The sequence below is a fragment of the Cyprinus carpio genome, unplaced genomic scaffold (genome assembly GCF_018340385.1).
Source record: "Cyprinus carpio isolate SPL01 unplaced genomic scaffold, ASM1834038v1 S000006477, whole genome shotgun sequence".
Lineage (NCBI taxonomy): Eukaryota > Metazoa > Chordata > Actinopteri > Cypriniformes > Cyprinidae > Cyprinus > Cyprinus carpio.
In genome coordinates, this window is record NW_024879152.1 from 25,545 (window position 1) to 169,723 (window position 144,179).

Consider the following 144,179-nt stretch of genomic DNA (forward strand, 5'->3'; position numbering starts at 1 on the left):
AACAGTTCGATTTGCCAGGGATGAAAGAGACATGTGAAGGCATGAAAATAAAGACTGACATTAGCTATAAGCTGCAGACATTTAAAAATAAATTTTGAATAAGCACATTGGATATGGCTTTTTGAAGTCAAGACTCGTGCATTATCTGCTAGCACTGAACTGAAAAGGAAGTGACAACGAAGGAGAATTTGCCCTTGTTGGTGTCAGCTCATTCAGCCTCCTTTGGAGGGCACTGTTTTGTGGCACAAACATATGCTTGCTATCTCAGCTGACCACATGTCCAGGCCTTAATAATATCTGACAGTAAATATATAACCTTGCCATCTGCTCGCATAACGGTGCTGTGCAAACCGAAAGCGCTTGTAACTTACAACATTGCAGGATGGCACCCTAAAGGAAAGAACAATAAATCGACAGGTCATGAGGGTCAGCACACGAGGTCTTCATTACTTCGATTAGTTCATAGAGCTAACAGATATGGATGGACATTAGGCACTTAGAGCATTCTTAAAGCAACATTTTTGAAACTTTTTTTAGCTTATGGCCTGTACAAAACAAACAGATGTTGAAAAAGAAGGAAAATTAAAGTTAGTGTACACACATCATGCACCCTTCTGTTCAAAAACAGCTAGACAGAGCACAATGGATTGGAACAGAATGTGGGGAGTACCTGTAGTACCTGTAGTTTTCACAAAAGCACTGGAGCTGTCCAGAGTTTTGCATCATTCTGCAGACTTTAGCTGATAAATAAACTGGGGGATCTGGCTGTGGGTGACATGGAAAAAGAGTACACAATGTTAATTTACATACTAACAACATTGTAACAATACAAAGCTGATTACAATTCTGCAAAGTTATCTTTCAAAGCTTTATCACAAGTCTTTTAGCATAGTTCAATAGTAGTTTTGACACATATCACCCTTATATCTAGCATATTGCTGCTCTGCATGTTTAGTGGACTAATGATGCCTGAGATTCTCTTCTGTCTCCTTAGGAGTCCAGAAACATCACAGTCTGTCTTTGATGGTCAGAAGTTGTTTATATACATAAATATACAGACTAAAATACATAGCAATCAATTATCACATGTGATATTGGTAATTAAAGTCATTTTAATTTCATTTGGACAGGTAAAATAAAGTGAACAGAGTAGCTGCAGCTACAAATAGGACGTCCATCAACTAAAAACACATCAGACAAATTAGTTTCCAGGCCGGATTAATGGATAATTTATGGCAGGCAGTTTGAGACCCCTACTTTACACTCTCAGAAAAAAAAGGTACAAAAGTTGTCACTGGGGTGGTACCTTTTCAAAAGGCACACCTTCCTGCCCCAGTGACAGCTTTTGTACCTTTATTTCTGATAGTGTAGGTGCTTGTCCCAGCTTTTGATTAATCTATTATCTTAAAATCGCAATGAAATGAAAGTAGCGACACATTGTGATATACTTCTGAGTGTAATGAATTGTCATACAAGAGAAACCAAAGGGAGGAGACTTGGTTCTATTCACCATTGTTGATTAGATTTGTGGGGACAGATGAACGTGAGCTTGTAGGGGCAGGTTTAAGCAGACTAAATGAAGTCTTGTATACATCACCACAAATCTCTGGTTATCACCAGAAGGTCCAGTTTTGACATTTTGATTAAACAAGGTCAAATTTTTTTTTTTTTCATGCAATTAGAAAATAGATAGGGTACATTTCCATTTGTTTAATGAATTGCAAATGGATGGATAATAATGCAAATAAATGAATTCTGGTAAAGAATGGTGAAATTCTTCAGCAATACCCAAAAAATGGCCAATTTACAAAACAGCTGCACCATTTTTGAGCGTAGTATTTCAGCACAAGCAAACTTTTAGCATTATAAAAAGCAAGTGGTGGAGTTTTCAACCCAGTAAAGCACACCAGATTAAGGTAGTATGCTGACCCACAAGACTGGGAATTGCACTGTGCAACACCGACTTTGTGTGATTTGCATAATGCCTTTAGTGAATTTCTACAACAACAAACAGCACATATAAATGCACACCACCATCAGCGGGTGCAATTCATTCTTAGTGAATTCCACCCTAAACGTCTTTCATGTGTAATTGAATATCATCTCCCTCTAGATTAACAATTTGCATATACTCAATCATCTACTTAATCATATCCAACAAGATCAAGTCTGTAATTTTGAAAACAAAGCCAACACAGTCAAATATTTAATTGCTGAGATAGAAGTAACTGCTTTTACTTAACATCCCTTGTTCAGACTTAAAGCAAAAAAGTTTTGAATGCTTATATCCTCCAAGATATCAAGTGATCCTTCTTTGCCTATAATTACACCTATTAAAATGCAGTTGCTGACATCATGAGAATAAGCAAGTTGTTGAAAGATAGCAGGTGCAGCAGAAGAACAGCCAAGTGATTTCCTGCCACCCTAAACACAGCAATCAACACATCTCACTGTGTACTATTTGCATTCAGACTCTATAATGATGCTCATGGTAACAAAGGGGATTTCAACAGGAGTCTGAGACATCATCACAGAGCTGAATCTGAAAACACTGAAACACAAGAAGCCTGAGGCTCACTGGGAATCAGCACATAATACAGTATCATTAGCCCCATAGCATGCCATGGACCAGATGCTCATTCATAAATGCTGAATATTAAGTGCTCACTGTTCTCTCTCCAATGCTTTGCTCTCTGCAGAACGTTTTACAGCCATCCAAAGCAAAACCAGCAGACACCTGCACAGCTTTTCCCAAATGCTTTATCCCTGCTCAACAAAGACCTCAGCCGTTAAAGAGGTTACGGCTCTACCTATGTGGGGTCAGGGTCCGGAAAGTAGTAACTAACAAACTTTCATTTGAAGCAAAAATGCATTTAAAAAATGTTCAAGATAAAAGACTTTGTCCCAAGATGCATACTTAGGAACTATTATTCATTGCAATGCTGCATCATAAATAGTGCAAACAAGTGCACTTCAAATACTTGGATGATGCACTTAATTTAACAGATAAGATAAGTGTGGAGCGTTGGATACTTTAAGCACTTAATAGTCAATGCTACATACTCTAGTGCACAGTGTAAATATATATATATATATATATATATATATATATATATATATATATATATATATATATATATATATATATATACTACGGGTCCGTTGAATGCTTGAATCTGATTGGCTGACGAACATTCTGAGGTGTGCAATTATTTTCTGGGAAACGCACAGCAAACGTAGTTCCAGGCAGCTCTCTTGACCTCATTACAGTTCCATATCACTTCGCATATAGTAACGCTATAATAACGGTCACGCAGTTTGCACAAAAAGGTGTTGTGACCATAGACAGTAAAAGTGTGACGATTTTATCAGTTAGCCTATAACGTTACAGTGTAGCACCTTAAAGGCTACACATGACATTTCTCACTAGCGATGTAATAACAGCGCTGTTTAGAGACGCTGCAGCAGAAGAGTGTTTAGAGACGCACAAAGGTACGTTAGCCTAATTCACACAATCTCTCTCTCTCTCTTTCTCTGTGTCTCTGTCGCTCTCGATCTCTTTCTAATAACTTCATTAATAACTGCATTTGAATGCTATCAACGTTACCAGTTTAAAACGATGTTTTTGGTACTAGCAAAAGAGGCATTGGATGAGACGCGGAAGAAATAGTCCTACTCACAATAGCGATTTAAGTACAAAACCGGGACGAATCCCTTTACATAAATCAGCGGATCGATGTCTTGAGGTGTGGTAACCGTAGTATAAGCGAAATAATTGACTCCGGGCCGTTGAATTATTAGAAAAATAATGCACACCCGAGGTGGCCGCATTACCACCTCGGGTGTGCATTATTTTTCTAACAATGTAACGCCCCATCGTCAGTTATTCCTTACATATACTGTATATAAGTGCCGTCATTTACTCACCCTTATGTTGCTCCAAACCTATGTTTTGTTTTCATCCATGAAACACAAAGATGAGTGATGATAGGATGGTGTCATTTCCATAAAAGTAGTAAATATGATTCACATGCGCTATTCCACATTTTGTAGATGTTTTTTTACAAGTTTTGCCATTCCCGTGTTCGAAATCTGACATTCACGATAGCTTAGGTTTGTTGAGAAGAGCGCACAAACCTGGCGTGTGTTTTGGTAATATGGTAATTTTGAGGACTAGCAAAATGATTGGTAGCTCTAAAGAGATTATGGGTAGTGTATTTCTTCACCTGTGCTTCTATTCTGCTATTAAAGAGTTTATTTATTTATTTAAAAAGTACTAGAGCTCTGCTCATGGTATATTTTGACGTTCTATTTGTGTTAAAATGTTTAGTGACTGGTAATATGACCATTTATTAAGATACACATGTGTATGGAAATCCTGAAAACCTCTTGTTCTGTATAGTTAAATGCATAGTTAAATTGCAACTGTTTACAAATGTCACTTTGCACTTGTGATATTTTTGGTGCAAATGCAAACATCATGTATTTATTTTTGCATACAATATTAATGTTTTACTGTTTTGTTTTCACATATGATTTAACACTCCTGAGTGCAAAGCCACATTTGTAGCAACATAAGGTAAGACCTCTTTTATGTGCCATATTCATATTATTGAATAAATTTTGAACTGTATTCACTGTTTTGAATTTATGATGTACAACTTCTCAAGTCATATTTTATTTTGCATAACTGGGCGATAACGTCACACAACAGTTGTGTATGATACAGCCTTCTGAGATGGACGCTGCTCAGTTTTAGGTTAAAAACACATAAATACTCAGTAGCCTACATATCAAATGATATGTAATAACAAACAAAGCAATAGTAATCGTGCAATGAAAACAGTTACTCACACTTGTGTGGTGCAACATGGGATATAATATAGCTGGCATAGCATCATCTTTTAGTTTTAATCTTTCTGAAAAATCCTTCCTCGAATTGTGCCTTGTTCGCAAACACAAAATCCACAGTAAAATAAAATAAAATCCAATTTCTTACTGACGCGGTCTGACACTTCAAAAATAAAGTTCATAGTTTGGTTACTACATACTGTAGTTTGGTTACTACATGCGTGAATCAGTGGGTGGGGCTAAACAGGCAGAGATGGGTGGTGGGGCTAAACAGGCAGAGATGCAGAAGCTGGCCACACTATTACATCATAAGTGGCAACATTCCACAAGCTGTCGTTTTTGGCAGATTGGCTTCGATATAAGCTGTTTTTAGACTAATGAGAAAGTTTTGAGTTCTGAAACTTGCAAAATGTTTTTTTATAGCACAATAACCTCTTATATAAAAAAAGATTTTGATTTCTTTGTTCATGACCCCTTTAAAAGGTCATGCAATTATTGTTTCCATCAGCGATCAATACCTGAGTTGTTGGACAATCATGTCCATCACTAATAGATTTTCAATGCAGTTACTTAAAATTAGGATCAGGGCCGTATTCACAAAATATTTTATCTTCCCACTAAGAGTTCTCCTGAATAGCTGTAAAAGTTTTTAGCTAGGTGTTTTCTCTTAAAACCTATTCACAAGTTTTAAGCTAAGAGTATGGTATTGTATAGTATTGTAAAAATATTGTATAGCACGATATTATGTTGCACTAAAATGCACTAATTAAACAAGTATGTTGAGCTAATTGTCAGCCTCTTACATGTATGCTGCACACATAAACAATTAGCGGATATGCATATAAACAGCCTTTTAATTAACAGAGAAGAAAAATCATGGCTGATATTAAGACATGCAAACGTAAAAGAAAACCAAACCCAACACAAAAACAGCTGTTATCTACTTCTTGGCCAACTGATTTATGAAAACAAGGATATAATCAAAGGAAAATCTGGAGTTGGGATAACTGCCAAAACCAAACTTCAGGCAACAGCCATTTTGGGTTAGTTTGTGGTTTGGTCCTAGTGACTTAGAAGTCCTTTTCACTACCCCTGAAGTTTCACAGATTTAGGAGCTAGTTTTAGCGCGCTAAAAATGCTTTGTAAAATACACTTAGAGCAAAAATTTAGGGGTCCTAAATTTGACACATCCATTATTTTTAAATAAATCAGTAAGTTATGAGCTACTTGTAGCCTTAAGATGTTTTGTGAATACAGGCCTCTAGATATTCAAGGAAAGCTTGAATCTCATGTCATGAAATGTGGTATTACTTGATATATGAGGCATATGCACAATGCGATTTAGACAAGTAGGCCATGTTCTTGGAATATTTTTTTATTTTTTTTTCTGGGACAAGATGTCAAAATCCTAACCCTATCCTAACTTTACCCTGGGAAATCAGAAAAATGACTGATAGAAACATTGTTCTAGCAAAAACAAAGCATGTTTGATCACATGCAGCATGCCCTACTTGTGTAAATCATGTTATGGATATAGAAACATACACAGTCGTGGCCTAATGGTTAGAGAGTCAGACTTGTAATCCAAAAGTGAGTTCAAGTCTCGATCCAGCAGGAATTGTAGGTGGGGGGGAGTGAATGTACAGCGATCTCTCCACCCTCAATACCACGACTGAGGTGCCCTTGAACAAGGCACTGAACCTATGGAGTCAAAATAATGCTGTATATATACGCAAAAAAATAAAGTTTTGCAAAAGAAAATAAAGTTTTGTAAACGAAAATTAAAGTATTGAGGAAAATAATTTTGCTTTTTGCAAACAAAAATAAAGAATTGCAAAACATAAATGAAACCACGCGAAAGCAATGATTTTGCAATACATATTTTCCATGGTCATATCTATTATTTTATTTGCAACACTGATTTTATTTTGCGTGTCAGTCTAGTTTGAGCTTGCGCTGCCGTTTTTCCTTTGCGTTTAATTTTTCTGCACGTCTCGCTTTGTGGCGCTGTTTTGACGTGGGGGTGGAGTCAAAGGGCAGGGGCGTGTACAACAGGCTCCCTGGAAGTGACGTCATCGGCCCGAGACGCAGCTCACTGATCCAGGTACTGTCATGATGAGCAGATGCATGCGAGTGGATCATTTCCTTTTATTCACTAGCATTAAAACATGCATGGTTTCGTTTTTTATTAACTTTATTAACAAATGTATGTGTATTAGCAGTGTTTGCTCAAGTTAAAGAAGTTGTTAACATGAACATCTGCTGTTTATTTCTCTCGATGTGCACACTTTTATAGCATTAAAAATATGTTTTGTTTCATTTGGTTAACTGCATGTGTATTCACAGTGTTTGTTTAAAATCTCTTGTGGGAGGACATTGCTTTCACGCGGGTTCATTTATGTTTTGCAATTCTTTATTTTTGTTTGCAAAAAGCTAAATAATTTTTGTTTACAAAACTTTATTTTCTTTTGCAAAACTTTATTTTTTTGCATATATATACGCCATTATTTTGACTCCTTACGAACCCCCAACTGCTCCCCGGGCGCCGTAGCATAAATGGCTGCCCACTGCTCTGGGTGTGTGTTCATGGTGTGTGTGTGTGTTCACTGCAGTGTGTGTGCACTTTGGATGGGTTAAATGCAGAGCATGAATTCCGAGTATGGGTAACCTGTATGTCGCACCACTTTCACTTTTTTCACTTTCATATAGGCATTATTAGTCATGATATCTTGCTATATTGTGGTCTCTCTGAATTAAATGAGCTTTTTGTGTCCAGTGGCCATTCTCATACATGCAGGCCTGAAAAGGAAGAACAAATCAGAAATAGATCAAAGCAGCCCTGGGCTTGGAAAGTCAGAACGTTTAAATTAAAGTCGCTCTCAGTAACTGGGCTTCTTTCTACAGGGAAAAGAAAAAAAATCAAGTGCAATTTTTGAGTGGGTGCAGTTGCTTGTTATCTGGCCCTTTTAACTCGGGCTCTTGAGGGAAGTGCAACCTTTATCAGACATCACTACAGACACTGATGTGTAGAGCCCAGATTTAGGAGAGACAGCATGTATGCTGTAGAATGTGTGGTCCGTACAATCGGTCGGCATTCACAATGCATGCTCTGAGCCTCTCTGATGAATCAATTTTTTCCGTGCATTAGCTTGATTAGAGTCATGCACCAGGGATTGCCATGCATCCATCTAATCACCTAGAAATGTGAAATCATGTGAATCCCTATAAGGGAAGATTCAACACCTTGGAAAATGTGAGTTGGGAATTGGTCTGTGTTTTGCCCCAGAGCATGAGCGGTGTGCAATGAACAGTAGCTTGGGTCTTTATGGTCATTGAATAGAGAGTGTTCCATCTTCAGGGCATGGCAGAGCCGGGCCCAAGCAGACTGGAGAAACATGCCGCTCTGAGCAGACATTTCCATAATGGAGGCTGTCTGTGTGATCTCGGCAAATAGATTGGGTGTTGTGAAGGGGGAGGGAAGCACCGCGAGGACTTGAGCGCCCAGCATTGCGGCAATTGTAATATTAAGATGCATTGAACAATACTCTCTAATTCTCTTCTCAGCTGATCTGTCTCAAGTGTTTTGTTTTCTCTTTCAGTGCCCGCAAGCAAACAATTACAGTACCTATTGAACTGCATTAACGTGGCGTAATGTGCTCGATGCAATTACCAATTCTAATAACCTTGCCCATTTAAATAGAGATGAGGAGGAGATTGCCACATGGAATGGGCAATAGTTTGAAGTTGATCTCTGATTTTTATTGCTTTAATGAAAATGTAGCGCGCTGATTTGCCATTATAGATCCATTGGTGTATGACATTCAGGGATAAGAGTGGTCATTTTTAATGACACAGATGGCGGGCCATTTTTCATTCTTCGGGCCATGCACTTTTGCCTCTGAGAGTTAATATGAGAGACTTCAGGCTGACCAGTATCAAGACATCTTATCTATAAATGGAGAAATATTTCATCCAAAATATGACAACATAGTATGACTGTCAGCCATGATTCAATTAGATCATCTGCAAGCATAACACATCTAACCTCTCTTGAACAAAGCATGGAAGGAAGTCAATACAATTTGGATTTACTTATCTGCTGGTATACAACCTTGAACTACAATAGAGAAGCATCATCCTCTCCCAGCATTATACTGATTACATCATTAGACAATAACAATGGCTTCTTGAATCGTCTCTCTCTATCTCGCCTAATCTGATTGTTAGGCCATTTAGCTACCATATTGAGATGGCAGAGATTGTGTGAAATTGCTATTATGCTGTAGACTACCACTATTTGTAAAATACACAGACGTTAAGATGAAGAATAATAATCTCATAATATGGAGAGGGCTGGGGAACATATGCAGGCCTCATCTGGCTCTCGTCTCCAACTGACCATCAATACTGACCTTCAGTAATACATCAGGGAAAAGAAAAGAATAGAACACAAACTGAACACAAGGGCATGAATAGCTATTTTTTTTTATCATTTCTTCCAGCACTAGGACTTAAGCACTTAGATATTCTTGCTAAATCAATGTGTTAGAGCAAAAATATCTTGAAGAGATTCTAAAAAGGACTGTTCACACAATTAAAAATTTGTACTAACTTTCTGTCATGTCAACCTGCATGACTTTCTTTCTGTTTTCTGTCTTTTTGGAACACAAACGAAGATACTTTTAAGAATGTTGATTTATATATATATATACAGTGTGTGTGTGTGTGTATATATATATATATATTTATATGTATATATATAATGTGTGTGTGTATAATAGATAGTATTTAAACTTAAACTTATTTATTAATGAGCAATTATAAAATTATTACCAATGTTTCTATTTAATTTCAGCTAACAATAATTTTTTTTTTAAGTTATAGTTTTAGGTAATGATAACTCCCCATGAGTTATTAGTTATAAAGAAATGAGGGTTGAGTAAATGCTGTTTGAATATTCCTTTTTATTTTGAACCATCCTTTTAACACAGCTAGTGATGGTTGCCATTTATTTATTATAATAAATAAAAAAATCACTGTTGATTGAAAACGAGAAAGAGAGATTTGATATGCATCACAGTTTATGTGACAGTGCCATTCAGTCTGTGTCTGATTACAACTGAAATAAAAACCAGTTTGGAAAGTATATGAGAGTCACCGTCTCAGTTAGTGGTTTCCATAGCAATTAGGTCATACTGATATTGGCAAATCCTAAAAATATGGCCATGTCTGCAGTGTTTCTAAAAGCTAAGATTACTCTGTCACAGTGCACTGGGTCTAGGAGAAGCCCAGTCATAATGCTGGATTTGCACTGAGAACTCCCCACTGATTAGGGCTCAACACCTCAAGTGACATCCTTCAAGTGCAATTTGCTAAAGCCTTATCTTCTGCTACAGAGCAATCCGTGAGGGCATTACTGTTATCTGTGCAAATTCTACAATGTTCAAGCACGAAAATACAAAATGTTATCTATATACAATGATATTCACCAAGATCTAAGTGCATGGCCATGTACCAAATGGTACACTTAATATGCACTGCCACAAAGTCTACTGGACTGTAGATTATACATTACAATTAACATTTTATATTTTATAGGGGTTTTTCAAATACAGTGGCCAGTTGTCATTTTGTATCTTTATACACAATCCTCCAAGTCTTGGACAACAGATGGTCAGAAGAAATAAAGCTTGACTTGACTTGACATTAAATGACTTTAAATGAAATCTTGACTTGACTTTAAATGAAATCACTGATTCTTGAGAAGTCGGACAAAACAGGGTGCATATTGAAAAAAATAAAACCTTGTACTCAGACAAATGAAATTTATCTAACGTACTAAGCTACTGAGCTATGCTTTTACATCAACCTCCCATCTTTTCTTGTTTTTATGTGCTTTTTACCCTTGCCATCATTTAATTTTTAAATCCAGCAATCAAGATATTTTTTAAACATTTCAAAACACATTCTCATGTTAGCAGACAGATTACACATTTTCACGTGACCAACATTCCTCAACAAATACAAAATATCAATAAAATATTATCAAAATTTTCATCTGACAGAGGTGACATAGACCTGACAGAATTGATGCATCCAACGGTGATGAAAACCTGAATGTAGTCATTTTAACTATCAAATACATTAAATCAATCAATTACTGTGTTAAAACAAATACCAGTATGTTATTGCTTATGAGCTGTTATTCAAGATTCACATTTAAGTATTTTGATATTTCATTGGAATACAATTGATCTATTTTTTATCTCTTATCTCAGAACAGCATGTCTGCTGTGCATGTGCTATGGTAGCAAGGTTTTAAAAACAGTTATATATGAACAAAGAAATCAATTAGTTGTTACCTCAGTCCATTCACATTCACCAGGATCTTAATATTCACATTTAAATATCTTGACAAATGATCCAAAAAATGATCAGAACCCTCAACCCTAACTCTGCTAGAAGTGATACTTATCAGTCCACAAAGCTGTATATTTAGTATTTATACATTATTAGAAAAACTGAACTGAACATTTGATATAATTAAAAAAATGACTTGAAAACCACAAAAAATATGACTCCACGTTGAATGTCACGTCATTGGCCCGTCACCACAAAAAAAAAGAAAATCTTGTGATGGTAACATCTGACGGTGTTGACAAATTTGCCATTTCTTTCAGAAAACAAATGGAGTTCATGTAGCCATTTTGCTTTCTCTGTAGATGCTAGATGCTAACAGAACATGCTTCAGGATTAATAAAATGATCGAAACATTTCAAATAATTTCCTCTGAAACTGGAAGATGGTGAAATAAATGGAAACTGGTATCATGGTTGTGAAATATTAACATAAGGATTTAAAATATTAAAACTATAAAACTTACCAGAGCCTCTCTGACACTGAAGTATCTGCAGAGGTGCAATGTGGCAAGGGGTCCATCGGAGTGACAGCTGCCCCTGATATTCCCAGATTTTTTACATTTGAATGAATTTTGACAAAAAGCGGCGACACAACTTAGAAACCTTATGAAACATGCATATGTCACTCTTAATCGTATTACACAGTTTTGATCATCTATAGCCTTGTCCTTAGGCTAATTCACAGCCAAACCTATATTTTTCTGATAGAACTCAAAGCCATTGCTTTGTTTTGTTAGTGGAGGGAGTTCTCTGAATATTCATTACATGTTTGCCACAGTCAGACTAAAACATAAGTAGTCAGTGCTCAGGGCAGGCTTTACCTACTCAGCTTCCTTAAACACACTGTTGATTTTTCCATCATCGATTTCTGGATAATTCCACATAATTACTTTTATCTGAGTGGTCCTGATAGCAGGACACTTTCCGGCTGTGACTTTCCTCCCTGGGGCGATGGGGTCAAGGTTTCTGAGTGCTTGTTTTTTTTTTTTCTCTCATAGTTAATTAAATGCAATTAAATACTTGGAGAGCTTGTGGCACAAAAGTGTGTTATAGGAGCTCCCAACACACACACACTCAAAACTCACTCTCTTTCACACTCTCTCTCACACTTGGGTCACGCTCAATCATAGCGCATTTCCGCTTAATCTAGCCAACCACTTGCACTGTAGTCATTTATGCTAAGTTATTAGTCGACTGAATGGACAATGAGCAAGCAAGAATCACCGCTTAGCAATTATGATTGCTCTTTCAAATGAAGCATAATGATAGACACGTTTCAATGGATCTTCCTGATGTTGCCATGTCAGTGTTGATGGAGTTCATTTTTCATTTATGAATGCATGATTCGTTTCATTAATACGTGATATTAATGTTCAAACCACTCATTCATTGCCATTCTGAGAGTTGCCTGCTTTAAAAAATACCCCTTGAGCAAAAATCTATCATAAAGCTTTATGTTATAGAGTTGCAACAGCATTTTTATCTCTGCAGCTGTCAGGAGCAATTGGACCAAAATGAAGGCCATTAGCGGGACAAGCAGAGCGGGAAAGCCTGACTCATACTGTTGATTTTGTGATACTGCAAATCTGCACCTGTCACTTGTACCTGCTTCCATCACCACGCATTACCTCAAAACAATACACAGGCTTATCTGAGACTATTTAGATCAAAGTGCTTTTGTGAAACAGAGAGCTGAAATAGATCAGGAGTTTACTGAAAGGCACCCTTAAAGGATTTAGTTATAAATGGAAGAAATTATATTTTAAAGCACAACATCTTCACACTGTTTTTTTTGGATGGCCTCGGCATTTTGCTGTTTTTCAGCTATGTACTGGAAGGGATGAATGAGAAATACCTGATCATTAAAAGGATACTTCGTTCAAAACATGTTATTTCAAACCTGTATTTTATTGTTTGGACAAAATCAGTTGAAAAATCCTTCAAATACCTTCTTTCGTGTTCGGAAGAAGAAAAAGTCACAGGTTTGGAACGAAAAGAGGGCGAGTAAAGAATGGCAGAATTTTAATTTTTGGGTGAACTGTTCCTTTCAACGTGTGTTGTGTTTGTTCAGAATGCGACGGATGCTGCACGAGTCATTCATGTAGAACATCTGATGACAGCTGTTCTCTTGAGGGGAACGCCGAGACCTCCTCATGACCTGGAAATCAATATGTCCCCCACACTGTAAGGTAATATTACTCCACAGTAAGATTCCAGATATTTGCAGTCAGAAACATCATTTCTGTTTAAACTGAAGGGGCCCCATGTGACACAGATTTCATGCCAAGTGCATTGTGTATCTATTGTTGCATCTGCACAATAACCAAAAACTTCATCAGTAGACTATTAAATCTTAAGGTGTGATCACATTTATCTTAGTTTGGCAACTTTTTGTAGGTCAGTTCAATGGAAGCGTATTTCTGCCAGAGAATGAATACAGTATATAAACACAGTATACACATCTCACAATTTTGACTTTCTGAATTTATATATCACAATTCAGAGTTCTCACTATCATGAGATACAAACTCAGAATCAGATTTGCGAGATGCAAACTCTCAGTTCCGAGTTTATAATGTGCAGCTGCGAGATATAAACTTGCAATTCCAAGAAAAAAAGTCAGATTAGTGAGAAACTCTTGGAGACTCTATTTATAAAGTGCTGTAAATAAGATTTTATATTTCAGTAGGAATCTATGATCTGGAATTTCACCTGAGGTCAAATCATTTCCACATGCACATTTCCCTTCATGTTCAAGTTTGTTACAAGAGTTCCAACAGAAATCTGCTTCGTTTTTAAAGTGACTTATGTTCTTAATACATCACTATATCATTGACAATAGATAATGGACCTTTTTGCTGAATGTGATCTCACCTTTACTTTTATATTAAGAATATTGTATTCTGGTTATTTTTTTCTTGTCTAGACAGGTGAGGGAGGACAGTCACTGGTTCCCTGTCAAATAGGCAAATGCATGATGCCTTGTTTGCAGTCTATATGAATTTCACTTGATGTGGTGCTTGTGATTTTCATCATATTATAATACATGATTTACAGTCAGCGAGAGCCTATTTCCCATATAAGACAATAAAGGAAATGGCTGTCGATCCGTAGGAATGTCTCCATTATGTTGAATTGGCCCTATTAGAGGACATTAAGCATATTCAGTCCTCTCTGAGCCTCAGTTTATGACATACGCATTCACCCACTTCCATTCTCGCTGAGCCTGTTTTGCAGGGAAAGGAGATAACAGCCAATCCCCAGTTAATAGCTACCTCTTGCCCTTTCCCTCATCATACAATGGTGAACAACGCTTGATCTTGGTCCACTGAGTGAATACATTGGAGCCCGAGAATCAGTCATTTTTTATTTTTTTTATTTTGCATGGCAGTTTCAAGGGCAAAGGTTAATTGAATAATGCAATTTTTTTGTGAAGCAGTTGCATGCTGCTCTGGCATGGTTGGGACAATGATGGGAGGAATACTGGGGAGAAATTTTGCCTGTAGTGGTTTTCTAAAAGAGCACTGAATGTTATTCACAGTGGCTCATTTAACATGGCCGTTTGACTTGCACTTCACCAAGGCAACAATGGTTTTCAGTTCACTGGCGTGATGTTTTTCAATATAAAACAGCAGTGCATTCTGAAAGAATTATTTTAGGATATTGCAATATCAGAGTAACTGTCAGGTACCCACTGCATTTAATTACTCTTAATTATGAGAACTTCAAATGACAGGACATCATATTGGTATAATTGCAGGTTAAGTAATTATCCATACATACAGTTATTTTGGTAGTCTTGTCATAAAAATAGTCTTGAGTTACCATGTGCATATATAAGCACATATCTACAATTTGTGTTATTTTTCATTCTCATGGTACATAAATATACCAGCGGGGCTAACGTGACTATATTTTTAAACCAATTGTATTTTTGTTTTAGCCAGAGAAAGATGTAGTTTAACAGCCCTTGAACATTCACAAGAGTTACTGCCAAAGCCAGTCAATGGCACATTTGTAAATAAGGCATAGTTTTGCTTAAGGCAACACTATTTTAAGGATGCTCACATATTTTCCCTCACACAGTTGGGTATTATTTTGGCATTTAATTAAAGTTGGCCTTAAGTACTGTTAGGACCAACTGTCATACCACTGTGTCCTTAGCAAGTGATATCAGGTTATTAATGTGAAAAACTTAAATTATCTTAATTGTGCAAATTGTCTGTGATCTGAAAATGAATGGGCATGCATGTTCCTCACACATATGTGCAAGAGGAAGTACTTTTGGTCAAATTTACTAGAGAGTAAAGTTTTTTACTATGGAAATAACCCAAACAATGGATACAGCAGTGACAAAAAATGAAAAAAAAAAAAAAGCAAATAGAACTTAATTTTAAAATGAATAGTACTGTGAAAATTAATGGAAACATTTTCAACACAAAACAAAGCCCTCCACAGAGGTTTTGTGTTCAGAAAGGTAAAAAGAAGGAGAATATATAGGCCAGTATTTGGAACAATGTTGACTTGCTTGGCTTGATTGTTTAATCAGCTTTATAAAAAAAGTCTGATTCGAACCATATCTCTCTGTGGCTTTCTGATAATCATGGTCAATCTAAAGGGTTTGGTAAAGATTTTAGCACTCGAAAGACATTAAAGTGATGTTATTAAAATCCAACTAATGCAATATAGATAACTTTCATCAAATTCAAAAAAAAAAAAATCTTTTTAGTAGAAACCTTTGATTATTAAACTGCCTTACTTGTCAATGACAAGATATTGTGCGTCTTTGATACTGAAATTTTCAAAAGATTACAGCCATTAACATTTGACAGTATTAATAACTAATAAACTAGACTAATATTAAATAACAATCCATCCAATCTAACTAGTTAAATTATTAATATAAAAAAGACTGTGATTCTACAGTTCAAAGGGTTAAAGTCAGTATGATTTTTTTTTAAAGAAATTAATACTTTGATGCATCAACTATACATTAAATTGATCAAAAGTGAGTAAAAGCTTTGACTTTGTTATAAAAGATTTGTTCTTTCGAACGTTCTATAAATGAGAGACAACTGAAAAAAGTACCAAGGTTTCCTGAAAAATATTATGCAGCACAGCTGTTTTCAATATTGATAATAATAAATGTTTCCTGAGGAGCAAATCAGCATATTTATTATTCTGTATATTATTAAAATTTTTAATATCTCACAATATTACTGGTTTTACTGCAGTTTTGATCAAATAATAAATGTAAATTTAAAAAAAATTCACTGACCCTAAACTTTTGAATGGTTGTATATGCTATATAATATTGTCATATTACGGTGAGACATCTCTATTGAAAAGCTTAGTGAAATTACTAGCCCCTGACCCCTATTTTGACAGAAATCATCTCAGTAGCAGTGCAGTGCATTAAGATCAGTGACAGCAGGATCAATAAAGTGATCTAAGGGGACAGTCATTGGGGCCAGTATGAAGATAGGCTGTGTCATGAGAGCAACAAGGCAATTCATAGCCATCACAAAGCATTCAGAGTGTTAAGACTCTGTGACCTTCTTTCCCCTCACAGGGGAGATGTCCACAGCTTGCTCATGTGACTGAAACAGCATAATACTTTGCCTGCTATGCAGTATGCACAGAAAGCATACTCAGTATTCATGATGCAGTATGCAGATGATACCTGGCTGATAACACCTCATTTGAGTTATTTCATCAGCACTACAAGGGCGATGGAGGTGTTTCATGTGCCATTGGGCCTAAGAACACACAACTTAAAAGACAATGCCAGCATGACAGGTGTAGAATATACACCACACACCTGTATAACTACAGAATGTTTCTTTCTAACAAATCATAAAAAGCTGCAAAGATTCACTTCAGGCTCCTGCTGATCTGATCACATATCTGATCATTATAAACCAACCATATTTAACTTGCAAATGCATTTACAGTCATAGTCTATGCACATTTTTATGAGACTTACTAGCAATGTAACACATCATTTTTTTTTTTTTTTTTTTTTTTGTGCGATTTATTTTTTCTACCTGGAATTATAAAACTGCAGAATTATAAAACTGATGATTCAGATACTACTGTAAATTCTGATTGAGTAAACATTTTTACAAACCTTATATCCTACTATACATTTAATCTGCAATTCCTTCCCGCATGTAGTGCTGTTTATTACTGCTTTAAATTGCTGGGCAATTGGAAACCACCTACTGTTACTATAATCAACTACATGGTGGAAAAAACTGTTTTATTCCCAGTAATTACTAATCATAAATTTAACTCTTGTCACTTGAGTCAGTGCATTACAGTGATTTAACATGGGTAAAAGACTTTTATGCACTCTAGTTTGTGTGCTGTCAAAGAACACGTCTTCTGTAGTTAAAACGAATGGCCTATCATGGCTTATTGCTTTCATATTCATTAGCCATGCAACACTGATTCTTGAACGTGTTTAGATGTTTATAGTATTTGATATTTCTTTATATGCTATTAATATTTCATTCAGAGGCTTCAGGCAATGAAATGTGTAAGCTTGCTACTGTCAGATCCGCTCTTATTGAGGTTAGCAATAACTTTCTTGACAATTTCTTTGACTTACTGTGGGATTCTTTGTAACGGGAACCCTTTAAAAGCACGAAGTAGTGCTTATGAAGAAAAGGTTCAAAGTTGAGGTCAGATTTAAATGCACACCACAGACGGTACATAATAAAAACCGAAGCTGATTTAATCATTTACAGTCCCTAATTCAGATGCTTCTCTCGCCATTTGAAGCCACACAGACTTTCCTTTCATTCTGTAATAATGAGGGTGAAATTATCCAAGAGCTCATCTTCGTTTAGTAATAAAAATTTTAAAAAATGCTCTAAGAGAATGGAAGCGTTAATTAAACTTTATTTAACAGCTTGACAGTCCTGCGCGTGTCTGTGTGTTTTGCAGTTTCCTGCATCACTCTCTTGTGTAATTCCCTGACCTTGTGAGGAAAATAAAAAGAAAGGCAAAAACAAAAAGGATAATGAGACGGCACAAATGAGATGGCTGGATTGTTAAATTGCATCCCCAATATAGAATCCATCCTCGGAACGTGAGACTGTGATCAACAAACAAACAAGATGACTAAGATAATGCTCCGATTCTGATGAATACAAAAACCCTGATTAGGCTGGTACAATGCTCAGATTGCAGAGAATGCTTTTGTCTTAGGGTAGCCAGGCATTTGTTTATCCCTGCATTATTCTGGCTGTGCGAGGCAGTGCTGTACGTGGGTGTTTGTAAAGAGATGGTCCATAAGTCTGCAGGCAAGGATATGCTCAGAGGAAACGCGACATTCTAACTCGCAAAATGTTGCAATTTGGCACTTTTATATAACAAAGGCTTTATGCAAATGCTGCATGTCAATGTATGTACAAGGAAATAAGTATGGACCTTAGTTGTTTGGCTCATTTCTCACAAGGACATGAGCCCGGTAGTCATCATCCGGGTTGTCCAGGTTCAGGGAGAGGTGATTAAACACGGAGCCCAACAGTAGTGCGGACAGCAGGAAGACCATGTTTTAGCTCTGTGGGAAAGAGGTAGCGGGTGCAGAAATCATACGCATCCGTTCCAGGGAAACAAAATGGCACAAGGGAGTGCTGTGACTGGGCCTATGAGTCATAAAGTATGAGGAAATCTACAGAGTGCCGTTGTGTATAAAAAAGGTCGGCGCACAAAACGACTCTGAGAGCCTGCAATTGTAGTGGAGCAGAAAGAAGGAAATGCTGTCTAACAACAGAGGAGCCTCGGAGAGATGTGACTCAAGGACTGGAGGGGAAATAACAGCAGAACATCTGAACTAATCAGTCTCATACAGGATGGCAGAATAATTCTGCATAATGATGTCACTCTCACAGAGAGGTGAGGGCATTAGCACTGTTGCAGGAAGCTGCCGAATTTTAAGCCCACGCGTAGTAGAAGCTCAAGCTTCCGATGGTCTGGCGAGCACTGCCTCAATGTTGCTAGAAAATGACCACAGCTGTCTCGCTCAATAACCTCTGCATTGCTTGTGCGAGACCTTAAACATGAAATATTCAACAGTTCTTTCCTAGCTGTGACAAAAACCCTGGATTTTGCCAGGCTTCAAAAAGCATTCATTTCTAGCGTGTTTGTAGCCATATACTGTGGACTTTTTCACCTGAGAGTGTGGTGAACCCAAAAGCTGTCTAAAACACACATGAAAGCACACACTCATTTCTTTGTTTTATTACATAGTACTTCAGCATCATTCAGTTGGCAAAGTGGCGTAAAAAACATAGTTGTTTTATCTTATCTAAATAATTCATACATACAGAGTACCTGGCACAATAAAAACATAAAACATATGTACATGTACATTACATATTACATGTTTTATAAATAGTACTGATTTACAGCATATACATTTTTTTTTGACTGAAGGGTGGGGCAGTAACATTGTGCATTTACACAATTTTCTGTGTTTAAGAATTGACATGACTAAGAAGGGGCAATCTGGTGGTATTCAGGGCAGATTTTACAAAAACACCAGTCTCTCTTTCTCTAAACCACTTCTGAATGTCTCTGCATCACTTTTTGTCTTTTATTTTCATTTAACACCTCATTTAGATGCATATGCATTGATAATGAAATTACATGCTTTTGGGATATTCAGAAAAAAAAAAAGAAGACTGCACTTGAATGTAGTTCTGCTGAAATTCTTCAGCTGGGACATTTGTAAATGAATCTATCTACTTCACATTAATAGATTCTTTATTTTTTTAAATGTCTTTCAGACTGGACCTGATACTCTTTAAGCACTGAATACAGCCATTATCTGTTCACATTTATTATAGATATTGTTTTATTTGAAACCTTGATTTCTAATTCTTATTCACTAGAAGTGGTGCATAATTGTGGAGCTGTACAGCTTTGCATTTAACAATTTTTCTGTTTTAAATAAAAAGATACTAAAACAAAACATATGGTAGCATAATTATCAAGAATTAAGTACAATCTACCTTCCATATGGCTATTTGTAAAATCAGTAAAGCTAAGTCATTAATTCAAATTCAACACATATCCTTTGAAAATGAAAGGATTGTGAAAATTCAAAAGACACAGAATTACTTATGTTCTTCTCTAACTAGCTAGACTTGCTTTTAGATTCAAGTATCTTAGTAGTTAGTTTTTTAAATAAGTAAATGAATCCTTCTCTTGAGTTTAGCCTCTTTCATCTGATGCAAGCTGAAGAAATTGAATCCTTTGCTAACAAAACTTAACTTCTGTTTTAGAGCTTCCCCAAAGCAGGATCTCTATAAATTTCAGTTAATATTTGTTAGAATTAATTGTATTGCCAGCATTTCATTAACAAGGCTTGTCATGTTTTTTTATTTTTTATTATTAGTATTATTTTTATGATTTATAATATGTAAATCAAACCAATAATAGTTTAATATTATGTAAATTAAACCAATAATAGTTTATAAGGAAAATTGCCTTGGTTGTAAGTGCTTACTTTGAAACACTGTTACTGTTAAATTTACTCCACATGACAGGCCATTTGGTCATTCTAGAATATGTAAACCATTCAGATTTACAAAAAAGGATAAAAAACAATTCTTAGGAAAAGTAAAATTCCCCAAATAACTGCTACAGGGCAGGGTACTCCATGTCCTACAGATGTTTTCAGATAGATCTAGCCTACTGTATGTTCTTCTAAATTCAAGCAGGTTAAAATATGAGGGATACAGGAAACATCCACGCATGGATTTGCACTTGGTAATTTTTGTGCTTCTTTTCAAACACTGTAGGCAACAGCATGTAAGATCTACAATTTGAAGTATTAAACCACACATGACACATTCTGTAGTCTGAACTTAACTGTCATTCTGTTCGTTTATTCGCTGTACTGAGGTTGACACTGCCCATAATTAGCAAAATAAGAAATATAATTTCCCATATCAGTTTAGCTTTCACGGTCACATTTAGTTTCCCCATTACATGCTATGGGCTTTTTGATTTGCATAAAAACTACTCATATAAATGAGCACTATGGATGTGTTCAACACTGTGCTGTCATAGCACATGGTGCATAGCACTATTTTGCTGCATTCCGCTAGCCTTCAACAGGCACTGCAACATTACATTAAAGTAATTACTATCATACAGTAGTGCCAGTGTGATTCATTTTAAATACTGTCACATGTGATGAATGCCTGTGTAACATAAATTCTCTGCAGGTTTATTTGGACCCTTTAGGACTTCCTATCACTCAAGATTGCAAATAGCAACCATCACATTTTCTATTGTTATTCTCTCTCTCTCTTTGTGTGTGCGTGTGTATATACTGTATATATATATATATATATATATATATATATATATATATATATATATATATAAATATATATATATATGTGTGTGTGTGTGTGTGTGTGTGTGTGTGTGTGTGTGTGTGTATATATATATATATACAGTGTATATATATATATATATATATATATATATATATATATATATATATATATATATATATATATAAATTCTTTCTTTCTTGATAATGTACACACTGCCCTTGATTGGATAAAACTATTGTCTTTGAGGTGATTAAAATTTTTTAAAATCTTCCAAACAACAGATCCTAAAAAACATCTAAGAATTAATCAGGTAGGTGAGTTATATTTTTCCTAATAAAAAGTGTTGTGCAGTTCTTTTATGCAAGAATCTCTACTGACACCATGGCACAGAAAAACAGCATCCTTTTCAAGCCGCAAAACAACTCTTTTGTATGTTACCCAAGGACTACTCAAAATTCTAACTAAGGGAGCAGGTGCTGCAGATGTTTCTCTCGCTACTGCAGTATAAAATACATTGTGTCACATACAGAAATACCTGTAGTGCTAGAAGAGAGGCTGCAGGGAATGACAGCAGAATGAGGGGGGCAACATGGGCGGAAACACACTGCAGGGCGAGGCAGGGTATGAAAACGTCACAGTCATTGGGTGAATACTAGGGGGCGCCACCACCTGTACCTGCGGAGGGGTCACAAATGGAGGTCCCGCGGATGGACACATCTCCGGCCCCAGGGGTAGTCGAGAAACAGGCACTACCTGGGGTAGATAGGGGGTTGTGGGGGCAGGAAAGCGGCGTGGTGCTGTAGTATGGTGTGACGTATTGTGATGGAGCCAGAAGGCACTGAGGACGACAGGTGAACTGGATGGAGGACAGCAGATGACATGGGCAGATGTGGCCTAGGCAGGACAGATTTGAGCTTGGCGGGGAACACCTGCTGGTGAAGCACCTGTCCGTGGCTCTGGATCTGCAAGAGGCAGCGTCTCTCCATGCTGTCTGAGGGGGCCTGGAAAGATGGAGAGGGTTGGAACAGGCTGGTGGTGGTGTGGAAGCACTCTCTGCTTAACTTCTCCTCAGCCTGAATGCCTAGGTGAAATCTCTGTGGTGGGGTCTGAAGGCTGTGCTGACATGATTTGTCATGAGTGGCTTTTTCAGTCCTCTGCAGAGCTAAATCTCTTACATCGAGCAGGCAGGCCTGAGCAGCCACTGAGTACTTGTTACAGTTCTTTAAGGGGGCTTGTGCTGCTTTAGACTCACTACTGTGGATGTTCCTATTCTCCTTTGTTGGCTCCTTCGAGAGCATTGAATCTGTCTCTAGTAGAGTTAGACTGCCCTTGGTGCATGAAGCATTGATCTGAGAGGAGGAGCTCTGCTGCCAGTCACTGCTCTCCTCCACAGTATGACCCAGGGCACTGCTAATGGAAGTGAATGTCTGAGAATCAACCGCACCGCTCTCTCCATCATCAATACTGCATGAGATTTGGTCTGACATGTTTGAGCTGTCACACACGCCTTTTAAAACAAGGCATTTCATGCTCGACTCCTCTGCCACCTTGTCCTGTTCTTCCAGAACACTGTTCGTAACAATGGGGCATTCATTTGCAAGGCATGTGATTTGATCTTGGACATGTGAGCGCCTCTGTCTTTTCCTTCTTGTCCCATGCTCACAACAGGTAAGTTCTGTGCACCTATCAGGAATCTCTGCCGGTGATTGACAGGGGTTGTAAGACTCGTCTCCATCACTTAGAGAATCTGTATGCCTTCTTTTCGAAGTTTGTCCTTCACATGGTCCAGTCTCTGGTAATGGCGGTGTCTCTTCTCGGCACCCTTCGGCTGCACTGGATCTTTGAGAGTGAGATGCATCCTGGCTGTGGGTACACTGCCCTGTGGTTGTTAGCTCCCCTGCAGCTGGATTGTCAGGCTTTTCCCTGCTGTTCCTAAGCACCTTTCCACTATCGGCACAGAACTCATCAGAGAGAATGATGCAGCCTGCTGAGCCGTTTATGTCGGCTGCTGCCTCCTGCTTCCTGACTCCCACCCCTTCCTCAACTACGGGAGCTACGCTGCTGTCCTCAGCCTGATTTTGAGCTGATTGCTTTGACTTCTCTAATGGATGCACTTGCTGTGAAGTGGTGCCTCTAAATTGGCTATCAAGTCCTTCCACACACTCAGGTCGTCTGTGGAATTTCTTAGATTTCAACATATTGCTCTCTGTCTCCCCGGTGTCTGTCTCTCCTTCTCTTCCCGCCTCCTCCGCTTCCTTTTGCAGTGGCTCCTGTAATGACGTCTGTCCCTGGCCCGCAATTTCTCTTCTGCCCTCTTACTTGCATGGATCCAATCTTTGGAATGTCTACACCTGTCATGTGTTTTCAGCCTGACACAACTCTCGGTGTCACTTGAATACTGATAACACTTTCTGACCTTACCTTCAGGTCCTTGGCTGGGACTGTTTCTGGGGGTGGCTGTAGATTCCTCAATGCGTTTGTCAGAGTGGCAGGATTTGAAACCTGAGCAGACAGATAATTCCTCATCAGTTTTGGTCTCAGTCATCTCCTGAGTGTCAGCAGACTTTCTAATCCGTGACCTCTTGAAGTCAAAATGGGAGGGGGTTGCAAACTGAAAGACAGGGATGGCTCTGTCCTTGTGAAGGTCACCATCTCTGAGGGCCACTGGAAGATGGTGTTACCATCCCTGCTTAGGACAGAGAAAAAAAAGGCTGGCTGGGTTTTGTGAACGGGTAAGGTGTCTTTGCAGTTGCATCCTCCACTTGCTCTTGTTGTTGAGGGGAATCATTCTTAGGTGGCACATCTGAGAATTTCTTTTCTGGAGACTCACTGATGGTTGAGTGCCCCTCCTCTGTAATGCCGCTCTCCTCTACTTTCACATCCTCAGAGGTCTCAGGTTTACTTTCAGCAATGCTGCTTTTCAGACTCTCAACAGAGTCCTCAGAGTCAAGAACAATATCAGACCTGTTTAAATGAAAAGGGGAAGTGTTTAAGAGGGAGACAGCCGGACTGGGCACATCCTCTGAGTAAACGAGCAAAGCACACAAATCTGAGGCTGTTGATGAGGGGCTCTCCCTCGCCACAGGCGTATCTGATGACCCCTGACTTCCGGTGGTGCTGTCACCTTTTTTGAAAGTGCTTGCCCTGCTGTGTGCCAGTGCTGTAAATTGCCTCCTCACAATTTAGTACTTTTTCCTCTGTGGGGGAGCCGGGGAGGTCAAGCTCGACAGGGGGTACTCTGAGTCTTTGTCTGCGGCTTCGCTCCATCGATCCCTCTTCCATGCTTTCACAAAAAACCGCCGCTGATGACTCAAGCTTAACAGATGCTTTCTTTGGAAAGGAAAAAGAAAATGCAATTTTGCGTCTGAAAGTTTGCTTTTTGGCCCTCCCATTGTAAGGCCACTGTGACTGCTTACTAGCTAAGCCACAACTGCTGGAATGGATCTGACCCCCTAGATCTTGAGCTGCACAGCTTTGGTTCTCTTCTTGGGCATCATCACAGCAGGACTCTCTGAAAGAACCTTCCACTGCCACCGTGGTAGACTTGAACATAGGACCACTTCCTGGGGCACTGTACCAGAAAAGACAAGAACATACAGATTACACTTTATTTTAAGGTTTCCTTGTTACAGTGTAATTATACATTTAAGTACTGAGTAATATTAACTGCATGTACTTACTATATGGTTAGGATTAGGTTTGTAATTTTTTGTAATTATAATAGTAAGTACAAGTAACATGTGTAACAATGTGTTACCAAGATATAAGTTGTTTTAAATACTATTTACTTAATAGTAAAACAATGAATTGATAGGTACAGTGTATGTATTGTGTTCATGTTTAATTGTTAAACTCTTTTGCTGCTACTGAGCTGGGAAACGTGTAAGGTTACAGGCGGGTTTGGTGTTATGGCTATGTTCAAAGTGTAGAGGTAGGGCCTTGATTGTAATTATAGATGTAAATAAAGAAATTAATTACAGATGTAATTACAGGACAGTATTTTCAAATGTATGTACAATGTAAAAACATGTACGTACACAACAAGTGCATTATATCAAATGATTAATTTAAATGTAAGTACACAGTAGTTAAGGACACTTAATATAAAGTGGGTCTGGAAAATATATTTAAATGCATGTGCCAGGTTCATTTACACTTTTAACTAACCAAAAAAGGGGCTGATAACGAGGATCAGTTTCACAGGGGAAAACTGATGATTGCACCATGCATCCAAGAAGTTCTGAGAATAAACATGACATCTTGCATGCTGAGATGGAAGCAAGAACATCTGACGTATTGAAGATATGAGTGAACTTGATCAATGTGACAAAATTTGATGACTGAAAATACGTGCAAAAACAAATGATCAATATAGTGCAAAATATATATATATTATATATATATATATATACAAACAAAATTATATATATATATATATACATATTAATTATATATACAGTATATAGTATTCTATATTGTTCTTATTTCCTTGCTTCAAATACAATTTCAGATTTTCTGACTTTTAGACTCAATTCTATATATGTATACACTGGCACATTGTATATAAATAACATGAAATAACAATATATGGAAATAACAATTTAACAAAACATCCCCCACCATTGCACCTCTCTGCGTTGTTCAGCGAGCTCATGTAGGCGTCTGAGAGCTCTCTCCTGTTTCCTCTCGTCCTTCCTGGATATTGGAGGCCACGTTGCGGGCAAACTCTCTCTGCTTCAGTTCCTTCAGGCCTCTGAGGGGTGACAAAACATATCTCATTCATTCACCTATCTCAGCATGTCAACTACACCAAAGCAACAAAAGCTATTTGAATAAAATCCTCTTTGAGACCATGAATCTTTTGTTTATGCTTTTAACAAACCAGTTCATTATGAAGACTGGGTATCGCTGTGTATCACACGATGAGGGATACACAGCAAAAAAGATTAAAAATCTCTTCAAGAGCGAAGCAAGGTAATTAAGGTGTTTGCACACCAATGTTCTGTTTCATCAAATCCATTTTCTGTGCAAATGAAAAGAAGCTGAGGATGAGGTTGCTAAACTCCATGAAATTTTCCTATTTATTCTAGATAAAACTACCTGTGATGCTAATTTGCATTTGTTTCCTGGTCTGAAAGGCTCTGTGCTTTGAATGCAAGATTGATGGAAGCCACCATGACAGGGCCCATAAATGCATCTCAGGTAGTGAGATGTATCGATTAGGATTACATCTGATAGATAATCTAAATTACTTCCATTAATATTCACAAGGATATGATATTTATGGATGTTTAAAGACCACATCCTTTTGATAGCACTAGGACGTCTCCAAGCAACAACAGGCTCTAGAACAGTTATCACATCCAATTTACCAATCCTGAAAGCTTTCATTCAATTATCCATTAATACTTGATGCTTAGCTTTAAGACAGATGACTAGCTCTTCTGAAAAGCATCTTTATAGAACAATGAACTAGTCTTGTACTTTGGCCAAAGCAGATTTCGTGTTAGCGCACGTGAGAGTAAAAGCAGTGATGGCTTCTCCAAGCAGCCAAGAAGAGTCATCTGGCCCAACCTTACGCATTCACTCAGGTTGCACAGTTATACACAGTTCAGAGTGGCGCTGGTAACCTCTCCTATTTGAGAAGGCTTCAGTGATTGCATTTTACCGTGGCTGGGGCTCATAGTCAGGGGAACGCGAGGCGGTCACATCAGATATAATTTTGTCATGTAAAAGGGCCGCTCAGTGTGGAGTGGGCACATCAGGGTAACTAGTTTGATCCCATCAGGATAGGGTGGTTTGTGCACCTGCCCTCTATCCTTCAGCGTCTATCTTGTCGCTCTCTGCCGGCACAGTATGGGCAAATTCAGGCCTGATGCACTGCACTGGTTCGCTGTCAGCCAGCCTTGCAGAAAATAGCAAACAGGTTGGCGTGGGCTATATTTATTTGACTCTCAGGTGCATTTCGTGGAGCTGTTCTTCATTGATTGTTAATGTATTTGGCGAGAGAAAGCTCTAGAATGAGCCGTTAAGCATGTAGCCTCTATTTCACATGACTGGATGTGGTTACATCATTTATAGTAGGATGCAGCCCTGATGCGAGGAGAGCAAATGCCCAGTGAATACTTTCATGTACAGTGGGTGCAGACATGACTGACAGGCCACTTGAGAATGAATGAAAATTTTAACACAGTAATTTTTTGACCGGACATGTATTCTTAATTAAAAGCAACATTGAGACCCGTCAGAGGCAGACAGTGAAGTCTTGGCAGTGATGATTCACACACTGACAGGAACACCAGGCTTTTCTGTAGCTCTGGGCTTCCTGTGGGGCCGCGAGTCTCCCGTACTCCATTATATTTCTCAGCAGACATGCTCTGCCAGCTCCTGAGGGTTGCTGGGAAATTGTGCTATTCATCCATCAACCCTATTCGTGGAGAAGCTGAATGGTAGCATGCACCCATGCTGTAGAATAGTTTGAGCCGTGCAGATAGGAGGCCATGTGATAAACACATCTGAACGACAGACACAAACTAGCAAGTGTAGCACCCATATCAGAGAGCGAGCGGGGGGGAGTGGCTTTTTCCTTCATAATCGTTCATTTCACTCCTTTTGCTGTGTTCAATAGCAAGGTCATGGGTGGAGGGTTTGTAGATGGTGTTCAGTCAATAGTTCAGTGAGCCTGTGTTATTGACAGCAGCGCAGCAGGCCCCAGAGACTCTGTGCATTTAGTTTTGGAGTGAGTCAGAGCATAGGGGTCAGGGCCGATAATCAAACAGCAGGGACAAGTGGTGGAATTAAAAGCTTTACAGGCTATTAAAGGTTACACCTGCTATTTTTGGATGCTGGGGGGCTTTTAAATCAACATATACTGAGTGTGAAACTGCACTGTAGTTGTGATACATTTGTTTCCGCTGCAGAATATCTCGGAAACTGAAGAATTCAATTTTAATGAATTACAAATGAAATGTTTTTTTAACAATAGACAATGCATTCTGGGAAGTAGCTGTGTTCTTCCACCCTGCTCTATCAATCCATCCATTTCATCCCTCGAAAAAAAAAAAAACAAAAGGTTCCAAAAGAAGAGTTGTTGCAGCAATGCCACAGGAGAACCATTTTGGGTTCCCCAAAGTGAACAATTTAATTAAAGAAATTAAAGAACCTTTAATTTTTAGGAGTGTATCCTACATTTTTATTTTGACCTGGTTAACCTCCTCTAAATGATCTCTCGTCAATGATTTGTTGCATATCTATTACTTTGTTTGTGTACCCAACAATACTCAAACATATGTTATAATATTCAATATGCCTCAGTGGACCTGGTTACTGATGAGGACCAAATGCATTCCGAATGAGCTATCTTGGCAAAAAAAAGTGCATGGATGTGGCTTTGTGGGTGGCTTAATTTAATTTGCTGTGCTTAAGAACAGGTCAAACAAAAAACTAGCACTCTAACTTGTTTATGCAGCATGCTGCCTGTGGAAATAGATTTTAACGCTGTCCCTGAGAAAAAGGGGATAAACCCACAGGAACAAAACAATCAACAACAGCTCTAGGACTTCCAATTGGTGTCATGCTCTGCTTTTGATCTATGACTGGCCCTTCTAAATTAAAGCTCAGCCATGAACGACCACCACACTCCACTGACTCTGTGTCGACGGGGAAGCCATTTGTCTTGTGCTAACTGTACATGTGGCTAACAAATTTCATTTGTTTGTCATCTTCTAAAAACACTTATTCATATGCTAGTATGCATTGCATCAGTGGAAGTCTCAAGGGGCAGACAAGCAGGCCCCCTTTACCTGCTTGTGAGCGTGGTCAATACGAGTTTATGTGGTTGTCAAAAACTCTGATGCTTGTAATACTGTTTGTCACACAGCTGACGTGAGAAGTTGCCTTTTTGAGGTCCTCCAGGGCTTGGCCAAAGTTTTCTCCTTCTCAGCATAATCCTGGATCAAAAGGAAACCAGCAATAATCCATCAGGGCTAAATAGCTTCCAGCTTGTTGTTTTACGCAAATCACAGACAATAATTTAAGAGTTACACTCTGTCATGTAATGTCCAGATCATTAGGCTTCTGGACTTGAGAAATAGCAGATGTGTTAGAGTTATATTCAAACCCTTCTTTGACCCCACCCCAATATACCTGAGAAGAAATGAATGTGATGAGAAAAAAAAACATTATACAAGACCAAAACTTTAAATATTGTTCTTTTGTACACGTATAGCCATTAGTGAGAATAGACTATTTTTCCTATTAATACAGAATTCACGACTATCTGCCCGCCGGTGGCAAGAAAACTCCTCTATTTCGCGTAGACAGTATGGGAGTCAAATAAACTCACAAATTATACGTACATACAAATACTGGTGACTAGACCAAATTTTATTGTATCTATAGTACACATGAATGTGCTGTCATACATGATATATACTTCATATTTTGTGAGGGTAGACATATTTGTGGTGCTCTTCTTTGAAAATGATGCTCAATTTATATCCAAACTCAGTTTTCCATGCAGTGCCATCCTTCATTTTCTTCCTTTTCTTTTAATACTCTATTATTAACATATTGATTTACAACAAATCGTAGATGGGTAATACTTTTGCCGAGGGGCAGATTTGTATTTCAAATCTAATTTCTTTAAAGCTCTGGATATTATAGAAACGTGGCAGATTTAAAAACAAGATGCAAAAAAAGAAGAAAAAAAAAACTCTACTCCCAAAACAGGTCTCCAAGATCTAAAGAACCGCGGGAAAGAGTGGAAAAGGCACTTGCATTTTAATTGGAACTAATCAGTTTAACAAAAAACGCACCTCGGTTGGCGCAGAGTAAAACGGAGAAGCCTGACTCACTTCTGTTGAAGAACAGGCACATGGGAGGGAGGACTAGTAAGAATCAGGTGGGGGCCAAGGAATGTATTTAAGTCAACGATTCAAAAATGGTCGAACCAGGAAAATGAAGAAATGGCCGATAAATGATGATACGATGTGTCATCACTTCAATCGACAAACATATGCCTAGTGATTATTACTTACATGATCGTGAGCTTTTCTCACACAACTGCATCAAAGAACCCATTAGACAGAGCTGCAGGAAAGACCCGGCCCATTCAAATGATCTGGATGTCTTGTGGACAAAATAGATCATGTCTCGATCACTCATCTTTAGGTGAGGAATACGCTGCTGGCTTACAACACTCAACCGTTCTGTGGATATGCAAACAATAATAACATCACCTCTCATTCACGTACCCCACTGTGAAGCCAGCATAAAACAATCGGCGTGTAATTGTATTTAAATAAGTGGCTACTTAACAGGTAATGAAAACTGGAAATTCGATTGAGTTATGCTGGTTTGTGCTAGGAAAAAGTGACCCCTATATTTTCTCTTCTTGCTTAATAGCATTTGAAAAGTTTTAAGGACTAAAAATCCACTCACATCTATAGCAGGAAATGGTTTATGGCCTCTTTGCAGGGAAAATCCTTCTGGTGAGCATTCTTGTTGCTGGTGTGTAGAAGCAAGCTCTTGCTTCGCTTGTATAGACATTATTAGCAACCCGCGCTGCATCTCAAGGGGAAAACAGCCTTCAGTCAAGGCGAGTGGTTTGGGAGTTTTCACCAAAAAAAAATAAAAAAAGTTGCGCTTTAGCAGCACTTTGCTACTTGAAAGTGTGAGGGAGCAAATCTAAACAAACAGGAGCTAATATTCTTGTTGGAAACAACAAGAACAGAAAAAGCGAGAATGAAATGGATGTGGTTTGTGGAAGCTGTGAAACGGCATTTAAAACAGCAGATAGAGCTAAAACACTGCAGGGGGAAAAGCAGCCACTTAACAAAACTTTGTGTCAAGCTGAGAAATCCCCCATACCGCTCTGTCCTTTCAATATTTCACAATAGAAGGAGGTGTTCTCCAACCGGGCCACCTGTGGCCATATGTAACAATCTGAGGGGAATATAAAAAAAAGAAACAAATCATAATAGAAACAAATAAACTCCTTAGTGCTGATTTTTGTGGTACTTCCTAAGGCAATTCACTATACGTTTCACACTTAGAACAATTTTAGTATTAAAGTAACGACACTAATGCATCTCCCGCTTGTTTATACAAACGCAACAGATACCTGAAATCATGCAGAGAGTTGATAAGAGGTGTGCTATTACTTTTCTAAGTTATCTAACTTGCCATTTTGCCTGGCATACAAATAAAACAGGTGAAAAATCCATAAACTTGCATTGAAGGAAGGGTCAGGGCCATACTTAGTCACCAGGATATCATAGGAATTTGGGGGTGGGCTCAAAGCCCACCTACCAAGCCTAGTGACCACCCAGGTACATAAACTTAGCCTTCATCTTAAGACTTTCTGATTCAAAGTGGTCAATCTACCTTTTATGTAGTGACTTAAAAGTTATGATCAGTCTTAAAGGGTTACTCCACCATAAAAATGAAAATTTTGTCATTAATCACTTACTGCTATGTCGTTCCAAACCACTTAAAAGCTTTGTTTGTCTTGAATACAATTTAAGATATTTTGGATGAAAACCGGTAGGCTTGAGACTGTCCCATAGACCCTGGCAAATAAATAACAGTGTTCCAATCTCAAGGAAAGTATGAAAGCATCATAAGAATACTCCATCTGCCATCAGTGATTCAACCGCTAACGCATTATGAAGTCGTGACGAGAATACTTTTTGCTACATGAACAGAAAACTGCTAAAACAAATAACGACTTTATTCAAACAAATCCATATCTCTCTGTGTCTCTCAATCTTCCAGCTGCACCACAAGGATACCGTTTTTTACATGTATTTACGACTCCATGGGTTTGAAAGCAAAAAACAGCACCGCATCGGCGCAGCGGCGGCTGAATTACAGACGCGCGTACGCCACCTGCCTACAGCTCAGGAAGTGCCAAAATGGTGCTACGGCTGCATTGTGGACACGCATGGACTATTCTTTGGACGATGCCTCTATCATACTTTCCTGGCCTTTGACACGTTTTGTATTGGGCCTAATTCTTGCGGCCAGTCTCAAGAACGACATGGGGCTAAGTGACTAATGACAAAATTTTCATTTTTGAATGTCGAAGGTATCCCTTTTTTAAAAAAAGTATTAGGATAAATTAACTTGTAATGCCTATTTCAATGCATTTTAGCAGCCCCGGCCTCAGAAACACACTCAGAACCACACTAGAAACACTGCATAGCAACACTTGTGAGCTGAATATGATCTGACATGAAATGAATAAGTAAACTAACTAAATAAGATATTGAGGTATAACACTTTAAGTATAATAAGCGACCAATTGATCACTACTAACTAGTTGCTTATTAGCATGCCATATTATTAAACATATTGGCTGTTTATTATGTTACTTTATGTCCTGCATGGCATATTCTACATCTCTGATCCTACCCAATACCATAAACTTAAAAAACTACCCGATAAATAACTATTATAAATGCAGCCAGCAAATTAGGAGCTTTATTCGAGGCAAAAAGTCATAGATACATGGTTTGTTATTAGAAGTCTGAACCTTTAAAATAAAGTTGTGTGACCAATATATGTGGGTTTAGAATGAATTCAATTGTACGCTTTTTATTCTTTTTCGTGCCACTGAACTAATACCCACGACCGGACTATATTAAAACACTCAGTGCTTGAATTATAAGAATTTTGCACTGGCACTTCAGTCTCACAGCACCAGTCTATTGTTGTCTGTAGGCCATGCACAAAAACCAACAATGAACAATCAATCAAATCTTTCCAGCACATTAAACACTGTTGTGAGTCTGTGTAAGTGATTGCAGACTCTATGCATTATGAAATCATTGTAAACACACCTTTTTGTGGTACATTTGCCACCCCGATGCCTAAGCACAAAAACGAAACTCCAGTCTCAACTCATGATTCCTGCAGCAAAGGTGTTAAGGTGCAGTGGATGGGGAAATAAATATCATCCTCAATCTTTTAAACACAGTCTCAAGAATTAATCTAACACAGGAATAATTAATGCGGGCCACATTTAGAAACATTTTGCAAACTAAACATTTGCCTTTTGTTTAATATTTGTAGCAGCAGATTTCTTGAATCTGGCATTCCATTAAAACATCAAAAGACAAGGGTATTTACATACAGTGGATTACTGCCTGACTTAAAACAAATCCTGCAATGGGTTGACACACAGGGGGTGTTCATATAAATAGCACACTTCTGAAGCATCACAATGCATCTCCAACTATACTTAACAATACTTAACATTTCACCTAACATTAAAGAACAACAACAATAAGAACACAAAACCAAGAAGATCAATATCCATTTATGCAACTACCTAACAACCTAACAACAACAACCACAAGGGTGGGAACCACAAAGACACCTCACATCTGAAATTTATTGAAACATAAAAACAAAATATGATTGACATGAATGGTGATCAGAGAGACTGTGATTGCTCTTTTTATAGCACACCTGGGTTATGAGCGATTTCTTTTATGTGGCATAGAAAAGGGGCAATTTCTGAGCAGAGGGTTGAGGTAGCATATTATGGTGCAAATAGAGAAAATGAAGATGGTCCTTCACAAAATTACATCAAGTGATTCATGAATTAAACAGTAAATTGAACCCTGTCTCAAATAACATTAATTAAAAACAATGTGATGATTAATTAATGCACACTTCCAGAAGCCTTAGAACAATATCTAGTCAAGAAAATCAAAAATTCAATTTCATCAGGGATCGTTTCATTTTTACAGATTCTCGCATAATTTATGAGGAAATAGAAAATATTAATTTGCATATAGCTCACGGGCAAATCTGTTGTAAATCTAATGCATATTTTCAGCCTGTTCTATTGAAAACTCGACAGTCTTCTATAATAACCAGCAGTGATGGCAACACTTCACAAATCACACAGATGAGAGCTGCTTCAAACTAACAAATACACCGTCCTTTATTCAGTCTGACCTGGAGTGAAATTGTCACAATTATGTCATGAGCACAGCAACATGTGATTTATATACAGTACATATCAAACCTGCTCAGTGTTCAGCAACCCTGAAGAAGTATGAACTACAATGATACACAGATGGCAGATGGTTCTACCAGGAGTCATTTAAACACAACAACAATCATTTGACTGGGTGCAAGAAACCAATCCTACCAGATGTTATTTAATAATATAATAATAATAATAAAAATAATACAACCACATTTAATTTGATATTACTTATAATAATTACCCAAATATTTTATTTTTATATTATTATTATCATTATTATTATTATTAGAATGTAATATACAATAAATTTTAACAATTTTAACAGTCTTATCATTTTAAAACAAAGGTAGACTAGGGCAAGTAGCCAATCTTACCAGAAATATTTAATAATAATAATAAAAGATAAAAAGAAAATCTATTACATTTCATACATAATTATTTTTTTATAATTACAAATATTACAATATATTGAGATTATTATTATTATACTATTATTGAAATATAATATACAATAAATCTTAAAACTACTGAGAACAGAGTCAGTTTTACAATGTAACAGTCTTATAATTTTAAAACAAAATTATGACTGGATTCAAGAATGCCAATCTACAGATTTTAATAATAATAAAAAAAAAATAATAATCTAATACATTTTCATTCAATATTACTTTTTTATAATTACAATTACGACAATATTATTATTATTATTATTAAAATATAATATACAATAAACCTTAAAAGTACCGAAAGCAGTACCAAAATTATGACTGGGTGCAAGAAACCTTGACTAAAAATTATACGTGGGGAAAAATGCCATAGGATATGAAAATTATGGCATATGGCTACTTTAAATATGACATTACATTTCTTACTAGCTATAATTGCATTGTTCTGTGTGTTTAAACAGTGTCAATTATCAAAGAGCCCAGAATGATTCAGTTCTTGATTATCACATTTTCTCATTCGCAGCCTTTTTAAGTAAAACTCGAATTAAAATATACACTGCACACACACTGTGTTCCAATTCATGCTAGAGCAAACAGCAGAAAACCACAACACCTGACTCTACAGGCTGGCGGAACAATGTCGCGTAAATGTATTTTGACATGAATCCGCTTGTTTCCACCCTCAAACCCAGTTTTTGAAGAGTAATTTTACTCTTCGCTCGAGCAGATCAGTTGGCTAGATGGAACATTGACTGTACTGTTCTCAATACTGCTCTAATAGCACACAACCCACTACTGCATCTACAGTTCATAGATGAGAGACAATGCAAGGTTCAAGCCACACCTCACGGCTTATGCGAGGTGAGCGCATTTCACTAACTGCACACCTCTGACTTTGAAGCAGCGTAATAACCCAACAGGCTCCAGTCTTACTATAATGATGCAGTGGCATTTTACAACGCTGAAGACCTGGGTGGGAAGCGAGATCTCTCCGAGCAGAACGCTTACATCTCTCGCCTGTTGTGATTAATTGTATCCCTTCTGGTGGGGATTCCTGTTGGCTGTTGTTTCTAAATTGCTGACACACACAGAATCCATCTCCATTATTGACTGAAGAGTCTCCCCTCTAGAGGGCATGATGGGAGCTCCTGCATTTGTCTTATAAGGATTAAGAAAACTGTAATGTGCTCTTCCAACAACCACCTGAGTATGACACGTAATTGTATAAGGATTAAGAAAAAGTGTTGTGGGTGTCTAAGAACAAACACACATTTGATAAGATACAAAATAACACAAACTACAACAAAATACAACACAACATAACCACTGCACAACAACACTAGAAATCTGAGATAATATTCTTATGATCAGCATGCATTTATGATTTGTGGATTGGAATTTTAATCGGATTTAAATAGTGCAGTGTGTATACATATTGAGCTATTGAAATTGAATTGAATCTATATAAATTTTGGTTACTTTATGTAAGAAGCTAGGTCAGCTGAACCACTGTCTTGCATTTTAAAGTGATGGCTAAAAAGCAAGCGACTGTTTCCCCAGGCTTAGGTAAATCACAAGAGATACTTGTATATTGTAACTTGACTAACTTGGAATGCATTTATTCTATTAAGGGCAAAGAGGGTACATCAGCCTCATTTAGCACAGGGGTTTCAAAACAGCCTTCAGCTGTGTTTTTTTTGTCATGGGAAGCACTTCATATCAGAGCCAGGCATTACCGTTACTGCTGAATAAACATTGCTGAGGGATGTACAGTATCGCACACTGTATAGCAGTGCATATGGCACTGTATACTATTCATATTCATAAGCTGTAAGTTCAGGATGCTGTGAATGCCTAAACATGACAGGGTGCTATTTCACTTTTGTATCTGTGTCTTCCTGTTTGTATTATAGGAGATAAAGATGTAGGTTTAGAATTAGATTAACCATCAACAATAAATAAAACTGCCAAGAATTTCTTTAAAAAAAAAAAAAAAAGACAGAATAAAAACTTTTCAGTTGTTTGGTAGATAATGACAAAGACAGAAACTGAGCTCAAAAGATGGTTTTCATTTTAGCAATTTTTTGAATCATGTATCAGCAATGTAATCAGACTCCCTGTAAAATTGTTTTCTTAATCTGTATTTTTGCATTGTTTTCCAATAAAAAATATCTGAACATCATTTAAAAGGACAAATGTAAAAGCACAATTACCAGACAATTTTAGGATTGTATTTAATTTTTTTTTTCTTTCTCCCACTGGCAAGTAGTGTTCGTGTTGTACCCATTAATCTAGCAAGATTTATTGCAGGGTTTATGCAAAAGCTAGAAATGCTAATGAGGGTTAGAAAAAATAAAAAATAAATAAATATATGGCAGTTCTAAGTTTTTTTTTTTTTTTTTTTACTGGACCAACTGTCCAAAAAAGGAGTCAAGAAAAATGATCTGTTGCGAGGTGGCAAACATTATAGCCTCCTCCTGCTAAATTAAAACCTCTTCCATCACATTAATGCTTTTGTGTATTCACACAGTGCAATAGGCCCATAGTCTATCTACAAAACCCGTGTAAATGAGGTTTGTGGACAATTTTCATGCAACCGCTTTTAAAAACCATGTATTTGAGTGGTTGTGCACGAACGTTCCAAACACACATTTCAAGCAATTCACTATTTTTGCTTCAGTAGTTTACCCAGACGGAGGGGGCTGTAATTGGAGGCTGTGTAGACTGTAGACACAAAGCCTGGAGAGAGAAGAATCCCTGAAGACCCAAGTAAAGGATAAGTTGACTGGGAAAAGGCCGATTTAGGTGAAGATAACACGCAGCCCTTAACCCTCTTGGTTTATACATCAGGGAAACCCTCTCGTTTCTCATGCGAGGTTTTGTACTAAAGTGATCTGCATTACAATTTCCGCGCTCTATAAGCGCTAGCCCCCCCGGCCGTGGAGGGACTGGGATGAGGATTTGTAGTTGAATATAAGACAAGGAGGAGGAGGAGATCACATCACACACGCACACACACACTTACATGCAGGACTGAGTTAAAAGCTGGTTTCCATCTGCTTTGTGCCCGTGGATTTTGTGGCAGGGAGTATAAAAAGAAAGAATTCCTCTTGTAAAGACTTACGATCAAATGCCCTTGACTTGCAGCTGCAATTCCTACAGGAAAGCGTTTGCACAAATGACAAGGTAAAAAGTAAGAAAGAGACAAAAAAATTATAAAGGCATACGAAAGGCGTGTGGACTACACTGACAAGCAGTCAGAGTAGATGTGCTGGCCGTTTGACAGCTGCTAATTTTTCCTAAGGTTGCCCCTCCTATTGTGAGGGAGGGAGAGATGTTGATAATTATCATCTGCAATCAACTGAAGGTTATGAAATCGGAACAGCGTATGTTTTTCTTTGGCTTTTCAGAGACACGACATGGGAGCTTGGATAAATCACAGGGAGCATGCAGCAATTAGAGGGACGTTTTTCTGCTTGATGAAGCTGAGCTTGATAAAGCCTTTCCCAAATGTCTCAAAAAGAAAACGAAAAATATACGCTGTAGTCAGGTGCTGTAAGGAAAGGAAGACTGAGCGCTAGTGCAAAAAATAGGAAACATGCTCTCAAATTACATGATGTCAACTACACATGATATCCCTTAATCCCTAAAAGGTAATAGTCGGACTTGTATTGATCCTTTCCGCCGCGCTGAATATTGAAGCTGGCGGTGTGCCTGGGAAATCAAAGTCAGCTCATGCATACATATTCATTTCATGCATGCATATTCATCTTACCAGCATAGTTCATAATAAATTAAATGCAGGTATGGTCGTTATTATTGCTCCACACTCAGCTGAGATGCAATATGAACCGTAAAGGGATTTCCAAAGATCTGAAATTAAACCAACGTTTGGCGCCCTGCCACAAAACGGAATGGCATATGCAGAAACACATCTCAAAATCAACATGAGTAGTTCTTGCACAATCACAGAAAACATGCATAGTGGGGGGTTTTTAGCACATTTTCATTCAGTGCCACGCTTTGTATTAACTGCAATAGAATGTGAGCTGGAACAAACGCGATTAAAAGCAAACCCACAGATGACAGTGACGATGAAAGATGACTAATTTGCTAATTCCTCATTGGCATGATGGTGTGCTTGGGAGTGTGAAGTTGGGCAGGACCTTACAGGTCTGAGTGTTCTGCAGATTTCAAGCTGCAGCTTGTAAATTAAGGCCATTACTGGTGTTCTCATTTATTGAAAGTGGTTTTTTTTCTACTACATGTAGGTAAGAATTTTACACTTACACTGTCAAGATGTCACAATCAAACTCTGCCCATTTTCTTAATCACTATTGGTTAGCTTCAGTCAAGGAGGTTTATGGTATCTGGAGAAGAAGAAAACTCAGGTTAGCCTTCCTATTTATCTCAGTTGGTGATTGGCCGAGAGCTTTGCGGAGTTTCGCTTTGGGAAACTCCCTGTGCTCATTGAAATATCATTGGACCCAAGTATTGGTCAATATCATCATCATCGTTTTAAACATCAAAACATGAGGAGAGACTGATGTGGAAAGTGTAGAATTAGAGCTTATAATGACAAACCTCTCAGGTTCCTACAAGGGGAAAACCATAAAATCATGCATACAGAGAGAAATGCTCTGATTGGCTGTGGTTTGGATTGACTGTCTCACATACGCCTTTTTGTTTAAAAAGACGCAAATAGCTCTGTTATATTATAAATACAATGAAAATATATACAAATACATGCTGCTTTCAAAAATATAACAGCTCAACATGTTTGGGCATCTATAAAATGTTTTCAAGTGTTGAAGAATCTAACATGGCCATGCTAACCAGACAGACCTTGACCTCTTGTTTTCAGTCACACATAGGTGAAGTTTTCACTGCATGTGATTGCAGGTGTATTTGAACCCCATCTAAGAAATAATATGAATTTCTGTCAACTAACCCTCTACTTTCAATAAGCTTTTCAATCATTGAAGCCATGTGATGTCTTTCCCTGTGAGCTTTGAAACCACTGCGATTCCCACTCTGTGACGGTTTCGATGTGACGACTGAGCCAGATAAAAGCCAAGCACGCCCAGCTTTCATCCCTCAAATCACGCTATGTTTGTTTAGTGTAGCATATGTGCATGTGAGCCACACTAAAGCAAGACGTGAACGGGGTTTTAATCAAGCTTGGGCTCCGCGTCCACTCTGTAATGAATGGCAGCCTCAGTTTGATAGCTGCTAGCGCTGCTATGCATCAGCGTTCTGCTATCAAATGACAGCATCTTCGAAGTCTCAGTCTACCCACCTCAATCGATAATATAAGAAGAGACTGCCGGAAATGGACCGGCATGTATTATCCTTCCATCCGCCACCGGCCCCTCTGCCACCACTTTTCTGTCTTATAATGTCGAAAGGCCTCATACCCGCCACTGAAACAACCATTTAATTCCACAGCGTGACACAGAGAAACGTGCCCAGGAGACACATACGCCGCACATATTCACATATAGTTCCGGGGAAAACACACCAAGTCTGAAGGGTGTCTCAGAAAATGCTTTCAGATCTGTTAACATCTCCAAGCAAGACTGAGCTTTCAGGTCTGTTTATAACTAACAGAAAGTAAATCAAGCTGTTTCAGCATCAAACAAATGGTGAATCAACTTATATCAAACTGAACATTATCTGTTGGACTGTAGGAATGAGTGACATTTCCAAGGTTACAAAGTACTAATGTCTTACCGCAGAAAGCCTCTTTTTCTCTCTTGATGGCACTTTCAACGTATCCATGTTGTTCTTACACTTTTCGGTAGGCAAAATTTTAATAATATATATTAGTCTTTTAGTATACCAGATGTTCTACTATTTCCTTAGTTGCTTTATGAAGGGCTCTTACAATGGCGTGAAAGTTGATTTTGGAAATGGAAATGACTTTGAGAAATTACTATTTTGTTTCCTGTCCTATTAGCTTTTCATGACCAAATCTTAAGGATAGGGTTGGGAACTGTGGATATTCTTATGCTGCCAACTTGCCGAATCATCGTTCTGCAATCATGGCCTTTATGGAGGGTTTTTGACTGGATCAAAACAACCTAGCAACAAAACTGAGTGCTCATGATGGCAGATTTCAAAGGTTTGGGTTTTTTTTATTTTAATATTTACCCCTTTTAATTATTGTTAAATAGAGATTTATAATAAGGGTCCATTTCTTTTTTTTAAATAGAGATTTATACTTTTCTTTTTTTTTTTAAATTGAGATTCATACATGCATTTGAATAAATAAGCTTTCCATTTATGCATGGTTTTTAGGATAGGGCAATATTTAGCTGAGATCACAACTATTGAAAATGTGGAATCTGAGGGTCAAAAAAAAAACAAAATAAATAAATATTGAGAAAATCGCCTTTAAAGTTGTCCAAGTTCTTAGCAATGCATAATTATCTATAAAAACATTAAGTTTTGATATGTTACGGTATGAAATTGTACAAAATATCTTCATGGAACACTGATCTTTATTTAATACGTCTAATGAATTTTTGGCATAAAAGAAAAATTGATAATTTTGAACCCATACAGTGTATTTTTGACTATTGCTATCAATTATACCCGTGCTATTGTACTTATGACTGGTTTTTGTGGTCCCCGAGTCCCAGATATTACTTATATAATATTAAACAATTTTAACTGTTTTAACTGTTGTTTTTGCTAAAATAAAGATGCAAGCTTTGTTTGGGAGACTTCTTTTAAAACATAAAATAATGAATCTTAACAACACCAAGAAAGCCAAAATTTTAACGATAGTGTACTTCATGGGTGTCCTGTGCTGGCCAAGCAAGTGCCATTGAGATGAACTGGAATTGGTAATGGGACAGCTTCCCTCCCTATCTAATCTTCGCTGTAGCAGGCGGAACCCACATTTGATTGTTAAGTCAAGTGTTGGTCAAATTCGATGTACAGACAACACACCAACAGCAGGCACGAAAATACACGTCACAGCACAAAAAGAACGTCTTGGCTTTGATGACATGGATATCTGATTACCATTTGAATATCCTTGAGGCTCAAATTTGTTTCTGCCCCTCCCACCCCCCAAGAACTGGAGCAGAGACTGAGAAGAACAAAAATGAGGGGGGAAAGATGTAAAATAATTCTAATGACCTACTTCTACTCTCTTCCCCCAGAGCTCTCTTACAAGGAGCTGTATGCAGGATTATAATAACAGGGCTCTAGGTACAGAAGAAGCGCAGGACTGAGAAGGAATACGCAAAACAACTTGAAAGATCAGTGGGCTGAGATCAATGGGAGCTGATATTCTGTTGTCCATCACTTATATCTCGGCATCACATTTAATATCTGAAGAGGGTTTGCATATGCTAATTTGTAAATTATGAGCACCCGGTACAAGGGGACTGATGACGGATTGGATGGCTTTGTTTTGATAACGATCTTATCGTTGACCACTTGCTTGTATATAAAAGAGCAGTGTTGAGTTTCCCTGCAATAGGTAAAACACTGTAAATAACTACTGTAAGTCTACCTAAAAAAACCAGATTAACAAAAACCTGTTTTTGACAATCAATATTACCTTGTAAAAACCTGTAATTCTTACCCTAAAGAGCTATTTCTACCTGATTAACCCATGAAAAATTGAGTTTTCGTAGGTTAAATAAGTCTATAGGTGGGTTCAGTGATTTGAATAAAACCAGTTATTTAGATGGTTGTATTTGATAGGTTCATTTTTTTCAGTGTATGAAATAATGTGTGCAGATTGGTAATGGGTCATTGAAAAAATGGAGGATCAAATAATTATATTTCGTATCGATATCCGCGTGTTGTTCCGCCATAAATTTATCAATGACTTTGAGGGAATTCACTCTCATCATAAAATGATTTTGGAGACAAAATGATTCACAAACTGCATTTCCATAACCTAATGTTCATATATTCTAAACTCCACTCTGCAATATGCACAGGAAAATCAGTTTTGATTAATTCATAAATATTTCCAGTAAAAAGCAAACATCCAAAGTATTTTGTTTTGAGAATGGATATGGAATAGATTATGCCACTGCATTGCATTACAAGTTGTCACAACAAGCACATGGATTACCCATAAACAGTTTGATTCATTCAGTGATGAATGATCAAAGATTCAGTAATGAATGTGTCTCAGATATCCCCTACAAACAATTACTGTTGACACAGGCTTGACAGGTGTGATTTTAGCTGTTGATGGCATTATAATGGTAACTCATAACCTTTGAAGGTCCCATGAAGACTAATATTTCTGTCTCTCTGTAGCATACGGGAAGACCACAGAATAAGAATGCTAAAATGTTAAAGTTTTAATATATTCTACATTTGTTTTGTGAAACAAACAAGGAACACAAAAAAAATAAATAAATAAAAACATGGTAAAAAAACATAAATAAATAAAGTTTCACAAACATAACAAAAAAAAAGTGGTTCAAAAAAAAAAAAAAAAAAAAAAAAAAAATGACAAAAAAACTTTAAAAAAAAAAAAAAAAAAAAAAACCCAACAGCAAGATATAAACTAACTTTATATTTACGAACATATTATTGGTATTAAAATGAATAACATTTAATCATGGTCATAATTTCAATAAAATTATGATTTAAGAAATTAACTAAAAATGAGAAAAATAAGGAAAACATTTATTATATTTAATGTCAAAATATTATAATAAAAATTAAAAGATAACCCAAGAGTATCAACTGAATTAATCTAAATATTTTTTTTAATAACATAAAATGAAGTGTTTAATATCAGTATTTTTATTAGATAACATTAGAAAAAAAATAGTCTGAAGAATATTATTAATTTCTATAATAAATTATAAGAAATTATCATATGAGAATTTTCAATAGGAATCAGACTACTTTTTTTTATGATGCTTTTTTAAATATGGACAATAAATATTTTAAATATCTTGTTTAGTTTTTCTGGTTTTGCTGTACGTTCCATATTAATTCTGTCCCCCATCAGTAGCAAAGTGATCGTGCGCTGTAGAGAAATTATGGCTGGCTTCTCTTTCAGCTGCGAGGCAGGTGTCTCTCAAAGCCATCCCCACAAAGGGTTCTATAAAAAGTAAAATACTTCAGGAGTATCATTAGAGTGCAAAATTACTGAAACAATTATTTCAATGGCAACGAAAACTATTATCTTGCCCAAATAATGAGAATATGGCGTGTAGGCCATAGAAGCTAGGATAATGTGCAATGATAATTAATAAAGTGCATAAGCATAACATTTCACAACAAGCCAATTAATCCACGTTAGTAATCAGCATGTGCTCTCTCTGTTCCATTTCTTGTTGCCCATGTCACTGTGTAGAATAATCTACAATCAAATCTCAAACGACCGGGCCTCGCTAACCTTGAAAGAAATCACACCAGACGTGACTTATTCTGATTGCCAAATGAATCAATTAGCACGAGCTGGTAATCCTCATGTTCCTCTCTGCAAGTCTTCACGGGCAACTTGAGAATGAAACACTTGTGTCAACCGCTTTAAGGAGAAAACCCCTCCTTCAACCTGACAAAAGCCTGTGTATTCTCCCTTGGTTACCCATAACTGATTTGCAAGCTATCTGCCTTTGTTTGCAAGTGATAGGGCAATTTAAACAAGTGGGTGCCTTGTTTCTTTTTGCACAGTGGTGAAATGGAAATTGTACGAAGCTGGAAAATTCTCGGTAGTTAATAAACTATTGGGGGAAGACGCTTGAACAATGGTTACAGGCCCCACTGTCCATCCGCAGTTTTTGGGTGATATCAGAGAAAAATGTTGTGCTCTCTAGTCATTCCTTTTATCCTCGCTGGTCCTCCAGCTCTTGGGGAAGCGTTCTGTCTTTATCAACAACCAGGCTTAAGACAAAGCAAACATGGAAACAGTAAAAGAACCCCGTCTTTCCCCACAAGACCTGGCGGTTCACGTAAAGCGGCAAAGAGAGCGTTTGGAGTGGTGTATTTTTGAACTCTGTGTAGATGGTGATCAAGAATGTGATAATGTGGTCCTTGTGTGTCGTCTCTCATCTAAAGTCTGCCTGAGCTCCACGTCCCAACCCTCAGCTACGGCAACACTGATTTGCCACTGAGATTTGTCGTGCACTGGCAAACAGATGAAGCTTAGATATCTTGCTAGTGGAAAAGAGTTCCTCTTAAAATTAGTTTTGGAGATTTTGGAAAGAAATCATGCGTTAAAGTTTGTCCTAGCTGCCTTTGTAATCTGCAGAGATGCTGCTTGATCGTTTAACTGTAAACCCCCTCATAAAGAGTGATGTTGATGCTTAGATTTTGTGTTTTTGTGCTAGCATTAAGATATCAGAGATATTTTCAGTTGGAATATCCTCCTCTTAACCAGTCTTTAAAAAACCTCATTACATCTAAAAAGTTCACTAACCTCTCTCATCTGAACAGTTTTGTGTCGCAATGAAACTCCTACAAATCTGAAATCCGAAAACTCTGCATCAGTCAACTTCTGTATGTATGCAAACAATTAAAATAACACTATTGCAATCTAAAAAATAAAATACAGGTTGTCTTTTTTTCAGTAAAATTATCAATAACACTTTACTTAAAGCCTTTATGTATAATGCATTATAAAAGTAGTTTTAATGCATTAATCATGTCTTGTAATGCATTGTACAATCTCATGAATAACCATGTAACCACAGTTAATACATTATAAGACTTATCAATTTATTGTTACACTATGCATTTTAAATTCGGTTATAATTATTTACAACAAGATATAATGCATTACAACGCACATGAATAATTATAATGCATTATATCACTTCAATATCCCTTTATAATGTAAAGGCTTTAAGTAAACTGTTGCCAGATTATCTAATCATCATAAAAAGAAGAAATTTAACTGTGAAGTGAAACTGTATGATATTTGAGAATATATTCAGATAATGTGATATGTGTGTGTGTGTATAATTGTGTGTGTGTGTGTGTGTGTGTGTGTGTGTGTGTGTGTTTTCAGAGAATATATCGTGATTCTTTCTACACATCACCAAATGTTGTTAGATTGAAGCCTAAAACAAGGGGGTATAATTTACTGTATAATTAAAGTAATTTGGTGCTTCACTAAAATTAAATCTATAGTTGCTTTAAAAGATTATTTTACGTGAAAACAGAAAATTGAGTGCAGATAGGTTAGTAACAAAGAGAGAAAAAATCTCTGGCAATAAGGATATCTTCAAAGTATGCTCTGATGAAAACAATTTAAAGGTTTACTGGAAAATTTATTCATCCTGAACCATGCTTGGGAAGCCATCAATGGAAATTAGTTAAGATTCTAACATGTATATGACATCACAAGCAGAACTAATGTGCGTGAACAACATTCTCCATGACACCCTGGTCCTTAGCAAAAACAGAATCGCTCCAGATGTTCGGAGATGTTCACTCCAGGACTGAAAGATGATTATGAGCAGTCACAGCCTAGTTCACACACAAAGCGCCCGGGCTTCCCTCGGTTCAGCTCTCCTTATCAAGTTAATGAAATAGCACTGCTAGGGGGAACTTGATTAAGGTTGCAGACTTTTAATCACGGAGGAATCTGAGATTTTTTTTTTTGGGGGGTGGGGGATGGGTTATAAAGAGGTCTCAGTGATACACGAACAACAACAGAGCGAATAAACGCCGACTGATAAGTCCCAAGGACAACGGGAGTCAGGTGTCAGGAGCTATAAACATTGCGGCCCGGGCGTTAGCTGCGCACAGTCTGTTGTTTGGGATCCTGTCGTGTGTTATTAGCAGCAGTGGGGTCAATGTTCGCTGGGACAGTCCACGATCAGGCAGCTGCGCACAGGCGGTCAGGGAAGGAAGATGAAGCATCTGGGCTGGAGGTCTCTCTGAGGACATGGGGGTACATCTGTACATCACTGATATCACATGCTGCTCTACTGACAACACTGACTCAATCCGTCCATCTGAGGCAACCACAATCACAGCCCATGTAAAAAGACATTACTCTGATATATAAGAGTAATGATTTTTGGACTTTACTGTGATGGGTGCTTTGATCTGAGCCCCATTGATGTCCATGCAATTGTGTTTGATACTTCACAATCTACACCAAACAGAAGCAAATTAAATAAATAAAAAAACAAAAAAACTAACTTACTCTCTAACTTTCAACATAAAAAAATAATAAAAAAAAACAAAAAAAAACTAAAAAAAAGACCTTCAGAAAAACATTCAAAAATTTAATGCATGATATGAGGAGAAAATTGTTTGCTTGTTTGCAGGGCTATACAATTTAGCGAATTTTGTAATTATATATCAACATGACTATAAAATGAATAGCCTATTAATTTTGTAAAATATAATATAATACATGAAATATACTAAATAATAATGCTGTTTTTTGTTTGCAGGGATATACTTAGCGGAATTATTATTCAATAAAAAATATTATATGCTGTGTCTATTCTCTAGCATTCGTACATAATATAAACAAATATATTTCTACTGTAATATGTACTATTGCAAATATTACTATGGTAAATGGCTTATTGTAAAATAATGAATGTGAACATTTAAAAAAAAAATACATTAACATTTTAGACATAAAAAAAAGCGGACATCCAAAAGCCATGCCACAATTTTTATTAAAAGTTATAAATCGTGGAACTTAAAAATGTTCTTCGAAAAATATTATTTTGCATTTTACAGAATAAAGAAACTCAAAGTGGCTTGGAAGAGCATGAGGGTGGGTAAATGCTGATAGACCTATTGGGTGAACTATCCCTTTAAGTCATAAGACAGATACATATGTTGAGGTTATGTGACAGTGCAATAGCAGCCTTTAAGCCCAAAACAGAGTTAAAGGCACACAACTGACTGTGAAATGTCCAAAAGGCTATGGCTTTGCACATAAAGTGTTGGCCACTTTTGACTGCATCGGTTTCAGTCCTCGGTTCATTTTGAAATGTCAACTCTGTTTTGACTGCCACAATCACAGGAACTGATACAGGCATCTCTGCCGTTCCAATGGGAAATAAAAGGTGAAAGCTCTCAAAATCTCAGGCTTTAATATGACCTTTACTGACCTCAGAAACTGCTTAAGATGGGAGTGCAGGCGATGAACTGTTTTTTGAGGGGTTTAGGAGAATGAAACTCAATTTCATACGGCGGTGAGAAAGCTGTAAGAATTGTAAGTGGATTTTAGGAAACGCCACCACTGTTAAAGAGAACAGCGTATGCATAGCAATAGAGTCACAAAAATAAAGCACAATGGCAGATGTACTGACACATAATAGCTGTTCTAAACTTTTTTTTTTTTGGTTCTATCAAATCTGACACACTTTTATAGACTCGCTGTTATGTAGTCTTACGGCAAGTTCATTTTACAGCAATCGACATTGCTTTTGTCATATCTGTACAGGAACATTTTTGTACGTCACGAAAGATAAAAGCCATTGATTCTTGTGATTTATCAATGTAGCAGATGTTTCCTGCTGTTAATGTTAAACTAAATTCACCTGCAGTGAGGAAGAAATTGTACCTGATGTTGAAAATGAAAAACATGGCTTGTGAAATTTCATGCATATCAAGTCTGTACCTGATGAACTCTCATTTTACTTCTCATTCTTAATGCTGAAGTATGCCATTTTTTGGTCAAAAGGCGATAGTTCACCCAAAAACTAAATTTCTGTCATCATTTACTCACCCTCATATCATTCCAAACCTATATGACTTTCTCTCTTTTGCCGAACACAAAAGAAGATATTCTGGAGAAAAAAAAATAATAATTATATATATATATATATATATATATATATATATATATATATATATATATATATATATATATATATATATATATATATATATATATAGTATATATATTATTATTATTTTTTTTTGTCCATACAATGAGAGTCAATGGGGTCCAAAACAACACTGGATTAAAGTAAAGACAAAAGAATTGATCTTCTATTTTCAGAACAATGTGAGTCAAATGATGACAGAATTTGCACTGCTCAATCCAACACAGCTCAACCGATGACATTTAGTTGGGGGCGGGACCATCTATTTTTGCAAGTTCACTGCAACTGACAAGAAAGCCATCAATGAAAATGTGCTTTACTATCAGTGCATGTGGAAAAACTGGCAAACAAAACATTAAACACTTTCTTAAAAAATCATCCTGACCACCATGACAGATGAATTTATTCACATGATGTACACAGTCTGACGGAGTGAAAAGGTACAGTATGTAAGCAACTAATTATTCATCTGTTGTTTAAACAAGGGTCTTGACTGAGCTGACAGCAACTGTGAAACAGCATGTTCAGGTTTAGAATCAAATGATATTCAACATGAATTTCTCACTGGCCATCTCAAAAACATGAGAATAAATTCAGAGTGATGGTTGTAAACTGGGCTTTCCGTTTCAATCAGGGAGCGCTTGCTTTCAAACCACCAACTACATAAAAATTCTTTCTCGGTCAATGCTAAAATATTAATACGCCACTGCATGGAAAAGATGCTAGAGCTAGAGAATGAATCTAGTTTATAGTTCCATTTTCCTTCCACGAAGCCAAACTCATCAAAGGAGGTGTTTTTTTTTTTTTTTTTGCAGCCACTTGAAATAGAGTCTGCGATCTCGAGTTGAAAAAAGAACCAATGACAGTACTGCAAACCCAAACAGAGAAAACAGAACCACGGGCCAAATCTGAAAGGTCAGTGTAATTGCAGTTTTACAGACTATTCATTGAGTTTCAAACAGCGATAGACGGCTTTGTTGGTGTTGTTGCTGTCACAGGTTTTGATAGCATTTCTGAACAAAGATTTCGTTTTGTGGGGGAGTTGTTGTTACAGTTTACCGCGAGTTATAGAAGTGGTTTTGAGATCTAAGCGCACAGGAATTCCCCATCTACAGTACTCTCCTGAGTCCTGCGCTATAGGGGCTAAAACAGCAGCGTTCTCTCTTAATCTGATCTCATTTTGCTTTATGGATTTTTTTCTTATCCCCTCTGATGCTTACATCAGTGAGCACCGCTGCTCTTGTGTGAGCTGAGGCCATATCATGATTGGGTTTTTATAAGGGGCTCCAAGCCATTTGAATCTGGCCTGTAATAGGTTTTTTTTATGACCATCCTCTCCTTCTCTCTGTCAAATTTGTGTGTGTGTGTGTGTGTGTGTGTGTGTGTCTGTGTGTGTGTGTGTGTGTGTGTGTGTGTTTGTTATAGCTTATCTAATTATGTTTCAGGTCTGGGCCTGGAACAATATTATATCATAACCCCCCTCCCCAATACTTAACATTTTGCTATGGCCACATTGCGTAATAAAGCAGTGGTGAGATCAAGACATCTAAAATGCAAACTGTCAATCAGCAGGATGCACTAATAAAAAAGCCATCGGGGGACCACAGTCAATCTACATCATGTCACAATTCATAAATCGGCATATTAATGTTTTAATGTTGAAACATGCATCTTTTATAGGAAGGTGGAGATGCTCCCCCACCACTTTTTTTCTATGACGATAAATCTAATACAAAGGAAGCATCCCCCATTTGTCGAGCAGAGTTTTCAGTTCATTCGTCTGTGTTACAATGAGTGAACCTGGATATGTTTTTAATGTTTTGTTTAGTGGTTGAAGTCGTTATCATGAAAGTACGCAGAAGGCAATGGCGAAAAATATGTTTCTCTCCAGTACACATTTCCCCATCTATCACTTGTCAATGGCTCGCTATATGTATGAAATGATAAAACCAATTTGCAAACAAATACATTCCCATAAACTGATGCACATCTATTAACATAAAGACATACAACTGTTTTTATGCAATCTACAGTAGTCACATTGAAAAAACGATCCTCTACCTATATTTTTACCTCAACACACTTTTACCATAGTGCTTGATTAGTAAACCAGTACATTTTGACGTTTGCGTCACATAACCAGCTCTATATGTTTGAATTTTCTGCTGTAGTAAATTTGCTTGGTAGCACACCTGGTATAGCATTGCTCATGCAATACAGAGCGCTTGATTTTGAATCCCATGAAACACGAGTCACGCTTCAAGAGCTCAAAGACTTGTAGAAGCAAGCTAAAATGGCAAATGCATTTTTTATCCCACATTTGCTTTTGTTAGTGTTGTGTAGGTGGTACATTATTTTCAGACAATGACAGCATGAACCTTTTAGTGCCACTCACAGGACATTTGATGTTTTGGAACTGCCGTGGATACATAACACAAAACGAGCTAATCAAATGTTGCCAGATTCATGTTTATCTGTGTCAAACTAAAACTGCACATGCTTTAGCGCCGCTCACTGGACATTTCACTTTGTAAGTATTGCAAAACGTGCAAGAAACTATTTTACCACAGGCATGTTTTTCGAATGAGCCTAAGTTGTTTTTTGTCATGAAATGTTTGTTTACATTTCAATTTCACTTGTAAATTAGCAAATACTCTACTACAAAACCTGAAGTCTAAAATGTAATATTCTCATAGGCCTAGCATCCTTTTGTCATGTCCTATAGTATCATGTCAGTAACCCCTCCCAGGGGATCATTACAGTTTAAAGTCATTTGAATGTAAGTCTGGAATCTCTCAGTGCCGTACATTACAGAATGAAGGTGAGCAACCTCTCGTCATTGGGTTTCAAGATATCAATGGTGTCAGATGACTTACAGTAGATGTTGGAGCAGTGGGATTTGATTGTGCTCCTGTGTCACTGCTGTAACAATGATTTAAAATTAATGTAAATTAAAACAATAAGACCCAAGAGGCCTTAGATTCCAGTGTTTTTACAGTTCCAATGTTAAAAGTTGCTGTTAGGCACAACATAAAGAATGGCACAAGAATATGATAAAAAGACACCAATGTTCATAAATAATTGTGTTTACTTATGATTATAAGAGGATAACAGATTAGAAATTCTTAAAGAATACAAATTTTGTCTACATCTGTCTACTATAGGCTATTTATGATTTCAAAGTAACTTTAAACTAAAAGATGGGATAGACTGTTAATAAATATAGAAAAAGTGTGATCACAGGTGCGTATATCTGCTACATTACAAGGAGTGTGACTTATCCAACTTATCGGAATTTAGAACCAGAATATTTATATTTAAATAGGCTGTTTCAAGGTACACACTGTTTTTTTTCTTCTTCTCATAAAAGGTTTTACACATAAAGTGATTGCCTTCAGCAGTGACTATTCTAAGTAATGTCAGCATATGTGTGTGTACATATTCCGTGTATTTTGTTGTTGCTGACAATACAATACAATCTTCAATAAAGACAGATGCTTTTTGCCTGCAGTCTGCGTAGTTAGAGGCAAACAGGGCCATGCTAACTAGAAAATCCAACACGGACAAACATAAAAAAGAATACTGAGGACGGACCTTTACTTCTGTGGATTCTTTCTAATACATTTCCAAACATAATTGTTTACCTCATTTGTCTGTTTACTTGTGTAATATTCTTATAAGATTATCCTAGATTGTGCGGGTGGGTTAGCGTGATTTGGTTGTTCTCTCATAGCTTGTTTCCACGCTGACTGATAATGACTTCTTGTCTCCATCCCTGAGCGTACTGCATTCCTCTCTCTCAATCCCTCTGCACTCCAACTCTATGCTCATCTGGAACCATATTCTCTCCCATCTACACAACCCCCCAATTAAGGGTCTCTGTAACAGACCCTCTGGAGGAACCAAGATGTGGAAGCATACACAATGACTAGCCACAACCCAAAACCACAGAGATACGCACACACATATGCAAACGGCCCTGCGAAGCAACCCACACGGTCATGCAACCGTGATATTCCTATGCAAAAAAAAAAAAAGGAAACACTCCATTATAGCACATTCACCTAGAGTGAGAAAAGATTAAATGCTGGAGGACTGAGAACTAAAAAATATACTAATGCCTTTGTAACTAACCTACTTGCTCCGTTGCAAGTCAGCAGGGACCGCATTACAAGCGCCGTCATTCTATAAAGGATAGCAATCAAAAGAACTCTGAATGCGAGGTTGCCATAGCAGAGAGAGGGAGTGTATTTCTGTCTTGTGATGTGGCAGAGAGGATCAGAGTGAATACTTTAGCTCTGGCATATTTAATATGGTCATAGTCGCTCTCCCCTGCCTCTATATGGAGATGCACTACAAAGATCCAGCAATGTATGGGTGTGTAACAGAATCTGAGCCGCAGATAAAAGAGATAGCTGATTGAAAGGGAGAGGAGAGAGTGACTGTTGTTGGCCCAGATAGCAGCAAAAACAACAGAGAAAATTGGATAAAAGCGAGTTTTGGTAGGGTTACCGTATCTCTAATCTGTCCAGGACTGCTAGTGTGTGACGACACGGGCGTGGGATGTTCCCCAAAGCCCTTTCTGTGAGATACAGGCACTCTAATTCACTGTGCTGTGAACTCTCCACAGCTTGCTCGACAAGAATGTGCGACATTTGAAGAGAGAGTTGAGAATCTGAAGGGTGGAAAAAAGAGCGAAGGGAATGGCACTCTACTAATTGGTAGTTTCACTCTGTACTGCAGTAGCACTGTTCAGATTGCATCATAGAGTGCATTTAAATGTAATAAAAATCAGCTCATTCAAAAAAAAAAAAAAAAAAAACAATGGAAGTGAAAACTTTTTTTTTTTTGCCTGATTCCTGGCTCATACAAGTAGACACTGCATGATTTTGGGGAGAAAAGAAAGAGATTTAAAAAGCAATTTAGTATAAATTGCGGAGATTGTTTATAGGGCTGCACAATTAAAAAGAAAAAGATTATCAATATGACTATAAAACACCACCACGACTACTAAATTATTATTATGACTCTTGATAAATTAACAAAATAAGAATAAAACAAAATGAAAAAAATGAAAATGTAAATATTTATCAATATGACAATAATGAAAAATATTATTAATAATTATATGATAATAATTATTATTATGAATAATCTATATATTTTAAACTATAATACATGTATATAGTAAATAATAATTAATTATTTAACATTTCACTGTCAAATAAAAAAATGTCAAAATCAATATTATTGTATAAAATAATATAAAATAATAATAATTATTTATTATTATTACTGTCACCATTATTATTATTCCTAAAATAAAAGTATAAACAAAGAAATATTGTAACATTTATATAAAGAATTATTGCACAGACAAATGACTGCTAATGGTGTAAAAGAAACACAGTGCCGTGCTTCACTCTGAGAAACACAGTGCATACAGTATACTGTACCATCTGGATCACAAAAATGTAGACAAAATACATACCTCATTCACAGAATGCACATTTCAAGGAATTTTGTGACGTTTTGAATCATGAAATGCAATGCACCAAAAATATTTCTTAAGGATAAATTGCATTTTGTAATTCACAAAACAACTTTAGTTAAATTCTGAATGAAACATAGATTGAACAATTGCTTAATATGCAAATGTTCCGTCTCTCTATGTACATAATGCATGAAAGTAAACCTGCATTTTGTCATTAAATTCTGAATTTTATGTCAGATAATTCATTCAGTCCACAAAATTAGTCAGATCACTTTAGGCGGATCAAAGATACTGTTTGTAGATTCTTTTAGTGCAATTAATTTTTTAACGTTGAGCTGCTCATATGCTCACTGCCTGCTTCATGCACACATGCTGGGACGCAGCTGAAATGAGATGATAAAGCACCACGACTGGGCCACACGCTGAGGGTGTCTCCTGCCTTCTGGAGCCGCACCCATACCACCCAGTGCGGTTGAGCCTATAGAAATCTGTCATCCCTCTGCTGAGCCGACAGAGGGTCACATTTCAACATGAACAACGTTCCTCATTTATAAAGTAATGAGAAATGAATAAGTAAATGAATGGATGTGCCTTGATGTAGCAAGAAAGTCAGTCTTGACCTCCATCGGATATGTTAGAACCTGGCAGAAAAGCCAACCACTAGTGAGGATGAACACATGGAGCAAAGGTCAAACAAGGTGATTTTTAATGGAAAGCCAGCCAGCATAGAGACAACATGCCAGTCTGGTGCTAGTTGTGACTAAATGAATTCCCATCACAAAAGAAATCAATACTCATTGTAGCCTCCTTCCTCTTACACAGCCATTTTGTCTTTTGAACAGAACCCTGTCACTTCTTCTGGCTGTCTGCAAATTTATTCACACATTCAGTGGATCTTAAATTCCCAAGGTGCCTGCACAGGCTTCTAGCTCCTATGAGTCCAGTTTAAATCAGTAAATTGTGTCTCTTTTTCGCTCTGTACTACCAGACAGTAGAAGAGGGGCTGGTATTGTACCCAAGAGAATCTATCAACTGGAGGAGGATTGCTTTCCCCCTCACGTATATGAGAAAGTATATAATACACATTATTTAGATACAGGACAGTGGATGTGAAATGAAAGGAGTGAATTGATAGGTTGCAGACTCCACGCTGGATCTTAGGAAACCCATTTCTCTTCCATATCAGACCTTCAGCTGACACTAGCTGAACAACAGCTGCAGATATTGCACTCTGCAATTTTTTTTCACTACATGTCTGATTGAGGGGTTGGCAGCAAACAAGAAGCCCGCCAAGAGAGGGCATTTCTGTCTCCCTGTGGATGTCTGCCTGAAAATAACCTCAAAAAAGAGTGTGATGCTCACCCTCATGTTGTTCCAAACCCAATATGGTTTTCTTTTGTGGAGAAATTTGTGAATAATGTACTGGTTGCTCTTAACAGTAAACAATGAATAGGGACTGTATCTTTACAAAAAGATGGAAAAACAACCATAAAAGTAGCATTAAGGTTCTGCAGATGATTTGAGTGCTATATGAAGGCTGAAATTAAAGCCATTATTTTGTGATAATCTTCCACTCCAGTGGTTATCCACTGCATGTGACCTGAACATTCTGTCAGTGAGTTTTCACTGAGTCAGTGAATTAAACATTCATACCGGTTTTGTGTGAATTGGATTTATCAATTCCCCTGAAAAGATCTGACTCAAGAAAAGTGATTACTGGCTATGTCTCTCATGAAGTAAAAGAAGAGTTCATATAGTTGTCCAGATTTAAGTCGATAATGACTTAAATTACTTAAAGCTATTGTTTGGCTTCAGAAGACTTTAAAGTCTGCATGAAATTAGATGCATCTTTTAGATCTTATAATGGTCGACACTCATTCAAATTGATGTCACAATATGTCCAATTTCTTACCTGTTGTTAACTGGCTGTAACATCGAATGTATGTCGTAATAAGGTTTGTCACTATTTGTATTTCTTCACAATTTTTAAGGAGCCATATTCATGTTGCTTAATTCATTTTCAATATATTTAGAAAAGAATGGCCAGGTATTTATATATATATATATATTATATAGATATATATATATATAACTATATATATATATATATATAGTTATATATATATATATATATATATATATACGTATATAAAGATTTGGAACAACATGAGAGTGAGTACATGATGACATAATTTTAATTTAAAAGTGAACTACACCATCAAATTCATTGGTATAATGGCTTTGCACTGTTCTCCACTTAGGATTCACCGCTCAGACAATCAAGCGGTTGTTATTGAGTAGACCTCTTAATCAGTCATCAGCCAATTGTCTTTCCCTCTTAAATGAGAGCAGAAATGCCACCAATTTTCTGCAGAGAAAAATAACTGCAGTTGCAAATGTCACAAGACCCAAAATCAACAGTATAAGCGCTTTGATCAATAATAGATCACGCTGTGTCAGGTACAAACATGTTTCTGCATTAATTAGCTGCACACGTGGCGGGGCTGTGCTGATTCAGGTTCATGTGCTACACCCCCCAGGACTAGAAAACAAATCCAACAGGCCCGGTCCGATGGAAATGAGGGCTTTGATTAGCCTATGACATAGAGAGGAGAAAGACATTAAGTTGGAGGCCACTGCTCCGGTGGATATCTGTCTGGGATCAGCAGTGTGAGAGAATTGTCTCTGAACTGCTGATGTGCACAGGGTGTGATCGTATCATGGAAAAAGCAGCAGGAGAGAAAGATTGACAGAGAAGCCATTTGATGGCAAACAGATGATTTGATACAGGTAAAGGACAGATAAGTCAATTATGTGACGTTTTGATCCCGTATTCAACACCTTAACCCTATAGTGCAGCTCATTTCCCTACCTATAAGGCATAAATATAATCCACAGGATACATGAATTGGATAATTAAGATGCATATTAATTATAACTCCTCTTGTTGTTTCATCAATGAAACATAATTTTAATGACAATTTAGATTGGGGTCAGATTTTGTCTATGCTTTTGGGACCAAATGTCCCACACCCCAAGGATAGTAAAACCTGAAATCACTAACATTATAGGGGGCAGCCAATAGTGCCCATGAGAAAAAACAGCTCAATAAACATACTAAATAATGACTTAGTGAAAATCTAAAAAGAGACAGGCTTATATTAAGTCCCCAGCAAGATAAATATTTGCATATGTGTGTATCTAACTCCATGTTGCTCCAGGAGGATCATCACCTGCCAAATGACAGTTTGCCATTTAATTTCTTAATGTCTATATATCTGGACACGACACATTGCCTATATGTAAATCACATATATAGATGCAGATGGAAAATTATAAAACGGGGGCACATATGTAAACAAGTAGCATTAAAGGAATATGTCTGGTTCAAAGCAAGTTGAGCTCAGCTCAGCTACATGGCATCTGTGGCAACATTTAAGAGAAGAAAATATTTTTTATTTCAATTAATAACAACAATAAAACTCATGTAAAAAAAATAAAATAAAGAAAAGCAAAAATTGAGGTTACATTGAGGCTCTTAAAATGGAAGTGAAATACATTTTAAAAGCAGAAGCTTATAATTTAAAAAAGCACCAACATTTAATTCTTCTGTTAAATCTTGTGTATTATTTGAGTTATAAAACAGCTGTTTTAGAAGTTATGTTGTTATGGCAACAAGGAAAGTTTGTAAAATGGAACATATACTAAGTGGCTATACTTCTAAAACAATGAATATGTAGTATTTAGATTAAGCTAGTTCACTTCCATTGTAAGTGCCTCATTATAACCCAGATTTTTGCTTTATTCAAAGAAAATGAGGGATAGGTCAAAATAAATTTAGGGTAATCAACATTATTCCCTGTACATCACATTCTTGTAATACTTAATACTCTCTCTCTATATATATATTTATACAAATATACATACACACAATTCATCAGATGCACCATCAGGATTATGGTGAATCATTGATTTTTTTTCTTATCCAAACTAAAATTTCAGTTGGTATTTTTCAATTCAGGAGCACACAGTCTCATAATACCACAACCTGTTCAACAGCCCCCTTTATTACCCCAGCTCTATTTTTATGTGCGTGGGTTTTAAGTCAGTTCATAGCCTCAATGCCTCTGTTTATTACTACTGCTCTTCAAAGATGGATTGCATTAGCGACGAGCGCACTCAGCCCAATACAATAACCAAGCGCTACCTGGACAGGCGCCAGAACAGTTCTAACATTAGCTCCACATCGCAGATGTCAGAGTCAGTGCGTGATCGGCTCTCTGAGGCTGTGATTGGGGCAATCCAGAACGGCAAATCAAATCAGCTTTAACAGGGGATGGCTGTAAGTGCTAGAGAAACACTGACCACACATTAATTATTAAACACAGAGATATCAGGCTTATAAATGTACACTACAGAGTACACCTCTACAGTGGCAAGGAGATGCTATCTGAACCTCACAAATAGGGCCCTTAAGTGCCCCTGAACCTGAGATAAATTTGGCCAATCGAAGAGCTTGTACACACCACAAGATTGCACGTCTCCATTAAATTGCAGCAACTTGTGCTCAGGTTATTTTGAGGCAAACAATCGAGGCTGGATAGTGAGCAATGTGAGCAACATCGCCCCGCTTTGAGGTGACAGCTGTAGTCATTGTACCATTTAAAGCAAGACTACAGGAGCACAGTGTTCAGGCGAATGCGCCAATATTTACAAAAGCATTGTGAAAGCACAATGGCCGACACAATGCCTCTGGACCGCAATGAAGAGGTGAAAATGCCTTCAACAGCTTCCAAGTCAATAATTGTTTGCTTAATAATATAGATAAAACACAACGTTTTTTTTGTTTCCTTTTGTTTGCAAAAAAACGACCCTTTCGTCTCTCCGGGGTCCATTGTTGACTAGCGCAGAGCAGGGAATCATGCTTCTGGCAGCAATGTAGAATCCCAATACCATGTTCCCTCTGTCATGCATTTCAAAAGAAGCTTAATTAGTCTTCCAGCTTTTAAGACACTCTGGCTAATAAATTTCATTAAAGAAGAAAGTGGCCCGATATGTGGGCACTACTCTGGCAGATGAGAGGAGGGGAGTGGGTGGAGAGGGAGGCTATCTGTGTGGGTAGTCGAACAAAGATATACAGCCTCCAGCAAAGTCTTTATAAAAACACACAAGGATGCCCTGCAAAGCTACTCATTATGTAGACAATGACAGCCATCATACTGCTGGGAACGTACGGTCCTCCTGCATCCCAACAGGATCGTTTTAATGAAGCGGGTTTTGGAATCGTAGGAGAACTGTGTGTGGAAAGTCTTGGGGTCGCAGAAATGCTTCTACCTTCTGCGATTCTGAGCTCTCTGCTGATACTGCGAGAACATGAGCCAACTCCTGCGCACCTGCCCAGGCCCTGAGCTGAACCCGACCTTTCCCCCTGGGGATCCTAGCCCGCTCCCTCCCTTCTGTAATTTTAGTATTTTTGAGCATAGCCACTACACAGAACATAAAAACACTGCAGCCGCAAGGAAACTCAAACAATGTAGTGAATGTATCCCAACACATCTCAAGGTGGTCTGCACTTTTTCAAACCCAGCACTGCGGTGAAGCAGGCACTGAATTTATGAGCGGGATACTGAGAGCCGCTGGAATCAAAGAGTGCATTTTAAAATCAGTTTTGAATATTATTAAAGGGAAAGTTCAGCCAAATATGTAAATTCTATCATCATTGTCATTTGCTCACCCTCATGTCGACTTTCTTTCCGTGAAACTATAAAAGAAGATATATATGAACGTTTTGTTGTGTCCATGCTCTAATACCCCCAACTATCTTATTTATCCCTAAAGGCTCATAGTAGTACGCAACGAAGTTTCCTATTTTTTACTCTCATGTACTAATATGCAAGCTTTAAGAGGTAGATGAGGTACAAAAAGTTGTCCCTTTAAAGTTTACTCCCTAAAGGTATAATTTGCAACATTTTTCCTTACTATACGCAAGTTTTCCCGCTGGCAATATACCAAGTATACTTCAGAGGGACTTGAAGTTGAATGGATCAAATTTCATTGCTACCTTTATGTCCTGGCTTTGGAGCTGCTGAAGATGTTGGACCCATTTGGCGTCCTTTTGTTAATGTACTCGGGCCGTGTGAAAAAACAGCTGAGAAATTCTTTGAAAATATCTTCTGTTTGTGTGTCCAGAGAAATAAAGCAAATACCCTGTCCAGGCACGCGCAAATGATGAAACTACTATGCCTATTAAAGCAAACTCAAGCATGGTCTGCTCTTGCAAAGCCAGCTCTGCGGTGAAGCAATCAATTCATGGAGGCTGGATATTTGAGACTTGTAGGACCTAAAAAATGCATTTTAATCACTCAGTTTTGTTTGAATATGTATTCAAGGTGAAAGAGGCGGTTGGTATAGGAAACGGGGCAAATTCACCATTTCATCCAGAATAGAAAAGAGAAAATGGGAAATATATAAGGGAGATAATGTTTTCACACCAGCGTGGGAAACATTCTAAATAAAGAGAGGATACAGGTGTTTGAAAATGACAATTTACGCTCCGCCCATCAAACCGCAGCGCCACACACACAGAAACCCTGCACGCAGAAAAATCGAAACACACTAAACACAGGTTTAAGCACACACGCAGAACATGCTCCATAAAGGTCTGTCTCTGTGAGCTCTGCTGCTTTATTTACACAGCTAGCACCAACTATCGTCTCTCTTCACGCTGACCAAGACAACCATCACCGGGATCTCCCTTCCACGTGCCATTACCCAGCGCGCTGTGCCTTGTCAAGCAGAGATTAAAAAACCCTTGCAAGAGGCCAAGAGGAAGAGTAAACTATCTGAGGATCTGCTAGGCTGCCAGACCAAAAAAAAGCAATGGCAATATCACACCCACGAAAACTCCTCGCCTTGCTTTCTATATGGGAGAATGCTCTAATGGTAGGTACGGATGGGTATCTAGCCTTACAACAAATCATCCCGGCAGGTTTAGAGACACTATTTGCGCAAGCTTAGATGTGATCTTCAGAAACCCTTGTTGTAAAGCTAAAGAAAGAACTAAGTGAGAGTGTTTACGTGAAATAAGAAGGCCTGCTCCGCGCGCTGCTACATACCGTTCAAACAGCGACCACACGTTTAAACTCCAACACAAAGCCTCTAAGCGAAGCGCACTTGGGTTGTGTCGAAACAAGAATTAATGCCGTCATCAGCTGCACACTCACACCAATGCCAGGTTTGGTGTTGTTTGGGCATCAGTCCGCTTCTGTGTACGGTGAGATCTCACTAACAAATAACCGCTCCCCCCCCTCATCTTATTTCTCAGACTCTCGGATAGATATATATTCAGATTTAAAACAAGTTAAAGGCTCCGCTCGGGTATCCTGAATAGAGCGTCAGCGCGCGCGTGAATCAATTCGACCCCTTAGTCTGGCGCGTTGACTGTCGTGACAAAGCGCGCACATTTCTCTACACAACTAAAAATGCTTGCACGGCGACCAGAAAGCGTTCAGATACTGACGTGAGATTGTGACATGCTGCATTACAAGACAAGGTAAAGACATCTACAGTGGTCCTCCCTCAGGAGGTTGCTTGGGGTACTGTCCGAGAATGCCATCAGTAGGGAGAGAGGGGATTACTGGGATAGCATTGCACCTCAGAGATACTCTTTGCCAACCCCCCCCACCCCAGCCATTTGATCACCCTCAGATGGCCTCAAAGAGATTTGCATTACTTTTAGTGTACCAAAGTCACGAGAGACCTGTCACTAAACTGTGCCTGATGCAACAGTGTGGCCTCGCGGTTGGTGTGAAATAGGCACATATTAAAACGTGATCTTTCAGGACGTCTATCAGCCTGTTGTGATATGATAAAAAAAGGCTATAATCACCACAAGTAACAGCTATCTTTTTTCAAAAACCAGATTTCAACAAATGGCTTTGGCGTTTCTGGTTGAAACCTTGTCACAACGCTTCTCATTATTCATTGGTGCCCTGGTCGTGCTAATATTCATGCAATCTTTGCTGCGTTAACGTTCTATCCTCACCAGCATGCACCACGGCAAGACAAGAGGTCTCAGCATTAGACCGAAAAGGTGGCAGAATGCCATGAAATTGTGTGATCAGGCGCTCGCCCACAGGAAGTATATGAAGTGAAAACACCACAGGCTTTAAAAAACGCCTTGAACAGGAAAAATATGACAGTTTGCATCAAGAACAGCTACGGTCGAACGTCAACACTGTTTTCTGAACCGAACGAAACCTCGGACAAGAGGATCGGCTTTGTTTATCTGGCTTAGGTGTTTATTAAGGCTTTGCGAACACACGGGCGATTTCTAAACTTGCGCGTCTCACCATAACCTCGACCATGGCCACTCACCTCCTCATGATAAGCGCGCGCCTGGGCGCGCTGTATCTTCTCTCTCCCTCTCCTACCTCTTAGGCGCGAAGCTCTCCAGAATCACTCCACACAGCTCTCCTGCAGCAATGAGGAAGACCTGGTCACGAGAAAGAAGATCTAAAATGATCTAACCACAAGCGGATTTCAAAAAACATTACTTAAATATCGTAAATTTAATCCGGACCATATCGGGTACAATTTCCCTAAACAAGCGGCGTTTGGATGTTCACTTCTAGGCTCTTTTCAACTCTCCCTCCCTCTAGCGTGCAAATAACTATTCTCACAATCTATACAAACACACTCACCGACAGCGCCTTGCAACTTCACATCTCCTGATCAACACGCATCTTAGTCCAGTACACACAAAGAATCGTATACCTTTTAACCAAAAAAGTCCGCTACTTTATTAACCATAAACATGTTTTTTACTGTCTTATCTAACTTTCGGTTCAATTTTTTTTCTTTCTCAGCACTCACCACTCACCTAAATCTGTCCCATTTCTGAAAAGCCGTACATAGCTCGCGCGCCTGAAAAACTTCACAGCCGCTGTGGGCGGGGGGCAGCACAGAAGACATTACAACATGTAAAAATAGAAAAAGTGATTATGTTTCACATTATTCCTCACTGTATTACTTGCCTGTATTATTTTACTTCTTCATGTTACTGTAGCTTTTTATTTGCAGCTTTTATGAGCTGCTCCAGAGACTGACTTCTTTCAACAACATCTAAAAAATATATATGTATTCTTTTTTTATACAAACACGACCAAACTTTGATGAAGGGGTTTTTGTTAACGGTGCAAAAAGAGAGAAAAGGATGTCAACAAAAGCACAAAAAATTTTATCCAATAAATACTAATCATAATACTAATAAATACATGAATAATAGATGATCACCTGATTTAGACAGAAACTCCACTGGTTATCTGTTTGGGTTTACAAGTCACATGGCTCTTGTAAAAACAGAATGGTGTCTGAATTAATTCTGAAGTGTCCATGCAAAAAATAAATGTATAAATGCGTAATAAACCTGACACAGTCTTCATCTTCACGCCCTGCGAGCTCAGAGCTATCATATCACCTTAAAAAGCAAATTTGTAGTTTTGTGGAACCATCTTTTAAAGTGTATGTCAGGACAGATGCTTACCTGTCTAACGTGGGTACGGTTCTTGGCCGGAATGACATTGGCTAAAATTGCAAAGTGGCCCAGACTTTATCTCGTGAAGAAAACTTGGCTTCTACAAAAATAATCATTTTCACTCCACAACCTTTCTTTCATTCAGCAAACAGTACAATGAAAATAATCTTAATTTGAGAGCCTCTAAAATGCATTGTATACAGTGCATAATTGTCACTACAATGTAAACGATTCTCTTCAATCTTCATGCTCCATATCATGAACAAGATCAAAGCTATAAAATTTGCCTTATATGACATTACTACCCTAATTTCTCTATCTCTTACAATATGCGCGTAGCCCTACATTCTAAAAAAAACCACCACAACTCCCTACACGACATTCTATTTCCCATCATTCCCGACACTCTCTTAATTTCTCATGATGCACGACAAGCGAGACTCTCTCACACTCATCAGACCCGTCATACCCAACATTCGTAAACTCACCCACTAACATGCGATTATCATGCTCGATAATCTCTCTTCCCTCATTGACCCTACCCACCACACACCTTGTTGAACCAGTTATCCGGTTACCACAATATCGGAAGCTTATTTTAAAATAACACTAAGCCCAATTGGCACAGGCCACGCTGCAAGTTTTTTTTCTTGCTAGCGAATGTCTCACTCACCCCTTTAAGCCAGACCAGTTTGAGCACCGTCAATTAGCTGAACGTCGGCAGCAGTAGAAACTGTCCCACCATGCAGAAGCTCATTCTTCCCATCCAACCATAGCCCAGAGATTTTAACATGTCATTTGGAGACACAAACACAATGTACGTGGGCCACATACCACCCAAGAGAATGGAAGAAAAAACAAGGCACACAGAATACAATTAACACAACCAGGATCGCACACACACATTGGGCCGTTCATTATTTCAGCATTTTAAATCAAACGGAAAATGATTCTAAACTTGGGGGTAGCCAGCACACAAGCTACCAGCATTTTGTAGTGAATGTATTATGGTGATTAGGGTATTTTCTTGATGGATCTGTTTTCCTAATTTCCTAGCGTTTATTTTTACGTACACCACTGCACAAACATAACTCCAGTCCTGAATGGCCAGAGCTCAAAGCCTGCGACAAACGCGTCTGCGGCCCCACTTACCTCGGCGACCCACTACCCAGGCCTCCCACCTACCCAGCCCCCGAGCATCTAAAATGATGCTGCAGATCTTAATGCACAATTGCGCACGGTTGCGACCGCGAGAACCAGCACAGCTAACTGCTGCCCACCAGCCTGACTCATTTCTGCCCATAAGGAAGGTCGAATACCCCTGAATAATTAAGCACCCAATGCAAACTTTAAGGGGTATGAAAAAAGGAGAAGAGAAGAAAAGAGGAAAGAGGAAAGGAGTAGTATAGAAAAGGAGAGAAGAAGAGAACGCAAAGAAGCCGCTCTCTCTCTCTCTCTGAGTAGAGGGAAGAAAACATAACGTTGGTAAGACAGGATACCATGCCTTAGAACTACCCTGCATACTTCCAGCAGGAGGGTCTGCGTTATTATAGTTGTTATGTATTTTATTTATTTTAATTTTAACATTTTGTCATCCAAGTTTCAATGCTAATTTTACAAATAATTAGTTTTCTCCCTGTTATTTCCCTTCTTCTCTGTTCCTTTACCATGTTTAGTGGACCTAAGCCCTTAACCCCACGGCGCAAACCCAACCTACCTAAGATACCACCCTCCCTTTTCGCCTTCAATCTCCCGATCCCGCAACCCTCCACATACACACACTACATTCTCCCAAAAACTACGACACAACCCAATACTTCGCCAAACAAAACTGCATTCTGTACCTCTACTAAACTCTCTCTACCAAGAAGTGTGAAGCATCTCTCTCCTTCACCCCCTCAATTGAAAAAAAAAAAACAAAACACCAAACAAAAAAAAAAAGCACACACAAAAAATGTCGTCCCATGCCCCTAGACTACTACTATCTTACCAGTAAATTAAAACGACCAATCACACCTGACACCGCTGGGACAATTTATGATTCAGCGCCACGACGGAACCCGCTTAGATTTTCTGTCAATCCATCAGCATCTTCGTCTCTGCACCTGCTGATACACACGTTAGCGCTCCCGCTGGACTCTTTTACCTACAGTATGTGAGCAGTCATTGTCGCTGGAATCACTGAGTTTATGTGATTGTTTGGATCACTGTTTGCATTTAAACTCTGTTGCAGACACTTTACTACGGTTGCTTATTTATCTATTGTGCGTGGTTTCTTCACACTCTCTAAATATCAACCCCACTTTTTTTCTTTTTTGATATAAATGAGCTTATGGATGTTATCTACAGCGGCCACGGGTGACTACCTGCCTCGCTGACCCACACTATACCCCATACCCTGTACTGCGCGGGACGACATCTGCAGCCAATTCATTTCCGGCTCACTCTACCCAACAGTTACAATGGGCACTCTACCGCACCCACAACAAAGTTCATCATTCTCAAAATCCGAACTGAATCGTTGCTTATCCTGCGAACCTCATCTCATCTCGGTGCATGAGATAATCAGCAAAAGGTAATCAGAGGTACCTCCCACCACAAAACACAACTCTCGTGTAAAGACAGCACAAACCTGGTTTCCACACCACTGAAAAAAATTGGAAAGGGTGTCTTTGAGCAATCAAAATCAGATTATGATAGGGTATGCAAAATGACTTGCGAATAAATCAATGTACACGGAACAATGAGTATGATGCTGAAAACTGCAACGGGGCAGCCCAAAATATACATATAGATGTTTTTATAATGTTTATTTTTTTCTAGTTTCTTCTTTCTCTCCTCTCCGTCCCTTCATCTTCTCACTGTACCTTTTTCTTTTTTCCTCCGTCTTTCTCTTCCCATTTACCTCTTTTAGATGTGACTGTCAGTTTTCCCTTACAACCTTAAAAACTAACATGCTACCCTTCTACCAACATCGCCACCGCGCGAGCACTTCCACACATTTCCTAAAATGGAGCGTTGATCCGCTGCCCTACATACCAGTACATCCACATCGTCTACATACTACCCTACTCCCGCGTGACATCTCATTAAACCGTACAACCTTATCACCCCCCCACCTTATTTTTCAACACAAAACAAACTCACCCCTATTACTCACTTTCGACGAGGACGGGATGCACCGGCTCGTGACACAACGCAAGTAGTGAGTCTGGGAGGCAGCACGCGGACTCCTGCAGGGCAAAAAACGTTAGAGGAGAATGACCTTAAAAAATGCCATTTATTTACTCAAAAAAACCTGAAATTCCCCGCCCTGCGAGGCGACTCACAGACAGTGGCGCACTTGGTAAATTGGGCTGATTGAATATTTTTTCAATCACAAAGCGCAGGGCAAACTCAAAGCCTCAGAAGTATGAAAAGGAAACAGGGGGCAGCAGCGTAGAAGGGGGCAAGCGTACCACACGGTCTAACACTCCTTACACTCAGGGCCACCATCAAGTAAAGGCCAAAACACATCCCGTCTCCCAGCACACTTCGCCTTGAGTCAAATTACCCATAATTACACATTAAAGATCCAATTTGGTAACGCGAGACGAAAAGAAAAATTTTGAAAACTGGCAAAATGTCAACGAGAAAATACCATTACAGGAACGGAGAAGCGCCAGGACGGGGGGGGGATGCAGTTCAAGTACCACTGAACTCTCTAAATACCACGTTTCCCTAGTGTCCCGCGCCAAAGGACCAAACACATGTTACGGGACATGGCCGCGCTCTAGACACCCACACGCGAAGTACGAAGACTAATGCATAGTAAGGGAGATCATCGGCTTGATTCCAAACTGGAATAGAAAAAAAAGTTAACACGAAATGTAGCCAGTGACCGGAACAAGACAACGAGAGACATGAAAAGAGAAGCATGAGAGGCGAGGTCAGAAGTTAATGGACTTTGAGAGTCAAAGCGACAAAAGGTCTAGCACAATTCAGCACTCGAATACGTCTCATTGTTGTCCGGAAGTACCTGCTAATACTAGCAAAGATACAGGGAGAGCGACTGGCAGAGTACGCGTAGGACTCTCTCAGGTGAACCATCCTCACACAACACTTACCCTTCAAGACACACGCTCAAATCAAGACAATACCCGCGTGCCGTCACCCTGCCGAAGGACTCCTCACAGCCCCTCTCTGCGCCTCTTTCCCTGCATCTCCATCTGTCCTCAATCACAAACATGGCCCATTGCAGTCATCTCCCAGCGATCGGCTCCGGTAAAGCGGGAGGTGGGCAGCAGTGAAGCTCAATGAACTGAGGGTCTGCTGCTGTGTTTTTACTCCGTGTTTACAAAGCTTGCTTGTGTCTGCTGCACTTTTTTTTCTTTCTTTGAAAAGGAGAAAGAAGCGCTTCCACTTCTATCACATCAAATCAAGTCGAGAACGAGGCAGCTGCGATGCCTCTGCATTAATAATATCACTCAAAGGAATGGGGAAACATTAAACGGCTCTCAGAACTCATCTTGCGGTGAGTGGCTATGAGCAACGATGGGGGACTCGTTCAATTACCTGCCACCACCACAGGGCTCTCTTTCCAGTGCTGCCACCTGTACCTCCCCATACATCCTGCATTCATTGGCGGCAGTATTTCATTTATTTACATAGCATAAACACAAAAGCATATAGAGCCTAAAAGGGACAGTTCACAAAAACTTGAAAATGGTCATCATTTACTCACCCTATGTCTTGTTCCAAACCGTATGCTGTCATTTATTATTATTATTATTTCTTTTATTGTGTTGTGAAAGCAAAAGGAGAATTTTAAAAAAAAGTGGTTATTAGCTTATATTCAAAGTCTTCTGCCATAATTAAAATAAAAAAATAAAAAAATCATATCTTTAACAACAAGCAATTTCATGACACAATATAATTAACTGAATTAGATTGATAATTATAATTAGAATAGAAGATGCTGCAATGATAAATTAATCAATGAATACAGACTCACATTTTAGAGTACTGCTTAACACAAATCTATTACAGTATCTAGCAGAAGACTAGACTGTATATAGGACTTTTATGGTCTTTTATTTTGCAACTCAGACAGCATTAAACAACCCAAGTTTTATGGTTTAACTCCCTCGGAATGTGTGAATTGATAAAATGTACACTAAGATAAAAAATCTGATGTATAATCTGTTTGTCTTATTTTTAAGAGAAGTCTCTTACAGTATGCTCACTAAGACTACATTTATTTGCTCAAAATACAGTAAAAACAGCAATTTAGTGAAATATTATTACCATTTAAAATAACTATTTTCTATTTAATTATATTTTAAAATGTAATTTATGCCTGAAATGGCAAAGCTGAGTTTTCAGAAGAACAGTCTTCAAGTGTCTCACGATCCTTCAGAAATCATTCTAATATGATGTCAGTGATACTAATTAATATTTTTAGTACCCAACATACACTGGGTCAACATATAGGTGAGTACAGTAAATAATGAACACTTCGGGGTGAACTACTCCTTTAGGAGTCATGTGCTTTCAGGGTCAGAGTGGATATGTCACAGGCAATGGTATAGCAGCATCTGTCCCTTAGGAAGCAGGAACGCTGGAAGGAACGCTGTAAGGAAGCCTCTCTATATGCTGCCCTTCAGTTGTACAAGGCCAGAGCTCAGGGCTGGCAGGGTATTTTTACTCCACTGCTTACGAGTGCAAAACCCTCCTGACGTGTACAAAAATGCCTGGCAAAGTTCAAGCGATTATATAGAGGCGAGCGCTTCAGGAGCAAGAGATTGGTCTCACTGCTTTAGCCGCTTATTCTGCATTGAAACAGCAGGTAAATTATAGATCTGGGCCGGGACTAAATATTTATGAGGGTAAGACAACAACAATTTGTTGACAGCATAGGATCGCTATGTGAACTTTTCATCTCGTGAACATTCAGGTTGAGCGCAATACAGGAAGGAGAAAGGGTTCACGCAGGCCGTGCTACTTGATGTAATTGTGCTAGTATACCGTCGGGTAGCAAGCCTACAGTGAAACCGCCGCTTGTGCCTGTTTTGTGCCTGCGAAGTACACAGGTATTTCAATGGGGTATGTTTCTTGTGACCAGTGTGACAATGGGTTTCACCGGACAGAGAAGAAAACATCGGGATTAGCCACTTTTATCAGGGGCCCCTGGAATCTGCACAATGCCTCTTTATGTGCAGGAGAGTAGGAGAAACACACACAACACGCCACAGGGGAAAAGATTGGATTTGTCAACAGTGAAATACCTCCAAAACACACACACATACACACTCACAAAGAAACAAACACCGTGTATGCGCGGGTTAATAATAGAATGCTTCCACTGTTCTAAAGTTCACAGGCCTGGTGAAATGAAAATTGATGCAGCACTAGCAGGCAAAACGTCAACGTTAATGGTATTTAAATGAACCTGGCGGTTTATGAGTAAAAGAATGGCCATGAATGGACGTGAATGTTTAATCAGCCTACGCTGCGCGCGGGCCACTTACATGTGTCGCCGGGATGTGTGTAAAGTTAACTACATCTGTTCTGCATTCAGCAGTAGTGTGATTACAAGCCTTGGGTTCTGCCCCGGCCCTGTAAATATATGCATGCTGCACTGTGTGATATCTAAACGCTCGTTTCCCTCCCCTCACATCCCGGATGGGGCCGTGCGGTAAAACGCGGCGAGAAAGTTGCAGAAGGATAATCGTCTGTCGCCACCTATATGAGTTACCCCGCAGCAGATCTTGTGCATCGGGAGCCTCGGGCACTGCGAGATCTAGGTTTTCTTCGGCTGTTTCTCAATTAGGAAGCAAATCAGAGCGCTTCTGCAAACAAATACGCAATGTGTGTTTCCACACTGCAAAACTGTCGGGGCCGGCGTTCCAGTAGCCGGAAGCCCACATGAAAACACAAAAAAAAAAAACGTTAAGAGGAACTAATAACATTTTCCTGCACTTCTTCAACACCTCTCCTCCCACGGTTTTTGTTTCTTTCTCTTTTGCTCTCTGCGATGAAGATAGGACGCTGCTGGCCCATCGTCTCTTGCACGCAGTCAGTGTGTGCTTAGGCCTGCACGGACTTTCTGTGCTTTTGGTGGTGGCATGAAGGAAAAGAGCATGATTACACAAGACATAATAGAAATATCAGCCGACAATTGCATATGCAGACTATGCATATCACGTTAGAGAGCAACATCTAATCTACCGGATCGCACCAGAACACCTGTGCATCAGCACGGTTCTGATTGAACACCTGTTGCACACTGGGCAATGCGGCTGCCAATAGAGGCACTTGTGTCCAACATACTGTATAGGATATGCATCTTAAGGATCCTTTCCCAGAGCCACCGTTGTGGCTGAAAAGGTCCACATCTCGGAGTGGAAATTGTGGAGACTCACATCACAGCCTCAGTGGGGAGAGGGGCCTGACTGAGAAAGCGACTGAGAGGAAATCGATACCAGCGTTGGGAAATAACCCCATTGAAATGCAGACTCATTCAATTAAGCAAGGGGCACAATTTTCCACTCAGGTGCTGGTGTTCACTCTGTGTCCTTTTGTATGATGATGTGATGATGTGTGTTAATGCCCTTAACACAACCTGGACTAAAACAAAAAAAAAAAAAAAAAAAAAAAAAAACCACCAACAACATCACCAAACAGAAAACTAAAACCACGCAGAGCAATGCAAGGCAAAGCTAAACAAACAAAAATGCCAAAATAAAAAAAAAAACAAAATATAAAACAAAACTCAAAGCAACAAACCCAGCAAAGCAAATACAAAACAATTTTGGTATTGTTGGAGTGTAAGATAAACAATGAAGTTATCTATTTATCAATGGTCTCGGCTTCAATTGACAAGAGTCTTTTATAACCCTTTAAAAATACATAATAATAATATAAATATTTACATATTACTTGTTTTAATGAACAATATAAAATTATTTAAGAAATTACAGACAGTATACAATATTTTATTTAATTGCTACTCTAATATAACAACAAACCCTGACCAACAACTAATCTACTTGCTGCAGAAAGAACATATAAACTAATATATACTGTTGTTAATAATAATAATAATAATAATAATTGCAAGTTATGACAAAAGTCGATCAGTGTCATTTAATTTTGTAATTGTTTAATCTTTGTAATTTAAAGGTTCCAAACAGTGTTACAATATTCCGTTTCACATGCTTTTTTCCAATATCTTCTCCCCACAAATGTTGCCAAGTAAAACATTGCTCATCGTCAACAAGTAAACTGATTATAAGAGCCATTCAATACGCAAGATATGACACAACTTTGTCTTGTGTTTCATTTTCATTCAAAACATTACAGTTAGGGTTGAACTCTTTCCGCTTGGAAATCCGGTACGTGGAGCAATTTCCTCTAATTACAAAGATGGACTTTACTGGTTGTGTTCTGTATTTCATAGCAGAAAATGTTGTTTTCCCCCCCAAAAAAAAATTTTTTTTGTTCCATTTCATAAGAGTGACTCTGGGAGCACTCCACACTCGTCAGTTATAGCGTTTATTATCCTTCGTCCTCTCCTTTCCTCTGAGTTCCTGAGCCCGCTGAACAAATGGTTCTACAGCACAAAGTCTTCTCTTCTGGACTAAAATATCACTGCACCAGGAAAAGGAGCCAGCTGGCATGGCACCAGCGCTGGGATAGCCCACAGATTTCCTTAGTCTGCCTTTCATACCCATACATCTGAGAGTGTGTATGCAAGAGTATATGAGATCTACAGTGCTCTATGCAGCGGCGGGAGTTAATGAATAAAATTTACTGTTACAGAGCGGGGTGGCAGACGATGCACACATCTATCCGGTATAATCATTTACATTCACTGACACCAGATTCCTCCCCACAACAGGAGTGGGAGATGTGTCGAATATGATAATTGCATTGAGATCGAGCCGACAACGGCCACCGAAACCTCATTCTATGTCTACTTTTCGTCCGTGGTATTGCGCGAACAATCTGTTGTGGACTGTTCACAGTTTTACGCCACCACGAACGTTCCCCAGTATAATCCTTTCAGCTGCGAGGCGGGAGGCGAGTTGAGCAGCACTTGGCGCTTGATCCCAAGCCAAGAGCTGGCAATATTTCATCTCATCATTTATTTGATCTCTTTTGACAGGAGGAGGCTAGCTGTCGAGAGTAAATCTCTGTTTCACCAACTGACAGAGATTGACTAACGGGCAGGCCTTGCGAAGAGAGCAGTGGAAAAAGAGTATGAAATTTTCTCACTTCCACATTTAAAAGCTTTGAAAGATGCTTCCTTTCAGGAAGCCGAGTGATTTAATTAAAATAACACTGTACGGCTGCTGATCATTCATCTTCACTACTTTGTCATTTATTAATCATGCTTAAAACCCTCGCCAACGAAGTTGAAAAACAATCTTCAAAACTGCTCTTAGAGTAATTATGAAACATAAGATTGTAATAACAAGGAGATTTTGTTTTGAGTTGGGAATTCCCCTTTGCACAGCAGAGTTTGTGCCTAAATAGAGGACAGTTTGGTGGGAGAAAAAAACAGGAGGATTATTTAGAGGGCAATGAGCATGAAAAGTTACAGTGAGACTATAATCCCCGCCATGACTGTGAGTAGTAGATTAATAATATCCCTATCCATCTGTTTAGGAATTTAGTTATGGTTACGGACTACAGCCTACTCATTTGGTTCTCCATCTGCAACTTATCCTCAGAAACAGGAACTACTTTTTTTAATATACTGATTGGCCAGCTTCACATAAGTGTTCCTGTTACAACTACTGTGATTACTGGGGGCGTCCTAACCCAATCTTTACAATTACAATTGGATCTATCGTGAACTATGAAAAAATGGTCCACGTCTAAAATAACTGGTTCTTATTGCAATTAAAAAAATATTTAACATCACTGAATCAACCTAAATACCATTTTTAAAGTTTAAATCTCATTCTAATCACAGGTAGACAATTGCAGGGTTCCCAACACTTTTTTGCCGTGTGTATATACAGATTGATTTTTACTATAGTAATCACAGTATGGACATGTAAAGTGTTACCAACAGTACTGAAAGTTTTCCCGAACCAACATTACGATGCAAAACACTTGCTAAGCACATGATCAAACACACGTTGATAAGGGAGACGGGTGAGTTTACCAATTTTTTGTTGCCATTCTTGCAGAGGGGAACCTCGGAAAACTCCCTTGATGTTTTCGAAAGTGTCCATTGCTGAGGTTGTGTGGAGCTGATGAACATGTAGTAACACGCCATGGGGAACCTGAAGCTTCCATGCACAGAGTCCAGCCAAGAGAGAGCAAAACAAGTCCACCCAACAAGCCTTTTCTTTTGTTTCTCTGTTTCAGATGAAAGGCACAAGCTCACTTTTCCGATCAGTCAGGAACAGACGCTGGAGCGTGTTACCCTCATCCTCTCGGATCCTCAACCACATCAGTTCATTTCTCATTGCTCGTCTGTTACAAGTCACTTTGTGGGGCTTTTTCTGACGTGCCTCTGCTTCTTATAGTACGCCTCCAGCAATGCGTTCATCCCGCTGCTCTCCTCTTCCGTGCAAATGGAAAAGAGAGTAATGATGCAGAGCTGCTCTTTCCTCTTCCTCAGTCCTCGGCTCTCTGCGCTGGGCTGAAGTGTGTCTGGGCTGAGTCTCGTGCTCGTTTGGCGCAAGTGATGACGCACTAGTGGAGAGAGCTCTGCTGGGTCTGGCCAAAGGAAAGCATGGTGTTATAGCAGTGCCGTGCGTTGCCGGTCCAAATGAAACGTGGCCATGGCGAACAAGCCCCCTGGTCTGATGGTGAGGACTGGGATGCAGAATTGCATCTGTCACATGCTGCTCTTTTCAGATACACTGAGACAGCCTCTACTCTCCTCTAGCACCTCAGGATTCAGCGTCTTTTTTCCTCTCACACTCCCCCTCTCTCTCCCTCATTATTCCTCTCTCTCTCTCACTCGTGAGTGCGTTCTTTCTCGGGAAGGAGCTGAGCGGTGGCAAGCATCAGGAGCATGTAAAGGCAGGCTGAGGCACTGAGAGAGACGAGTCGGTATGTGTAACAATCCCCTATCATCCATCTTGTTATCAGGTTAATGTGTTCGAGAGTTGCCATAGACAAGATTTATATGTTCTACGACAACAGATACCTGCATATCAAATGTCCTAGCTGGTGCAGTTTACAGGCATTGGGTATTTCCTAAATGAGAAATCCATAAAGCCACTGCTATATTGGTAATTTACCATGCTTGATTTGAAGAACTGAAGATTCATGACTTCTTTATGAAAGAAAATTGCATTATAGATGCTAACTGAAAGAAAGATCAAAACTAGCAATTTTAACATCATCTTTATTTTAATGAGACTAGAAAAAAAACAGGCTTCAAAACAGCCGCACTTGAGAACTGGGAATCTTGGGTTAGAGTTCTCTGGATGCATTTATTGCATGCCTATTTAAGGACTACACCACTGACTTCAGCAACTAAACAGAAAGAAAGAAAGAAACCGTATGAGCTTCTACAGAGCATTTGGCTGCATGAAACATGCCAGAGAGAGAGAGTTCCCTTTCCCCACCCCCCAATTTTAGAAGAGCAATAAATGCCTCGTAACTAAGCAACGCAGTTTCTGAATCAATTCTAAATTGCATACAGTAGGAAAGGCAGATGTAAGAAGTGGCAAGACGAGGGGGTGCGCACATGTACAAATGTGTAAAAAAAGTGTCTTTCAATATGTTAAGAGACATTGTAACTGGTAACTTTGCGATAATTTAAAAAAAAAATAATAATAATAAAACAACAGAAATATGTCAGTTTCGTGGATTATATTAATGAAACCTAATCTGCGACAGGAAGACGTCTTGGCATGTTTGAGCAGCATAATATGAGCAGAGTGAAAGACAGATATCTTGGAAAGCACTCCCATGTCACCAACTGCCAATTAAAATGGCCATCAGGGGCTGCTTTCAAATGGGAGAACAAATGCTGTTATTCATTTCATAAGGCTGCTTGAACCTGCTCTTGAAAATGATTCTTTCAATACAGAGGGAGTCAATACATCATTCTGAAAATCAGTCCTTGGGTTTACCTTTGAAACAATGGCTCATGTAGTATTTTTGGCTGGAAATTTCAACCATAAAATTTTGACAGACATTATTAATTTTTTTTTTTTTTTTTTTCACACACACACACACGCATATATATAGTATACACACACACACACACACACACACACACACACACACACACACACACACACACACACACATATATATAGTATCTATACAGTACACAAAAAAAAGAAAAGAAAGAAAACTTTTTAGATTTGCAAAAGATGGATGATTTTTGAGATGGCCTACAAAATGCTTAAACAAATCATCATTCATTATTCAGCTAAATGCATTATATTGACCTCTAAATCATTAGGTTTGTAATGAGTGTGGTGTGGACCATTTCACTGAGAGAAAACATCAAATGCATTTCCGATAGATAAAGAAAGCATCTTCCCCTTAAACCAGCCGATAACTGCAACCACAAGAAAACCATTATTAGTAAACTAATGGAAACAATGTTGCATGAACTGCTTTACCTTGTAGCAACAGCCCGGTTTGTGGAGAGGAATATCACTGAATAATAACTGCAACCATAGGGAAGAGGAGGAAAAAAGTTGTCCTCAGAACTGCTATAGTTTGACCTGTCAGCTGTCAGGGAGATTTGTTCCAAGTGAAAAGCTCCACTTCGCTGGTGCTATCAGTGTGGTCACGCAGCATACAGTGGTATTCGGTTAAGGGCATGCACATAAGGCAGATTGGGCCCCCTGTTTCCATCTGTCTTTCTGTCACATACTCGTTGAGCTGCCCACCCAACAACCTGCATTTCAATACATGCGCAAACCACTAAACGGCTTTAGAAATAACTTACGTGTGGGTGGTTCGATTCTTCTCAGAAAACACAATGTTAAATATATTCTGCAATCAGCGACTTATGATGACTATATCTTGGAAAGCAGGATGTGCCTGTTCATTATCAACAACCTGCAGTAAAAGGTGTTGTCGTTTTTGAACATCGACTATACAGACACAATCCAAAGTAATTTCTCTCAGTTACTCCTCAACAAAGACACAGCTACACTGCCAAATCTTGTAACTACAGTGCTGTTTCATGGTCTGATGATAAAGCGCAGTTGTTGGAAAGGACAGCTTTGTTCTTTATAATAATGGCATTCAGATCTGAACAATGAGCTGAGTGCACAAACACGAAATTAGCTTTGACTGATTGCTACCTGTGCGATTGCCTCAGCGCTGCCTCCCACCCCCCGCCACATGCATGACATTTCATTAACCAGAAAAATTACAAAACCCCATTATTCTTCTATAATATGCAGCCATGCATGCAACAACTTTCATTTCTCTTATGTGTTAACACATAAGAGTTGTGAATTGTGAACATGGCAATTAAACAGATCTGCTGTCATCGTCCCCTGCATGATTCAGATGAAGTAGGAAAGTTTTTGCCAGCATGACAGAAAACTTTCAACAGAAGTGGTGTTAGATGAACAGAATTTCTGCTGAGAGGTTCATATTCTGGATTCTAATAGACCTGAGGGATGTATGTGGACGTGGATTAAACCAGAGCTGTCACTCTATTCTATGTATATTCACCATATAACAAAAATGCTGTTTATAACTCACTAAAAGATTTTATATTACAACGACAAATAAAGCGAATGTTGCACTGCATTCTAGTGAAGTGGTGATTTTAATTTCTCAATAAATCAGTTCTACTGAATCAGTTCACTAAAATGATTAGTTCTGATTCATTCACTGATCCTTTGATCCTTTCACTGAGGTGGCGACATGCGATTTATGCAGTTATTTTGATGCCACAATTATGCACAAGTAAATCTCAGAATCATTCACTCAACTGTTTCCTTCACAACCAAAATAATTTGCATGTTACAGAAGTAGCAACAGATATGAATGTAACAGATTATCTAAAAAAAATTTTTTTTTAAGTAGGGCAGCAACTTGGTTTTATCCATCAGTTGTTTATTGCAAGGAGGCAAATTTGAAAATTGTCTTGCTGAAAAGATGAATAACTCGCTAGCTCAGAGGGTGTGCTAGCGATAATACATTTTTGAAGCGAACTTTTGCCTGATTGGTGATTATATTCACTGCTTTGGATCAGCGCATTCAATAAAAGTAAAATACACAAATAACATTAAGATTGTGTTTCTGATTAAATAAACCAGTTATTGATCTCATAAACTCACCAATCACAAACAACACTTCTAAATTAATTAAATTTATATACAGATTTACTCATTTATGTGTAATATGTTTTTTGTTTGTTTGTTTGTTTTTTTCTCCCAAATGGATTAAGAATCTTAAATACGTTTTCATATAAAATGTTAAATGTTACTGTTGAATCACTGATGACAGATGGAGTATTCTGACAGTGTATCTTAAAAATAAAATGTTACGGTACATTCACACGGGGGGTCAGCGTCAACCCCACACGGGGTCATCGTCACTTGATGCAGGTCATGTCTTAAGGTTGGTGCTGACCTGACCGTCATAGTGACAACAGGCAATCACATTAGTTTCCCTTCTAGGGAACACCACGTTCCACCTACTAGGGGGCACATTGGGGAATGCAGCCTACATAACCAATGTCTGAAGCACAGTCACAACGCCAATCTATTGCCAGTCCACCTGGTCCATGACGTCATAGGCTGGGTGCCCAGAAGTATAAAAGGGCACTTGTTGAATACGTCATCCTCTTTGCTGTCTTTAGGAGCTGTCTGCTTGAAGTGCGTGTGTTAGACCAAGGCAGGTGAGCATTGTGGAAAGTGTGTCCCTCCGTGCCTGAGGTTTCTGACACTTAAGGACACACACAAACTACTCTCTGCTGTTTCGGTATCCTTTTTGAAAACTTTGGAACGTGTCACAATGAACCGTAATTTAGCACATTTTTTCTTTTGTTTCGTTAATCTGTCAATATGATTTAAGTAAAATATATTTAGTGTATATGCCTATATTCCTTTTTATGCAAGCCTATAGTTTTTTCTGTTTTCTCCATTCACAGAAGCGCTGCAGGTGCATGTGATCTGTTGAATTCATCTTACACTATCCTCAGATAAAGCAGTGCATTGCCATTGCAACTTACCTATGATGAGTTCACAGCTGAGCGGACATTTCACTCCTTGGCTTCAGCGTCACATTTGCATAGGCGGTACTACTGGAATTCGTGACTGGTTGACAGCAAATTTCAAATATTAAATGAAAAAGATAAAATAACATTATTGACTGGTTAAATGGTCATTTTCAAATTTTTCGATTCTGTTCGGAACTATAAAATTTGATTTTGTTTCCGTTTCTGGTTCTGTTCCTGTCAAAATTTAGTTTGTTCCGTTTTCCGTTCAGACCCCTGGTCTCCAATGAGAAGCTCTGTTCGTGTTTGTCTCTCACAGTTCGGGTCCCTCTGCTGCCAAGGCATGGCGAAAACTCAGATTGCGGGATTCACGGGTTTAAGATGCTCTTTTGGGTTATTGATCACATGTACAGTGCTTCAGTCGAGCAGCGCCTTTGGGAATGTGTGCCTCCATGTTTGGATTCTAACACTTGAGGGCATATACTGCTTTTGCGTTTGTCTCGGCGAAGAATGCGTGCAGTCCTCTAGAGGCTTTCTAGTTAGTCTCTTCAGTGGTCTTGTGTATCCAGACTCATATGGCTCACATAGCATAGCTACCTCAGAATCAAAATCACAAAGAGCCACATCCCAAACCATCCCCACACACAAAACCAACTTGTTCAAAATAAAAGCAACCAGTACACAGAGACAACAACACACAGACAAAAAAATAATAATAATTTGCAAATAAATAATTTGTATAAACAGTTGTGCTATAGATGATAAATGGAATAGAATTGAGTAAGATGCAGGGATGTACTAGGATGGAGGGGTAACAAATACATATGAGGATATTACACATTTTTATTGCATAAGTGGGGAACATTTAACTGTTCATGCGGGAGATTTCCTAGGGGAAGTAACTGTTCTTGTGCCTGACTGTCCTGGTATTTGCGGCTCTGAAGCGCCAGCCAGATGGCAAAAGTTCAAAGATGTGATTTTCTCAGCCCTTTTCCTCACTCTGGATGTATACAGTTCTTGAAGGGTTGGCAGGGGAGCACCAATAATCCTTTCAGCAGTCCGAACCGTTCTCTGTAGTCTTCTGATGTCTGATTTTGTAGCTGAACCAAGCCAGACAGTTATTGAAGTGCACAGGACAGACTTAATGACGGCTGAGTAGAACTGTTTCAGCAGCTCCTGTGGCAGGTTAAACGTACTCAGCTGGCGAAGGAAGTACAATCTTTGCCGTGCCTTTTTAACAATGGAGTCAATGTGATTGTCTTACTTCAGGTCCTGAGAGATGGTGGTTCCCAGGAATCTGAATGACTCCAATGCAGCCACAGTGCTGTCTATGATGGTGAGTGGGGGGAGTGCAGGGGGGTTTCTCCTGAAGTCCACTATCATCTCCCCTATCATCTGAGGATAGTTGTGCTCTTAACTTGGGTGAGATGTTCCCCTTGATCAAATCAGGTTCCCCATTTCTGCCAAGTTGTGTGAGCAGTCCGTGGCGTCAGGGGCATGGCCCCTTTCTGAGGAAAGGCTTGGTTTATGTCTTTCACTTCCTTGGTGCTCCCCCGCCAGGTGGATAAGCATGTGCCTCTGCAGGGCATGGTTGGATTTCATCCCCCCAGTGTGCCTCCTAGGGGACGCAGCGTGGAGTTCCCTAGAATGGGAACGTCTCAGGTTACACATGCAACTATGGTTCCCCGAGAGGGAACAAGACACTGCGGCCACTCGCCATGCCTTTTGCCTGCCTGTTTACATCTCCGTCAGACAGCTGAGTGGATGACGCATTCAGCAGGTGCCCTTTTATACTTCCAGGCACCCCTCCTATGACATCATGATCCAAATGGACCAATAGATTGGCACTGTTTGAGATGTGCTTCAGGCACCGGTCATGCAGGCGGCATTCCCCAATGTGTTTGAGGCATTGACGTTGACGTCCCATGTGAATGTACCATTATGGTTACCAATGCATCGGTTGCAATCAGTTAACAACCAAAATAAGTTAAAAAAAAAATTTTTTTGGCAAAAATCCAATATCATGCATCTCTAATATACATGGATGAATCACTCACAATAAGATCATTTTAGAAAATAGATATGGTGAATTTCATGCTGACTTTTAATATCCTTTATATATGCTGTATCCTTTATATTAATATGTGTGCATAAATTTCAAAAGAGACTCAACTTTTTTTATTCACAAGTTTTTTTTCTATAACACTAATTCATTCACAAATGAAACACCACTACTGTATGCAGGTTTCAAGCACATCCCTAGTAACCTGCATATATTCCTGTAATATTTATTGTGTGCCATGTACAGAGCGTAATGTAGTGCATATGCAACTATGCTAACATCTAAATATATAGACTCAGAGCTAAAAATGTATAACCATGGGTAATTTTCTCCCTTCTAACTGAATAGCAGCTTTACCATGTTGTTTCGCTACAGTCACTCATGTTGGCAAGGCGAGAGAAGTGAATCTAAAAGGATAACACACAGAGAGCTTTGTTAAACAAGGGAACTTTTTGGCAACAACCACACAGCTCCGGCAGATTTAAAGCTCTGAGCTCAAGAGTACATATGGAGCAATGAGCCGACCGCTGCTTGGGGTAAACTACTCAAACTTCACCCAGCTGACAGGAGAACAGACAATGTCAGAGGGTCTGACCAGCTGGAAGATTCTGCCCCGCTTAATCTCAGACATATTTGCAGAAAGTCTCTCAAGGTGCTGGGGTATAAAGATCTGAGTATAAGAGCAACTAAAAAAAAAACCTTTAGGTGTTCTATTAGTTAAACAGCATTATCCAATAATAGCTTTGAAGAGTGAAACTATAACTCATTTTCTAGCACAATTGGATTGCAGTATTTATTTTAAACTGTGTAGCAGATAAAAAGTGAAGCTTTCCTCTTGGTGTGCCATATGGACATCAGGCTGTGGCGTTCTGAACCGTAGCCTGCTCCCAAATTAATTAAGTCGTTAATTTGTAGCACAAGGGAACATTTGAAACTTGTTTAACTCATGTCACAGTCTGTCGTATTCAAGTTTATTTGAACATGTCTGTCATAATGTCGGCCTAATGCTATCATGCAGGCCTGACATAATGGGTCGTGACAGCCTGTGAAACGCCGTCTTAATAGAGCCGCTTGCGGAAGGTCAGCTAAACCTTTGATGAAACCCTGAGAAACAGAGTTCAAAGGAAAAGGCTTTGATGCCGCGTATGCCTGTAGCCATATTAAGATTTGTGAAAATAGCTACGACGGTAGCTAAAGCGAAAAATCACAGAGACCAAACTAATTAGTTAAATGGATGGGTCCACATCTGAGGTGAAGACAAATCGGAAAATTGTCATTTCTAACCCAGTTTTACAGTCGGTGCGTAAATGGACTTCTGTGTTGCAGTTGCAGCTAAAATTCAATAACCGCACAGTAATCACTTTACCCTTTAGAAAATTATTGATCTGGACACAGTTGTCTCTGCCTGACTTGATATCAGAGTCTAATATTCCTGTAGGTGCTAATCTAGTATCACTGAAGCAGCTCTAGCCTTACTTCTGAGCAGAAAAGTTGACGGGCCTCAGAGACGAGCAGTTTATTAGCACAGCTTCCACGGCAACTACAAAGGTGGATACTAAAAATACTCAGCAGTGGCTGTACAAAGCGCACACCCCTACTGTGTGCAAGAAATCTGTAAATGACACTTCACAGTGCTAAGGATCTTCTCTGACGATGGAGTGATTCAGGCATGAAGAATGACAACTAGTGGCTTCAAGTGTGTTCGTCACACAATCGCTGATATTGTGGCAGTTTCTACTTTTCTATTCTTCTTGACACAAGTTGATATGCGTGCAAGTTGCATGGTGCTCTCTATACTGACCTGGGTGATGTCAACTGCCACCTTCAGAATTACTAGCATACTGCCTGCTGTTTGAGACTGTGCGAAAAAGTGTTGTGCATTACGCATAATCTAAATATTTCAATGTATGCTGCGTGGTTGTTACATGACTTCACATTATTATTCCACATTTGTGGAAATGTCTTTATAAATATCTTAACTTCTGGCAATTGAATCAGATGAGTCAGGAAAGTATTATTAAAGAGAGACTGATATTGCTTTTTGTTATTCCCTCTCAATGGAAATGAAAGGTCAAGTCAAGTGTATTTAAAGGAATACAGTATTGATCATTTTACCAAATGAACACAAAGCTGTTTTATGTGCACAAAAATATACATTCTATGTATACATTATTTTTCAAAACATTGTACAGTATGCCACAATATTGTTCGTGTGTTTTTGAGAGTTTAATTGCTGTCAGACCTTTTTTTTGTTGTTGTTGTTTTTGACCCCAATTTAAGATGTATGATGTCCATGCTACATTTATGGCTGAATTTATTGTTTAATCACTCTAGATCCGAGCAAGCACCTCTTTACATTCTTGGCATGATTGTTGCTTAGATGACTAATGATTGAGTCAGTACATCCAAACACATCAGAACTGACAGCAGAATTGATTGCAATGCATGCAGTATAGTTTGTTTTCCTCATTAGTAAAGTTTGATTCATGAAGAAATGGATAGTACTTTTGACATTATACAACTGAAATGACATGCACTTGAATAAGATAGACTCTAATGGTAAAACTCTTCTATATGGGGGTTTCTCTCTCATGGGTCTCAAATTTTTCAAATAACAATATTACTACTACTAATAATAAAAGTCTTAAAGGTGCTGTATGTAGGATTGACACTGAGTGGCTGAAGTAGATTTTGCAGTCCAAATTCAAATTATTGGAGAGGGTTTTTTTCACCTGGTCCCTCCTCCTCAGACTTGACGTACACGCAGGTTGCCAGATTGAGGACACCAACAGGAACGAGCGCACTTGACGATGAATGAAATGATATACACTGTGTTTTCTACCAACTGGCAACCCAGGGTGCCAAAATACAGTTAGGTAAACTGGCAGTGGGCAGGTTTCACAAACCAAAACAGAGACCGACATTCCGGCCCGGAACACACATTTTCAAAGGAGAATAACTGACTGTAGCATTGTTTTTCAGATAAACAAGTATGTTAACTTAGCATGTTTCTTAAATATCTATTTTTATGCATTAGTAGAGTCAAAAACACTTACATACAGCACCTTAAATAAAAGGTTTTCTTTATATAGCACTCAAGGTCCTCAAGGTGCTGTACAAAACATAAAAAGTACAACAAAACAAGCAAATAGCAACACTTTTGAAGTATAATAACCCCATAACCTTTATATATCCGAGTTTTATGAATGGTAACATTATCATTAGGCATAATATTATTTAGATTATCGCTAGACACTAAAAATGGCCTCGTGGGCAGCGTGCGACATGTAGTGTCGATGCACTTCGGGTGTCCCGAGTTCGAGTCCCGGCTCGCGGACCTTTCCCGATCCAACCCCCTCTCTCTCACCCACTTTGCTTCCTGTACTGTCCTATCTAAATAAAAGGCATAAAACACAAAAAATAAATCGTAAAAAAATAAATAAAAAATCAGTTTGAACAAATTCACAAAAAAAAAAAAGATTTTCCAATATGAGACAGAAAGCATACATTGTAGAAGAATCCATATAATTACTACCTCACTCGACTGTGAAGCTGTGCACGCAAAACAATGTGGCAAAAATTAGCGATGTGTAGTATTTGTCACACTTCTTGATGGAAAAAAAAGAAGCTTGTTACTGGGAATATAATATTTTCAAAACATCTGAACTACTGGTTACAAAAAATGCAGTTAAAGTAAGTAGCATTGGCACTTTAATTACAGTAGTTACTACCAACACTGATGTCAAACATAGTCTGTAATATAAAAATATATTACCTAAAGAATGTAAAACATCAGTGGTTGAAAGACATTAAAATATTGGAAAATGCAAAAGTGAATAGAAACAGAATTCCTGCTGTGGAATGCCTTTTTTGTGCCGTCTCTTTTATATTCCGTGATATCATCCTTATCATAGCAGACAAGCTGCATTAGCATACATATTGTGCCTCCATTCAGAGTCTCTAGGGAGAGCAAACATGTATGTTAAAAATACATCACCTCAATCTGAATCAGTCTATGGCCTCATGTCGAGACTCCTGAATCTAGAGGAAGTAGAGTGATCCTCTTAACATACAGGCAGTGACACTGATGAGCTCAAAAACATTTTCAGAAAAAAAAATGAACACAGGCCAGTTATGTACATAAATTAAAGAGAAAGGGTGGTGCTATTTTTCTAAGGTGAATAAAAGTGATTTATAATTTGTTTTAAAATCTCACATTCATCACTGCAGGAATTTTCTCCTTTAAGTGGAAAAAGCAGATGTATAATCTCTATCAATATTCAGAGTGGGTATGTCAGAGTAACAGATTAATGTTTTGCTACTCCAACAAGAAAAACAAATCAATTGTGACGCTGAAGCATAATAAAGTGAGTTGGGTAGACACCAAAAATTAATCAACAATATTGATTGTCTAAAAGCCATGTCACATTCACAGCAAAACACAGGCAGACAGTCTTCCACATCAAAAGGTTTTAATGAATGTCATGCCTTATGAATTTAAAGTATATTTAAATTATATTGTAATAATTATCTACATATTAGAATGAATAAACAATAATAAATATTTAAATAATGTTTAATTAATACGTTGCCTTAATTTAGTTTAAGTAAAATTAAATTATATTACAATAGTTACATAAATATTATTATAAAATAAATATTAAAATATCAAAATAAATACATTTCTAATGAACCTCTTGCCTTATGTTTAAATATATTTAAATTATAATGAATGAATGAATAAATAAATAAATAAATAAATAAATAAATAAATGTGTTAGAATGAATTTACATTATAATAGTATATTACTGTTTATTTAGTGAGAACATCATATTCCTTCCTCAATTGGACAAGCAAGATCCACCATAAAGATGTCTAAGGATATATTTTAAAATGCTTGTATTTTTAATCAACATTTCCAAGTATTTCCATGTCATCGGGGGTTTTGTCAGCAATTATAGAGGTGAAACTGGTGTGGAGAAACCCCAACACCTCCGCGTCCTCTAGGGATGGGTTGTGTACTGCATGCACTAGTTTAGTCATTGTTTAATATCCATACACCATGAGCAAAGCCAGCATAGGAAACATGCCAACTGTCATGTTCCTCTGGAAAATCCTAAATCCTTTCAAGTTGTTTCAAATTCAAATCGCACCAAATTCATTCATTTTTAGAGGCGAATGAGACAAATGTGATGTAAGATGCAGTAACCCCAATACAAAGCTAAAAGATTTGTATGTGTTCTGTTTACTGAACATTGTCACATTATTTGGTGGATTCTGGAGCACTGTAGTTTCACAGAGTTTTGCCTCAGCTATTTAAATTATGCATGGCAGAGTGAAATAAATAAAATGTTCCTTTTTTAACAAACCATTAAAAATCAGAAATTGCACCAGCAGAGTGCAAGTCAAACTTACTCAAAACTCAACTCCTATCATATGATGTCAATTAATAACATCTGTGCTCGTAAGTAAACCTACCTATCTCTGCTGAGTTCTATCCTGTAACAGTTTACTGGCTGTTATTCACACTTCTTGCCACGAGTCCAGGGTTAAAAGCATCCTTTTCCTCTGAGGCAGCGGGGATTTTTATCGTTTCTGCATTAACCGGAACTATATGATAGCATCTCCCCTGGAGCTCTGCCCTATCTTAGTTCATCTCATCCATCTAGCACTGAAGGGAGTGCTGATCCTCCCAGCTGGAGCGTTTGGAGGTGTTCATGCACAGCTGTGGATAACGGAATATTTGTACCTCCCAAAGACAAACATACTGACCAAAGACATATACATTGCAATAACACCCCCTGGGCAAAACAGCAAAAAAACAAACACTTAAAGAGCTTTCACACTAAGAGGATCTGGTACCATCCGTCAGTGACAAATGTACTGCTGTTAGATTTAACTTCTTTTTATTGTTAATGTCTCTCTCAAGGTGCAATGTCTTTCATCTTAGATTATGATGGATCAATATCAGTTGAGATTTATGTTTAGTGATGTCCTTTTTGTTGTGAAGGTGCTCTGTAATTGCTGGGTTCCTGTGTGTCTGCTGTAGGAGCAGAGGCCATGTGCTGTCTTTAAAATGCCTCTCACTGATGCAAGATCTAAATACTTCATGTAGCCTATATATAATCATGGTTAGTTTTCATTCCATGCCAACAAGACTGCTCTGGTATCCATTCAAAGGACTGGCAGCTGTTTCAATAAATAAATAATTCAGGACTTTGGTGATTTATAACTCAATAATTAATCATGGGTGATAACCAATAAATTACTAATGTTCAAATTTGATACCATTTTGTCTTAAATTAAAAATAACAATTATTTAATTAAATGAATTAAAAACAAATCATTTTAAAGGCTACAAGTGAATTTAGATATCACTGATTTTGACATTTGTTAAAGATTACATCCAATGGTAGTAACAAATAAATAACATATTTCATACTTAAGTTCAGTTGCTGTGTTTTTATTATTATTATTATTATTATTATTATTTATTTATTTATTTAAATGAAGTAAAATCAACTTGGTTGTGTAAGTCATTTCAATATAAATTATATTAAACTGACTTTTAAAAAATATTGAAATCACTCAACTTATTTTGGTGAGTTAATGTTAAAACAGAAGCTGCCACAACACTCTGATCATATCATTTTTACAGTGTTTTTTTAAAGATTCACTTTACAGGTACCTAACAGGATACAGTACTTCACCCAAAATAAATAAATAAATAAATATTGGCTTATTTAGTAAAAAATTAAATAAACAAGATATGAAATTAAATTAAATAAAATATATGACTTGCATTGCATTGACAAAAAATAGACATTTTGCAAAATATTTTATTTTTACGCTCAGTTTAAAGTAAATCATAAAGGTTTGGAACAACATGAGGTTGTGTAAAAGATTGTGAGAAAAGACAGAATTTTCATTTTTGTGTGACTTGTTCCTTGAAGTCAGTGTTCAACAACAGCAAAGGTAATCTAAGTGTTAAAAAAGGGTAAATGAATGAAATATTAAAAATAAGTGAGGTGTATATAAGCAGGATCGAAATTAAGTATGGTGCAGAGATACTGTGCAACCTACAAAAAAAAAAAAAAAAAAAAAAAACACCTTAATCTATCAGCTTGCTAAGTGTACAATATCCTGGTTCAGTGCTATAGTGTAATGCCACTAGAAATCTTTTCAATGAATGGTAATGAAGTGTGGGTAAAGATCAGAGCTGGAAACCCAGATTGAAACTGTAGAGAAAGTGATACGTGATCTGTGGAATGGCTGGGTTTCTGTATTATGTACCATGTGCAATGCACTTAACCCCAGGTTACTCCAGGGGCTGTGCTCCCTATCAAGTGTATTGTAAATTGCATTGGATAAAAAGCATCTGCTTATAATCTAATAATAACGTTTCTATATTGCCGACAGCTAACAAAGAGTCTAGAACCAAGAGTGGAGAAATTCTGTAAATATGCAAATAAAGGAGGTTTGTGAATAGGCTATAGTTGTCATATTGTAACCCAAGCAGCACACTTAGTCGAACAGTCGTGGTATTCGAGTCCCAGAAGAGGATATGACAGAGAGGAATATATCAAGTGACAGGAAGTGAGAAAATAACTATATTAAAGATGAAAGAGCTCCAACTGTATGTCTTTTCAAGCTCTGTGTGCCTACTCTTAAATGAAACACCACAAGCTATGAATATAGCACATATGCGTGAGTCAATAAAATGAATTGACTGGAGAGTAAAAGCACTTAGAAGAGTTCAATATGCAAGATGATCAACTGTGTGCACTACAGTGGCACATATAATTTCACAATCCAATTCAAATAGCACTTATATTATGATCTTTCACTTCTCTTCATCAGAAGGAAATAAATACAGTGAAGCTATGGATTCCATGTACTGCAAAAAAAAAAAAAAACATTAATCTTATCTCTAGGCTATTTTTATTCTGTTTGGCAGTAATCATATCTAAACATTGTTTAAACAAGATGGATTCACCTCTGAAATACCTGATTCTGATTGGTCAATCACAGCATGATTTAGGGGTTCAATATTTATATATAATTTATATATAAAAAGTCAATTCAAATTTATATTCCATGTCCATGTACGTATTTATCTATTTTGTAAGTAAGTAAATAAACTCCTTTTTGGGATACAAAACACCACTGCTTCTCATTACCTTGACTGTACATTATGCAGTTTTGCGTAAGGCAAAACTGTGTAAGATTATAACTTGTTTCAGAGAACATTCAAGGAAAAACATAGTTTTTATCCCACTGGCATTTTTTCCAGCTGTTTCAAGCATAACCCTCACAACAATTTTCCAGTGGGGCTCTTAATTCAACACATATTCTTATGTTATATTTCCTGTAAACAAGCAATTTTCCTTCAAGTAAATGAATCTTGTTTAAAAGATGCTTAGATACAGTATTTGTACTGGAAAACAAGCCAAAAATACTGAAATGGTTTGCACAGTGATGTTTTTTTTTTTTTTCTTTTCTAATTCCAATTCGGTCCAGTTGACTAGTTCTAACATACCAAATGGTAATTGTGGAAACCTGTGTCAGTACAAAAATAGCAGCACTCATAAGCTCAGAGCAAATCAGCCCTTTATGAATATACTGTGAGCTGTGTCACCGATTACACCAGGCAGCTAAGTAAAGCGGCAATTACCTGACATCCCCAAGAGATCTGGAAAAATGCCCACTTGCGAATGTGGCACTACAAATCCATTTCATGATTGTCATTGTATCTGTTCACACAACAATTACCACTACATTAATGAAATCATCATCATCATCATCACTAAATGATCTCAATGGGCACAACTGCTACACTGTTGGGGGACTTTTGGCATATGTCTGACGGCAATAATTTCTCCAGCAAAAACATGCTTGGGGAAAGAAAAGACATACTTTGCCTGCTTATGCAACAATATGTGTCTACTGATGTACAGCCGGTGCATTAAGTGGGATGGTACTCACAGGATCAGGATACCAGTGATTCTGGGCTATTCTGTTCAGTAACGGTAATTATTCTTAGATACCGCCAGCTCTCATAAACTGTCGGCAATCTCTTCTGTTCTTGCTTGACAAGACAGTCTGCCCTTTTGCTCCCACTAGACAAAGACTTTTAGTCACACAAGTCAGAGGTTTAACTTTCATCACTGAAGTTGGTGCATGTTGTAGCTTAATCTAGGGAAGCTCTATCTATTCACAGACTGAAGGTAATGAATAGTGGCATATATATTTAACTATTATGGTCATTTGATATGGATTTTTGATGGCCAATGCAGGTGTCTTACAGAGCAAGATGGTCGAAGGCCAGTATATTTGATCTCACAGCAGATAATTTAAAGATAGTGAATAACCCAAACTGCTAAATTTGAAATAGTTATTTAAACTTGATAGGAAAAAACAGTCAAATAAATATATTCATACTTTAGATAGCGACTTTGCTTTTAAATATCTGTATGTATGTATGTATGTCTGTAGTATAAATAATGAAATAATATTTCCCACTTCAAGCTCTGCGTACAGCCATGTAGTAAGGAAGACTGATTGTACAAATATCCGTTGAGTGGTTACTGCGACTGGGATATGATTTTGTGGAATATCCACTTCAAATGTCATTTCATTAATCGCAGAGGCAGCTCTTCTCGTGATTTTCAATACAGCATCTAGGATTTGGGGCTTAATAGATGATAAAAAAAGCCAGCGACATAAGCAGAGGTCACAGGAGACTGATGGTGCAGTAATGGGGGAGATAGAGAGAGAAAGACAGAGGGAATCAGATGGCAGCGTGTTCAGGACTGAGTGCCTTCCTTGGTATTGACAGCAGATCAATGGCTGTGGTTGTGTATGGAGGATATGTGTGGATATAAACAATACAGCCAAATGCTGCAGTGAAGGTGACTGTTTGAAGATGACCCTGATTCTGCTGGAAAGCATCCTCCTCTCATGCCCTTTGTGCTCAGCGATCATGAGATATCACATTCAAACACAGAAAGGAGGCGTCAGCCTTCAATCCCGCGACAAAATCAAGAGGAGGAGAGAAAGAGAAATCAATGCAAGACAACCTGGAAGAAAACAGGAAGCTACTCACTATCGCTCCCTGATGCAACCAATACCTAAAGTGATAGCCAGTGCTTGGGCTGCAGTCTCAGGCTCAGACAGATTGATCAATGTCTGGTGTCCCGCATTAACTCCAGGACCCACATTTCTTCTGCCAGACTGAACGCGATACTCTGTGGTCAAAGAGTTTCATCTTACAATTCATCTTGCAACAATGAAAATGTTTGATCGTGAGAATCCATCTCCGGTCTAGACTTGGGTATCCACAGAAACTCTTTCTCACAGAGGGTTTCTTGACGGTTCCTTTCAATCCATTTTCTACAAGAAAAATGTGCTGATTTTTCACGGTTCAGTAATCATGGTTGCGGCATGGTTTGTTAAATGCTTGGTGCATTGCTATTAGGCGCACACAGATTTTAAAAATTTGTACCAATAACCAATTTTTATTTTTAAATCAATGAAACAAGTAGCAACAGAACTCAGTCACGACTTTATTTTAAGGTCCAATTCTCGCTATTAACAAACGATTAGCTACGTCTTTTGCATCAATAAACAACTAATTTTCTGAGTACTAATACCTTGTAAGGTAGTTGTTAAGTTTAGGTATTGGGTAGGATTAGGGATGTAGAATATGGTCATACAGAATGTGTTTTATAAGTAATAAACAGCCAATATGTTACTAATAGGCATGATAATAAGCATCTAGTTAATAGTGAGAACTGGTCCCTATACTTAAGTGTTACCCAGAATGCTTCTTGGGAATTCTGTGATCATTTCTGTCACTCATTCTTATGAGGGGTGGGGGTGTTTGGCTAAAGCCCCTGCCCCTTTAATCACCAACGCTAAAGTGCACTTTTGATCCTAAACCCCAAAAATCTATATAAACCAAAAACCACAATATGGTGGAATACATCCAGCCTAAATAAAAGAGCCAATTACTGATAAACAACAACTATCAAAATGCAGCAACTGCTGATTGGTGAGTCATTGCGTCACTTCAGTGACCATAGAAACATGAGACTCGGTCTTGTGACTGCACATGCACATTGGCTGGACTAGCCAGAAAAAAATGAACTTTTCTAACTCTATTTGAGCATAAGGAAAAGCATTTATGGGGCAGTTCGTTTTTAGATTTTGTTGCTGATTTAATTGTGAGTTCAGCATTGCTGTTTTTTGAGATTTCAGGATTATTTATTTAGATAGGACTTGGATGCCTGAAATAGTTGGTCAGAGGCATTGGAAATATAGCCACTGAGTGAACAGACTTTCCTTGAAAGGGACTTTCTACCGAGTGGATCCTTCTGACTTTCATTGTATGGACAAAAATGTTCTTCAAAAGCATTTTGTGTTCCACAAACTGTTTTGTATCAGTCCAGCACAGTCTTGCTACTGTTACCGTATGTTCTTTTGGACACTTTATAATTCATACACATTTAATATTTATGTTTTCAGAAGTGTGATTAGACCTCAGATGAACTGCATTTGAAACCGTGGGTGGCAAACCAAGACTTGTATTAAATAACACGATTCATATGGATTTCTTTAACAGTGTCTTTATTAATAGTTTTACTTTAGTAATAGTAAAAGCATTATAGTTTTGCTAGAATTGACTTTCAGTGGAGAGACAGACATTTTTCAGGTTTGAGTAAAAATATCATACAAGTTTGGAATGACATAGGTAAGTAAACAATCACAGATTTTTTGGATAAACTAACCCTTTGAAGGTACAAGAGCCTCTTCCTCTTTAATCAGAGGAAGAAATAGTCAGACCTTTACTATTATTACAAGTTCACTCCACAAGAAAACAAGCGGAAAAAAGCATAGAATATCTTCTCTTTAAAAGATGACAAATTTGTGGAAGCACCCCTAAGCACAGGCTAATAATTATTCTTAGGCCTATAGATTCTTGGCTTTTTTCTCAAGAACTAAATAATTCTCTTTACATTAGCAATGGATATCACATCCCAACTGTCAAACTCTTTATAAATATTCGAAAGAGAAACAATGGGTTCAAATTGAACTTCTAATTCAGCTGTGCCAAAGGCACGCCCAGGCCACACAGTCATTGGCATGTAAAGTGGCTGCAGACTTGCTAGGTGGCAGCGACCCATCCTTGGTAATGGAGGAAGAAACAGCCAGCCAGTGTGCACTAGACAGATGGTTCCCCTCCCAGAATACATCTCATTTAATGATCTCATTCTAGTGGGTGTCATGCTCTCCAGCTTTGCTGTTGCTGGCAATTCTCAGCCTGAGTGGAATCATCTATGTATCATATAATTATAACGACCTGCGTCCGGCCCCGCGTTGTCACGCTGGATCTCATGAAAGTAAATGGAGCTTTATGGTGATAATGCTAGAGTGAACATATTCCACGTCTCCCTTGTCGCCGAGCACTAAAATGTTTTGCCTGTGGTTAACCATCATAAAAAACAGAAGAATAAAGTATGGGATGAGGAAAAATAATAGCTCGATACACTTATGTAGCTCCCTTCTTAAACAAAGTAATTACACACTCCAGTTGGCATGCTGTTGAAATGACACAGAATACATACCTCTCCATAATACATATTTGCATAGACAAAATATCATCGGTCATCAACAAAGGTGGACTAGGCTGGCTTTTAAGTCCTGTTTGCTCAAGAAATGCTATTTGCAGTTTGATTTCTCCATCTTTTCCAACCGCCAAGATATCTCCCTCACCCCAGCCCCACCGTCCTCTCCTGGAAAATGCATCAGCCTTCCTGTTTGTCTTGGTAATAGGTCTAGGTAAAGCTTTTACTCTCCACACAAATTACCACTATAATATGCTCTGTTAATCTATCTAGTCAGGCCTCAAATTTAAAAAGGGACATTTCGCTGAATGGAGGAATTTTCAATTGCAGGCAGATATTAGATTATTCTCTTCTTGATGGCCTGATGTGCTCTTTTTTTCCATTTGTATTTTTGCTCAGTAATGGGCTTGTGTGGATATTTCATTCACCACACTCTATGCAGCTGACTGCTGAATAGGCAGGAAATGGATGTGATTTTATGGCAATTGACTGAATCAATAATCTCCATTTGTGGCTGTGCATTGTTGTGGTACGTCTTACTGCAAATGAAACCTTTATGAGAAGACAACTGAATAATAGCTGCTTTCTCAAAAGCAGCACTGTAAAACCTCTTTTTAACCTTTTTTCAATATGCGGCAAGTTTCACAAGCACACTTTATATCATGCAAATAGATATAACAAGAGGCTTCTACAAAAATGCATTCATTTACATACTGTATGTATTTGGGCTAGAGAGGGAAATGGGCACATTTGCATTGCGTGTATACCATTTTGTTTCATCCCTAATTCTTCAAATACCTTCATAAACAGGATACTTGTAACTCCTAATCCACATCGTACAGGAATCCCAGCAAAGAGCACTAATCTTAAATGCAACAAAGGCTGACTACAAAGCCCTTTCATACTGCAAGCACTGCATAAGTCTCTCAGTACATGTGGTGGACAAAACGCCTTTTAATGTACACCACCGTTTAAAAGTTTAGAGTCAGTGGGATTTCTTAAAAGGTTTTGAAAAGAAGCTCACCAAGGCTGCATTTATGTGATTAAAAATACAGCAAACCCGTAATATTGTAAAATATTATTACAGTTTCAAACTGTTCTCTATTTGAACATTTTTATTTATTTTTTCTAAGATTGCAAAGCTGAATTTTCAGCATCATTACTCCAGCCTTCAGAGTCACATGATCCTTCAGAAATCAATCTAAATATGCTGACTTGCTGCTCAAGAAATATTTAATTTTATTATTAATGTTGAAAACAATTGTGCTGCTTAATTATTATTTTATTTTTTTTTCAAAATCGTGACAATTTTATCAGGCTTCTTTGATGAATATAAAGTTCAAATACACAGAACTGATTAGAAATAGTTTTTTTTTTTTTTTTTTTTACATTTTAGATGTCTTTACGGTCACTTTCTGATTTAATGTGTTTTTGCTGAATTAAATACATTTGAAAAAAAGTATACATATACATATCCCCTGCTTTACTTGTAAAATAACGACCCTAACTGGTACAGAATTTGTAGAAATATAATGAGCAAAACAGTGTGCCCTATAGAGCACTATTTAGGCTTTAACACCACCAACTTCCAAGTAATATCACTGTTTTTGTGTCATTTGAAGGACCCAGAGCCCCAGGAGAAATTCCATTGACATTTAAAAGGCAAACTTTTAAAAAATCCATATAATCATATGTGGTTATATACAGCGAATAACCCATACACTGCAAAGTCAGATATGCTGCTCCAGTGTGGTGTGTAATATATGCAGGGGTTACACAGAGGCAGCTATGAAGCTAAATAGGAAATGATGGTGGTACTGTGGAACATCAATCAGTGTTCCTTCACCAAGAGTGCAGATGCTGCATCTTCGGTGTGGCCGACTACAGTGATGAGAACAACTTTTGTGCTGTGAGCTGACAGGTAAGACTGAGCGCATGCAAAAGTGTCAGGAGAGAGAGGGAGAGAGAACGAGTGACAGAAACAAAGACTGAGGGCCCGTGAAAGACTGTCTCTGTACATCATCAGGGCGCTTCATTTCCAGCACTTTGCTGGCGAGATGCGTGAAGCTGTCAGGAATCTTTACAAATAAGAGTGCGTTCTGAATCAAGATCGGACCGCTTGGGCCCCTGGGCCCTCAGGACTGAGGGAGGGGGAAAAGAAAGACAGTCAGAGCAAAGAACAAGTCAGAACAGACAGGCTTTGCCGCAGCAGGGTGAATTGGAAGCGAGGTAGCTCCTGGACATACTTTCAGGCTTCTAAGAGGCAGTTTTTATTCTACATTGATTTTCAAATGCTTTTCTTACTGTCTTGTTATCCGAGTTCTAAACAATAGGGCGTTTTACCCAGAGACCACCAGGGTTAGATCAGTTCACTCTATGGTTTGAAATGCACCTGGCCTTATAGATCTTACCGATCTATGCTTCACAACACAGATGATCTGCAACACCAGACTGTTCACTCAAGCTAAGTGAAGTGTTTTAGGCATTTTGAGGTATCGATGAAAAAAATTCTAGCAGAATCCAATATTAAAGCACACAGATCTATTAGCATCAGGCCTTTCGTCAAGTACAAAAAGATTGAGTCGTAATCTGAAATGTGCATGAATTATTTTGCTTCATTAACCTCTTATCTTGACTCAGACAGAGTGATGTTCGGTGGATCACCATTTTCACTAGACAACAGAGAACAAGCTCTTCCACCAGCTTGTTCCCAGGGGGTAAAGAGCCAGATACCCTACTGTTTGATCATAGTTAAGATGTCATCCAGACTGTAAAGCAGTCTGATCCATTACACTTCCTCCAGATATAAAACAGCCTGATGAAATACTTAATGTCTATGCCTTGCATTGTCTCCATCTTCTTTTTCATTAAAATGATCTATTTTTACTTTCTTCGCCATTCAATAACCTGGTATCAATGCACTGTCTCCCCAATGACATTTCCCTCAGTAAAATCTGAAAAACTGTTGAGAAAGCCAGTGTACTATGAATGCTCATTGCTCTTTTATTGATCCCATCTTACCCAGGCTCATGCAGATTCGAGCCCGGCTTTCTCCCTGCAGCAACCAAAAGAGTCATACTTTTTGCCACTGCCGATTTTGTCCCCAGCACTTTATGAAATAGTTTGCAGCAGGGATGTGTCTAATGCAGAGGAAACATCTACAATTGTTAAGGTTTTCCATTTAGTTTTTGTATGTTATAACGACTGCTGGAATCAGCTATTCTGCAGCTCGCAATCCATTCAAAAGAAACCACAAAACAAAATGCAAACAAATGTGTCTCTGTTCCAAATAGCTAAACTAACAGCTGCAGTGTTGATAACTCTAGGGTTAATTAGAACTCACATCTCCTCATTCTCAACCACAATATCACATTTAATATCAAGCATTTAATCTATGCATTTTTCCACTGACCTACAAAATCTTGAGACTCACAGTAACAGAAAGATTTCATTACTATTTAAATAAAATATTTTAATATATATTTAAGAATAATAAAATTATGTCCATTTTTTGTCAGCAAGAATGATTGTTTCCTCAAATCACTCTGAAGTCAATCTACCTACTGTTGTTCACTGTATAATATATAAATAAAATATTATTGTTTACAATCCAGTTTAGACCTGAACATGAGCAAATCCTCTGCTACAGATCAGAGATCTGCAACAGATCTCGGGATCTCAAGATCTTTTTATTAATTTAAATCACTAAAATAGATGCCTTAGCTATTAAATTGTGTATATTCTAATGAATATTCATGAGCTAAACAGTTCTGATGTCACAACAAGCACATCTGTTCTGTCCTCACAACTGTTCTTGAGTACTTTTTAAAACCAAGTGACACCCAAGTTAAGAACAATGACAGAACTTGCCACAAGAGCAGCTGTTTCCTTGTACAATGGCTGGATATATAAACAGAAGGTCACCGGCGGTGAGATAAAATTTTTATCTGCTGTAATACAGGAAAGCTCTTCGTCCTAATCTAGCAGACAGAGCAATCACAACAGTGCAGTAGACAATCCTCTCCAAATAAATGCAAATAAATGCTGCATGAGCGCGTCTGAGCTGTGGAGGAACTGTTCTGGTTTTGAACATCCATCCACAAGAACACATATTATTTTTTAGCCTCTCACACACCATCGCATGACAGGCCTGCTCTACAATTCTGAAGGCAGTTCATGAAAATTGACTGCAATGTGCTCCTTTTCACTTCAGTTCAACTCAGTAGAGGAGGTGAAGCACTTTAAATTCATGTGAAGGGCAGCCACTCTCCCTGTGTGTGGTATAAAATTGCATAACAGTAATTTCTCAGGTGCCATCTCTTGGAGACAGAAACAAGGGCCAGTCACGTGATCTATCAGCAGCTGGTGGATCCTCCCCCACACTCTCGCCGCTGCATGCGCAGCCATCAGTGCCATATAAATCACCTCTGAGACACCAGGCCGTTTTTCATTTCTAGCAAAGTGGCCATTTTGTAGTAAACTCCAAGCATGAGCAATTTGCACAGCGGAATATGAGTTTGTTTCATTTGCGAACGGATTGATTTAGTGAGCAAAAGACCGCCCACCTTCCACTGAACGGTGTACATCAACCTCGGTGGATCTGCGGGGCCCGGGAAAGAGGAGGAAAGGACCTTTGGAGAATTCCAGGCGAGGTTAAATGCATTTTAATGGGTCTCGGTCACGCTGTACTTCAAAAGAACGTAATTTCAGGTGCAGAACCACTGGCCAGTGCTGGCTGAAGGCGAGGTGCTCAATTTCGTCTTGAGTAGCCAAACGATTCAATCTCATTATGTTCGTTGCGGTAGAGCACTTGAGAAAACTCAGTGGGGCTTCTATACACATTTCAACACCAGAAACACCTTGAGATTTAGGTGTGAGAAAGACTGCACCAGTCTTCTCACCAGGGAGCCCAACTATGCTAATCAACATGTTGCTAGCGTGAAATACACTATCTGCATTCAACAGATACGCTTTAACTCCTCATTTTGTAGGGTAACTACAGTACTTCCACTTTTCTGTGATATAGGCATGTCAGTTATACTGTGCCTCACTGTAAACAACTCCAAAATTATACCCATGAAATGTTACAGTGCTATTAGGAACAGTGCTAATGCTTACAAGATGAAACACAGCACAATAGCATCTGTAGAGAAATGCAGACTAAAAGTTCAGCCTATACCCAAAGCCACCTGAATTGGATTATTTCAAAAAGTGACATTCAGTTCTTTTGAAAGCCTTCATATCTTTCTAAAAAGACATTTTTAAAAAAAAAAAAAAATGCAAATTGCTAAATAAAAATACAAAATACGATTTTTGGTGTATTTATTTACAAAGGACTGTTTCTAAAGCAGTGTAGATGTAAATAAATACATAAAATATTAATAATGATGATATAGAAGCTGCCAATACGTTCATATTGTGCATTTCAATGCATGAAAACAAACACACAAATAACTACAGATTTTAATGAGCATGCCCAACCAATAAAGTAATAGTTGTGACATCAGTGGTTCAACTATAATGTTATTTTATCATTTAATCATTTAGTAGATGCTTTTATCCAAAGCGACTTACAAATGAGAACAGTAGAAACAATCAGATCAACGAGAGAACAACAACGGTATACAAGTGCTATGACAAGTCTCAGTTAGTCTAGTACAGAACACGTAGCCAGGTTTTTTTTTTTTTTTTTTTTTTATCCAAAATGACAAGAAAAAAAAAGGTAAGTACTAGTATTAATTGGTTAAGTGCAGGCGAAAAAGATGAGTCTTTAGATGCTTTTTGAAAATGAGTAAAGACTCAGCTGTTCGAATTGAGATCGGGAGGTCATTCCACCAGCTGGGAGCAGTCCAGGAAAAAGTCTGTGAGAGTGATTTTGAACCTCTTTGGGATGGCACCACAAGGCGTCGTTCACTTGCAGAGCGCAAACTTCTGGAGGGTGCATAAGATTGAACTAGTGAGTTTAGGTGTGTTGGCGCCGTGCCAGTGGTCGTTTTGTAGGCAAGCATCAGTACCTTGAATTTGATGCGAGCGGCTACTGGTAGCCAGTGTAACCTGATGAGGAGAGGGGTAACATGAGCTGTTTTTGGTTCATTGAAGACAACCCTCGCTGCTGCATTCTGGATCAGTTGTAGAGGCTTGATAGTACATGCAGGAAGGCCCTCCAGGAGAGCATTGCAATAGTCCAGTCTGGAGAGAACAAGAGCTTGGACAAGAAGTTGGGTGGCTTGCTCTGACAGGAAGGGTCTAATCTTCCTAATGTTGTATAAGGAAAATCTGCAGGACCGGGTCGTTGTAGCAATATGGTCTGTGAAGCTTAACTGATGATCCATCACAACTCCTAGGTTTCTGGCTGTCCTGGAAGGAGTTATGGTTGACGAACCCAGCTGTATAGAGACGTTGTTATGAAACGATGGGTTAGCTGGAACCACCAGCAGTTCAGTCTTAGTAAGGTTGAGCTGAAGGTGATGGTCATTCATCCAGCTAGAAATGTCACTCAGACAGGCTGAAATGCGAGCAACTACCGTCGGGTCATCTGGTTGGAATGAGAAGTAGAGTTGAGTGTCATCAGCGTAGCAGTGATAGGAAAAGCCATGCTTCTGAATGACAGATCCTAATGATGTCATGTAGATGGAGGAGAGAAGCGGTCCAAGTACTGATCCTTGAGAAACCCCAGTAGCAAGTTGTTGTGACTTAGAGACTTCACCCCTCCAAGACACCATGAAGGATCTATCAGAAAGGTAGGAGTTAAGCCACTGGAGTGCGGTTCCAGAGATGCCCATCTTTCTGAGGGCGGACAGGAGAATCTGGTGATTAACAGTGTCAAAAGCAGCAGACAGGACCAGCAAAATGAGTACTGAGGATTTTGAAGCTGCTCTTGCTAGTCGCAGGGCTTCAGTAACCGAGAGCAGGGCAGTCTCGTGAGAGTGGCCACTTTTGAAGCCAGATTGGTTGCTGTCCAGGAGGTTGTTCTGTACAAGAAATATAGAGAGCTGGTTGAACACAGCTCGTTCAAGTGTCTTTGCAATGAATGGAAGAAGGGATACCGGTCTGTAGTTTTCTAGAAGTGCTGGATTTAGAGATGGTTTCTTCAGCAGTGGGCTTACCAGAGCCTGCTTAAATGCTGAGGGAAATGTTCCAGAGTGAAGAGAGGAGTTGATAATGTGAGTAAGTGAAGGTATGACTGAAGAAGAAATCGCTTGTAGGAGGTGAGTGGGGATCGGATCAAGTGGGCAAGTAGTAGGATGACTGGACAGGATAAGTTTGGAAACGTCCGTCTCTGAGAGTGTAGAGAAGGAGGAGAAAGAGTGCGCATTAGTCGTTGTGAAGTTATCCTCAGTCTGCGGTGTGGAGAATTGGTAACTGATGGTTCTTGTCTTATTTGTGAAGAAAACTGCAAAGTCATCAGCAGTAAGAGTCGATGGAGGAGGAGGTGGAGGCGGATTGAGAAGAGAAGAGAAGGTTTTGAAGAGTGTCCAAGCGTCACAACAGTTGTTAATTTTGTCGTGGTAATATGATGTTTTAGCAGTGAAGACATTTGCAGAGAAGGAAGAGAGGAGAGACTGATACACACTGAGGTCGGTAGAGTTTCTTGATTTATGCCATTTTCTCTCTGCAGCCCTGAGTTTAGAGCGATGTTCACGGAGTACATCGGACAGCCAGGGGGCAGATGGGGTGGTGCGTGCTGGTCTAGACGACAGTGGGCAAAAGTTGTCCAAGCAAGAGGTAAGAGTGGAGCAAAAAGTGTCCGTAGCACTGTTCGTGTCCAGAGCTGAAAACTGTGCGAGGGACGGAAGTGAGGATGAAACCACAGAGGATAGGCGAGATGGAGAGAGTGAGCGTAGGTTCCGTCGAAAGGTGACCCGTGTTGGAGCGTGTGCCGTTTCAGGAGTAAGTCCTAGGTTAGCAGTAATGAGGAAGTGGTCTGAGGTGTGCAGTGGAGCAACTAAAGTGTTGTCCACTGAGCAACAGTGTGTGTAGATGAGGTCCAGTTGGTTGCTCGTTTTGTGAGTCACTGTAGTAGACACTCGCTTGAGATCAAATGAGGCGAGTAGAGTGTTGAAGTCAGCACCCTGGGGTTTATCTAGGTGGAGGTTGAAGTCACCGAGCAGTACCAGAGGAGTACCATCTTCAGGATAGTTTGATAGCAGCATGTCCAACTCCTCCAAGAAGTTTCCCAATTAACCTGGGGGACGATAAATGACCACATAGTTGATTTTAACAGGGTGGGTTACAGTAACAGCATGTGATTCAAATGAACCGTTACCTGTAGGTGCTGGTTGAAGATCAAATTTCCAATCTTTCGATATAAGGAGACCAGTACCTCCACCCCTCCCATTCGTACGAGGAGTATGGGAACAAGTGAAATTAGTGGAGAGGGCTGCGGGAGTGGCAGTGTCCTCAGGTTATACCTGAATAAACACCTAAAAGGCGAATCTGGATCGCGTTTCAGGCTGTGTGTTCCTCCCTGCCCACGATATATAATGAGTGGGGATACACACAGTCTGTACGTGGTCTGCCTGGGGTCGAAGCATGCTGAGTTGGCCCTCGAGGGGGCTGACTGTCCGCATTGTGAACGCATGCCAATGCGGCTGCTTCGATCCCGGAGGGCTCTCTTTGAGGAGGGAGCCTTTGCCAGCATTCCCCGTGGTGCTGGCCCCGCTTCTGCTGAGGCAGAGCGGCAGCTGCACTCGTGGGGTTCACAGATGGATCTAACAGAGGGAATGGAGACGGGCGAGTCCCTATCTCCTTCGCTCTGCAGTTTCTTCCCCCAAGGGAGAGGGATCGACACTCCGCCTCTCTTCTTCTGAGGAGGTTGATGTGGAGTCTGTCGGCGGGGATTCACCACACCACTCCCCACAATATGAGGAGCTCTTGGAGGTGGTTACTCGTACAGTGGCCAAGCTCAACATCGATTGGCCTGCCGAGAAAACTTCTGAACCGCAGAAAAGTAAGCTGGATGAACGCTTTCTTCGGGCAAGGCAACCACCTCCAAGCCGGGGCCTTCCCTTCTTTCCCGATCTGCATGAAGAGATAGCCAGTTTGTGGAAATGCCCGTTTTCAGCCCGCCTCTACATCCCTTCATCTGATTATTATGGCAACGGGGTGGGGATGGGAGAGCGTGGCTATAGAGCGATGCCACGGGTGGAACAGATGCTTGCAAGCTATCTGTCCCCCGGGGCTGCATCGTCTCTAAAGGCCCCGGTGTTGCCCTCCAAGCCGCTTAGAACAACTTTGGCTTTGGTGGGCAAAGGGTATGCGGCAGCAGGTCAGGCTGGTGCGTGTCTGCACACAATGGCGGTGTTACAGGCGTACCAAGCCGACCTTCTTAAAGAGCTAGACAAGGGAGAGGAGATCAAGTCTGAAGATATATCAGAACTGAAATGGACCGCTGATCTCTCCCTCCGTGCCACCAAGGAGACCGCCCGAGCGATTGGGCGGTCTATGGCAGCTATGGTTGCCGTGGAGAGACACTTATGGCTGACCCTGTCTGAGATGAAGGAGAAAGACAGGGTCTGCCTCATGGATGCCCCGCTTCAGCCTTCTGGCCTGTTTGGCGACGCTGTCAGCTCAGTCATCGACAGGTTTCAGGAGGCACAAAAACAAGCTGCGGCGTTCCATAAGTTCCTCCCTCGTCGCTCTCTCGGGGCATCTGGGTGGGAGATGCCCCAGCCGCATGCCAGCTCCTCATATAGGGAGGCTCAAAAGCAGAGCGTCACCTCTCGTGCTCCTCCGCGTCGGGAACGAGAGTCCCAGCGACGCTCTCGGTCAGGGACTTCTAAGCCTAAACAAGATCTTAGGGCAGTGATCGAAGCCAAGAAGTCCTCGGCCAAGAGGTCCTGACGCCAATAGTTCAGGACTTCAGAGGACAGCCCCTGCTGGGGTAGAGCGGGGTACACCGCATTACACGGTGCCCGTCTCACCTCGGTGCCCTCGGGAAGTCAGTCTCCCAACCCTGCCAGAGTTCCAGGGTGCAGCAGCTTCCAGCGAGCGCTGCTCTCAGTATTTTCCACCCGCGTGCGTATCGGAGCTGAGAGGCTCGCCACCCCTTCGGGGGTCTCAGGAACAGCCAGGTCAAAGAAACACTGATCTGGCTGTCTCAGTAACACCAGAGGTCAGTCTCGAGAGACTGATTCCCCTGGTAGATTATTTGGCAGTGTGGAAACTACTGCCAAATGTATCTCAATGGGTCCTGTGCACAGTAGAGAAAGGCTACCGTATTCAGTTCGGCTCTCCACCGCCGAGATTCAACGGGGTTACTCCGACGCTAGTCACCCCCGAGCAGGCTCTGGTTATGGAACAAGAAGTGAATACCCTATTAAGGAAGGAGGCCATCGAGGTGGTCCCTCTTCAAGACAGGGAATCCGGGTTTTACAGCCGGTATTTCATAGTTCCGAAGAAGGATGGGGGGTTGCATCCGATCATAGATCTACGTGTACTAAATCGATCAGTTATGACACTGAAGTTCAAAATGCTTACAATCATGCATGTTGTAGCTCAAATCAGATCCGAGGACTGGTTTGTCACCATAGATCTCAAAGATGCATACTTCCACATCTCCATCCTTCCACAACACAGGAAGTTTCTGAGGTTCGCTTTCGGGGGCGAAGCTTACCAATATCGAGTACTTCCCTTTGGCCTTGCACTCTCACCCCGCATGTTTATGAAATGTGTAGATGTGGCTCTGGTTCCTCTGAGTATGCAGGGCATCCGCATTCTCAATTATATCGACGATTGGTTGATTTTAGCTCAATCAGAGCAGATAGCGGTTCGGTATTGAGATGTCGTTCTCGCTCAAATGGGGGAGCTGGGTCTGAGACTGAACGCCAAGAAGAGTGTACTTTCTCCAGTTCAGAGAACCACCTATCTAGGCGTAGTGTGGGATTTGACCATGATGCAGGCACGTCTGCACCCTGCTCGTATCGAGTCGATCCTCATGTCAGTCAAGAGAATCAAAGTTTCAGAGACTGCTCATGGCAGCTGCGTGATACCTTTTGATATGTGATACGTGATACCTTTTGGCCTGCTGTACATGAGACCCCTACAGTGGTGGCTCAAGACCAAGGGATTTTCCCCGAGGGGGAATCCACTTCGAAATATCAAGGTCACGCGGCGATGCCTCCGTGCCTTAGACACGTGGAAGAAACCTTTGTTCTTGAATCAGGGCCCGGTGCTGGGAGCTCCTTGTCGCCGTGTAACGCTAGCGACGGACACATCCCTCACTGGCTGGAGTGCGGTCATGAGTGGCCACCCTGCCCGCGGTCTGTGGAGCGGTCGCCATCTAACATGGCATATCAATTGTCTAGAGATGCTAGCCGTCTATCGGGCACCAAAAAAACATCCTCCCAGACCTGAGAGGTCACCGTGTGTTGGTACGCACTGACAACACATCGGTGGTCTCTTACATCAACCACCAGGGAGGTCTGCATTCGCGCCCCTTGTACAAGCTGGCCCACCAGATCCTTGTGTGGTCCCAGGACAAACTCCTCTCATTCAGAGCAGTGTATATTCCTGGGAAATTTAATGTGGGAGCAGACATACTGTCGAGGCAGGGGCCGAGGCCCGGGGAATGGAGGCTTCACCCGAGGTGGTGGAGCAGATATGGAGAATCTTTGGCAAAGCTCAAGTGGACCTCTTTGCGACTCGAGAGACATCGCAATGTCCCCTTTGGTTCTCTCTAGTTCATCCAGCTCCCCTGGGACTGGACGCTATGGTACAGACCTGATTTTATGGCTAAGACATGCCAGTTACTCCAGGCGCTTCCGTTCTCTCGTCCTAAGCTGTGCTCTTCGGATACACACTAGGCAGGGATTTGGTTGTCTGGCAGTGTGGGCACCTCGTCCCCATAGCGTTTCCGACGCAGCTCGAGTTCCTGAAGAGGAACGTCTCAAGGTTACGAATGTAACCATGGCTCCTCGAGGGAACGAGATGCTGCGTCTCGATGCCATACCCCCCGCACCCCTGCCGGCGCTTGCTGGTACTCGAAGCTGGCGCCAGCTGCGCAGCATGTGCTTTTATAGCTTCCTGGTCGCTTACGTCACCCCGCCCGTGACGTCACGCTCTTCCATTGGACAGATTACACACGATATTCAGAGTCGCTCACGCTAAACGCGTTCCCCATAGCGTTTCCGATGCAGCGTCTCGTTCCCTCGAGGAACCATGGTTACATTCGTAACCTTGAGACGTTTTTTCCTAACTTAGCTTCATTATGCTACGGTTGAACCACTGATGTCACATGGACTATTTTAACAATATCCTTACTACGCTTCTGGGCCATAAAACGTTTCAGTTCCATTACTGTCAATGCAGGGTCAGAAAACTCTTGGATTTCATCAAAAATATATTAATTTATGTCCTGAAGATGAACAAAGATCTTACAGGTTTGGAACGACATGAGGGTGAGTAATTAATGATAGAATTTTCTTTTGGGGTGAACTATTGCTTTAATTGAAGTCATATAGTTAATAAATAAATAATAAATTAATAAATTACTTTCAATTATATCAGTCAAAACATGAAAAATATGTTGCTTAGCTCTAGTGTTGGGCAAGTTACTGTGAAAATTACTCTTTTAAAAGTAATCATGTTACTGTTCTGATTACTTTATTTCAAAAGTAATTAGTAATTAGTTACATTACTAGTTACGTTACTTTTTTTCTCCATGAAATTAATGAAATCCCAGCATTCATGCTCCCAATAAATGTTTGTTATTAAAGCATCAACATTCACAGAACACTGTTATTTATTAGTAACCAAGATAAATAGTCTCGCTCTCGATGGCACCGCACACGGCTGCTTCAGTGCTTGGCTCTCCAGTGTTTGTACTGTTTTTGTTCGTTTTTCCTGTTTTTTGTTTAACAAACACGATCAGTTTAACCAGGGATGAACATTCGGCAGAACACACCACAAGATCTTTTACCAGATTTCTATTATTCGGATGTTTTACTGAACGTTGTTGTCGGCGGAGCAGCGGCGCTGATCAAACGCTACAGGACGGGCAGACGGGGAAAGCGAGCTGGAGCGCTTGTCAGAATCAAGGAGCGCGGATTTCGAACACTGTTGCCTAGCATCCATCTGGCAAATCTCCGCTCTCTACCCAACAAAATGGACAAACTCCTTCTGCTCTCTCGGACAAATAAGGATTTCTCACACTCTGCTGCTCTGTGTTTCACGGAAACCTGGCTGAATGACGCCATTCCAGACAGCACGCTCCATCTGCCGGACTTTCAGCTGTTTAGAGCAGATCGCGACGCAGAATCAACCGGGAAATCGCATGGCGGGACATGCTTTTACATCAATGAACGCTGGTGTACAGATGTAACTGTGTTAAAGAAGATGTGCTGTTCAGATCTAGAAGTTCTCTTTATTAAATGCAAGCCTTTCTATTCGCCGTGGGAGTTTCACTCTTTCATTCTGGTGAGTGTTTACATCCCTCCGCAAGCGCTTGTGAGCCTGGCTTTACGGAAACTCGCTGATCAGATCACAAAGACAGAACAACAACACCCGGACTCTATTTTAATCATTCTTGGGGACTTTAATAAGGCCAATCTCTCCAGTGAACTGTCAAAATACAGACAACATGTTACATGTCCCACCAGAGACAGTAACATACTAGATCACTGTTACACCACAATAAAGGATGCATATCACTCTGTTCCATGAGCAGCTTTGGGGCTCTCTGATCGCTGCCTGGTTCATCTTATACCAACAGAGTCTTGTACAATCAGGTCAGGAACACACTGAACAAAGAGATTAGAGTGGCTAAAAGGACCTACGCTAAAAAGTTGGAAGACCAGTTTACTTCCAACAACTCAACTTCATTGTGGAAAGGACTGAGAGCCATCACTAACTACAAGACACCATCCCCCTGCACTGTAGCAAATCAATGACTTGCTAATGACCTGAATGAGTTTTATTGTAGATTTGAAACCCCCACACCCATTCTGAACATCTCCCTACACAACCGTTAACAGCTCCTGCAATCCCCCTCTCCACCACTTCTGCACTTCAAATCAGTGAGGATGATGTGCACCAGGTCTTCAGGAAGAACAAAAGAAGAAAAGCACCAGGCCCAGATGGCATTACACCAGCCTGGATATGTTCTCTCCCCACTGCTCTTCTCCCTCTACACCAACGACTGCACCTCTAAAGACCCCTCTGTCAAGCTCCTGAAGTTTGACTAAGTTTGAAGACACTACAGTCATCGGCCTCATCAAGGACGGTGACGAGTCTGCTTACAGACAAGAGGTTGAGCAGCTGGCTGTCTGGTGCAGTCTTAACAACCTGGAGCTGAACACTCTTAAAACAGTGGAGAATATAGTGGACTACAGGAGAAACCACCCTGCACTCACCATCATAGACAGCACTGTGGCTGCAGTGGAGTCATTCAGATTCCTGGGAACCACCATCTTTCAGGACCTGAAGTGGGACAATCACATTGACTCCATTGTTAAAAAGGCACAACAAAGGTTGTACTTCCTTCGCCGGCTGAGGAAGTTTAACCTGCCACAGGAGCTGTTGAAACAGTTCTACTTAGCTATCATTGAGTCTGTCCTGTGCACTTCAATAACTGTCCGGCTTGGTTCAGCTACAAAATCAGACATCAGAAGACTACAAAGAACAGTTCGGACTGCTGAAAGGATTATTGGTGCTCCCCTGCCCACCCTTCAAGAACTGTATACATCCAGAGTGAGGAAAAGGGCTCAGAAAATCACTCTGGATCCCTCACATCCAAGTTACCCCATCTGTGAATTTTTGCCATCTGGCCGGCGCTTCAGAGCCACAAATACCAGGACAGTCAGGCTCAAGAACAGTTTCTTCCCCCAGGCAATCTACCTCATGAACAGTTAAATGTTCCCCACTTATGCAACAAAAATGTGCAATATCCTTATATTTAATTGTTACCCCTCCATCCTAGTACATCCCTGCATCTTATTAAATTATATTCCATTATCATCTATAGCACAACTGTTTATACAATTTATTTATTTGGATTTTTTTTTTTTTTTCTGTGTTGTTGTTGTCTCTGTGTACTGGAAGCTTATGTCACCAAAACAAATTCCTTGTATGTGCAAGCATATTTGGCAATAAAGCTCTTTCTGATTCTGATTATTTTTAACTAAAGCAAGTGGCTGCTGTGTGCATGCAGGTTTGGCATGGCAGAATGCCAGCAAAGAGCGCTGCATTTATAATCTCTAAAATACATCTCAGTTCATCGCAATCTCACAAATCTCTGTTATAACACATTAAATATATGCATAAAGAATCTTTCATAATGTCTACAATTCATGTGTTATAATGAGAGGATTCGTGAGCACGCAAATTTCAGCACTGTATTGCTCAACGCTGCAAACACGTGTTAGAGCCTTAATAGAAACTCTGCATACGCTTGCACCTGTTAATCGTTTATATTTTATATTATTTCATGTTGCTTTTGTGCAATAGATGAATAGCAATTTATTTGTTTTAGATATTTTATCATTAGATATTTAAATTTTGCGGGAGTCCCGTGAATCATTTTATTCTCCTGCATCCCGCACACACGAGTGTACCTGCCCGCACCAGCATCTTGTCCCGCACTCCACTCTGTTGCGTCGTGTCTCACGGGAGCAGGTCTCTAATCCACAGAGTGCACTTGACTCGACAGTGTGTGCGCTACATCCTTTTTACAATCTCTAGATTATAAAACACTGCATTCTGTCAGCAATGTAATACGGCAGTAACGTATAGAGACCTCGGCTTGTAACTATAACCAAATTAAAAACTATAAAACTATAAACTAATCAGATAACAAAAAAACAAAAAAATTAATCAAAATACAGTAACGTGTTACTAAGTAATGCGTTACTGCCCAACACTGCTTAGCTCTATCAATACCCTCATCTATGCCCATGCTTCAGATTAGGTGAATGTCAGTCCGCAATGTTCTCATGGCTATGAACAGTTGTTCTCTCTCCATGCACTCATTGCACAATAACCCTGCAATGATATCAAATCCATTTGAGTTCAAAACTGAAGCAGTTAATTTTCCTGTGCATGTGCTAATTATCAGGAGGCGGGCACTCTGCGCTGCAGCAGACACATCATTAAGTTTTAACAGGACCAAAGGTTATCCAGCCTCCAGCGATTCAGCCAGATTGGCAAGGTGTGGACACTTAAAACACATCCATTCCATCTGAGATTAAGTTTACGCTGAGCGCCTCCCCCTGCTTCTTGGTAGAGTGCTAATGAAGTCTCTATTTAGTGAGATCATCTATTTCAGTGACACCTGCTAAAAGAGCCTGCCGCTTTTGTGCCTCAAAAGCAACAGCTCAGGGCGGCAATTCCTGCTATGACCCACAGAGGGCCAGTTCATGTCCTGTTTTAATTAATAAAAGCCATTGACTGATGGTAATGATCAATGGTTAACACACATCTTTGATTTTATGGCTTCGGCAAATGAAGTGTCACTGATAAAACTTAATATGATGGATTTCTTAAGTGGGTGAGGCAGTGGAGCGAGTTTGAATCATCATTCTCAGAAAAACATTTTGATTGCATTCAAATGTGAACTTCTGGATTCCCTCATTTCGTTCTGTGCTATTAGCTGCTGCCTGCTAAGAGCAACCGCTGAAATTCAACATTCAGCACAGAATTGTCATGCCTACGTGCCCCCTCCAATTGTTGAGTCAAGTGGAATTTCAGTGTAACCCTAAAAAATGTACTGTACACTTCATAATCCATTATTATTGTAGGTAACCATGGGGGGTGGGGGGGGTCTGTGCCAGAAATCACAATTTCATATGTATACATTTGTGCAGTACTCTTTGATACTTTAAACTGACAATTTGCTTAGACACTTATACCCACCAAGGGATGAATTTAAGGATGAAACTACAGTAAAACTGTAATGAAATATTTTTATTATTTAAAATAACTATTTCTATTTTTATATATGTATTTTTATAATGAAATGTATTCCTGTTAAGGTAAAGCTGAATTGTTTAATAATTAATTTAGCATTGCTCTGTGTTTCATGAACCTTTAGAAATAATTATTACTACTATCAATGTCAAAAACAGTTGTTAAAAAAATCTATCAGAAAAACAAAATCTCTTATAAATGTCTTTACTGTCACTTTTGATTATTATTTTTTTTTTGCATCCATGCTAAATAAAAGTATTAATTTCTTCTTCAAAATAAATGAAAACATGAATGACTTTTGAATTATAGTGTATAAAAAGGTCAGAATGTGAATATAATATAATATAATATAATATAATATAATATAATATAATATAATATAATATAATATAACATAACATAATATATAATGCAAGGTCCACGACACCCCGTCATGATTTATTATGAACTTGAACCTCTCAAAGGCAAGACAAAAAAAAAAAAAAAAAAAACTGTCAAGTTAAGAAATATTTATTGCCATGTTGAGAGGCATCTAAGATTCACTATTGTGAGCTGGGGGTGAAGCGAAACATCTTTATAAATTCCTGGATTTATTTCTAATTTTTTAATCAATAAACTTCTAAAACAACATTCCCTCAACTGCTGCTTTTTGTTTTATCTCTACTCCCCCCTCTGACACAAAAGAGGAGAGAGTAGGCGGCAAAACAACATCAAACCTGGTGCAGTGCCAGGATCTGTTTTTATACCGGCACCCATGAAAGCAGACTGAGGCACAGAGGCTCAGACCAGAGGCTATCTATCTGACTTCGGTGTGATCAAAAAACTCTTAAGTACATGCATAAAAGCATACATTGATTTTCAAACACTATGATACAAGCATAAAGGAAACAGATGTAAAGAAAAATCTATGAAATATGCACCACAGCACACACGAAACTCTCTTTCTTTGATATTTTAGTTGTAGACCTTCATCAGAAAGCAACAGGAAGCCCCGATTGGCTGTGCTTCCATGTACCCATCTCTAATTGATGCTCTGAGACTCTGAGAGATTGTAATTTTGGGATTACCCATAGCATAACATTGACTTAAACAAGAAGCAGAAAGATAGGTTAATGTTACCTAAAGCTGCCTGATGTTTTTACAAGGTGCATCGTCCAAATGTTGGTCACTGCATGTGTTGATTTTCTGCTCTAATGATTTTTTCATGAGTCTTTGAAGCTATTTTTGAACCTCACTTTGAAATCCTGCACTCCAATAAAGATCCACAAGTGCTTAATGCATAATGGGCTTCATTAAAAGAGGAATTTGATGACAGAGAAGTTTCCACTGAGCATGCTCAGTGGGGGTCTTCTCAATTACAGACCCACTTTACAAGTACAGTGTTTAACAAAATAGTCTAGATAATAGAATTATAAGCAATGGGTAGTTCTATAGAAAGATAGAGACCCAAAAAATGAGAATTCTACCATCATTTACTCCCTTGTACGACTGATTTTTTTTTCATATTGTGACCTACATCCAAGTAAAACAGAACAAAAAAACTAAACAAAAAAAATGTAGGACAGGGATTCTATTCATCAGTTGTTTATTGGATGGAGGCAGATCTGCATGCAAACTTGCATTCTATTGTAAGAAAGGGGCAGAATTTAGCAGACTAAGCAGAAATGTCTGACATTTCACCAAAAGATTAAGTTGATATTTTGTTAAAAAAAAATTTGCCCAAAATTAAAAAGAAAGAAAGAAACATACAACCAAACAAAGAAATATGCATTCATGATTAATAGATAGAAAATAGATGGGGTGAATATCAGTTCAACGTTTATCAGGAGTTTGACTGACATGCGACCTGACCAATCATAATGCCAAACCTGCCATTTTTTCCAACAAACAAACCAGACATAAGAGTAGATCATGTCGGTGGACTTCACCATGAAAATGGAGTGTGTTGACGTCTTTCCATGGATGAAACAAGTTACCTTCTGATGTTCATTCATGTTTATTTTGTGCTTTAAGTAAATATGAAAAGACGATAGGTGATCTGTGATCTGTCATGACACATTAAAGAGCCACAAAATGGTATTTATTGTTAGATTTTTTTTTTTAAATGACACTGAGGCACTGTTTTATACCAAAAGTAACCTGCTCTGTCTTGTCTGTCGGCATGCTATCAGATTCCTCTTTACTCTTCCATGTATTTTTCACTGCGTGAGAACGTAATGTGTGGCATGAGAGTGCCATGGTTTGTCGGACAAAGCAACAGTAACTAAGGGGGGCAGGTCTTTGTTAAGGGTCAATTTCATGCTGACTTTAAGAACACAAAGTATCAAAATAGTTTTGAGTATGTGGGTCCTTTATTCTCAAGTCAGATAGCATTGTTGTTATTCACTTACAATCTTTGCCTTTATTAACCACTGACTCATATGTTTTAACAGCCTGATTTGTGAACACATCATTCAGACTGATTGTGAATTGGATCAAATCAACTACTTCTCTCATACATTTTCTTGAATGTGACAAGGAGAGCATTACACAAAGCTATTCTCTGACTTCAAATTATACTCTTTATGATAGTTTTATTGTAAATGAACAAGGGAACAAATGATTTTTAGGTGAACTGGTTCTTTAATGAGGACTTCTGAACTTCTGTCACTTTGTGTTCAGCAGAAGTTCCTCATACAGGCCTGCTGTGATGAGCGCCGTACTGACGGGCAGTTCGGAGCAGTGTGAGATCTCCCAGTGTGGCCATCTTCCAGCTGGACGCTGCAGACTCTTACAGCCAATCTGTCAGCATTTACATCCCAGGGCAGTTCATCTCGCTCTTGCTCTTTCTTTCTGTCTCATCTCAGTCTATCTTGTGTTTCTTTACTTGTCTGCTCCCTCTTGCTTTTTTCCCCCTTTTACCCACAATCACACTCCCTCTCTTCATCTTGCTTCACTCAATCTGTCTCTTTCACACCACAGATTCATGAGCAGTTTTTTTTTTTTCAGCGTTATTATACTGCTGGTCCTCCCTTCTCCGTTCCTCTCAGTTCACAGCCTTTTAGAGCAGACGTATGAAAAATCATGACAATTGAGCCAAAGGAGTTTCCACAAACAGCACAAAGCGAGTGATAACTGGTCTGGCTGTGTAGCTGTGGGGCTGAATGAAGGCCTGGCTCTCTGAGTGAGTAATTGCTCAGGCTCTCTGGCTGAATTGAGGGCCTTGCACAAGCTGTCTGTTATGTGATGTAGGAGTCAAATGGCATGTCTGCGTGCGCGAGTGTGCACAAGGAGAAAAAAAAAAGATGAGAGAGAAATGGAGAATATGTGAGAGTGTGAGAAACCGAAAGAGACAAAAAACTGTGAGGAGAACAAAGGGTGAAATGATACATTACAGTACATGCCATGTTGTAACTGCAGGGTTTCTATAGCCAGGCTCACTAAGGACTCAGCCCTCCTCTCTCTCTCATTAAGACATCAGTGTAATTTGGCAAATGTAGCATGACGACATGCGGCAAGTAATATCCTAATGATCGCACAATGGGCTTCACAGAGCCTGCAGAATGTCATCAATCTCAGCCCACAACACTGATGACAGATCACTGGAGAAAGGCAAACAATTATATAAAACAGCATAGTTACCAATCAAATGATAATGCAACACAGTATTGCGCATCCAGACATGCCTATTCCCAAACAAGATACAAATTAATATTTCCAGAATGCTGTTAATTAGATGTTTGTGAATGGTGTAAACATTGATGAGGTGGATTGGTTTGTCACAAAGCTAGTGAGTTGAGTAATGCAAACATGAATATAAATACACTACTTTTCAAAACTTTGGGTCATTGAGATTTGCAGCAGCCATTACTCCAGTCTTAAGTGTCACATTATCCACATTATTAGTGCATAATCTAATTAATATACAGCACATATGCAAGCGATGCCAATGGCAGCAGGACACACTTAAAATATTAATACCAAGAAAACTCTTTCCCTGTCTCTCTGTCTCTCCTTGATTTGTGTTGATCTCAGAACTCATGATTTATAAATATTTACAGCAAAAGCATCAACCAACAAGCCGGTCAGCCTCGTATTTGTGTCCGAATGACTATAGAACAAAGAGGAGAGAGAGAGAGAGAGTGAGAGAGAGAGTTAGTAGGGCATATATCTTTCCATGCCTCGCTGCCCACTAACAAGTTTAATGCTTCCACAAAAACAAAGGTGCTCAGTTACTGTCTACACTACAGAGGGGAGTCAAAGAAAATATATCCTGGGGGCAAAAGAAAAGGTAAAATACAACAGTGCAGGTGAAATACTGTGGGGCCAAGCAGTCTCTGTACTGTTAAACAAAAGACAATTTTCACAACAATGTTTTGATTTGCAACCCTTGTTTTGGAGCTGTTTTAGTGACAGAGGATCCATCTCTCTGTATATCACTAATCACAGTCCACAGTCATTGCCATTTCAAGTAAAACAGCGACTATATACACTATAGGATAATCTTCAAAATTTCAACGAAAGACATACTGATGACATGACTAAATGATGAAAATTTTAATTTACGTAAGAGTACAGTCAGCATTACGTGAAAAAGTATACATGAAGTTAATAGCATATCGTCACCCCTGCCATAAAGATAACGGTGCTCATGGGACCAGTGTTTCCCTTCTGGAGGTCCTGGGAGGGCGTGACTTCTTTTTCCACCAGCAAATGATGTAATGTCTCCATTTTGAGACTAGCTGAGTCTACAGGTTACACTTTATAATCGTATCGACACCATTTTCATTTTAAAGTATCCCCAACATTGGCTGGAATTTAAACGTTAGAGGATTAAGAGTCAATTCAAAAATGAACATTTGGTATTTTTTAGTGGAAAAGTAAACCTTCCAGTTCAGCACTGTGCTTAAATTGGGATATCAGGGGCAAGGAATCTATTTATTGCTCTGAACATTTCCATTTAAAAATGACTTGGGTGATGAATGTAAGACTCACGGCGTGTGCAGATGGCCCCAACATGACGGACTACTCAAATGCACACTGCATTTATCAGACTTTTCTTGGGGGAATATTTTTTCTCTCGCCCCCTCTCTCTCTCTCGCACAGCTCAACCTTGCCCCTGAAGCTTTACGCCTTATGCCTTATGTTGTAACTCTGTCTTTAACCTCGTTCCCCAACTGCAGGCGACTGATAAGAGCAGATGAGACCCAGGCTCTAAGGAATTCCTGCCACACCACTGAACTCAAACTGCTGCCCAATGCAAAATGCAGCGTGAGCTTAGCACAGTCCCGCTGCCATCTGCTCCCAGCCTGAGCCTTTCGTCAGGCCTCTAAAAAAAACCCTCGATTGCATGCATTTTCCTCAAGAATATTACAAATAATATCAAAATCCAGATGCTCAGGTATGTCCAGGGAATCTTTAACTCACTATTAACTGAAAATTCAACCATTTCTTTTGCAGAGCTGCTGCTTAGAGGCGTGAATTAGCTTGGAATGATTATTGGCTGCTGACAGACATTTATTCACATGCACTGCATCTGCATTGTTTTAGAACCCAGTTCAATAGAAGAACTAAGCAAACTAGGTAACTAATAAAACAATGAGTTCCAGCAGACTAGGGCTGCAAGATAAATACCAAGTTCTTACATGAAACTCTAGATGGTGTAGGCTGATGGGTTCTTAACGTAACTGATGATATTCACAGCATTAAACGACTTGGCACAAACCTGATTGGTTCAAATTGTATATGCAGCCAATGAGCATACTGCTTTACATTTAAATGGCTGGTTAGTATCCACTTGAGCATTTTGAAACCCTTCACCTTCCCCAGCTCCACCTGTATAGATCTGCTATGGGTTATTTTATATGCAATATGTCCTGCAGCAGTTTGTCTCAAATACTCACAGCATATATCACCATATGAATTGTCAGAAGCAAATTCCTGTACTTGCTTGCAGCTGCAGCAGCAATAATCTACAGCGTAGCAGATCTATTCCGCCAAGACCAAATACATAGACATTGTCATGAAATCTTAAGAGAGTTGTCATGATATAGGCAATATATAGGCAAATATGGAAAAATAATTAAATAAAATTTTGTTTTCAGTGGAAACTGGCAAAGGTAAAGATTATTGCGCCAAATAAACAGTGGTGATTTTTGTAAATATATATGTGCAATATATAATGAGCCTAATTTACATAAAAAGGTGATTTGTTTACGCTGAAAACATGGTGTAAATACTAACAGCACTATACACTTAATAGAATATCCTTTTTTAACAACAGTGAACAAAAGAAAACAATTTGCCAAAAATAAATTCAAGGATTCAGATATTTGCAGAAAGTACATTTTTTTAATCTTGCTTCTCAAGAAAACATATTTTGTTGTAATCGTGTTTAGATATTTTTACTGGGAAACAAGACGTACCAGTATAAAAAGTTGTGCAACTATTTCAACTCCTCAGTGGTTTCCTTTTCTGTATAGTGGATGTAGATCATTAAAATAGGACACCAGTGGGCATTAGAAGCTGATATGAGGTGTGCATTGTGTGAGAGCTGATGGCAGTGGTGAGGCTTTATCAGAGAAATGAGCAGATGTGAGGGCTGTCTGTGTATTGATCTACTCCTCTAAAAGAGGTTTGTTGCTGGCTCCTAAAATCCTTCTGTAATAAGAGGGGAGCAGGGGAAAAGAAGAGCATGGACTGAGACGGAAGGTAGAGAGCACAGCAATAATACAAAGAAAAGAAAATTACAAAAGAATGTTTTAAAAAAGAATTCAATTAATTAACATCGAAAATATAAACAAAGATGTACTTAATTACTGTTGGTTGCTTTGTTTGGTATACTCAGCTATTAAGAATTTGTATCAAATTCAGTTTTATTACAATATACTATAATTTTCTTAAAAACAAGCATAGCAGGTTGGATTAGTGCCTATTTTATTTAAAATAAAATCCAATCACATAAACTGTTAATTATAATGACCAATCAAGCAGGCATTACAATAATGAAATCAATTATTTCTATTATTATAGGCCAGGATGTTGCAATCAATTATTACCCCCCCCCCCACCCCCAAAGTATTGATGTTGTTTGTGGTATAAGCAAGATAAAGCACATTGAAAATGTTAAAACTATGTAAATTAGGAGAACAATTTGAATAGAACTCTTTTTAAGCTTAATCAACTAAAGAAATCTTCAGAGAGGTGATTAATCTAAATTGGCAATTGTTAGACTGAAAGTAGATTTGTTATGTTAACTTGACTTTTTAAGTTTAGTATTTATTTGAATAAATTAAGTGGAAGAATTAAGCTAAAAAGCCTTCACTTTTAAGTCCTCTTAAAAAACTATTTTTGAAAATGAGGAGGAGAACATGAGAGAATCAGGGACTAGAGAATCAAGAGAAGAGCAGTGGCATCAAGGACTCATGCATGCAAGCGCTACATTTACAGTGTCACTCTGCCTGAAGGCACAGGCCTCCCCGCTGCCCAGCACAGCTTGTAGATCAATTAAACAGTGCTCTGCTCCCATTCATCACCACACTAGAGTTGACAGTACCAAGCTCTTCCATGGGCTTCTCTCTTTCTCTCTGCAGGATTTTCAGGGCAGGGAACAGCCCCATAATTCTGCAAACACTGTTTAATCCTGCTTACACATCAGCAGGATGCCAGGCCTCCTGTGTACAGCTAGATTCACCACAGGGCAAAACATTTGCATCAAATCAAACACGCATATGCCCAAGCAACGGTTTAGGACTGTAACAAGTAACCAATGATGCATAGGCGTTGTTCACTTTTAACTGGTTAAAATATTAGACAAGCTTTTTAACATCTTGGCTAAAATGTTCCAAACAAATACTGCACGTGTGGGACAGCCGGATGTGCGAGATCAGTGCTTTACAACTTTTTATCTGAACAACTACAGTCCCATCAGTAAGGCATCACTTCAGCAAAACCAAACTTATAATGAGCACTATCACTAATATTATTGATGTTATTTTCAAACCAAAACTGAACCAAAGTATCAGTATCTACCATTCGGAAGTTTGGGGTCAGTAAGTTTTTTTGTTTTGTTTTTTTTGTTTTGTTTTTTGGTCAATTGAACTATTTTATTCAGCAAGGATGCATTAAATTAATCAAAAGTGACAGTAAAGAATTTTACATGGTTACAAAAAATCTATTTTAAATAACTGCTGTTCTTTTGAACATCTTATTCATCAAAGAATCCTGAACAAAATGATCACTGTTTACAATAAAATATTTAGCATCACAACTGTTTTCAACACTGAAAATAATAAGAAATGTTTCTTGAGCAGCAAATTAGAATGATTTCTGAAGGATCATGTGACTGAAGACTGGGGTAATGAGGACAAATTTACATTTCAAAATATATTTAAATAGAAAACAGTTATATTACTGTTAAATAATAATTGTAGTAATATTACTGTTTTACTGTATTTTTTTATTAAAGAAATGCCTCCAAAAATCTTACTGACCCTAAACTTTTGAACAGTAGTAAAAAGTCTCAAGTGGGTTTCATCTACACAAATGTATAAAACTTTAAACATGTTATTTTGTTTTTTTTTGTAATAAACTGTAGAAATCACTATATCCCTTTATTGCACATTACCTCTTTTCTTTACAAAAAAAAATTAAAAAATAAATAAAAATGGCAATAAAATGATCACAATAATGAAGAAATTACTTTCAATAAACCAAAAATTTTCTTGGTCATACTACATTCAATATTTCTGTTATTCTCCTTACTTGAAACACTATATGGAAGATGTATTATTATCTATTGTTAAGTATCATTATTGTATCATAACATTAAAGTAAAATGAAAAAAAGTAATGAAATAGTTTACATTTTTCTATATTTTTATACATGTTTTCAGTATTCTGACTTCAATAAACAATAGAAAAAGTCAGTCAGTTTCACTCAAATAAATATTTGCCTTTGAATAATCTAATATAAAGACATTAATCAGACTCAGTTTGTTCAGATTACTTATGTATTTATTTCCAGTGAAACTGAGTGACACTATTCTTCAGACATTATACCCAAGGATATTATACAAGAAAAGTCAAATGTATTTAAATACTGCTTTTATAATGAGTGTGACAGAGGGTACAATTTTCCATCCATCCATCCTCCTCCACTTACCCGGTTACCCAGCCTAAGTAACGCTGACTATACAGTAGGTCCTTTTCCTCACTCACCCAGCTCCTCCTGGGTCCTCCATTGATTAATATATAGGAGCATAAATATAAAACATTGAAAAAATGTAAGTCTTCATTTCTGTTTAGCAAAATCTTTCCATGTACCCCCTGGGACAGACATACCACTGGTTGGGAATGACTGTGTTAGACTAATGTTTACTGATCATATTCACATAAGGATGCTTCATTCTGGTTTGAATGATTAACACAGTTTGAGGCATTTAGATTAAACTAAGACAGAAAGCCTGTTTTACAAGCTTTTGGCTTTGTTTGAGCCAGATACTCCTGGGAAGAGAGATCTCCATCTAACTTGCTCCCAATTACATCTTCATGCTTGTGGCAGTGAAAAAACCAAAGCCCTCAAGAAAACATGGTGAAGTAAGAAAGATTAGACTGATTCTTACTTCATATACCACAGATGTTTGAAATGGACAAGAGGTAAGGGGCGAAAGGCAAGTGTTTGACATGCCGGGCAAATGTCACTGTGTTTTTAACCCGGAGTGGAAAGAGAGAGAGAGACCAGCGAGAGACCACCACCACAGATGGTATCCAGCGGCCTGCAAAATGTCAATGGGTTTTAACCTCGTTTGACAAAAGCAGAGCATATCCTCCCAGAGTATGATCCTTCAGTAAATGTCAGGGAGGCATTTCAGCATCTCTCACTGTCCCTAGAGACACAGCATACAATACACAGCAACAACACAGGCACAAGCAGCGACCGGAGCCAACCAGTGTAAACAGATTTAGTTGCCTTCAAATGTAAAAGGTGAAGAAGCCTGTAAAAATGCATCTAAGGTTTAGCTACGGCTAAGGGTCGGAGACGGGGGCATTTTTGTGTTATCTTATTGCATGTGGCATAGATGAGTGTTTGATGGACTGTGATAATGGGGTCTAAAAATAACTGTTCCCATCTGTTCATCTATCAGCCTGCCTCATGGCAACACATTAGACAGACCTTTGCTCCAAGAATCAAAATACTGTGCTGCTTAACTTTAGGAAAAAGGGTATTTTAGTATTATTATTTCCTTTGTTTTATGAATGTCGGGAGCTCACGTCATCGCAGCTTAAATACCTGAGAAAATGCAGAAAGGTGGGAGGCAGTTGGTCAAAGGATGTCATGACCTGTGGTAATGGATCAGCATGTCAGACATATCAGACTACCTCTCGCTATCAGCAGATGTTAAATGCCTCAGCTGCAAACGTCTTTCTCCTTGTATAAGGACATCAGTCTGTCTGAGATTGCTGCAGTGGGGCTCTCATATACTTTTAGCGTCTTGAGAAAAAAAAATGAGCAGAGGCTCTTTTACATTCTCTGTCTAGCCCTTTGTTGGTTATGTTGAAGCCTTGTTGTTTGGGGTGTAATGGCTGAATCTAGGAGGGTATCAGTTAACACAAACACACACACACACACACACACACACACACACACACACAGCCAGGATGTTGCAGCCACTGCTGAGATGGCATTGTATTTCAGAGAACGCTGTAAACAGCATTTTTCAGAACAGCCAAGAACAGCACTCATAAGGGCAACACTGACCTCAGACAATATGGCAAAGCCAGAATGAAAAACTAGTTTACTTATATATTTATATATGACGCATTTATGCATTTGGCAGGTACTTTTATCTGAAGTGACTAACATTGCACAGGTAAACAGGTATATAATTCATCAGTGCATGCATTCCCTGGGAATTGAACCCATAACCTTGGTGTTGCTAGCACCATGCTCTACTGTTTACATACACTCCAGATAAGGAGGAATATTCAGAAATATGCAGTAGCAATCTCAAAATATTCTTGGCTCAAACTGTCTTGCATGGCACTAGCAATGCCACGGTCATGGGTTCAGGGAATGCATGAGCTGATGCATTGGTCCTAAGGAAAATGGGCTTTTGATTTTGATCTTGGCTTCCTCACCTCATATAATAAACAGTGTGTCAGGAATCTGGTTCCTATTTGATTCCAGTTTAAAGTTTGACAAACAGATTTTAGCATTTGTGAAGTTAGGTTTTTACAAACTTTGCCTTCTCAGTAAAGTTAAGCCCTTTTTATGTAGGAGAAATCTTGAAACAGCTTCCATGCCTTTGAAACATCTCAGCTTGATTATTGTAACTCGCAGTACTATGGTCTTACTCAGGCTTCCATTTCTCGTCTTCAGTTGGTTCAAAACAAAAAATATGACCATATAACTAGTATTTAAATGTCTCTTCACTGATTGATTTTAAAATCAAACTATTTATACGATTTATATCGTATTGTCTATAATGCCCTCAATAATCTGGCATCTCAATACATAACTGACTTATTGCTTCCGTACACTCTAGAAACGTGAGACCTTGTGACCTTGGCCAACTCATAGTTGCTAATCTATTAGTACTTTTAAATCTTATCTTAAGACATATTTATTCACCCTGGCTTTTAACAGTCCTTAGTATGTTATCCTGGGTTTCCTGTTATATTCTGTTGAATGCTTACTGCTTGTTTTTGTTCTTTTATCTTTTTATTTAATTAATTGTGTTTCTTTTAACCTTTGTAAAGCACTTTGGTCAACCTTGGTTGTGTTTAAATGGGCTCTACACTGATTTGATTGAGTGATACCTTTATATACACTTTTGATGCAATGTACAGTAAGTTGCTTTGGTGTCTGCCAAATGCATAAATATAAATGTACTGTGGCTAACAGTCTGGGACTAGTTTCAGAGAAAGGGTTTAGGGTAAGCCAGGATTAGGACTTAGTTAAATTAAGACAAGCTCAAACACACATTTTAGTACAGGACAATGCTTAAGTGTCTGTGAAATCAGAAATGAGTGTTCAAAGTACTTCATCTATGCCTACAGTCATCTATCTAACCTCTACCAGGCTTTAGCAATATATGCTTTAAAAAAAATGAAATAAAAATGTGCACAGTCCAAAGGAGAGAAACAAAATAGCCAGTTAAATTATTACTTGACATTTATCAGTGATATTCACCAGTAAAATGCATGGCTTGCTCCAGTATCAGCATTATTTCACTGCTGATGTATTTTACTCCATGCTGCTAAAATCACCAAATAGAAGTGCAACAAATGACTATGGTAAAACACAATCATTTTTAAAAAGCTGAAAAGTAAAGTGAGATGAATGAAAATGTAAGTATAACCTGGATGAGGATAGTGGAAGATCAATGAATCACAGTCATGCCGTCAGCACCAGCTCACCCAAGAAAGCCACCATTATTAAGATCTAAGCAAAATGTTCCCAACCAGGTCACTAAAATCAGAAATCCTGCAGAAAAGCAGGAAAGGCAGATCAATGAATTGATAACTTGATTGACGGCTAGTTCCTAGTCAGAAGATCAACTAGCAGCAGCTAACAGAATTAGAACAATAATGACTTGTTTTCAAACAGGAACTGGTGACCAAAATGCATTTTCCATCGCTTTCTGTGGCAGCACTGGAATGATAAACACATTAAGCATAGATTCATCTAATCATTTCGTTGCATTAGTGCTAAAACACTTGCTGTCTTCGTCTAGAATTAAAAAAGCGATCAAGAAATATGAAAATCCATTTTATTGACTAAAATCACTTGCACATCACATCGAAATGCGCATCACATTACAATTATGAATTTTTAACCTAGAAGACAGCACAAGCAAAGGTGTAGACTAGGACTGCAGTGGTCCCAAGAACAAACACAAGCTCAAACCAGTTCATCAGGGAACACTTCTGAGACTATATTTACTGTGTGCAGAACTGTAAGCTACTTACTTCTTTTGTTTACAAAAAGAAAAAACATGAAAGGAGATAATGGAAATACCTCAAAGGCATGAAAGGGGCATGGCCATTGTCTTTGATTTGGGTATTAGGGATGGAAAATTAATTGTTACACTTCACCAGAGCAATAAACTGAACTCTCAAAGATAAAAGTTGAAGGTTTGTGGGGCTATTCATGTAAATATTAAAACCCCAGTTCTGTGACCCTGATAAAAACAGACAGAAAAGGCAGTGATAATGTTTCTGATGCTGAACAAATAAAGATTGAAAACAGAGTTGTAAAATATACTGTAATTGCACATCCCCTAGCTCAGACATACTCATTAAAAACACAATAAACAAATGTAAAAATACCCATTTAATCAAGGACAACTTTGTCACAGATGTATTATTCATCATTCACCAAGACAGAGAGGGAAAGAAATGCTTTAAAATGTTAATAAAGAACATAGTAGCATAATGTCAAGCACAAAAATAATCTGCATATCTTTTGAAAAGTCACACACAACGCAGTGTTGTTTTGAACAGTAATGAGAGCCAACTCTCAATCTACTTTCAGGCAAATTTTGAACTAGTCATAATTAAAAAAATGTCAATTAAATCTGTGATATTATTCAAAATAGGCTTGCTCTAAAATGTCAGTCAGTTTGGTACACATAGCACACTGTTTTTTTCCTCTAAAAAAAGATAAAAAGTAACAAAGAACTATTATTAACTGAGTTTGACAAAGAAACACAGCAAGTGAACAACTGCAATGAAGAAAAAACTTTATTTCAGCAGGCATATAAATTAAATAAATGATTCAAAAATGTTTTCAAATAGAGCTGTTGGTATGTAATCCAGTTAATGAAATTGTGTTGTGTATCTGTCTAAAAGTTCCATCTCATGAAATCTTTCCAGAGGCTTATTTCGGAGGTGACCCCGTAACCATGCGGGACTGATGAAAACATGTATTGCTTAGTGAATCTGAGCTCTGCCTTGCAAGTCTCACAAAGCTTATCATATAGTACACAAATCCACAGAGAGATAATTAAAATATCTTCACAAGGAGGCGGCAGCCCTCACCTGACCCTGTCAAGAGCTGCATATCAATGCTTTTGACGTCTGTTCTCCCCCGTGCAGAGATGCCGTTCAACTTGGGGGATCTGCACAGCTGTAATGAGTTGGTCCACAAAAAATAAATAAATTAATTAATTTAAAAAATGTAAATATATAAATAGATAGATAGATAGATAGATAGATTTACATATATATATATATATATATATATATATATATATATATATATATATATATAAAGGATCTTTACTTACATTTAGGGCAGATGTAAAGATAGCTTTTGAGATTACATGCTATGAAAACATCAAGTGCAAAAAAGGACACAGACTGATTTAAGACTTGATCAAGAGATATTCATTTGCAATAGGAGTCTTTCAGTATGTTTATGACACCTATGGACTATGCATAGGGCTCAGGGGAGAGCGGAACCACCGGCAAATCATTTGGCCCCAGGTCAAATATTGTGTGTGTGTATATACAGTAGGTAGCCAACTAAAATGCCTATTACCACCACATGTATTGTGATATTTCTTTAAGACATCAAACCTGGACAGAAATCTCCAAAGGACACAAATAGAATCATTTACAGCGGATTGTGTTTGTTTCCGAAGGCACTCAGCTCCCCATCAAGAAAATGTGCTTTTCTAACGTGACAAAATGGCCCAATGAAGAATCCATAATTGTAGCCTGCTGCCATGATAATGTCCTATAAGCAGTTTCAGGTATAGCTTGCAAGCTGTGGTGAGAAAGTCACAAACCAAAAGCCTTCGAGCCCTGCTTGATTAGGCATCGTTCCACTCCGTAATGCCTTTTAATGGAGTTTTTACATGGCTGTTCTGCATGCATATCAGAGGCGGCTATAAGACGGGAGTTACTTTAATGGCTCATCAGACCCAATCTGAGCCCCACTTGACCTGAGGAGCTACTGTGTATTAAAAGTAATTTGGTTTAATGATGCAAGAGGACTTGTCTTATTGGATTTCTTTCATCTGTCAAACCTGTGGTTTTGATGATTTTGCATCTCTTTTACCACTGTATGGCTCTCAAACTTCAAAAGCCTTTCAAAGTCACCTGGCGTTAGAGAGTGCTTTTGTGATGATCAAACACACACCAATGTTACAGACAAAAAAGTTATAATCAAGGGCAGGAATCTAAATTATAAAGAGAAACACAGGATCAAAAAGTGCTGTGAATGAAATAGACAATACCCATCATTAAACAGATCATCAGTGTGATAACTAATATTAATCAGCAGGTTATGCCTTTGTTAATTAAGACATGCTGCAGGTATAAAAGAATGTCTAATTCAGTCATTGGAGTGTTAGGAAGCGGTGGTGTGAAACCTAATCTTGAGGGCCCCCTGTGAACCAGGGTTAGGCAAAATTCACAATTGAAGAATTAGCTTTCTTTCAATTCATGAGTCTAAATTTGAATTATATTTGTCACACCTCACAGGAAACTGAACAGAAATCTATCTATCTATCTATCTATCTATCTATCTATCTATCTATCTATCTATCTATCTATCTATCTATCTATCTATCTATCAAGAACTCTATCTATCTATCTATCTATCTATCTATCTATCTATCTAGCTATCTATCTATATCCATCTCTCTTTATATACCCACCTATGTCCATATCTATATCCATCCATCTATTGTTCCATCTAAGTCTGTCAACAATGTTTTTAAAAATTTCTTTCCAAACTTTCTGGAACTGAATTGGAATTTGAAAGGCATTTTCAATGAAATTGTGAATGGCACAAAAGCCTGTTGTGAAGATGGGCCCTCAAGCATTGACATCATGCACAAACGTTTTAAACTAGGGGTGCATCTCAATCAGCTCCCTACCTCCCGAGCTTGTGAATCAGTAGATTGTGTACACGAATTCGGTCAACATAGTAGAACGTCACCACATGAATTAATAAACAACAGACAGGACCAATCTAATTTTTATATTCTTTTTTATTCTCTTTAAACACATCATTCTGTTACATGTTCTTACAACATTTCAGCCGAATAATAATTATAAATGTTAATTAGACCCAATGTGTGTTTATGTTGAATTATACTAAAAAATGGGTTGTCTTTTCTATCGCGTCATTATATTTATCGAGTTGGCTCATGTGGTTTATGTTTCGTGATTCAGAAATGTGACGTTATTTCCAGTAAGGGAGCATAGTAAGCGCCGATGCTCCCTAGTTTTTGTGGTGCATTGTGGGATTTTTCAGGGAGCGAACGTTCCAGTGCACTGGAAGGATTTCAGGATAAAATAACTTCCATTCATCTTTTTAGGTTCCATTTACTGTATAAAGTATAAATCTGGTGGGTTTAAGTCAGCATTGAACTGTAATGTTGTACATAAGTCAGAAGCCACAGATTCTAGAATGAAACTCCTTTCTATAATATTACTTTTGCACAACAGGAAAGCCATTTATCTAGCAAAAAACACTCCTACAGCATCTTTACAATGTGGAGCTAATCAATATTCGTCTATGAGATTACTGTTGAACATGATTGAGAATCTGTGTAAATACATTTAGTCCGCCTCTGTGTGACATAAAAAAGTCTATGTAAACACTCAGCATATTTGCTGCTTAGATGCAGCTTCTATGTAGAGTACCGTAGAAATTGCTCTAGACAGGCCAATTTAACCATAACATAATTGGCTCATAACGCCGTGAGGGGGTGCTCCATACGTCAGGGTTTGGCAACATGAAACAACCACTAAAAAAGGACAAAGACAATCATGAGAGGGTGCACTTTATTGCCCTTGTGTAGATAATGACAAATTGCTACAAACAAGTCATTAGTCTTCAAAAGTTCAGAGCAGAATCCTTTGTCAAGGTATTGTATGAACAGATAAAGTCTTGACTCCAGCCTTTAAAGAGCCAAGTGGATATATGAAAGAAAACTTCAGGATCAAGCATTGCCACGCTGTCTGAGTGAGATGGAAGATACCGTATCAGTTCATCAGAGCCATTAAATAGTGCAGAGGAATAAGCCAAATCTGATCTTTATCTTAAGCGCATCTTCAGCGTGACGATAATATGGAAATTTCCATTGGCAAAGACAAAAAGAGTGAGTAAGAATGTCACCTTCATGGTAGAGTGTGCTCAGATATTTGCCTCTGGAAGAAAAGCACAGTCTTGCTCCTCTGATCCACAGGAAACTTAAGAGACATTAGGACGAAAGGAGGTGTTCAGACCTCACGACACTGTAGTCAGTGCTGATTTAGAAGATCTATTAGGACCTGACAGGCATGTAACTGCAAGTGCAGTCATTAATTTTCATTTAGTCCCCTGAATATACCCTCTCTGTTCATTTAATGATGAGAAACGATCCACTTTTTCAAGGATTCTGGTTAATTTGGTTGATTTAATATTGATATATTGTCACCATGGGCCACCCACATGCCTTTGTGGGCATAAAGTCTATTTCCAATAGTTCTCTACCTGAAACACACAAAAGACCGCTTGAAAACAGATACTGAATTAATTCAGTTAAACAATTTCAAACAGACTGTCATTAGTTAAATGACGATATTTATGTTGTAATCTCTCCCTCTGCCGTTATGTTCTGCCATTTTGGAGCATTTGCAGCTTGCGGTAGTCCTCCAGTGAGACACTTTATCTAATTCCCTGTGTTTGCGTACCAAAACGCAAATCCTCTACCATATTTTATTGATTTGCTTTGAAGGCCATACATCGTGGCGAAAAATAGCTAATGGGCACATCAACATAGGCTAATGCAGTTATGCTCATTCTAGTGAGAATAATTACAGATTTTGTCATCTCTTGCCAAAGGCACTGTTCAATGCAACCAAGCTAGCCTCCCTGTGGAGCCCCCCACATATGCAACAGTTATTTTAGCACACAGTTGAGTAAAACAGAGATATAGATTGCATATGTGAGAATTTATGTAATACAGAACATATACTGTAATTTAGTTACATATGAAAATATACTCATCCAACATAAGCATAGCACTGTGATCCAGATTGATTTAGCAATGTTTTCTATCAAGAAGTCATATTTTAGCATATAAAATCATCATGCGCTGCAGATTTCGGCAGACACCATCATTCACAAAGTTTCACAGATACCTTGCCCCCTGCATGTTTGTTGCTTAAATAATTAATATATTATTTTCTATAATACTGTAATGCTTTCACCCCTGTTTAATGTCTTTTTCCATATTTAATGCAAAATACTGAATATTTTTTTCTCCACAGAAAATTACAAATACAAAGATTTCACACTAAACTTTGGCCATGCAGAATTGCAGACACTGCAATGAATGACATGTAATCACATCATGCGGCACCTTTTTTAGGAACATAAATTCATCAAAAACAAGTAAAAAGATGTAAGATCTACTCCACCTTCCTCCAAACACTACAAACCTGAAGCTTTAAAGATTTTGCTCTTTAAGATATTCTTCTAGTCATATGTCTTTTCATTAAACATATTTGCAGGTTGGAGTTCACTAAAATTGAACTTTGGAATGCAGCAAAATGTGAATCCTCTTTACATTAGCGTGTGTTTCATGTCTCTTTCATTTGCACGCATATGAATGGAGGTCAGTGGAAACAGAAATTCCCATTTTAAAAAGTTGATCAAAAGTTCTCCCTGTAACAATTAGTCTGTGCTTATGGTATAATAATAAAAATAATGTTAATGTAGTGCTTTCTACTAAATCAAGGAAGCTTTACAAAAATAGAAAAATAGAACAAAGTAGGTGGGAACAAATGTAAGTAATATAATATGACAATACACTAGAAAAAAATTAAGTATATATACCAATAAAGTATGCCAGAACTCAACTCAACTCAAATCACTTATTGAAGAGTTTAGTCTCTAAGTCAGAGATATTGGATATTCTTAAGAAGAAAATTCAATCATTTGGAGGTGGCAACGCTGAATGCCCTGCCTCCAAATGTTGACAGTTTAAAGTGGGGTATAATAAGAGAACTCTACTGGAGGACCTAGGCGAGCGAAGTGGGGAGTAGGGGTGAAGGAGATCAGAGATATTGTGGAGGCAATGGAGAGCTTTGAAAGTGATAAGGAGGATTTTATATAGAACATGATATGTAATAGGCAGCCAGTGCATTCTCCAGAGGACAAGGATGTGAGAAGACTTTTTTTATTTTATTTTTTTTTGAAAAGGTGAGAACCCTTGCAGCAGAATTTTGAATGTACTGGAGCTTATTCAGTAAATTATTAGGAAGACCAAAAAAGAGCATTATTTACTGCAAGACTTGATGAGATGAAGGAAACAACCAAGCATTCAGCATCAGTGGAGCTGTAAGCTAAAACAGTCTGGCCATGTTGTGGAGATGAAAAAAAAACATTTTAATTAAAGTGAGAATGTGTGAAGCGAAAGAAAGTGTGGAATTGAAGGTGACTCCTAGATTGTGGACATTGAGAGCAGTTTCGACCAGTACACCATCAATATCCGATGACAGAACACTGTTCTGATATTGACAAATAAAATTTATATTGACAAATATAAAATGCCTTATCTAGGTAATCCCCCCCCCCAACAAAATCTGTGGGACCTGATTAATAGAGATTTCCGCTGGTCAAATAAATTAATTATGACTGATGGAAAACAGGATATTTCTAGGGAAAAATGTGCACCACAAATAACAAATAGTTCATTATATACAGTATATATCTATTTTTTTTTTTTTCTTTTTTCTTCTTCCATTAGGCCCTGCACTTACTGCCCCAGTAACCTGTCATCTTGCTGCTTGTCTCAAAAGAGACATTTTAGAGGCTCTTTGCAGCACAGACATAACTAAAAACCGTGCAAAAACATCTTTTATACCAGACCAGCAATGTTCCCTCTTATTTTTTTTCTTGCTGAGCAAAACTTTTCTCTATTGGGCAGACATTTCGGCCACCTGTGCAAAAACATCGTTTATACCAGACCTGTACAGCGCGCACCACACAAAAAAAGTGTGTAACTTTTAACTTTAATGTGCTATTTGTATTTGATTTGACCCGTGACTAAATGATGTACATTTTTAGATTACCTAATAAAACTTACTGAATATTATTTCACAAATAATACTGTGAAATATTATTGCAATTTAAAAATAAAAGTTTTCTATTTTAATATACTTTAAAATATAATTTATTCCTATGACGCAAAGCTGAATTTTCAGCATCATTACTTCAGTGTTCAGTGTCACATGAATCCTTTAGAAATCATTCTAATATGCTGATTTATTATCAGTGCTGGAAACTGTTGTGCTGCTTAATATTTTTTGGGGACTTGTGATTTTTTGGGGGATTCTTTGATAAATAAAAAGTAAAAAGGACAGTGTTTTATTCAAATTTTTGTGTTACAATATACACTACTAAAAAGTTTGTGGTCAGTAATTTTTTTCTTTTTTTAAAGAAATTAATACTTTTATTGAGTAAGAATGTGTCAAATGGATAAAAAGTGATAATAAAGACATATTTTTAGAAAAGAGTTCTATTTTGAATAAATGCTGTTCTTTTTAACTTTTTATTAATCTAAGAATCAAAGAAAAAAGTATCACATGTTCCAAAAATAAAAATAAAAAATAAGTAAAAATATTAAGCATTACAACAGATTCAACACTGATAGTAAATCAGCATATATTAGATAATTTCTGAAGGATAATATGACACTGAAGGATGGAGTAATGATGCTGAAAATTCAGCTTTGCTCCTCGGGAATAAATAATATTTTAAAGTATATTAAAAAACAGGAAACCAATATTAGAAATTGCAATAATGTTTCACAATATTACTGTTTTTTTTTCTTCTGTATTTTCGATAAAACAAATACATCCTTGATGAGCAGAGACCCCATTAAAAAACAAGGTCAATTATTTATTAGGTTTATAATATAGGCCTAACATAATATAATATCAAAACAAACTCAAGCATTTAAAACTGATAGAATAGAATAGAATAGAATAGAATAGAATAGAATAGAATAGAAACTGAAGCATTTAAACTGATAGAATAGAATAGAAACTGAAGCATTTAAACTGATAGAATAGAATACAATAGAATAGAAACTGAAGCATTTAAACACTCTAAAAACGGCTGGGTTATTTTTTTAACCCAAAATGCTGGGCTGAGTCTGTTGGGTCATTTTGTTGGGTTATTTTATTACTTTTTAAACACTTTTGGGTAGTTTCAATTTACCATGTGTTGAGTCAAACCTGCTGGGTTGTAACGCTGGGGTTGTTTCAGGCCAGCGCTGGGTTAATTTAACGCGCCTTGAAGATGTTTAAATCGCTCCCCAACTGTCATTTTGGAAGAACAACGGGGCAAAGCCACTGGTTTCAACTGTTTTAAGGTACGTTTATTTAATGTTTTCATTAATAATTATTTGAAATTGGCAGAATTATAACTTTATTTGCGGAAACAATACTGTTAAACTTCTACAGGCCAACATTAGTTTGTTAAATGATGAAACAGTTTACCTCAGACGGCCATTCTACGTGTAACGTTACTCGCATAATCGTGTTGAGGTATCTGAGACGACAGATTAATACAGTTTTATATAAGTATCAGACAGCGACGGAAGGCTGAAATATGTGAATATCTGTGAAAATAGAGGAAAGAGTCGTTTTCTGACACTGAAAAGCGAATTTAAACATTTAAGTGAGTCAAAATAAGTCAATACGGCTTTCTGCTATAATGTAAACGCCTGCAGTTGTCCATATCGACATGTAAATCATACAAATTACGTACAATGTCGCTGGACCGCAGGTCTAAAAGAACCGACGATCCGGTTCAAATAAACCGGTTCATCAATTCTCGGGACAAAGTGATTCCCGGAAAAGAATCGACGTCTCAGGGCCTCGATACATTTCAAAGTGCGCGCACGCACAGCGAGTGCCGTAGGCCGCGTAAGTGAGGTGATGTTTGATGCCTGTGTGGTTTATAAAGTCTTTTTACATACGTAAATAAAGGTTTTTGGTAAGTCATAATTCAAAATGTTGTTTTTTTCTTGTCAGAAGAGCACATGGATACATTTGTGAGAGAAAAACTCGTTGAATGCAGTCTTATCGAGACGTCTAACGGTAAGTTCATGTTTATTATACATTTTACATACATAATTGTTTGTCTGTGATAATCAACTAACACTTGCGTAAATTAAACGCACATATAATTCTGTTTCGTGCTGTAGTTAAAGCTGCACTTTGTAACTTTGTGTTCAGAATGTACATAATTTTATAATGAGCGAATACATTATATACCCATTTTTCCAGATTGTGTTTTTGACTATGCAGTGTGATCTCACATATCTGTGCCAGTGACTGTGATTGTGTGTTTCGATACAGCCGCATATTAATATAAACTGTGATTATACTGACTGTAACATCCTATTGATTTACACAGTTTGAAAGCCAATCACTATAGCATATTCAGCTTCTGTAGACCTACTCATAGGTGAATTTAACTCATAATCATGATGAACTTCACACAGTTTATTGAACTGAATCACCGCTATTAAAAATCTGTATTTTGTTTACTTTATTTTATAGGTTGGAACAAACGTGGAATTCCTTAACCGAGCAGAGTCCACAAAAACCCCATCCATTTGTCATGGCAATTTGAAAATGCCAGCAGATCTATCAGACATTGATCATAATCAATGGACAGGTAAGGATATTCTGGACAATTTCCAAAAGGAATTGCAAATTGTATATTTAATTGCATTTTTCCACATGTGGACGCATAAATTGTGACATAGACCAAAAAGCAATTGAAAAGCATTTGAATTTCAGATGCCTTACACAGAAAACCTGTCAATCCGTGTCAGGGGTGGGACTATACTATGGGACATGTTTTGTATTGGGAGATATTTTGTAGTTTTTACCCCAAATCTCTCACTGTTTGCACTCTGATGCACGTCAGCAAAACAACCTTGCAGTTCTAGTCTTATTTGCCTATTTGCAACTTACCCTATATTATGTTCCTCAGGTGAAAAAAGCATTTGGTTAATGGTGAATATTGACCAATAGTACCATTGTGGCTCCCACCATTAGCAGGGGAGTGTAGCTGCATTTGGGTTAAAATGACTAAAAAGATTATTTATTGTGTAAGGTGCCAAGGATATAGGGAGACCCGGGTTGCACTGTCTGTTCTTTAACACGCATCTCTCGGAGTGGCAGCTGCCTTTAGTAGTGCCTTTACCTCCATTGTCCAAAGCATTTGGCACAATTGTCTTTGAGTGATGTCACTCCCAATACAAACACGCCCCATAGTATGGTCCCACCCCTGACACAGATTGACAGGTTTCCATGTGAGGCATTGGAAATTCAGATGCTAAAGTTATTGCAATTCCATTTCATTTTTGGCATGTTACATGTGCGACACAGTGAAAAAGCAGACGTGGTAATTAATAGCACCCGATGTACTTGTTCTTATGATGCATCTAAGCTAACATTAGTCTGTTTCATTCTTATTCCGAGGTCACCGTAGCCACCCAGATCCAGTCTGTATCCAGATCAGATGGTGGAGAGATGACCTCTACAGCCCCTGAAAGACAGCGGAGACCAGGACAACTAGATGAGCCCCAGAGACAGATCCCCTGTAAAGACCTTGTCTCCTAGACGGACATCGGCACAAAGTCATCGGGAACCAGATGATGTCCACTGCACAATCTGACTCTGCTGCAGCCTGGAATTGAACCGCTGGTTTGGTCTGGCCAGAGGAGAACTTGCCCCCCAACTGAGCCTGATTTCTCCCAAGGTTTTTTCTCAATTCTATCACCGATGGAGTTTTTGGTTCCTTTCCGCTGTTGCCTCTGGCTTGCTTAGCTGGGGACACTTAATATCCAGCGATATCGTCTACTTGAATGCACAGCTGGACGATAAATCACTGAATCAATGATGAACTGACTTTAACTGAAAATTGAGTATTTACTGTTGTCCTTTTGCATTATTACACACTATTTTCCTATTTAATACTGTAAAGCTGCTTTGACACTGTATTTTTCACTGTGCATTCGTGAAAACGCAAAAAGTATGCAAGATTTGCAATTGTGTTTTGATTATGTCACAATTTGTCACGTGAAAAACGCAATTGAAAATATATTTGCAATTCCTTTTGAAAATTGTCCTTCCATAGACAGGCTCTATAGCAGAGTTCACTGCTCTCAGCTGTAGATCTTTGCTTCAAAGCTTTCTAAGTGTTTGACAATAGTTCACCCAAAAATGAAAATTCTGTCAGTAATTATTCACCCGCGGACATGGTCTGAAAGCTCTCGGGTTTCATCGAAAATATCTTAACTTGTGTTCTGTAGATGAACGAAGGTCTTAAGGGTTTGTAACGACATGAGGGTGAGCAATAAATGAAAGTATTTTCATTTTTGGGTGACCTATACCTGTACTACCCTAAGCAGTGTACATCTACCTAGGAGTCTTTATATACTTGTTATAAATTTTAGGACATCTTTTAAATGATTTTGCATTCTCTGTCTTTTTTAAATTTTAATTGTCAATGTAATTTCACTGTGTATTTAAATAGTTAAACATGTCAAAATATAATAATTAAACAGCTAGACACAGGTCATTCAGAACTAATTTTCTTATTTATTGCAACTGTATTTTCTGTGATTTTTGCATTTGTTGAAAACAAAAAAAAAGAAAATTGCATGTCGTTTTTCATTGGTACAAATTTTGACACATTTGTGAATGTCAGATGGCATTAAAAATAACTTTTTAACAGTCTAAATAACCTGTATTCTTCATTATTTATTAATCCATGATTGTCTTGTTAAGCATAGAGAGAAAAATTATGAGAATAACCCCAGCAAGAATAACACAACCCCAACAAATGGTAAAATGACTATATCTTTGGTTTTCCTTCAACAACCCAGCCTGCTGGGTTAAATCCCAAATTTTAAAAAAATTTCTCATTAAAATTTTGGGAAAAATGGTTTGACGGTATTGCTTTTTTAAAAATGCACCTTATGAGCAACCAAACTCTCAGAGCTTGCAGAGATGGTTCTACAGAGCACATTTTGCTAACTTTTTACGGGGTTAAAAATTTATGAGCCACCCGAGAACTGGAAACAACATTTTATTATTTGTTTGATTTTATTTTGTTTTAGTTTTTTTTTCTTTATTTTTATTTGTTTTAGTTTTTGATATCAATAAAATATACATGTGTATAAATGTTGTTATGAATTTTTTTTTTTTTTTATAAAAAAGTATATTTAAATAAAGTTCCTAAAAACTCCTGCTGTATTCCAGCCATTCTGTACTGAATTTCACTAAACAGGTGAAGGATTCCATGCAAACCCCGGGGAAAATCCCTATATGGGCAAACGACCCTTTCCCTGTGGCAGAACGAAGTGGGTGAAGGTGAAGGAATGGAGAAAACATCATAGGGCCAGACGGGAATTCTAATGCAATAATCTCTGAGGGGCTTTGTTCATGCCAATAAACACATCTGCTCCTCTTTTCTTGGAAACCAAAGCCACGATAAAAGTATCTCCTAAGTGACTTACTGTGCAACTGCTCACAGGAATCTTAGATACATAACAAAAATTGAATGGAAAAATCTCTCCCATTTAAGTTTGCATTTGATTTTTTCTGTTCTGAAAGCACTATGGTTATGGAACTATAAATTGCACAAGTATATAAAAATGGTGGCGTTACTGAAAGAAGAGAGAATAAAAGCAGCGGCACCGGTTACTGCCTCGCTTGTCCCAATTTCCATACCAACTCCTGTTTCGCCTTTCGTGTTCCTATTGTGTGCTTAATAATTCTTTACCCCAAAGTACAGGAAAACCTTGACTCTTTCTGGGTCTCCCCTGATGAATGAAAATCTCCTTTGTCAGGCTCGCCTGGTCATGTTAATTGGTCTCAAATGGACAGGGGACAAGAGAAATGAGGAGAAACGCTATTAACATTTCACTCCTGGTTGGCATACAGACCACCTAAGATGGTACAGACGCCACTTACTCATTTCTGCCCCACTGCCGAGCAATTGCCTTTTTTTTTTTTTTAACCTCCACAAGCTGTCTGAAAGAGCACTAGGCTTTTGTAAGAAATTGAGGATTAATGAGCGGGATACTTCTCAGGAGAGAAAAAGACAATTGTAACAACCCTATGGATTAGTCATGTTTCTTCTCTTTTCCTTTTTTTTTCTGCAAAGAGACATTTTTGTGCCAAGTTTTAATTGCTCAGGAAAGTGGCCAGTCCTAAATGTGAATGCTATTGTTTGCAATTGAATTTGCTGTTTCTTGATTCTGTTCAGGCATGGACTTCAGATGCCAAGGCATTCAAAAAGCCCATTCATTTTCTTTTGTGCTGCTTTTGCTTTTGAACTCCTCTTGAATATTTCAATGTGTTGCGTAAATAAAGCACAGAGAGTATAAAAAAAAAGACACATTTTTGTTTTCTCAAGTGAAAATATAGGAAGCAAATCAAAAGCAAAGATGCTCTTAGCACTGGAAAAATAACATTGTCTAAAAATCTCATCATTAATCTAAGACTTAACTCACAACAGAAACTGACTCTCCTTTATTAAATATGACTTAATGCAGTTGATTAGAAATATACTTATATATGCATGTGTACTTTCGTGGAAAACTCCTAGTTGGCTTCTGAAAATGTATGATAAATGTCACTACATTAGAGACACTCATTTCAAATTACGGCTTGCTCTATTGTTTGATTGTTACCTCACATATTTCATGTTAAAGAAGTAGTTTACCCAAGAATGACAATTCTTTCATTATTTACTCAATATTATTTCCAAATACGTATGGTCTGGTATTTGTTCTGAGAAAACACAAAAAGGGAAAACATTCTGACCATTTTCTATACAGTAGCAATAAATGGTAAACAAAACAGTCATAAATGCACCATTAAAAAGCCCATCTGACTCATGCACTATATTTCAAGTCTTCCAAAGCCATACCAAGAAATTTCAAGTAATTATTCACCTGCAAAATCAGTTTTGCAGCTCTCAAATCAAATATGGTGCAGCTTTTAAGTCATAATGCTGGTTCTTGAGACCAAATGACAATTGGTGTTACTGACATCCAATCTGCATCATATTTGATTTAAGAGCCCAAATCATTCATGTACTGCGTTGCATGAATGATTTTGATTTGAGACTAAACTATGATTTACATTTCAGTCTGTTTCTTCACAATAACATCATATGACTTCAGAAGACTTGAAATGCATGATAATTTCTTTTTTTTTTTTTTTTTGGAGCTTGATACTAGTCAGTATTATAGTATAGGTTATGTAATCACAGTATGGAAAAAGCTGTGCAAAGTACTGTACTGTGTGTTTCCATGGACTAAACAGCAGCAGCAGAGTTTGTAATGACAGAAATTTTTATTTTTGGGTGAACAATTTCTTTTTAAAAAAAAACATTTTTTTTAATAAATGTGGGACTGAAGCCTCTAAGCTGTTGCAAGCCCAAGAGCTGGGTTTACAGAGTGAGACTCCTGTAGCACTGACAGCACTTACTGAGAGAAAGAAGAATGGTCACTTATCTGCAGAAACCTGTGCACAGGCAAACCTAGCAGGCTTAGGAGATAGAGCCCAGCCTCAGCTGTGTAATTGCCCTAATCCATTTCTCCTCAGGGAAACTCTGGTCTAAAGAGTTCTGCTGAAGCACAAGGTAACATCATCTTGACCCATTTTCTGCCTCTTTCAGCTGCTAGTTCAGGTTTGGTGATGGGGAAGCTGAATGGTGGCCTCCACCCAGTGCATCTGTGCTAGGAAGCTGGCTCCTCCACCAGCAGGAGGTCCAGACTGTGGAGAAAGACATTTTGAGGTCATACAGTGACGGTCGGGTATGCTGACAAACGACCGCACCCCCTGGTGAAAAGTCCTGTAGTTTAAGAAGGGGAACATTCACAAAACGAGGATAGAGATGGAATGCTTTCTTTTATGATATTTGCATAGAGACTAGGTCGTATCAAGAGGTCTTAACCACAAAGAAGTAAGAAAAAGAATGGGTGTGATTCAATCTCACTCAGCACTATCTACAGTAATATTTTCAAGCTCCTTTGCTCCAGATTATATGTATGGTGGCTTGGCTGTTGCTCAAAAAGGGCTGGGGCAGCATGTAATCCCATTTTAAAACAAAGCCTAGCACAAAATGGACAGGTTAAAATTATCTGAAAGGAGGTAATTTGTCAAATGTAACGATACCCTGAACCCTCAGAGGTGACCCTAGGTCCATTCTCATTGCTAATCCAATCAATAGACCTCTTAGTTGGACGATACAGCTACTCTGAAATTTATAGAAACATTTTGGAAGGTGCAACTTCACGTGCATGGACTGTATAATGATGAAGTGTTTAACCTGTTGAATATTAACCTAAAGACCAGCAAGGAATAATATATAATGCTACTGTAATCTGGGCCAATGGCCATCTCATCTAAAGTGTTCTGTCAGTTAAGGAGATCTATTATCCCAAGTCTTTATTTATGTTGAAGTAACTTTAATTAGCTTAAGTAGGGTAATTCTGTTGCACATTCGTGTTGTCAGAGAGTGACGCAAACCAAAGGACCTATAAAATAGCACATGACAAGACATCATGAGGTCACCGATATAGTTCCTAGCCTATCACTGTACTGCTTCAACAATAAAATGTAGGCTACACTGGGATACATTTCATCAGCCAGTACTGCTAAATGTCCCAATAAACACTGCATAGTGATATAAGCATATGACTGGAATTAACAGATCAAAACTAACAAAAACAAAAGCAAAATGGTTGCATCAATAAAACTGTGTTGAATTCTGTCATCATTTAAAATTATAAAAGCAACAGCTTTTAACCATCAGAAATGACAATAAAGCACCATAAGAGCGCGTAATAAAAGTAGTTCAGATTAGTCTATACAAAGTGTTCTAAAAGTCGTTATAAGAGCTTTATGTAATGTTACTTTTGTGGTTGATTCATGAATGAATCATTCTGATCAGTTCAATGAATCAGTTAATGCCATTTGAAGTACAACGCACGCATGTGAGAGTATTTACTGCACGAATCAAAGGATCGGGGCGCAATGCTCAACTCACGGCTGACATCAAGTGAGCCAGCCAACCAACAGGTGAAACTTTCCGCACCTGGGAGGGGAAGTTTGTGAACAATGGGTGTTGAATATTGCAAACAGCTGACTCGACGCTCTAGACGGAAACTTATTGTGTGGGGTTTCAAACAACATAGTGTGCCAACCAACCAACGTTTGTGATGCTTTTGCATAATTTTCTGAGCTAGAAATCTTCATCTTTCTATTTTGTTGGCATGAAAAAGAAAAAGAGACATGATACCAAAACCCTTGACACGAGCTGCCAAAACACTAGTCTTTATTATTACAGCAGTCTCAGTGGACTGAATGTTCTCCTTCATCATGCTTCTTCAGATAATGCCCCAGCTCATATGTTTTTAATGCTCAATTCACCCAAATATAAAGCTCTCCTCAAACACTGGAAGGTGGCCAGGGAGGGAAATATGGAATGAGAGGAGAGAGTAAAGGTGACACACGAATGTGGACACAGCCCTGTGTGCGGTCATTTAATGTGTGGAGGATGGGGCATCTGATAGCTGTGATTCTCCCCAACACTTGCAAACAGACACGCCCCAACATGTGTGCAACACACACAGCACACAACACAGCGAAACAGATTGTAAGATTGTTATTCATCAAGCACTGTCCGAATTTGTAACACCTTAAGCCGCTCCCGTTGGTGATCGCCCCTCGCTACTTCAAAACGCTCCCAACCGTGACAAGTACAAAATATGTTCTGAGGCATCCAAGAGGCCCTTAGAAGTAATGACAAAGCATTAGGACTGCCTGCTTGTATAAACCCCCACCCATGCCCACCCCCAAATTCCCATAAGTCATAGCTTCCTAACAACCGTTGCCACTTCATGGGATGATGCCAGAACTTGTATATGATGTTTTAGGTGAGGAAGCAGTGTTCAAAATATAGGACTCGTGTTAGAACTCACAAAATTACAAAGAGTTGATATCTTGGTACTGCGCCAAATGTTTATCCAAGCCTCTTCCAGTAAGACGGTTAAAAAGGGAACGAGGAACCTTCTAATGATACTTAGTTTAAATCCAAGTATAAGTTGAATAATGTCATTAATCATGGCAAAAAACAAAACAAGCCTGGAGCCTTTAATAACAATACAGACACACTTTATCAGTCACGCACATAATATGGAAACAATGCGATTCGACGCTTGCAGGGGACAAATTCAATAGCGCTCTCTATCTGAGTGAAATGGCCCTGTTGAACGCGCGCCGAGGGAAAATTCCAGAGCACCGATCTATGAACCAGCCGAGTCTAAGCAACCTGCGGCCCGGGTAAACTGATTCCATCTTGTCCTTTACCAGAACAGCCACACACACATAACAACTGACATGTGGATGGTCAGTTCACACTTCGCCCGTCCACTGAGGCCCCAACAATTCCTTCCAGCTGGGCAGAACCCCTGCACCCGGGAATCAGTCTCAATTCCCCACACAGCCTCAACACGGGCCCGAGATCTCATTTTGCACATTCTCATTTCTGACCTTTTTTTTTTTTTTAAATAAGCCTGTCAGGTTTTCCTGGAGTCCTTGAACTGTGTCAGCTTGTTGCTTTTTTTTTAATTATCCTAATGATTAAAACAAAAGCATTTAAAAAATGTGTTTCCCTTGAAAGTTTTTCTAAAAAAAACAATAATTTTATGCAGTCACAACATGTGACTAGGAAATTCATTAATAAACAGAAAAATTAATATAGTTTATCCAACAAAAATAAACTACTAGCAAAATACTGCAATAAATGGCACAAAAGACCACAATAATAGATATATATATATATAATATATATATATATCGATATATAGTTCAAAAAATTAAACATATGAACATAACATTAAAATGTATCCAAAAACCACAAATACTCAACAAAATAAAGTGTCATCCAATGCACTCAGGTAGAACTGCAGCATACAGTACAGGCACACACAATATTTACCTTATACCAGTGGAGTGCATGATTTATTTCAAAGAAGATAGTCATGATACCATGAATTTGAATAAATATAGCCACTAAGTTAAGACTGTCTCGTAAGAACGAGTTGACCAGCACTTAGACCAATGGTGTAATCAGTCTTACTTTTCGGATGTCAAATTAGACCATTCTACCCTTTTTGTAACCTATAATTTAAAAAGTTATGACCACTGTGCGGAAAAAATAAATAAAATATGTAAATAAAACGAAAAAATAAAAATACTACATGCCCTGACTTTTTCAAGACTTGTCTAAACCAGGTTCATGCACTTGCAACGGGCCACTAGTGATTTATGATGTAGCGCGTTTTCATATATGTCTTTAAACTGTCCAGAGACGTTTGCACTAAGCTGCCACGTGCCAGTGTTGACATTATAAGGGATCTCTCTTCATGGCTGACAACGACCAGAGGACCATTGGCTGGGTTTGGTTGTCAAAGACATGATAGTCCATTTCTTTATGCCAGCGAAGGTTTCTTTTCTTTTTCTTCCTGACTTCTAAAGTGCTCCGTTACGGTACGAAAGTGCGAAAACATATACTACGCTCCAAACACAATTCAGTGTGGGTGACATCAAAATTTCAGACATGCCACTCTCCACAACTCGTGCGTCTCCAGGGTCCCCTTTTTTGCAAAGCCATGTTTGAACAGTTCCATCGAAACTAACGTCTCGAGCTCTAAACGGAGTGCGTGTGCGATATGCACCAATCCGTTATCGTGCAGTTCACTGAACGTGTGAGACTTCGCCTGTGTTCATGCCGGAACAGGTCGATGGGAAAGTACCGAGAAATAGGCGTAAATTTGTACACCTAAGATAGGGTAAAACACAGCCACCTGCAGTACTGGTAAATTCAGTAACCTAACTGCTGGGTAATACATACGGCTATATATAATTGATTCTATGGAAAATATAATCCACTTGCAAAATATACAAAAGCAAAACCAAAGCAGCTGTTCTGTAATTCATATACATTCATTAAGCTTTACTGGTGTCAACGTGTTGATAAGAATTAAATTATGTTCAGCAAAAACAGTGGTAAACACATTCATCCACAGCAATGCAACATATGCAACATCTACATGTGTTTCACGTAGACATTTGAATATAGATACACACGGTTTTGTTGTCCCTTATCAATTTTTGCTTTATTATTTTTTTTTACGTGATATTTTATACGAACAGCGGGGAACAATCGTGACAAGACATGAGAAAAATGTTCCCTCTTTTCCCCGATGTCTTCATCTATTAGGTTAGTGGTCTCCGTGACTTGTTTTTTTGGCAGACATGAGCACATAAACAAAACATTGCCAACAAATCTCTTTTTCCTTTCTTCTCTCTTTTTCCTGCTTTGCTCCTTATCTTCCCTTCTCTTTATTTTTTTTTTTTCCTTTTCCTTTTTTTTTTCCTTTCGCCAGATTTTTATTTGTGTCCTGACCCTGATAAGGTGCCCTTGGATAGGGAATGTTTTTCCATGTACAGAGTGATATGGTCGGCCCTGTTTTTTCATCCTTTCCCGTTCCCCAGCCTTCTGCTCTTTCTCTCTGTCCTTTCTGCTCACAGGCTCGCATGGGCCCAAGATAAACTCAAATCTGGGAGGGAACATAGAGAATGCTGTGCGTCCAGTTCTGCAGAAAGACCTTACATACAAGATATGCACCCATTTACCGTCTGTCTCCACTGGCGTCTATCAAAAAGTAACTATTTGATAAGATCAGCTCCACACTTGCTTTGTGAACCCCGTGTCTACAACACAATTAAATAAGATGTAATGTTAAATGTAATTTATGAGTAAAGGTATATTTCTGATTTCAGTAAACAAGTTTAAGGCTCAGTCTGGCAAACTTATAGTGTCTGATCACCATAAACTGACTTCCGTCTTCTTAAACCTCTCATTTTCTTATAATAACCATAATCATAAATACAAACCAAACAATGCAAACCAAGTAAGGCACATACAATGGAAAGTAATGAATGACAATCCATCAAACATTTAAAATTACGCTCTGTTTTAATAGTAGTCACAATATCTGAACATTACATTATTTGTAGTGTGACAAAAAAGGAAAATACATTTTACAAACTTGTGTTGCATGACCACATTAACCATAAACCAAATGACGGAAGACCAAATTACAGCTTTCCCAATAATACCCCAGTCTTAAGCACCGGGATTACTTTAAATAGTGCTTTATTTATTCGAGACGGCCCCACCCCCCCTGTTTTTCACATTTATCAGTATAAAATCTCACAAAAAATTGTCCCAATTTACTGTCACTGAAGTGGCTCACTATAACTTTTTGTTTTTCGTTGGCAAATTAGTTAATGTATTCAGTAATACTCATGCCACAAACATGGCTGTTGAACTAATCTTGTAATTGAGCCTGAAGGCATTGCTTTACGATACAAAAAATTATTTTTAAGTGAAAAAATTTTGCACTGCCCATGCTGCCTGAACGTTTTGCCTGGAAACA

General features: G+C 38.5%; 1 long non-coding RNA gene and 1 pseudogene across 1 annotated transcript; one reads left to right on the forward strand and one right to left on the reverse strand.

The window, feature by feature from the left end:
• Positions 1 to 22,166: 22,166 nt before the first annotated feature.
• On the reverse strand, positions 22,167 to 68,515 carry LOC122143641 (annotated as a pseudogene).
• Positions 68,516 to 131,929: 63,414 nt separating this feature from the next.
• On the forward strand, positions 131,930 to 133,248 carry LOC109096921. Its single transcript, XR_006159295.1, has 3 exons — positions 131,930 to 132,008; positions 132,673 to 132,738; positions 133,204 to 133,248. It is a non-coding gene; the product is annotated as an uncharacterized LOC109096921 (long non-coding RNA).
• The last annotated feature ends 10,931 nt before the right edge of the window (positions 133,249 to 144,179 follow it).